This window comes from Rhinoraja longicauda, chromosome 6 (genome assembly GCF_053455715.1).
Source record: "Rhinoraja longicauda isolate Sanriku21f chromosome 6, sRhiLon1.1, whole genome shotgun sequence".
NCBI lineage: Eukaryota > Metazoa > Chordata > Chondrichthyes > Rajiformes > Arhynchobatidae > Rhinoraja > Rhinoraja longicauda.
This window is the reverse complement of record NC_135958.1, coordinates 38,955,184-39,077,079: the sequence shown is the minus strand read 5'-3', so window position 1 is coordinate 39,077,079 and position 121,896 is coordinate 38,955,184. Positions and strand designations below refer to the sequence as shown.

Sequence of the window (121,896 nt, the reverse complement as noted above, 5' to 3'; positions counted from 1 at the left end):
TTTTGATTTGTGTAATTTGATTATTTGATTCACTCTAGCTCCATTGTTCCACACTGATAAGTAACAGCATTTCTATGTTAATTTGGAGTTGAATACTTGTAGGAAAGCATCTGACCACCATATTTGTGCAAGAAGGGACTACAGATGCTGGTTTAAACCGAAGATCGACACAAAAAGCTGGAGTGACTCAGCGGGTCCCGAAACGTCACCCATTCCTTCTCTCCAGAGATGCAGCCTGTCCCGTTGAGTTACTCCAGCTTTTTGTGTCTATCTTCCACCACCATATTTTCTCTATTCAATGTCTGTTCTCCTTCCTGGAATGAAAAAATAATCAGATGGAGCAACATTTAACAAGGGTACCAGCACCAATAGTATTGCTAATTAGAGAAACTAACATAGAAGGACTAAGGCAGATAAAGAGAACATCAGGACCTAGAAGGCAAAAGGTTAGATGATAATTAATTTTCAAAATTATTTCATTTAAAATGATTTTATGTTTTTCAATGTCAGATAGGTTCAGTTATGACAGACAGTAAAGCGTGGCGTAACTTTTAGTTTACACTTTTCTAAAGAGGTTTGCGGCCAGGCTTGTTATGATTACTTTATACAAACTCTGTTTTCATTCAGAGCCTCTCAATCTGCCCCCACAACGGTCTCAGCCAGCAAGAAAACCTTTGTGGGGGCAAGTTCTGTAAGATTGCAATATCGATGATCGACTGGATCCAAACAGCAAAATAATGACCAATGAGTTGCTCTCTGTAGAGTGACCAGAGTTATGTGTAGGAAGGAACTACAGATGCTGGTCTACACCGAAGATAGACACAAATGCTGAAGTAAGGAGGGTATCGACCAAAAACATCGGCGATTGCTTCTCTCCAGAGATGCTGCCTGTCCCACTGAGTTACTCCAGCATTTTGTGTCTGTCTTCAGAATAGCCAGAGTTGAATGGATCATTGGAGAAAGCAGCAGAACACATACTCACCGCCAGGAGTGAGCTGGCATGTTCCCAGGACTCCACTGAACCTTCAGTCTCCACTGGGAGATTTAGATCCAATGTCTGGGCACCGTTTCACAGGAAATTAGTGAACCTTTGGGAGAATGAAAGGAAAATATCAGCTTGTATTCTGCACAGCCAGTGGCACAGGAAAAGATTCTGGATAATTAGTTACAGATGCTATGGGAATATCTGGTAATCTGGGAAGAATCGTGATACATAAAAATACACATAAGCATCGATTTAAAATCCCATCGTTTTTTTATCAGGTAAATTAACTTGCGTATGGAAATTAGGTATGTTTGCAGAAGGCAAATGGCAGTACAAACGCACTGAATCATGCACAGAATAAGCTGAACTTGTTCAATTAGTATTTTCCATTCCAAACCCAAGTTGGCATTTTTCTCCTTGGTTGACGGTTTAAACCGTGCACAATCATTTACAAGATTATGGATTTTGCAATACTCCACGAGTAATTTTCTGCTGTAGTTGATCGTCAATGGTGCTACTCATGGGACGTCATCTTTATAAATGTCATTGATTATTTTACAAAATGCACAATCGTACAGTCAACACCCCATTTTAAAGATATATTATAAAACAATGTTTATTTTGGTAGGATAAATTTCCATGCTTGCATTCTGAAATGCAGGATATTTGGGCAAGCTACTTACCACCCCTGCTGACAATACAGTTTCCCCTATCTAGACACGATACATTTACACTTGCATTTACATTGTAAGTGTGGATATTTAATTTTGAAAACAAGTTCATAAATTCATAGGAGCAGAATTGGGTCATTCGGGCCATCGAGCCTACTCCATCATTCAATCATGTCTGATCTATTTTTCCCTCTCAACCCCATTCCCCTGCCTTCTTCCCATAACCTTTGACACGTTTACTAATCAAAAATCTATCAATGTCTGCTTTAAAAATGCATAAAGGTTTGGCCTTCACGGACGGCTGTGGCAATGAAGTCCACAGATTCATTATCCTCTGGCTAAAGAAATTCCTCCTCCTCTCTTTTCTAAAGGTACGTTATTTTATTCTGAGCTGTGCCCTATGGTTGTGGACTCTCCCACTAGTGGAAACATTCTCTCCATATCCACTCTATCCAGGGCCATTCATCATTTGGTTTCAATAAGATCCTCATTCTTGAAAACTCCCCGAAAATATCAAAAGCTCATCATACTTAAAGGCAAACAAGTATGCAAGATTCTTCCAATAATTTGTTCCTTATGTTAATATGTGATTGGTCCATGAATATGTACAAAAATCATATGTTAATAAATATTAGTTTGCAACAGGATCTAATATATTGATCGTTGTTTAAAAATTGTGGAACACAGTTTGGTTTTCAATTTCAAGATAATTCTGCAACATGTATTTTTGACCTAAATTATAAAGTGTCAGATTTATACAGTATGGAAAGAAGCACTTTGGCTCATCGTTACCCTCTCTGAGCTGGTCCCATTTGTCTATATTTAGCCCAAATCCCTCGACACCTTTCCAATCTGACTGTTATTTTAAATGTTGTAATTGTATCAGCCTCCCCAAATTCCTCCAACAGTTTGTTCCATGTACCAACCACTCTGTATCAATACATTGTTCCTAAGTTTCCTTTTAAATCTTTCCCATCTCATCTTAAACCTATGCTGTTCCTACCCTGGGCTTTAAAATAAGGCAACACACAAAGATTTTGCTTGGTTTAGAATCTGACGTTCCTCTTTTACAACATTGGTTTTGATTTGCTGCTTTCCGCAGGGATTTGGAGCATGTACTCAGTGAGCAGCGAGGCTGCACTCCCAATAAAATTGCTGTCAAAATGGGATGTAAAAAAGCACAGCATAAGTCACATTCAAGCCTCTCTTACAGAATATGAAATACGTTTTGGACACAGGACATAAGAGCTAGATAGAGCTCTTAAGGATAGCGGAGTCAGGGGGTATGGGGAGAAGGCAGGAACGGGGTACTGATTGAGAATGATCAGCCATGATTACATTGAATGGCGGTGCTGGCTCGAAGGGCCGAATGGCCTCCTCCTGCACCTATTGTCTAGTGTCTATAGACATGGAAGAAGCCCGAGCAGAGCATTCTTTTTTTAAATCTACAGACAGAATAAAATTCATACTTGACAAATTATATATTTTTTCATAGTTATTCGTGGAGTTGTAAAGTAGAAATTACGACCTAAAATGTCATTAATGACTTGGTTACCATGATTAACAAGAAACAAATCTCTGTTTAATACCAAAGATCGCAGACATCTCCTTTATTGACTTAAAAAGTGAACTCGTTTAAATTCATGAAAAATCGGGATCGTCAAATGATTCTGCCTGTCCAGTGACACAGTGCATCCTGTGGAGACATTCCTGTGATTTCTGTATTTAATTCTGAGCGATGGCAGCGTGCGCATGGGCACCCTGCTCCGTGGAATCCAAAAAAAGAAAAGAGGTGAACCTGCTCACTGAATATTGAAAGTCCCTCATGTTCCAGAGTGACTGTCTGGGTGAGATACGGAAGAGAGGTTTGATGGATGTCCCAGCGCTTAATGATACCCACACCAAGAGCACAGAACAATCTGTAGGAAAGAAAACTGCAGATGCTGGTTAAAATCGAGGGTAGACAAACAATGCTGGAGTAGCTCAGCGGGTCAGGCAGCATCTTGGGAGAGTTTCTCCAGCATTGTGTGTCCACCACAGAACAAGTCTGCCTTTCAAGGATAGACAACTGTGGGTTTGTCACCATCAATGAGGAATTAAATCTTAAAACATATTGAACCAGTGTTCACTGAAAACACAGGTGAATCCATACAGTTTAGTACATTTGTTTTGGTTTATTATTGCTACACGTATCAAGTGCTATACAGTGAAAAGCTATGACTAGCATTTGATTCAGTCAAATCATACTTTACTTGATCACAAACAGGATACAAAAGTACAACAGATAAATTGATAATTGTTAATGTTTTGCAGACTATCCAAAAATATACAACACCTTCGCTCAGTCCGCCTCAACCAACCTGATCTCCCGGTGGCTGAGCACTTCAACTCCCTCTCCCACTCCCAGTCTGACCGTTCTGTCATGGGCCTCCTCCAGTGCCATAGTGAGGCCCACTGGAAATTGGAGGAACAGCACCTCATATTTCGCTTGGGCAGCTTGCAGCCCAGCGGTATGAACATTGACTTCTCCAACTTTAGATAGTTCCTCTCTTCCCCTCCCCCTTCCCAGTTCTCCCTCTATCTTCCTGTCTTCACCTATATCCTTCCTTTGTCCCGCCCACCTGACATCAGTCTGAAGAAGGGTCTCGACCCGAAACGTCACCCATTCCTTCTCTCCTGAGATGCTGCCTGACCTGCTGAGGGCACATTGAGAGGCAGAAACTGTTTTAGTTAGTAGTTTCAGGGAAGTGGTTACGCTGCAGGCTGAGTCAGGTGGAGATGGGTGACCTCCAGAAGGGATAGGCAGGTAATACAGGAGTACATAATGGTTAACTCCCTCAAACAAATAAACCAGTGTGGCTAATAAAAATGTTTTGAAATCCCTGGTTCAGGCCACTTTCTCATCCACATTGGGCCACTTTTATAGGGGCCAAATAATTTACAAACCCGCGTGTCTTTGGGATGTGGGAGGAAACTGGTGCGTTTACAGGGAGAATGTGCAAACCACACAGACAGCACCCGAGATCAGGGTTTAACCTGGGTCTCTGGCGCTGTGAATTGAAGAATAGTTAGTATTCATGTATTATTCTCTAATTGAATATTAGTGATTAAAAGATATTTGCTTATACAATAATGAACATTAACTGAAATTTGCAATTAATATAACTGGTGAACTAATTTCCTTCATTTCATTTAAATGAGGAGATTTATTAACTTTCCTTTTAATAACCCATTATATCTCATTAATTCCTCTCATGGTCGATGGAATGAGGAATCTATCACTGGCGTTTTGTGTTTTTAGTTGTCTCATTAAAGGCTCCATTGACCTGTTGATTACTTGCATAATTAGCCTCCTGCTGAAAATGAGTTGGGTTGATGGCTGTGCATCTCTAAGCAAGAGGTCCAGGCATGAATCCATTGACTAGGTAGAACTGCGTGCATCTCGGTCCTCAATAACCTGTCCCATCATGCAGAAAATTCAAGCTGCACTCTGCACTCATACCTTAGAATTGAACACTTAGAAAAACACGTCAGTCAGTGTCTCTGCTCAAAGGGGTTGGAAATATAACAAGCAATTTGTCTTTTGAAATCTGGTAAGCCTCATCCTGTTGATGCTTTTTTTTCTTCTTGAATTTGGTCTGTTTGACTCTGGAGATTAGGAAAAGAAAATCCACCGTTGCCTCTTTTAATAAAAACTGAAATATTTCAATAAAAACTGAAATCTAGTATATTAATATCAGCAGTTCATGATATTGTAATATATTGGTAGTGCAGATTTAAACTATATATGGGAGCCGTGATCCAATGCTGCCTAAACAGGATTATCAAGCTTTTGTTTTCATGTGAACAGGTCACATGAAAACAAAAGCTTGATAATCCTGTTTAGGCAGGATTCTGATCTCCAGGCATCCAGTCTGTGGAACCTGTGGAAGTTTGCTTCACACCATTAGCTCGGCCAAGCACATATACCAATTGTCCACGCGTGCGGTTCCTCTTGTACTGAGCTACATTACTATTGCTGTAAAATAGACTGTAAACTAGAATGTAAAAATTGTAAATGGTATGGTAACCTTGTTGGTTGGAACCTGTAAATACAGCTGTATGTTTATCATACTTTCATGAGTATATTAAGGTGTTAAGTAATCACTTGCCATGCCAATGGACAAACCAGCCAATAATAGCCTAAATACATATGCTGAAATCTGTACTTTGTGATTTATATTGTAGGTGGTTGATGCACTGGTTTTGAATTTCTAGAATTCCTTAGATTCGGAGAAGGTGCCATTTGCCTGGAAAATAGTGAATGTAACTTTTTTTTTTAAAGAGACAGAAACCAAGAAACTATAAGCCAGTAAGTTTAATATCTGTCATATGTGGACATTTAGAATTGGTTAATAAAGGCATTTTAGCAATGCGTTTAGAAAAACTCGTACCTTCAACACAGTTTTCCAGTTTCTTTTTTGGTGGTTCCTGCACAAATTTGGAAAAGTTTGCATTTTAATTCTAAATCCAGTATCTTAGATGCTGGCTGTGTATTCGGAACTATAGTTCTCCAGAATGTTAAAGCATTATATTAATTTCAATTTGATCATTTTCTTGTAGTGGGAATAAATCTTAGTTTAATTTACTGCCAGAGTCTTTTAAATCAGTTTATTTCTCATTTGAGGTTGATCGCCTAGAAGTCGTCAACAGTTTGTTCGAGTGATTTTCAACCCAGGAACCAAAAGTGATGCTGTAAGTTGTCTAATCTTTTTTCTCTTATTGATAACTATACCTGCACCAATACACCATCCTGGAAAGTTTCCAGTCAGGTTTCAGAGCCCACCACAGCACAGAGTCTGCCTTGTTGAAGGTACACAACAACCTGCTTCTCGCCATCGACACCGGCGACTGTGCAATCCTGCTCCTTCTCGACCTCAGCGCAGCGTTCGATACAGTGGACCACACCATCCTTATTGACCGTCTCCGGTACGCAGTTGGCATTGATGGCACTGCCCTGAGCTGGTTCGCTTCGTACCTCAAAGATAGGAGTTTCGCCATCAACATAGGCAGTTATTCCTCTGCTCCAGCTAGCCTCTCCTGCGGAGTTCCACAAGGCTCCATCCTAGGCCCCATTCTCTTCTCTCTATACATGCTCCCCCTTGGCCAAATCATTCAAAGGCACGGCATTTCTTTCCACTGCTATGCCGATGACACTCAGCTTTACCTCCCCCTGAAACCCAACAACCAGTCAAATTTAAACAGCCTCTTACACTGCCTTGAGGACATAAAATGTTGGATGGCACAGAACTTCCTCCAATTAAATGAGAGCAAGTCTGAGGTCATCCTATTCGGCCCCCCCGACTCCATCAAATCGATAACAGGCAGTCTTGGAAGTCTATCCTGCCTAGTCAAACCGCATGTCAAAAACCTCGGCATGATATTTGACTCTGCATTAAAATTTGATAAGCAAGTCAACGCTGTGGTAAAAGCCAGCTTCTTCCAACTTCGAACCATAGCTAAAATCAAACCTTTCCTCCAATTCGACGACACAGAAAAAATCATTCACGCTTTCATTTCCTCCCGCCTAGACTACTGCAACTCCCTATACACTGGGATCAGCCAATCTTCCCTGTCCCGCCTGCAACTGGTCCAAAACGCCGCAGCGAGACTCCTGACGGGTACCCGTAAAAGGGACCACATCACCCCGATTCTGGCCTCTCTCCACTGGCTCCCTGTACGGTACAGAATCAACTTCAAGCTCCTCCTATTCACGTATAAAGCCCTAAATGGACATTCCCCCCCACATCAAAAATCTTCTAACCCCCCTCTCTAACTCCAGGTCCCTCAGGTCGGCCTACTTGGGGCTACTCACTATCCCGCGGTCTAGGCGTAAGCTCAGGGGTGACCGCGCTTTTGCGGTTGCAGCTCCTAGACTGTGGAACAGCATCCCTCTCCCCATCAGAACTGCCCCCTCCATCGACTCCTTTAAGTCCAGGCTCAAAACCTATTTCTACTCCCTAGCGTTTGAGGCTCATTGAGGAGGCGCTGTGAACTGTTTGCGTGCCACTGTATGTTTCTTTTTTTTTCCTTAGTACCTAATCAGATGTACAGCACTTTGGTCAACGTGGGTTGTTTTTAAATGTGCTATACAAATAAAATTGACTTGACTTGACTTGACTATAAATTGTTATTGCTTGACTACACTTCTTCCCACCCTGTCTCCTGCAAAATGTCTATCCCCTACTTCCAATTCCTCCGTCTACGCCGCATCTGCGCCCAGGATGAGGTGTTTCACACTGGGGCATCAGAGATGTCCTAATTCTTTAGGAAACGGGGCTTCCCCTCTTCCATTATAAATGAGGCTCTCACTAGGGCCTCCTCCATATCCTGCAGCTCCGCTCTTGCTTCCCCTCCCCCCATTCGTAACAAGGACAGAATCCCCCTTGTCCTCACCTTCCAGCCCATCAGCCAGAGTATACAACAAATTATCCTCCAGCATTTCCGTCACCTCCAACGGAATCCCTCTACTGGCCACATCTTCCCATCTCCTCCCCTCTCTGCTTTCCGCAGAGACCGTTCCCTCCGTAACTCCCTGGTCCACTTGTCCCTTCCTACCCAAACCACCCCCTCCCCAGGCACTTTCCCCTGCAACAGCAGGAGATGCAACACCTGTTCCTTTACCTCCCCCCTCTACTCCATCCAAGGACCCAAACAGTCTTTCCAGGCGAGGCAGAGGTTCACCTGCACCTCCTCCAACCTCATTTACTGTATCCAGGTGTCAACTTCTCTACATCGGTGAGCGCAGGCTCGGCGATCGTTTCGCTCAGTCCACCTTAACCAGCCTAATCTCCCGGTGGCTGAGCACTTCAACTCCCCCTCCCAGTCTGACCTTTCTGTCGTGGGCCTCCTGTAGTGCCATAGTGAGGCCCATCGCAAATTGGAGGAATAGCACCTCATATTTTGCTTCGGCAGCTTACAGCCCAGCGGTATGAACATTGACTTCTCCAACTTTAGATAGCTCCTCTGTCCCTCTCTTCCCCTCCCCCTTCCCAGTTCTACCTCTATCTTCCTGTCTCGACCTATATCCTTTCTTTATCCCGCCCCCCCTGACATCAGTCTGAAGAAGGGTCTCAACCCGAAACGTCACCCATTCCCTCTCTCATAGATGCTGCCTGACCTGCTGAGTTACTCCAGCATTTTGTGATACCTACGATTTGTACCAGCATCTGCAGTTATTTTCCTGCAGTTTTCAAATGGTATCTTGATAGTATGAATCGGGATGCAACTGTTTATTCTTTTTGGAAGGAAATGAGAGCAGCTTTCAGGTCACGTGAATAAACCTTAATTTACAAGAACAGCTTATTAAACAATAAAGTTAGCATCAGACTTAAATCACTCAATTATACACAGGTTCAGATTGTGCAATATTTGGGTGTAGAGTAACGGCTTGTGTTCAAATAAAGTTAAAGCTGAATTCATTTTCTTTATTCATGTAAGTAAATCCCATGGAATTAATTAATATTTTGGCTCAGCCAAGCCTTTACTTCTTAATGAATCTGTTTTTCACACTTTGGGCAGGAAGGACTATACATTTATTTATTAAATGAAGAAATATCATATCATATCATATCATATATCTACAGCCGGAAACAGGCCTTTTCGGCCCTCCAAGTCCGTGCCGCCCAGTGATCCCCGTACATTAACACTATCCTACACCCACTAGGGACAATTTTTACATTTACCCAGCCAATTAACCTACATACCTGTACGTCTTTGGAGACGTAACAGGAAAGAAAATGCTGTCTTGTTATATACAGGGGACTGAAAAAGAAAACCATTGATTGCATTTAGAAATTATTTTAGTCCATGGATCAATGATAATCTCCATATCAATGAAATTGTTCCATATGATTTTGCATCTTACCCAGATATGCAGCCTGGGAAATTAACATTTTCCTTTCTTGATATCTCAGTCCAGGAAATGTTCTGGACACTTATTAATGACTTGGTTTTCCTTGCAGTTGAAGAGTGCTTCTAACTGCAAAGGTGAGAGATTCCCTATTTCTATTTGCAGAGGTTCAGTGCATTCACTACTGACATTCTCCCCCTTCTAGGCTGTGCATGTTGCAGGCACTATAACTGTGTGTGCAGTGAAATGGAGAATATGGCAGACTTTTCTCCACTGTAGCTACCAAGATGTGAAGGGATACTCTGTCAGTAAGTGGCAGCGTTTGGCTTGAAATCTATAACCATGTATGACAATGAGGATTACTTCTGTTAAAAATGATAAATGGAGCCACCTGATTGAGTTACAAGGCAATAAAAAGTTTCAGTTCTTCAGATCTTATCATATGAAGGCCACAGCATTGTCCCATACACCAGCACCAAAAGCATGAGAATGGAGTGCTATTGATACTTTGATTTTCACAGCTTTTTGACGTGAGATAGAAATATTGCAGGGACACATTGTGCAAATCTATTTGTGTTAATGTAGGTAACAGCTGAAGAATGGCACAGAGAAAGAACAACCATGAATGATGCATTAGAAATATTCAGCACTGCACAAAGTTCCACAAGGAAACACGCTCTTTTCTTGTCCCTAGGGCTTCTTGTGCGTTTCAACTGTCTGAAAGTGGTCTGACATCTTCAAAGGAGTATCTGGGTCATTTGGGTGCTTCCTGTCATGGGTCTGCTCGTTCTTGCCTCTTGTCCACGAAGGGGATTTTAAATGCGTTCCACGTGAAATAATTGGATACATCAATGGTTGGTTCAGTTCTACAAAACAAGATGGAACAATGATTGTACGATGGGCTTTAAGGACTCCATTAACCTCCAAGCACCAAAATATATCTTAGTTATTGCCACCAAAGTGTATTTCAAATATAGAGTACAGCTTGCAAGGTTTGGAGAGGGCAGTTTATTTTGCCTCACTGAGAAGGATTCTAGTACTCGAAATATGCAGCTGGCGGGAATGCTGTGAGAAGTATTGTTTCCCTCCAGTCAACTGTAAGCTGGCAGTTCAGACACAGAACCATGGTAAGTCTATTTGTCGGATAACTATGGGGCAATACAGTCTTACTAATTAAACAGAGGTTGCACTGATGTCATTCAGACAGCCAATTTTCCATTAAATATGCAGTACCTTGTCCAATATGTGACTATTTGCACTCTTCACCCCTCTCAACTTCTCTCCTTCCCTTCCTCCATCCCTCTTCCTCCACCCACCAGAAGCAGCCATCAACATCAGTCTAACAGTCGTCTAGGCTAGGGGGGTATAATCTTGCTGGCTGCCAAAGTCACCATGGGTGGAATTTGTTCCTCACTGCAGGGCTTGTGTTCAATGGGCAGGCTGCTTGGGGTCAAGTGTATTAAAATGCAGTCCACAATGCCCTCCGCTGATGGCAAAATCCCAGCTGCTGGTTCTTTCCTGGCCTGGGACTCAGCTTTGCTAGGTCAGGTAACGAAGGAAATCAGGTATTCCGTACCAATCTCTTAAGAAACAGCCTGTTCTTTCTGTCTGAAAGAAAGGAACATGCTGTTCAAAATATAATTGTTGTTAACCTCAATCTTGGCGCTTTAATTGATATTCTTTAAAAATATATATATTTCTGGATGTCTTAGTAAAGCTCAAGAGTTAAAAAAACTACAGGGCGCCATTTCTTACTGAATGACTGGTGATCCATCCTTTACTTGGTAAATGCAATGAAGTTTGAATGTGATCAGAGATTTATTAATTGTCACATGATCAGATTGTACTGATGTCAAAGACCATGTGATTGAATTGCCAAAGGTTCAGACGATGGGTCTTTGACCTGAAATGTCAACTTTTCTTTTCCCACAGATGCTGCCTTACCTATCGCATGTTTCCAGCACCTTCAGCTTTTATTAAGGTTATTAAGGTAGACACAAAATGCTGGAGTAACTCAGCGGGTCAGGCAGCATCTCAGGAGAAAATGGATAGCTGACATTTTGGGTTGAGACACTTCTTCAGATTGCTCTTAAAAAAAACAAAATTCTTCATCTAATGTATTTATGTCATTTGTAAATTAAATTAAATCCCTTTCACTTTCAGCAGAAGGTCTCCTTATGAGGGCTCACACTCAACAACAAATGATGTATTGGGAAAGCACTTTCAATGGAGCAAAGCATTGCATGGAACATCTCAAGAGCTTAGGCAAACATAATTTTACACTAAGACACATAACAAAAGTTAGGTCAGTAATCAAATACAAGCAACGCTGGATTCTCTTAGGAGAAAATGTATGAGCGATCTAGCAAATTGCCTTCAATCTCTCAAATACGCTGGTTAAAGCAGTGACATTAGACTGTACTTGTAAGCGGAGTGGGGGTGGACGGAGGTGAAACCTGGTGTTTCTGTCCACTTTAACTAATGTTCAGTCATTACATTGGAAGGAAATATTTTAAGTGTGATGAAGATAATATGATTTCCCCTCCCCTCTTGTCAAAATATGACAGGGATCAATGTGAACAACCAGCTTGTGATTACTGTAGATGCATTTTAAAATAATTAGCTCACTAAACCGTGGGAAAAACAGTGCATTGTACTTAAACCCGAGATTTTTCCATGACACAAAGTGAGTTTGTGCACATTTTTGTTTATGTGCAGAAATATAAATGACAGCATAGCAGGATGTGGCTTGGCCCACTGTGTTTATTCACCACACTGCCATTCTAATCCTTCTGGTTGCCCGGATCACATTTATTCAACATTCCCTCCACCATCGTTCTAATGGATCGACTGGGCTTATATTCACTGGAATAATGGATCGACTGGGCTTATATTCACTGGAATTTAGAAGGATGAGAGGAGATCTTATAGAAACATATAAAATTCTTAAGCGACTGGACAAGCTATGCGGGAAAAATGTTACCCATGTTGGGAGAGTCCAGAACCAGGGGTCACAGTTTAAGAATAAGGGGTAGGCCATTTAGGCCATGAGGAAAAACCTTTCCACCCAGAGAGTTGTGAATCTGTGGAATTCTCTGCCATTGAAGGCAGTGGAGGCCAATTCACTGGATGTTTTCAAGACAGAGTTAGATTTAGCTCTTAGCGCTAACGGAATCAAGAGATATGGGGAGAAAGCAGGAATGGGGTACTGATTTTGGATGATCAACCATGATCATATTGAATGGCGGTGCTGGATCGAAGGGTGACTGGCCTACTCCTGCACCTGTTTTCTATGTTTCTAACCTTTTCTCAACTCTTGACCTGATCTGCGGATCAAGCTTTATCTCTGCAGACATGTTTCCCCCTGCTTTGTGCCTTTACTGTCACCGGATTAAAATCATGGAAATCTAACTAAGAGAAGGGAGGAAACCCTTTGCCACAATGAGTGCCTCCTTAACAAGAGCAGTTAGAGTCTGGTAAACAATGAGTGCCTCCTTAACAAGAGCAGTTAAAGTCTGGTAAACAATGAGCGCTTCCTTAACAAGAGCAGTTAGTCTGGTAAACAATGAGTGCCTCCTTAACAAGAGCAGTTAGTCTGGTAAACAATGAGTGCCTCCTTAACAAGAGCAGTTAGTCTGGTAAACAATGAGTGCCTCCTTAACAAGAGCAGTTGGAGTCTGGTAAACAATGGCCAAATCCAAAAACGATTAAATGAATTTTGCTACGGTTTGCATTCTGCACAAAATTTTAAACAATTTACGATCAGAATAGTGGCTTGCCACATGCAAATGTGTCATGTACGCATTTCATTTGATTAGTTCCAGAATACTTCAGTTCTCGATACTTTGAATTATTTGTAGGCTTTGGCACAACAACATCAGTCAAAATTCTAGTTTCCTTCATTCCAAAAAGGATACTCTTTGATTTTAGTGGACAAAAATCTGATCCCAAATTTGCTTTCTATCTTCTGTAATTTTCATCCCAAAGATGCTCATCTTTGCAGCGTTTGCTTGAGGAGGTGCGTCTCACACCAATTCAGTCCCCACACAACTGCCAATTTGAGAACACAAAATCATGCTAGAAATAAAGACTGATTTGAATACATGGAATAGAAGTCGAATGAGGGACACAAAAAAACAAAAATAAGTCTGGGAAAGAAATCAGATCATTTTCCAGCATCAGATTTACAATATGTTGATTGTAGGCAACCTCGTTTAATTTTAAATTTTAATATCCTTTCATCTGAAATCTTTGTTCTTTTAGTATGCTTCTTTGTATAGGTTGTATTCTACCTTAAGTGAGTCATCAAATATACAATCTATAGGTTTCATATTGATTTTGCTTCTCATCTTTACAATGAAGCAGCAGGACCAGAGAGTTAGTGTTTGTCTCAGCCAACCCTCCCTGACACTGACCTGCGGATGAATCCTGTGGTTGACTCTCATCATCGGAATCAGCAAAAACCTCGGCGAGCTCTTGATCGGACATGTCAGTGAGTTCAGTCAGATCCATGAGGTCAAAGTGCACCTCCAGCGATGAGACGCTGCTGAGCGGCTCTGTGAATACAAATGCAGACAAGAATAAGCTTGGTATCCACAGCTTCCCAGGATACCAAGGGCAGGCAGGTTCCCAGGGAACCGGCTGTTTCTCAATCTATAAAACATGAACTACAAAATGCAAGACAAGTGAGAAAGCTCGTGCACTTTTTCCACACCATTACCCCGGACTGCATACTGCACAGAATGATAAGTTGCACCGTGGAACAGAAGGTTGTTTTATAAACAGAACCTGCTAGTCCTTGCGTGACCTTGTAATATTTCACCCAACTGTTTTAGAAAGATTGCACTTCAGTGTGGTGGGAGACGTGGAAAATAATATTTATCCTCCTGCATCAACTTTCCGCCAGGCCGCTTGTAGTAGAACAGAGATGGGTGCCCCAAGGTCTTCAGGATAAATGAAGTCTCTCAGCCCATCACGCTCAGAATTTCATGGGGAACGACCAGTGAAGCTGTGTCGCCTTTTGGCAAGAAATGATCCATCTTGAGGGAATGGTGGATTGGGCGAGAGTGCTTTATGCTAGCCTGGCCCTCACAGATGGTTATCTGTGAAGTGGTTGTGAGGGTTTTACACTCTCACCACTTCTCCTCTGTCCAGTCACCTAAATCACATTCACACCCCGTTTCAGATTTTCTATGGTGATTTTTGTCATGGAACCAAAAATATGTGGATGGATTTATGTGAGATCAATTAATGAGTGGAACCTTTACTCCTGAAAAGATGGAATTAGAACATTGGAAACAAAAGTTGGATCTGCTACTTGACCCCTCGTGCCTGCTCCACCATTCACTGTAATGGCTGATCAATTACTTCTGCACCACTTTCCTGCACCCACTACTCCCACATCTTTGATTTCCTTAATACCTTTAAAAAATAACAGAGTCTCTCTTGAATATATTCAAATACTGAGCTTCTACATCGCTCTTGGCTGAATTCCAAATCTTTATTATGAAACTAGACCAAGTGGACCCGTTGGGCCTAAACCTCTCCTACATTGGTGCAGCACTCTCTTCTCTCCCCTCACCCCCTCCTCCATCCTCCCCCTTCCCCTCAACCCCCTTATCCTCCCTCCTCCCTCCCTCCCTAGGAGATAGATTTAAACTTTAAAATGTGAATAACTTAAAAAATATAACACCGATTGCAATGAAACCTCTTCCATTAGCACCAAAGGGACGGCGGTGAGTAAGGTGGGCCTAAAATTGTCGCGCTATCATGTACCGTTTTAGCTGTAGTTCAGGAACAAACAAACGAGAGTTTTGGTATATAGATTAGAGGAGACATATCCAGCTCCTTTACTTCCAAGCCCTTAAATATTTTGCATGCTGCAAGGTAATTTATTATTATTCTAAACTCAAGCATGTGTTGTTTGTCTTCTATTTTCCTCACATTTGCCCATCTCTTGAAATTGGTTATTTAAGGTCTTTCACAAAGAGCAGCAGCAGCAAATGTTATTTTCTTGATGGTAGATCTTCATTTAAGTTGGTGTAGCACTTTGACTAGCTTGAGTAGACAAGGATAAAGATTACAACTGTCCGCAGTTGATACTGAGACGTGGATTGCTTGGCTGACCATTCCACAGTGAGAGAACTGTCACATTAGTAACAAGAGCTACTACATTACAAAGTGAAGTCTGTTGATTAAGGAAAAGCTATGATGCTTGTGCAGAGACGGTTCATAGGAATGATAGGAGCAGAATTAGGCCATTCGGCCCATCAAGTCTACTCTGCCATTCAATCATGGCTGATCTATCTCTCCCTCTTAACCCCATTCTCCTACCTTCTCCCCATAACCCAATGGGTAAGGGATAATAAGAAATTAAATAATGTTTTTGGACAATCTTCAGAAGCAAAATTTTATTTTCAGATCATCATCATCCAAACAGACCACATTCGTATAAAATTGAAAATGAATGAAGAACATTCCCCAAAGTAATTAAAATATTATATTAAAGTTTACCTAGAAAAATGTAGAATTGTGGATATGATCACCATTCATGGCTTCAAATGGCAGCAACGATGCTTGTGTAGGAAAGGACTGCAGATGCTGGTTTAAACCGAAGATAGACACAAAATGCTGGAGTAACTCAGCAGGACAGGCAGCATCTCTGGAGAGAAAGAATAGGTGACGTGTGTAGGAAGGGACTGCAGATGCTGGTAGGGTCTCGACATGAAACGTCACCCTTTCCTTCTCTCCAGAGATGCTGCCTGTCCCGCTGAGTTACTCCAGCATTTTGTGTCTAGCAATGAAGCTTGTACTGAATTATTTAAAAATAAGTATTGGAATGTATATTTGAGCTATTTGGTTATGATGCCCCGATGATAAAAATGACACAAAGTTTTATGTCCTTTTACATCTGTTGACAAAATGAAAATTTCGTTTTGGCACTTAACTATGTAGGGCAAAGATGAAACTTCAAGAGTTTACTGTGACCATTTGACCATATATCATTACGGTTCACATTTTGTTATGGATGCAGTTTGAAAACATAATGAACTTATCGGATTTTAGAGCTTAGATTTTAACAGTGTTCAATATGCTGGAGAAGACTGAGAGCTCAGTTGCTGAGTATATTCAACAATGAAATGAAAAGATTTTTGGATCTTAAGTGAATCATGGATATATGGGATTAGTGGAGAATTTGGTGCTGTTAATGGCTGAACGGACATGAAGGGCTAATTGGCTACACCTGCTTCTACTCAAACAGTTGACAAGCCACTTAAAAGTTACTCGAGCAAAAGATTTCCAGAGCTATGGGAAATGGATAGGAATATTTAAGTCTTGTTTAAGTTGATGTAGGCATGATGGACTGTGTAGCTACTTGCACTTCTACAAATCGAGAGCGGAGAACAGGATAGATGGGAAAAGGTTTGCTTCCTTTTACCAATGTTTCTCTCACTATAAGACTGGCCAATCGATCTCTGATCGTGTGTTATTTACAACTGTGAAGAAAACTACGCTCACAGTTTGGAAAACTGAGTAAAGGATGCAATGCCCCAACTCATATACAATGTAAAAGAGCCTTAGTTAATATTTTGCATTGGAACCGGAAAGAAACTGCAAGCCATTTGAACATTTGATTCCTCTTACAATGAATCAGATTCAAGATATAATGGCAATGTTTCAGGTAGTAGAACACGGTAGTTAATATATTACTGTAGTTAATACCTACGTCTTCTTTCCACCACCTGCAGTAATCCTGATGTGGAAATTGGGATTCCATCCTCATTCACAGGGGGAATGTGGGATTCTGACTGTCCACAATCCTTTGGCTTCTTTGGACTCTGTTTATATTTGTCATACTCTCCTAAATTGGGGGTGAAATATACATGAATTATTATTTTTTTTAAATCATACCACTGAATTTTAAGGAGGATACTTTGTAACTTTGTCAGCGCCCTTTAGGTGACGACTATTTGCATACCTTGGGTATGCTAACAAAGAATTTCACTGTGACCTGTCACATGTGACAACAAAGTATTCAATTAAATAGATTTATTTCTGTTTCACCAAGTGTTAATATTTATCATTTTTTATCAATGTCAACAATATTCATTGAATTCATTGATATATTTTCTATCAATGACAGACACACATTCATATGTACCCGTTTCATAGAATCTGGGTGTATTTGCCTGTGTCTGGTGCTGGCTGAGGAAAGCCTTCATACATTGCAGTTATTGGTAGCATATGGCAAAATGCATTTTCAATAGGTTAAAATGAGCATTTGTGATGAAAGCAAACCTTTAATGCTTTGGGTCATTGCTTTGCAAAACAGACAGCAGATTCTGGCACCCACACATGCAGAGTTAAACACAAAAATAAGTTAACTGCTGTCAATGACATCCTGTTTCTCAACACGATACACGCACTGCTGCAGTCTGCAATGCAAGCAACGGACACTTTTTGTGCACATTTCATGCAAGAGAAACAGCAAAATACTAAGCTTTGTTTGATCAATTGCAATTGAGTTTTTAAACAGAATATTAATTCACAATTACTATTCGTCTTTCTGCTCCTGGAAAGTTAATGTTATGGCTAGAGCTCCATCTTAAACATTAAAAAAATTCTAATTAAAAAAATGTTTATTCATGTTACATCATCACTTATTTCCGTCCTGTCCATAAGTCCAAATCTATACTTTGTTTTTTTGTACAATGAACAAAAGACGATTTATTATCCCAGTTACGTCCCAGTTTCCTGTCCATGAAGTTACTCAGTTTGAAACCCGTATTGTTCCTTGATTCGCAAGTCTTTTTAGGCTGGAAATATATCCACAGTCTTGTCGAGATTGAGATTTAGGGTGCCTGTTGTACCCTAAACTTTGTGGGAAATATAATCATGCTAAATCACAAAGTCTGGACTGAAATATATTGGCATGTGTAGTAGCACATCCAGTTACATTGTGCACATGTATGTGCCTACAATTATAGAGGACAAGTATAGTTTAAAAGATAAGAGTTTTGGAAGAGCAAAGAAAAATTCATGTTCATAAGTGATAGGAGCAGAATTAGGCCATTCGGCCCATCAAGTCTACTCTGCCGTTCAATCATGGCTGATTTATCTCTCCCTCCTAACCATTCTCCTGCCTTTTTCCCGACACCTGTACTAATCAAGAATCTGTCTATCTCTGCCTTAAAAATATCCATTGATTTGACCGTCACAGTCTTCAGTGGCAATGAATTCCACAGATTCACCACTCGATCACTACGGGTGTCAGGGGCTTTGGGGAGAAGGCAGGAGAATGGTTAAAGAGGGAAAGATAGATCAGCCATGATTGAATGGCGGAGTAGACTTGATGGGCCGAATGGCCTAATTCTGCTCCTATCACTTATGAACTTTTGTTTGCTCTTCCAAAACTCTTATCTTTTAAATTATCCTAACCTCAGATTCACCACCCTCCTACTGAAGAAATTCCTCCTCATCTCCTTCCTGAAGGAACGTCCTTTAATTCTGAGGCTGTGCCCTCTGGTCCTAGACTCTCCCAAAAATTGGCAAAGTGTAATTGCTTGCATTCATTGCAACCATGTTCTTGTGGGTATGAGTGCAGTGTTTGTGAGAAAAATACAGAGGGTTCATAAATTTCATTGGGCAAATTATTTATGTAAAGCAACTGTTGTTGAACTTGTCCCTGTCTAATATGGGACCAATTAATTTCTCAGCCAGTATTCATTAAATATTGATAATTGCTTTGGCAGGGAGAGCAAAATGACGGGTTGCCAAAATAATACAACATGGCATGAAGAAAGAGATCAAACAGAATCTTCACCTATTTCAGTGATGGTACATTCAATAATAGATTCCATAAGATTCACGGGAGTTTTCATTTATGATAATGAAAAATAAACAAAATCCACCAAACAAATGAAAAAAAGCAGCATTTATAAAAAACGAAAAAGTCTAACTTATTTTCTTTGCAATAGTAATTCTACTGGAAATTAAGATTCGTCAGATGTTATTAATGCTGAGTTCTGCTGTCATGCGCAAAAAAATCCTTCAAGAATTACTTAAAGCATAAGATTAGACAACTAACTAGTCATTCACCTCTAACAAGTCAAGCTGCATTTATAGTCATATAAACCTGGATGGTGGATGAAAGGTTTAGTTTAGTTTAGTTTAGAGATACAGCATGGAAACAGGCCCTTCGGCCCACTGAGTCCGACCGACCAGCGATCCCCGCACATTAACACTACCCGACACACACTAGGGACAATTTACACTTCTACCAAGCCAATTTACCTCCAAACCTGTACGTCTTTGGAGTGTGGGAGGAAAGCGAAGATCTCAGAGAAAACCCACGCGGTCACAGGGAGAACGTACAAACTCTGTAAAGGCAGCGCCCGTAGTCGGGATGGAACCCGGGTCTCCGGCAGCAACTCTACCGCTGTGCCACCGTGCCGCCCACGGTAAAATGAAAAACATGCTTGCAACAGCATCACCGGCACAAAGACGCAAAACATAAATTATACAAACATTACACAAAATTCTGTAAGTTAGCATAAAGAAAGAAGATTGTGCGAAAAAGCAAGACATTGGTGCAAAATGCAATTACATTTGTCAAAGTATAATAATGCAAAACTTGCAGTGAACTATTCATGTCTATGCCACAATTATTACGAAGTTATATGGAACATGTGATGGTACAGCACACAGGAACAGGACCTTTGTCCCCACAATGCCTGTGCCGAACATGATGCCAAGACCAACTCTTATCTGCCTGTGTGTAATCCATAACTCCCCTTTCCCTGCATATCCATGTGCCTATCCAAAACGGTACTATTGTATCTGCTGCCACCACCACCCCTGGCAGCGTGTTCCTGGCACCCACCACACTCTGTGTTAAAAAAACTTGTCCCCGCACATCTTCCATAAACTTTGCCCATCTCACCTCAAAGCTATCTAGTATATGATATTTACATCCTGGGAAAAAGGTTCTGATTGTCTACCCTATCTATGCCTCTCATAATTGTATATATTTCTATTAGGTCCCCCCTCAACCTCAACCAGCATTCTAGATTTTAAAAAACCCATGTCTGTCCAACTCTCCTTGCGGTTAATGCCCTCTAATCCAGGCATCATTCTGCTATATCTCCTCTGTACTCTTTCCAAAGCTTCCACATCCTTCCTGCATTGGGGAGATCAGAACTGAACATAATACTCTCAATGCTGCCCAACCCAAATGCTATAATTCTGCATCGTAACTTCATGACTCTTATATTTAATGCTTCAATCAAAGAAGATAAGCAAACCTTATGCCTTCTTTACCACTCTTTACTTTAGAGTTTAGACTTCAGCGATACAGCATGGACACAGGCCCTTTGGTCCACTGAGTCCACGCCAACCAGCGATCACCCCCCTACACTACTAGCACGACCCTACACAGTAGGGACAATTTACAGTTTTTACCAAAACCAATTAACCTGCAAACGTGCATGTTTCTGGAGTGTGGGAGCAAATCAGAGAAAACCCATATAGTCACAGCGAGAACGTACAACCTTAGTACAAACAGCACCTGTAGTCAGGATCAAAGCTGGGGCGCTGTAAGGCAACACCTCCTCCCCTGCACCACTGTGCTGCGTGTCAGTGTAATGGGAGTGCCACTCTATCTACTTGTGTTTCAGGGAGTTATGCATTTGTGCCCCAAGATCCCTCTATACATCAATGCTGTTAAGGGCCTTGCCATTATTTGTATACGTTCCCCTTACATTCAACCTCCAAAGGTGCAATACCTCGCACTTGCTCAGATTGAACTCCATCTGCCTTTCTCTGCCCATTTCTGTAGCTGATATATATCCTGTTGTATACTTTCAAAGCCTTCTTCACATTCCACGACTCCAGCAATCCTAGAGTCATCTGCAAACTTACTAAACAAAGCATCTACATTTACGTTCGGCAGTTATAAATATCATGTCAGTAAATATCACGAACTACAGTATAAGAAGATAACTGCAGATGCTGGTACAAATCGAAGGTATTTATTCACAAAATGCTGGAGTAACTCAGCAGGTCAGGCAGCATCTCGGGAGAGAAGGAATGGGTGACGTTTTGGGTCGAGACCCTTCTTCAGACTGAAGTAAATATCACGAACTACAGTGGTCCTAGCACAGATCCCTCCACTGGTCGCACGCCTCTAGCTGAGTCTGAACTCAGTCTGAAGAAGAGTCTCGACCCGAAACGTCACCCATTCCTTCTCTCCTGAGATGCTGCCTGACCCGCTCAGTTACTCCGGCTTTTTGTGATGCCTTTGATTTGTACCAGCATCTACAGTTATTTTCCTATACCTCTAGCCTGAATATCGTCCTTCCACCTCAACCCTGCAAATACCTTTTGGAGGCCGCACTTGCAATTCTGTGTGCAGTCCTGGTAACTACAATATGGAAAGGATATGGTAACGCTGGAGATTGTGCAATAGCAAACACTAAGATGTTGTCACTCTCATTGTCTTTCTGCATGATAGAAATCAGGTTTCCTTTTATTTATTGACTAATTACCGCTCTAACCTCACTCAGCCTGGACCCCTGCAGGCCGGGGCACACAGTGAGTGGCACAACATTAGGTGGTGTGTGGAATTTTCAGTTCCCACTGTGACTGCATGGGTTTCCTTTGAGCATCTGGCTTCCTCCCACATCTAATCTACAGGCAGTTTAGTAGATTAATTGCCTAAAGTACAGATAGACTGTGGGAGGTAGTTGATGAACATGTGGGGATTAAATGGAATCAGTGTAGATAGGTGTTAATGATCATCGTGGATTCGGTGGGTTCTATAGATAGAGGCAATCTATAAGCATTACCTCTGTACAGGATTTACTTAGTAACGAACCACTAATAAGCTAACAGCTGGGAATTCTATAAATTGGTAAGCTGTCCATTCCTTGCTCCATAATAAATAATCATTTTATATTTCTTGCACATAACTTACATGTTTCAACTAGAGAATTAATTTGTGATAATGTCCTATATCATAGCATAACTTCAGAGGAAAAACAGGTAATTCACTAGCCACAGAAGTGGATCTGCAATCACGCATTATAATCACTTCACTCTTAAATTTCTACTCTTACAGCAACATTTCTTACTTTAACTATGCTCACATTATTCCCTTTATCATGTATCTGTGATCAGTGAATGGCTCAATTCACTGAAATATTAACCCAAGCCTTAAGGATTTTCTCATTGGTATAATATTCTTGCTGAAACAAATCTACTTAGAAATGGCTTGCGATGTCCATTATCTTGCAGCAGGTATTCTACCACCAATTGTCTAATGATTATACAAGGGGCGCTGGCACAGACAGGGCACTCAATAAAGATCAGTCTAAACCGAAGGCTCATATAACATATAACATATAACATATAACAACTACAGCATGGAAACAGGCCTGTCCGGCCCTACCAGTCCACGCCGACCATTCTCCCTGACCTAGTCTCATCTACCTGCACTCAGACCATAACCCTCCAATCCCCTCCTATCCATATACCTATCCAATTTACTCTTAAATAATAAAATCGAGCCAGCCTCCACCACTTCCACCGGAAGCCCATTCCATACAGCCACAACCCTCTGAGTAAAGAAGTTCCCCCTCATGTTACCCCTAAACCTTTGTCCCTCAATTCTGAAGCTATGTCCCCTTGTTGGAATCTTCCCCACTCTCAAAGGGAAAAGCCTACCCACGTCAACTCTGTCCGTCCCTCTCAAAATTTTAAAAACCTCTATCAAGTCCACATTACTACACATTCTCCTTTCTAACCTCAAATCTATTTCCAGCCTCATAGTTTGGATTTAAATCCTGCATATATACCAAAGATTCAGATTTTGCATCATGTCTGCAGTGATTTTTTTTTCTCCAAACAGGCTTGGCATTCATAATTTGTGCTTCAATAAAGTTATAATACATTTAATTCAATTAAACTCATTCGATCAGGACTGCTCTAATATTCAACCACATTGTAAAATTTATTTTGATGATTTGAAAATTGTCCCTTATTAGCCTGACTTACTTTGAATATAGTGATTTTAGCTGATATAAATTAATCCTATTCGTGATACCCTTAATGTTTGAAAAAGCAAATTTATTTAAAGTATTAAATATTTATAAACTGTAGCCCATTTCCAGTAATCTTTCAATAATGCATTTAACAATGTCCTGCAAATACCCTATTAGAATGTGAAAAATGTGTTTATTACTTTCCAAATTCCAATGCGTTACCTCAGGATTATATCCCAACAATTTGCCTATTAGGCCCATAATGTTTTCAATCAAAATATATTTTAATAGCAACAATGAAGAGGTCAAGAGAGATGCTGAAAGTGTAGAGCCTCCACTGGAGCGCTGAAATCCAGACTACAATTAATCTGCATTTTGATGAATAATTTAAGGTAATAACCAGAAGCTCCTAGTGATAACTTCGGAAGACTGACAGAAGCTCGGATCACGCAGTTTATCTTTTTCTGTCAGCTTTGGTCGAGTAGTACTCAACTGGGAGAATGACCAAGGAAATTACTGACAAATATTAGTGGCAGAGGAACATTTATAAATAAGACTTTGTCTAATACTTCTTTCAAATTTATTCCAAAAATGGGATACGCCACTTAGCACACTTGACTTTATGAAACATTTCACTTACGCTGTCCTATTGTAAGATACAGCGCTTTTGGTTACAGTTATTGTTTGGTTGGTAACTAACTATTGTGTTTGAGAATGCAGCCAAAAACAAAAGCAATACGTTTCAGAACCACATCCCATCATCAGCAAAGTATTAGTTAATTTTACTGTACTATATTTCTTAATAAACCACGATTTGTATTAACTTAGCCTAAAGGCTTCACAAGCCTTTTGAAGAAGGGTCTCGACCCGAAACGTCACCCATTCCTTCTCTCCAGACCGGAGAAGCTGCCTGTCCCGCTGAGTTACTCCAGCATTTTGTGTCTATTTTAGGCTGCACTGCATGGTTTAACAAAGGTGTTTAACCTTATACTGCCTCACTCGTGATTGGGGATTCCAGCAACAATTCAAGCTACCACATGAATTCAGTCAAATCGTGGCCGTGTAACAGTTCTGTGTGCTGGTGAGGTGCCCATTTGCTACAGGACTTGCTTGGACCAGCAGGTTTGAATACTTACAATGCTGTGAAGTAAAATTCTCCCTTTACATTTTCACAGTGCTTGATTTATATGCATCTATAGAATATGATAGATGTTTACATTTTATTGAAAGCGCTGAATAAATCAAGTTCCTCATACCGTGGGTCTTGATATATACTGGAGATTTCTTGCATATCAGTGAGGGAGTTAAGCTTGTGAGAGTTAATGCATTATTTCTCTCTGTCATGATGTGGAAGAGAGGGAGGGACCTGGTTAAACCCAGTCTTCCTTCACGTTCCCTGCTGCTGTGCTTACTCTTGCTGTATAGCGATATACTATTGACAGCACCTTTTCATTCTGTAGGTCCTACTGTAGAAATAATGGGTCAAAATCAAAGATACTATCTTTGGTTAAAATGCAAGTAAGAATTTAGCAAGTGCGCGAGTCAGGCAGAAAAGAGATCTCCGAAATGGTTTGTACTGCTTATTGCTTTATTGCTGAAAAGGGAAACAATTAGCCTTGTTGCTTCTGACTTAAAAGAAATTCTGGAAAAATAAATGTGTAGGATAAATAAAGTGAAATGCACCTGCCTGGAAGCGAGTAAAAATATAAATTGGTTCAGCTGTCGGGTCCCATCTGGTTAACCAGTCTGAGCTATTCGTATTCATAGTTCACGTGAAAAGGGACAAAGTGCAAGAAGATTACTGGTGCCTCAGCTTCACGGAAAGAGAAAGAATGCGAATCAAGATAACATCTCCCCTCTCCCACTGGTTTTCTGATTCGGTTGTTCTGTCAAATACGGTTCTGCCAATCCGGCTTTTGAAGAAAACAATATATTTTTAACCCGCATTAAACATGAAAGTTAAAATGAAGATATAAGGCAAACGACATGTAACGCGCACACACACTTCTCAAACTGTGGGGAATTAGTAATAAAATGGATTAAGTTCAATACGTGGATGGTTTCGGATGAGATCCGTATAAGGCAATCTTCTCTGCTTGAAAAAATAAACCTTTAACACAATATGGATGATCTTAATATTTTGAAATTAATATCGAGCGCAATGTTAGACAAGGAATGTACAGAGAGTAAGTTTGCGATAGTTTTCAGCTGCTGAGTACATTAAAAAATATAACCTCCCTCCATCCTGGTCGCACTATCCTTTTATAAATACACACATTCCTTGTAAGTCTGGAACAAATCCTTTTCTGTACAAATCGCTTCCAGAAATAAGGCAATATGTACACATCCGAAAGTGCAGATTGTAAGAAGCCTTGAGTTACAACGGGTTAATTCTGTGAGATTCTGTTATTCTGTAAGATTTCGCTTACCCTGAGCTACCGCTCCTCCTTGCTTCTCCATCCAGACAGTTTGAATCGATTTCCGCCTTCCCGCAAACTCCACACCATCAGAGGGGGGAGACAAGAAGGGGGAGAAAGGTGAACGCGTAAAAGGAAGCGGCCAGAAATTAACACCGCCTTGCTTCCAAAGCCGGCATCTCGTTTAAAAAAAACCTGAGCATTGCACCAGCCAGCATTGCACTAGCTAAAAAAAACAATGCGATGCAAGCATATCACATTGCAAATTGGGAGATTACAGTGCAAAGTAAGCATTGCATTGCAAATGAGGACAAGAGACTGCACTGTCTGGCAGACAGCCCAGATTGGGAAACTATGTGGGGTGTACCATTCAGCACGCTATCTCGTTCAATGGCTCCATGAATCAGCACATAATCTGTGTAATCACATTCTCAAAAAACACACAGAGCGTCTCTTTAGTTATGCAGAGAGAAATATATATATATATATATATATATATATATATATATATATATGTGTGTGTGTGTGTTTATCCAGCAGACTTTCAAGAGAAAACTAAAGCTACCTCAATAATCCATGTGGACTACACCATCTTTCGTTGTATTGTCCCACGGGGATTATTCTTAAAAATCGTCTCTCCGGTGTATTTGACAGTTTTCTCTGACTGAAATATGTAAGTGGGGCGTGCGAGCCGAGGTCAGCACTTTATTCACCATTAAACCCGCGCCGCAGGTAAAACTTAGCATGTGAACGGCGGATAAAACATTAATAAAAGAGAAATATTGCACATCTATCAAGGTCGGTGCTACAACGTTGAAGGGGTGGGAGAGTGGGAGAGAGAGAGAGAGAGAGAGAGAGAGATGGCGAGAGGGTGGAGAAAATTTAGAATGCAACACTATTTTTGTGGAATGTGAGATAACTGGTTTACCTATAATGAATAGACCCGCCTAGTCTATATTTAGCCTGGTACACGAACATATTTAGATATAAACCAGTTGTTTTGCAAAAGGTACATAATAATAATAATAATAATAATACATTTTATTTATATAGCGCTTTTCATATACTCAAAGACGCTTTACAGAGATTTTGAGAACATAGGGAAATTAATAAATAGATAAATAAGTAAATAAATAAATGAACAGAGAAAGGAGACAGTAGGTGAGGTGACCTTCAGTGGTTGAAGGCAGTACTGAACAGGTGAGACTTCAGCGATGTTTTGAATGTGGTGAGTGTGGGGGTACTTTATTGTCATATATACTGTGAAGGTACAGTGAAATTCTTTGTTTTTGGATTCACAGCACGCAAAAGAGTCGCCACAAGACAAAGTTACAAAGTATCCTTAAATATTGTTGGTCCCTTCGACCCACCTCCCCCACCTACCTCCCCTCCCCACCCCACCACCACCACCACAGGTCCCACATCCAAGAAATGAACTGCCCAAAGGAGAAATAAATGAGCGATTATTATTAAAATTTGTGCTGGGGTTTCCTGCTTTTAGACTTTAATCAAAATAAGTAAGTGTGAAAATACAAGTGTGACATTGCAAGTATTTTCTTTTAAAAATGTATTTAGCATAGTACAACATGCCAACTTTAGAGGAGCAGTAGAAAATAAAATTTGCCATTGACTTTGCATAACCGGGCCGATGAAGGATGGGGTTTTAGGTGCATTCCAGAGGGGGCTAGGAGCAGACAGAGAGATTTAGGGACATAATTCCAAAACTTAGCACATGGCAGCTGAAGGCACAGCTGTTAATGGAGTGCCGGAATTAGCTATTGAGGGGAATGGATCAATCCATGGAGGGGTTTTGGTGACAAGGATATGTATTTTAAAAATTAAGCATTGTTTAATTAGAAGTTAATTTAGGTCAGAAAACACATGAGTGATAAGTGAAGAGGGTTTGGTGTGAACAGGGACTTGGGGTGTGGGGCAGAAGGTTTAAGACACCAAGCTTAGGCCAAATGGATCTAGGATGGAAAGCTCTGGAATTGTCAGGTTTCGAGGTGAGAAGGCCTGGTCCCAAGTTCCTATAATTGTTCCCATAGCAGACGGTAGCCAACTATTGCTATAAATGTAGCAACCCCAAACATGGTATTGTTCAGTGTGACAATGAAACACAAAATATCGATAAATAACGGAGCGCACACGTGACCAATTTTTTGACAGCCCCAATAAATTTACAAAAACACTGGTTTTAGTGAAAAGACTGATAAAGTCATCAGTATCTGGATAAAGTACTGACCCAGGCCAATAAAGCATGACTTGACTGAACCAAACCTAAATTTGAATGTTTTATCAGAAATAGACACCCAAATTCATCGTAAAAAGGAAAATCCCACTGGACTGAGATCCTTGGGCCATGCCCTAGAATAAACCGAGACCAGGGAGTAAACAATGGATATCACAGATGGAAAGATACAGTCTAATTGACTGTGTAAGCAAAAAATTGAGAATATTGGAAACGCTCAGCAGATCAAGCAGCATCTGAGGAGGTGATGATGCAGGTATGTTCATGACAATGTATATTCCTTCTCCCCTCACTTTCATACTTAATTCCACAAATGTTACAATGGTATTATTGCAGAGATAGTTTTCATTGTCACACTGGTGTTTGAAATATAACACTTCAGAAGTAAAGGTTAATGAAATGAATGTTTTCAATGCCAAATGTGTTCATCAAATGAGGTATTACATATGTGCAGGAAGGAACTGTAGATGCTGGTTTAAACCGAAGAGAGACACAAAAAGCTGGAGTAACTCAGCGGGACAGACAGTATCTCTGGAGAGAAGGAATGGTTGACGTGTGTAGGAAGGAATGGGTGACATATCGGGTTGAGACTCTTCTTCAGACAGTCTGAAGAAGGGTCTCGACCCGAAACGTTACCCATTCTTTTCTCCAGCGATGCTGTCTGACCCGCTGAGTTACTCCAGCATGTTTTGTCTATCTGAGGTATTAGATAGCCGTGCAAAGTTGGAATCAAACATGAAACTTGTATTAAACTTCAAAGATATTTTTTCCTACTAAATTAATTACAAACTTTTCCTTCAGTTTATTTCTTACATCTTTTTATTGATTTTATTTCATCTTTTAATGTTCAAGTTGACTGGTTTGCTTGGGTCACATGTTCGATTCTTCCCATGTAAAATAATGTTCATAAATGATAAATAGATAAGATATCATTTATCAAAAGAAAATGAAAAATATCACTTTTATTTAATGCCCTGTCATATGTCTTCTGGACTGCTTGTCCTCGGGACCAACATTTTACTGCTGAAAGCTAAAGAGCAGTTCCAGAACTCCAGCAAACCCAGTTTTGATTCAAGTAAAAGGTCTAATGACATTATTCATGGAAGAATCAGACATTTGCACTGATCTAGCCACCAATATATTCCGTAGAATTAGAAATCAAACCACCAAGTACATTTCCTTGCACAAATTGGCTGCACAATAGTCGTATACTTGGTTACCTTTCCAATGTATTTGTTAATCTTGAGAAGATTAAGACATCAGAGAAACATAAGTACTTTTGTTGCTAATTTCAAAGTCACGTCAGTACCATTTTTCGACGGTATTTATTTTTGATGATTGCTTGCAACAGCAAAACTGCCAATAATGAAGAATGGAGCATCTTTGGATACCCACAGAAAGGGGCAGGAATCTACATAGCAATCACAAAGTAAGCTCATCAATGCCCCTACTGCCTTAGAAATTGTAAGTATCACAAAATGCTGGAGTAACTCAGCAGGTCAGGAGAGAAGGAATGGGTGACGTTTCGGGTCGAGACCATTCTTCAGGCTGATGTCGGGGGGGGAAGGGGGTGGGACAATGAAAGGGTAAAGGTGAAGACAGGAAGACAGTGGGAGAATTGGGAAGGGGGAGGGGAAGAGAGGGACAGAGGAACTATCTAGAGTTAGAGAAGTTAGAAATTGTGGACATTTTAGATGTCACTGAACTACAACAGGTGTATGATAGAGAGCATACTGACTGGTTGCCCTGTGGCCTGCTTTGGTAACTCAATCACCCAGGATGAAGAAGGCCGCAGAGAGTGGTAAACATAACCAGGTCCATCATGGGCATTGACCACCCTACCATCGAAGCGATCTACAGAAGGTGATGCCTCAAAAAAACCAGTTAATATTATCAAAGACCCGCACTACCTTGACCACACTGTCATCTCACAATAACGATCAGAAAGAAGGCCAGGAACCTTTATGCCGTCACCTCCACATTCAAGAACAGTTTCTTCCCAGCAACCATCAGGCTCTTGAGCTTTGCACACTTTGCACACACTAACCACTACCTCAGCCAATGTCATCCAAAATATGTGGACTTTGTTTCGGTTGCACTACGGTTTTGCACTATTATGGTTTGATTACCCAATATTACTTATTATTAATTAATTCTGTTATTGATTATTGTATGTTTATTTTTGTGCTATTGCATCAATGGGACATTTAAGCTGCAGCAAGTAAGAATTTAATTATTCCATTGTTAGTATATATATTAATTAATCACTCTTGATTTGACTTTTGACTTAATTCTTGATTATGGTAAACCCATGTTGCATTTCCTTGTAGATAAGTATATCCTTCCTCGGAAGATATGTCTTACTAGGGGTATATATGGCTCTGGTGAACACCTAATTTGCTCAGAGCCGTACAGCACAGTAACAAGCTCTTCCGCCTACATGTCCATCTATAGTAATACATTTACCAGCACTGTGTACATAGGCTTTTACATCTTGGCTATTCAATTGCTTGTCCAAATACTTATTAAATATTGTGAGAGTACCTGCCCCCACCACTTTCTCAAGTATTGTATTCCAGATTGCAATGATTTACAGCTGGATACCAAAAGAATATGCACCATTATTTATTTTTATACTACTTAGTATTCATGATTAGAGACCCCTATTAATCTGTGTGCCAAATCTCTAATGTGATTTTGCTCAGAAGCAGCTGTACCACAATTCTTGTGGATAATTCAATTACATTAAGATTGATGAACTCACATCATACATAGTATAATTAGTATAAAAAGAAAATGCAACTGTTCCTTTGAGGTCAAGCCCTACATGATTTTTGAATCATTTATTGCAACGTGAGCCCTGAATTTGCTGTGCTAATTTCTGCTTCCACAATCCCAGTCTGCGTTTCTCTGCATTAACCTTATAGCAGAAGCATGAATCTAATAAAAATTTACTCCATAATGTGACTTGAAAGATATCCTAGTGTACTTCTAGTAATCAGTAACTCCAAATATCCTACAATTTTAACTTGTAACAAATTGAACATGACAATATGGTATGGTAGTTTGTGTGTATTTTGTCAGTGTGATGATCTGTGTGGTAATTCTGATTCTGATTCTGATCTGGATATATACTGTGCTCCAGAACCAGTGGCACAATTATGCTAGATAATAAGATTGGATATGCAAATGAAAGCAGTTTAAATGAAGTGAAAATGTTATTGGCCAGAGATGTAATCTGAAGTATAGCTATTTACTACAGATTAGGATCCTGCAGATGTGGATGTATATGGCAATGTGCATGTATGAGTTAATCGATACACCAATTTAATTTGTACATAAATACGCTATATATTAATACAAATTGTACAAAGCCTTATTCATATTGCCAAAACAATATTAATTGTGGTTTAGACACTAATGCAATAGCTTAGTCACTATTATTTGAACACAGCAATTTGCTAATGGATAAAATCGCAACATCATTTAAGAATTCTGTGGGAGTCTTACTTGGATCTGTGAAAGCACTTCTAACTCTGAATCAGAAGGTTGTGGGTTCAAACTCTCCTCCAGGACTTGGATAATATAGGCTGACACCTCGAAGCAATAATGAGTGTGCTCTGATTTTCAAACATCTGTCCACCTTCGCATATGGGACTAAAGGGACTTTCAGACACAGACACAATGGTTTGAATGGCCTCCTTCTGTTCACTGAAATTGTATAATAATGGCAATTGCATGTTACAAAGTAAAGCTGTTCATTGATTTTAAAATAGTTTGGATAATCCTGAGATTGAGAATTACATCTTATAAAGTTTTTTTTGCAAAGCTTCTTGCAAAGAACAGTAATATTAAAAAAAGAAAATGGCTGTGAAAGTTAAAACTGAGCTAATGTTTAATGAGCATTTTGATGACTGTATTCCAACTGGCATTAGTTTGATCCCAGTATTATATATTAAAAAACATAAGTTACCAATTAAAAATCTATGTATGAAAGTTGATTGTGAATCCATCAAGGCAAAATGAATGTTATTTGATGCCTAATAGATATAGTTTTTGCAGGTACAATCATGATCCTAAGGTACACCACTGACACAATTTGGAATGGGCTATCCTTGTGTTGAGCCTTGTTTTATTTTTTTTAATTAACTTATTTTCAAGCAGTTGTTGTTTTCTCAATTTGAGTGAAATATGTATTTAAAGCACATTGATGTTGTTTTTACAAATAATATAAAGGCTACAAAATCTAAAAGTATTTAAAAAGATATGTTAACTCAATGCTTGGAAAGATGAGATAGAATTGGTAAAAAAAACAACTAAATTATAGGAAGATTCATTTTCAAGTTAATTTGAAGCCTTGTCTAATTGCAAGCTTTGTGCTGGGCTAGTGGGAGATGTATTCCAGCTGCCCTGAATTGGAATTGCATGCTGACAATTAAGCTGTCTGGTGTTGCTGGCAGCTGCTGTCTCACATCAGCTCACAATAGAAAAGAAACAGTGCATGTCTGGTTTCCTCTGTTCACGGTGTGTGCATCCTTAAAGGGGTCGTGCCTCAGGATTTTCAATGGTGGGGCTTTCTAATCTTAGCCAGTTCATCTGAAGACAGTGTAAAATGGGAGGCTACGTGCCTCCGGAGAAAAAATCAGAAGCAAGTCACCTCACATGGGAAATGCATTAATGAAGCTGAAGCAGAATTAAGCAAAATGTTTAAATGGATACATTCCAGCCCAACTGCCTTACAATTTTTTTTGACTTCACTTATTCTGTTCTTTATTATTTTAAAGACTTTTCCCAGTAGAGATTAATGGCGCTGATTCACAATTACTGTCTTGCTTAAGATCTTGGGGTAGAGTGGGTGTTTGTGGAGTCTGGTGTTAGCCTGGGTCTCGACCTGCTCAGGCGCCGCTCCAGGAGACCAAGCGCGCAAACCGGACGCAGCTGGCAGCGTCGAGTAGCGGTGGAGTAACGGTGGACGACGCCTACTTGGCCAAGCTGACCCTGCATCACCACCGCCAGAACACCAGACCTTTTTCGACCAGCTGCACTTTGTACTTAATCTGGGACCGTGTTTATGTGTAGTCATTATTTACCAAACTATATGCCAAACAAGAATGTCATTGCATCTTGCTACATGTGATAATAAAGAACCATTGAACCTTTGGGTCTGTAACTGAGGTTGGCCTTCATAACAAGAGGAGTTGAGTATAGGAGCAAAGAGGTCCTTCTGCAGTTGTACAGGGCCCTAGTGAGACCGCACCTGGAGTACTGTGTGCAGTTTTGGTCTCCAAATTTAAGGAAGGATATTCTTGCTATTGAGGGCGTTCAGCATAGGTTTACTAGGTTAATTCCAGGAATGGCGGGACTGTCATATGTTGAAAGACTGCAGCGACTAGGCTTGTATACACTGGAATTTAGAAGGATGAGAGGGGATCTTATCGAAACAAATAAGATTATTAAGGGGTTGGACACGTTAGAGGCAGGAAACATGTTCCCAATGTTGGGGGAGTCCAGAACCAGGGGCCACAGTTTAAGAATAAGGGGTAGGCCATTTAGAACGGAGATGAGGAAAAACTTTTCCAGTCAGAGAGTTGTAAATCTGTGGAATTCTCTGCCTCAGAAGGCAGTGGAGGCCAGTTCTCTGAATGCATTCAAGAGAGAGCTAGATAGAGCTCTTAAGGATAGCAGAGTCAGGGGGTATGGGTAGAAGGCAGGAACGGGGTACTGATTGAGAATGATCAGCCATGATCACATTGAATGGTGGTGCTGGCTCAAAGGGCCGAATGGCCTACTCCTGCACCTATTGTCTATTGTCTATTATGTCTATTGTCAATGAGCATCTACATGTAAATTATTAGTATTGAAGATATTTAACAAGAATTTCCAGAGTTGTATAATCTTGTAGAAGAAAGATGGTAATGGAGGATGCTCCAGGACTGCTTGGAGTTGGTAGACTGGGTGAGGTTCAAAGACTCAGCAATGGACCTGAATGAATACACCACAGATGCTACCAACTTCAAAAGGAAATGTGTGGAGGAGTTTGTTCCCATGAAAACCATCCAAGTGTTCCCCAACCAGAAGCCTTGGATGAACTTGGGAGTCCACATTCTTCTGAGGACCAGATCTCGGGCACTCAAGTCTGGCGACGCGGAAACATACGGGAAGTCCAGATACGACCTTGTTAAGGTCATCAAAAAGGCTAAAAGGGACTTTTGCCCTAAACAATGAGATGAGTGTTCAACAGCTATGGCAGGCCTTGCAATCACTTCCTACAAGGCAAAACAGGGGGCAGCTCAAGTGACAGCGAAGCACCATTCCCAGACGAGCTCAATGTGTTCTACGCACGCTCTGATATGGAGAACACTGATTGTCGTTCCCTGGCCCCCATAGCCCTCGATGGGTTATACAATCTCAGTCACAGAGGCTGATGTCAAAAGATTCTTCCCGAAGGTGAACCCTTGGAAAGTGTCCGGACCTGATGGTATACCTGGCCGCATTCTTAAAACCTGTGGAGACCAACTGGCTGGAATTTTTGCATTCATCTTCAACCTCTCATTACTTAGTTCTGACTTTTCCACCTGCTTTAAAAGGGCATCAATAATAGAATCACCAAAGAAGAGTAAGGTGACACGCCTCAATGACTACCAATCGTTGAAGTGCCTCGAGAGGTTGGTTATGGCGCGTATCAACTCCTACCTCTACAAGAACCTGGACCCACTACAATTTGCCTACCATCACATCAGGGCAAGGAAGATGTGCTCTCACTGGCTCTCCACTCTGCACTGGACCACTTGGACAATAAAAACAAATACGTCAGGCTGTTGTTTATAGACTACAGGTCGGCATTCAACACTATCATCATCTCTAAACTGTTTACCAAGCTCACGGAACTGGGTCTATGCGCATCCCTCTGCAACTCGATCCTTGACTTCCTCATCAACAGACCACAATCAATACGAATTGGTCGTCACACTTCCTCCCTGTAAACCATCCACACAGGAGCACCTCAAGGCTGCGTGCTCAGCCCCCTGCTCTACACACTCATGACCGTGTAGCCGGACACAGTTCCAACTCCATCTTCAAGTTCGCCGATGACGCCATCGTTATTGGACGAATTACAGATGACAACAAGCCAGAATATAGGAGGGAGATCAATTGACTGACCAAAAGATGGTAGAACAACAACCTTGCTCCCCACATCAGTAAAACCAAGGAACTGATTGTTGACTTTGGAAGAGGAAGGTCAAGGATCCATAAACCTGTCTTCATCGACGGGATATTGGTGGAGAGTCAAAAGTTTTGAATTCCTGGGCGTGCATATCTCTGCAGATCTGTCTTGGGCCCAGCACATTTAATGCAATCATAAAGAAAGCTCATCAATGCCTCTACTTCTTAGGCGACTGAGGAGATTCAGTATGTCATGAGTACTCTTGAACTTCTGCAGGTGTGCAGTAGAGAGCATATTGACTGGTTGCATCACGGGCTGGTTTGGTAGCTTGAACGTCCAGGAACAAAGACTGCGAAATTTGGTGAACACTGCCCAGTCCATCACAAGTACTGACCTCTACACCATCGATGGGATCTACAGTAGTCGCTGCCTCAAAAAGGTAGTCAATCTCATCAGAGACCCACACCACCCTGGCCACTCTCTCATTTCAGTCCATCGTGAAGAAGGTACAGAGCCTGAAAACTGTAATATCCAGGTTCAGGAACAACTTCTTCCCAACAACCATCTGGCTATTAAACACTACAACCTCCAAATAGTCCACAGGGAAACCCTTCTGCAGTTAACATAAAGCAACATCTCTCCGATATTGGTCACAATTGTGACATTTCTGAAGTCCCCTGGCACATCCTTTTTTTTTCTAGGGAGATGATTGGGCCTATAGGGTTTAGCAGAATGAGAAGTTATCTTATTAAACGTACAATTCTTTTTTAATGGATATGGCAGCGTAGATGCCCTGATGGGTTGTTGATAAGCTGTGATCATGGTGTCAAAATAGGGGAATGGCCATTCTGGAACAAAATTAGACATTTCTTCATCCAAAGGTTGGAAAGTCCTAGAAATATTTTCCCCAGGCGTTCAGTCACTGAGTGTATTCAAGACAGAGATCAACAGATTTTTGGATATTAAGGAAATCAAGAGAAGCATGGGATAGGGAAGTGGTGTGCAAATAAAAGATCATCACGGCCACAATGTGTGGCAGAGGAGAACGGAGGGGTTGAATGGAGGAGATGAATAACTTACTCCTGCTTCCATTTACTTAATTAATACACTTATGGCATTCACTATGTTAGTTAAAGTTCAGCACTGTTTTCATCACACTGTAAACAAACAGTATGAAGCAACCAGCCGTGTTTGTGGATCAGAAGCAAGCATCATATAACAGAGCAAGCATCATAGGAAGGAACTGCAGATGCTGGTTTAAACCGAAGATAGACTTAAAAGGCTGGAGTAACTCAGCGGGACAGGCAGCATCTCTGGAGAGAAGGAATGGGTGACATTTCGGGTTGAGACAGGGCGAGGATCGGATTCCAGCGGGACATAAAAGACTGCAACATCTTCTGTCTGACCGAGACATGGCTGGTGCCGCCGAATCAGGTGATCTGCCCAACCGAGTCCTTCACTGTTTTCCGTGCGGAAAACACGGAACGGAAGAATCCGGGAAATCCAAGGATGGAGGAGTTTGACCGACAATAACTGGTGCAACCCCAGGAATATTAAGATGCTTTCTTGTTCCTGCTCGCCGGACCTGGAGCATCTGACTATCTCATGCCGTCCATTCTACCTTCCCCCGGGAGTTCAGCTCGGTGATTATCACAGCCGTCTATATTCCACCGCACTGTCGGCCCCGCACGATGTGTTGTGTCGACACCAAAACAAGAACCCTGATGCGGCTGTGCTGGTGGCTGGAGATTTTAATAGGGCAAATCTTAAAAAGGTCATGCCTAACCTCTGCCAACACGTCACGTGTGTCACCAGGGGGGATAGAACTTTGGACCACTGCTACACGCCATTCAGGAAAGGCTACAAGGTCGTTTCCCTCCCTCCTTTTGGAAAATCTGACCACGCTGCCATTTTCCTGCTGCTGGTGTATAAACAACGGATAGTACGGGAAACGGCGGTGACGAGGGACGTAAAGCTACTCAGCTTGCTCCAGTGCTCACCACAATATTCAACCTCTCCTCGGCCAAGTCCGTGGTCCCTGCATGCTTCAAAAGATCCATTATTGTACCGGTGCCAAAGAATGCCTCTCCAGCTTGTTTGAATGACTACCGACCAGTGGCCCTCACCTCGGTTGTCATGAAATGCTTCGAGAGGCTAATCAAGAACCACATCTGTGCCTTCCTCCCTCGCAATATGGACCCGCTGCAGTTCGCATACCGTCCGAACAGGTCCACGAATGATGCGGTCTCCCAGGTTCTGCACACCGCTCTCTCTCATTTTGACAGCCAGAAGGGGGGCTGAGTGAGGATGCTGTTCATTGATTTTAGTTCAGCTTTCAATACAATAGTCCCCACTAGACTTGCTGAGAAGCCGCTGAAACTGGGGCTTAGCACCCCTCTGTGTGCCTGGGTCCTGGACTTTCTCACCGCCAGGCCCCAAGTGGTCAAGATGGGGAGACAGACATCTAATCCCCTCAACCTGAGCACAGGATCCCCCCCAGGGTTGCGTCCTTAGCCCCCTACTGTACTCCCTGTACACACATGACTGTGTGGCCAGGTTCAGCTCAAACTCCATCATCAAGTTTGCTGATGACAGAGATGGCTGATCTGGCACTCTGGTGTCAGGACAGCAGCCTCCTCTTGAATGTCACAAAAACTGATTGTAGACTTTAGAAGGGCTCAACATCCAAGGACGTACACGCCACTGGAGATAAATGGGATTACTGTGGATAGGGTGAGCAGCTTTAAATACCTGGGAGTCCACATCACAGAGGATCTGACATGGACAACACACATTGCCGCACTGGTGATTAAGGCAAGGCAGCGCCTTTACCACCTCAGACAGTTGAGGAAATTCAGAGTCTCTCTAAGGATCCTTCAGTGCTTCTACTCTGGGGCTGTAGAAAGCATCTTGTCCGGCAACATCTCAATCTGGTTTGGGAACGGCTCTGCCCAGGACAGGAAAGCTCTGCGGAGAGTAGTGCATTTGGCTGAACGCACTATGGGAACTACACTCGCCCCCCTGCAGGACCTATACATCAGGAGGTGCAGATCCAGAGCCAGCAACATTATGGGGGACCCCTACCACCACAGCAACGGACTGTTCCAGCTGCTACGGTCAGGCAAACGCCTGCACTGTCACGCTGTGAAAACAGAGAGGATGAGATGGAGTTTCTTCCCACAGGCCATCAGGACTGTTAACTCTTATATCACCAAGGACTAATTTACTGTATTAATTAATTTTTTTGTGTTGTGTCTTTTAAAAAAAAATGTCTATTCTGTTTTGTAGTTTTAGCACAATCCACAGGCATTGCCACTTTCATTTCACTGCACATCTTGTATGTGTATGTGACAAAATAAAGTAGACTTGACTTGACTTGACTTCAGACATCAATAGAGTTCACAAGACAATGAAATCTGTTGTGTTATTGGGTTAATCAGTGATTTGAGAGTAAACTAAATAAATAGGTGATGGAGCAGGGTTGAAGGGTAGTCAAATAAATTGGTCAGAGGAAAGTGGAAAAATAATTCACCATTCTTTGAGCGTTGAACAATACATCAAAGGTTCAAGGGTATTTTTTTATTGTCACATGTACCAATTAAGGTACAGTGAAACTCATTTTACCATACAGCCATACTAAAAAAAGCAACATGATGACACACAACTACATAAAAGGTAACATAAACATCCACCACAGCCGTTTCCCCCACATTCCTCACTGTGATGGAAGGCAATAAAGTCAAAGTTGGACTGAATGACCTACTTTGAGCTGCAGACTATGTTGCCTCCATCACAGTGAGGGGGTGTTTGGAGTCACTGTGATGGACGTTTGTGTTGGGGTCATGTGTCTTGTGTTCTTTTTTTGTGTGTGACTGCTATGTAGTTTCGTTCGGTACCTTGGTACCGAATGACAAATAAAGCTCTGTTGAACTGTTGAACATTCTCTGAGCACAGTTCCACTCACTTTCACAGCAATGCACAAACAGACCTTAACCTCAAATGCAGCATCCTGCCACGTTGGTTTAATACAGCCAAAATACTGAAGATTGCAAAAGCATATTTGAAAATGAACACAAATAAGAAATATACACTTTGAATTGGCAGAAAATATTAACTGTTGCAAAAATCTATGGTCAACTTCCACTGGTCAGGTGGCAGTTGTACACCTTGGTTAAATAAGCACATTGAGCTGATTGCTTGTAACTTCAGCTGCCCTCTTGAACAGACCACAAAGATGGATGGTATTTTTTTGTTATGTGCCTGTTAGGATAGAACGAGCAAGAAACCACAAAAAGGTTGATTCCATTCCAACACTAACTATAAAGAAGAGAATTAGGAGCAGAGAAAATCCAAAATAGTAAATCTTACATCTGAAAAAGGTACAAGTATTATGGATGCAAGCAATTTGAAATGGAAACAGAAAATGTTGGTCATGTAGGAAAATAACTGCAGATGCTGGTATGAATCAAAGGTATCACAAAATGCCGGAGTAACTCAACGGGTCAGGCAGCACCTCAGGAGAGAAGGAATGGGTGACGTTTCGGGTCGAGACCCTTGCTCAGTCTGAAGAGTTACTCCAGCATTTTGTGATACCTTCGAAAATGCTGGTCAGATCAGCAGGTCAAGCAGTATCTCTGGAGACATTGATAAAAGGTCAACAAGGTCACAAAACAATTATCGTTCCACATTGTTCTCCTGAACATGTTCAGGGCCAATGCTCTTCTAACTCAATCTGCTGAGTCACCTGTGACCAATCACAGGTAGTTAAGGTCCACCTTTCTTTCAGGTGACCAAATAAATCATCAATCAGAGGTCAGATATATCTGCCTACCTCTACCTCTCTGTTGATTGTTATTTTTTAATCATAGGTCCTGATGCACAACACGAATGACTAATCATGGTCTAATCATGGATATCTTTATTATCTGAATCCTGTAATATTTTCTAACTGTCTCCAATCTTTTCCTTCATTCTGTAGATTACAGGTTGTACCTTGAGGAACCGAGGTGCCACAGTCTCCTTCAGGCAAATCCTGCCTTTCAGTCCTTGAATACTTCCAAGATTATCACAAAGAGCCTCTGAATTATTTTCAAGCACAGCTGATCCATGATTAATCAAATGTTCCAATATCTTGTCCCCTGCTTTGGCTGGAGCCAGCAATATTTTATCACCTTGTCTCACATTCAAGCAGGTTTTTCCACATATGTAATTCATGATCCAGATTTAAAGAATCGAAGTGCCAAATCGGGTCATCCTAACTTCCACTTTGTACCATCACAGCTGATGCAACCTCAAAATTGAATCAGAAAAAATCAACTCAGTAAACATCCTGCTCCAAAGCTCTGGAGAGAAACCCAAAATGAAATGAAAGGCCAGCAACATCTACTCCTGTAACCATGCTGGTCAATAGACAATAGACAATAGGTACAGGAGTAGGCCATTCAGCCCTTCGAGCCAGCACCGCCATTCAATGCGATCATGGCTGATCACTCTCAATCAGCACCCCGTTCCTGCCTTCTCCCCATACCCCCTCACTCCGCTATCCTTAAGAGCTCTATCCAGCTCTCTCTTGAAAGCATCCAACGAACTGGCCTCCACTGCCTTCTGAGGCAGAGAATTCCACACCTTCACCACTCTCTGACTGAAAAAGTTCTTCCTCATCTCCGTTCTAAATGGCCTACCCCTTATTCTTAAACTGTGGCCCCTTGTTCTGGGCTCCCCCAACATTGGGAACATGTTTCCTGCCTCTAATGTGTCCAATCCCCTAATTATCTTATATGTTTCAATAAGATCCTCCCTCATCCTTCTAAATTCCAGTGTATACAAGCCTAATTGCTCCAGCCTTTCAACATACGACAGTCCCGCCATTCCGGGAATTAACCTAGTGAACCTACGCTGCACGCCCTCAATAGCAAGAATATCATTCCTCAAATTTGGAGACCGAAACTGCACACAGTACTCCAGGTGCGATCTCACCAGGGCCCGGTACAACTGTAGAAGGACCTCTTTGCTCCTATACTCAACTCCTCTTGTTATGAAGGCCAACATTCCATTGGCTTTCTTCACTGCCTGCTGTACCTGCATGCTTCCTTTCAGTGACTGATGCACTAGGACACCCAGATCTCGTTGAACAACCCCTTTTCCTAACTTGACACCATTCAGATAATAATCTGCCTTTCTATTCTTACTTCCAAAGTGAATAACCTCACACTTATCTACATTAAACTGCATCAGCCATGTATCCGCCCACTCACACAACCTGTCCAAGTCACCCTGCAACCTTATTGCATCTTCCTCACAATTCACACTACCCCCCAGCTTAGTATCATCTGCAAATTTGCTAATGGTACTTTTAATCCCTTCATCTAAGTCATTGATGTTTATCGTAAATAGCTGGGGTCCCAGCACCGAACCTTGCGGTACCCCACTGGTCACTGCCTGCCATTCCGAAAGGGTCAATCTTCCTTCATCCATCCACTGTCACTAATTATCATAGGAGCACTGTTCAGTGTATGTAAACATCTAGCAACACCACTCACATTAAACATGTAATTTCCCTGTGAAAAGCCATTTCATTTTGTGTCAATTTCCAATCACTGGAGGGAGCTTATTTTCTCAGAGATGAACCACAAAGATGTCCATCATAGAGGGCCTCATCTAGGATAGAAGGGGGAAACCCATGTTCCCAAAAGAATGAGGACATCTTGGATGTCCAAGTATGGAACACCTCATCTTGGGAGCAGATGCGGCGGAGACGGAGGAATTGGGAGTAGGGGATAGAGTCTTTGCAAGAGGCAGAGTGGAAAGAAATGGGAAGAAGATAACCATGGGAGTCAGTCGGCCTTCACACGTATCTTCTCTGTATCCCGTAGTTCCGCTCTTTCTCCCCCTTCCCCCAGTCGCAACAGGAACAGAGACCCCCTGGTCCTGACTTTTCACCCCATTAACCATCGTATACAACACATCATCCTCCGACATTTTCGCCACTTCCAACAGGATCACTAGTCACATCTTCCCATCTTCACCCCTTTCTGTTTTCCGCAGAGACCGTTCCCTCCGCAACTCCTTAGTTCACTCATTCCTTCCCACCCAAACTCCCCAGTGCCTTTCCCCTGCAACCGCATTATATCGTATATATGTCATTATATCTCCCCACTAGATAGAGCTCTTAAGGATAGCGGAGTCAGGGGGTATGGGGAGAAGGCAGGAACGGGGTACTGATTGAGAATGATCAGCCATGATCACATTGAATGGCGGTGCTGGCTCAAAGGGCCGAATGGCCTCCTCCTGCACATATTGTCTATTGTCACTTGACTCTATCCAGGGACCATGACAGAATTTTCAGGTGAGGCAGAGGTTTACTTGCTTACAACCTCATCTACTGTATCTGGTTTTCCCTGTATGGGCTCTTATACTGTATATCAGCAACACCAAGCGTAGACTTGATGATAATTTTACTGAACACTTACACTCAGTCTGCCTTGGCCTACACGATCTCTTGGTTGCCAAACATTTTAACTCCCCTTTCCATATTAACCTTTCTGTCCTGGGCACCCTCCACTGTCAAAATAAGGTCACATGCAAATTGGATGACCTGCACCTCATATTTCGCTTGGGCAGCTTACAACCCAACGGTATGAACGTTGATTTCTCTCATTTCAAGTACCTCCTTCTTTCCCTCCCCTCTCCTCTCCAGGGCTGCAGTGCTGCTGAAGCTCACTGGAACGCCGCTCCGGCACCTCTGTAAAAAGAAAACTAAATAAACAGTGGGGAATTTTAACTAGCAGGGAATTTAACAGAACTCCAGAACCAGTGACAGCTCCAGCACGTACAAAATTAGCACTGCAACACTGCTCCTCTCCACCCCCTCCCCCACCCCAGTCGTTATACAAGTTCCACTGTTCACATCCTTGTATCTCCCGTGTTATCACACCTACCCCAGCCAACAATAGGCCATTGTGGGCTCCACCCTTCCTGAGGTTATTTGTTGCCAGCCCTGATTTGTTATGACAATAGACAATAGGTGCAGGAGTAGGCCATTCGACCCTTCGAGCCAGCACCGCCATTCACCGTGATCATGGCTGGTCATGACCATCAGTACCCTGTTCCTGCCTTCTCCCCATATCCCCTGCCCCGCTATCATTAAGAGCTCTATCTAACTCTCTCTTGAAAGCATCCAGAGAATTGGTCTCCACTGCCTTCTGAGGCAGAGAATTCCACAGCTTCACAACTCTCTGAGTGAAAAAGTTCTTCCTCATCTCCATTCTAAATGGCCTACCCCTTATTCTTAAACTGTGGCCCCTGGTTCGGGACTCCCCCAACATTGGGAACATGTTTCTTGCCTCTAGCATGTCCATTCCCTTAATAATCTGCTCCTATACTCAACTCCCCTTGTTATGAAGGCCAACATTCCATTGGCTTTCTTCACTGCCTGCTGTACCTGCATGCTTCCTTTCAGTGACTGATGCACTAGGACACCCAGATCTCGTTGTACTTCCTCTTTTCCTAACTTGACACCATTCACCTGTTCTTACCACCAAAGTGGATAACCTCACATTTATCCACATTAAACTGCATCTGCCATGCATCCGCCCACTCACACAACCTGTCCAAGTCACCCTGCAACCTCATAGCATCTTCCTCACAGTTCACACTGCCACCCAGCTTTGTGTCATCTGCAAATTTGCTAATGTTACTTTTATTCCCTTCATCCAAGTCATTAATGTATATTGTAAATAGCTGCGGTTCCAGCACCGAGCCTTGCGGTACCCCACTAGTCACTGCCTGACATTCTGAAAGGGACCCATTTATCCCCACTCTTTGCTTTCTGTCTGCCAACCAATTTTCTATCCATGTCAGTACCTACACCCAATACCATTACCCTTTCTTGCCTTCAGTTTATCCCCATCCCCCCACTTCTACATTCAGTTTGAAGAAGGGTTCCGACCCGAAACGTCACCTATTCTTTTTCTCCATAGATAGTCCCTGACCCGCTCAGTTACTCCAGCATTTTGTGTCTATCTTCGGTATAAACCAGCATCTGGTTCCTTCCTACTACATTCTTTGACTCCATCAGCCAAGAGGGACTGAAGTATTCCTCAACTTTGACTTGCATATTTAAAATTTGTTTCACATAAGCATGTAAGCTATGAATCCAATCATAATACATGAGTATAATCAAGCCACACACAAGTATAACAGTGCAAAGAAAAAAATAACAAAATGCAGAATATAATGTTGCAGTGTTACAATTACAGAGAAAATGCAGATTAAAAGATGCTCCTTGAATCCAGTGGAATATGTTTTCAAACTTTTGTATCTTCTGGCCAATGACTGGGGTGAAAATGGGCCTTGACTATGTTGGCTCCTTTCCCAAGGCACTGTGATGTGTGGATGGATTCGGGGGTGGGGAGGCTGGTTTGCGTAATGGACTGGGCTACATCTACAACTCTCTGCAAAGTCTTGCGGTCTTGGGCAGTGTTGTTACCAAACCAAGCTGTGATGCATCCCGATAGGATCTTTCTACAGTGTATCTGTAGAAGTTGGTCTGAGTTGTTAGAGACATGCTGAACTTCATTAGTCTTCTAAGGAAGTAGAGGCATTGGTGTGCTTTCTTGGCTGTAGCTTCAATGTAGTTGGTCCAGGAGAAATTGATAGCATGCGGCTTTTGACGCTTGAAAACCTTGGGCCATCTCCACATTGATGCTGACTGGAGCTTGTACACCACCTCACCTCCTGAAGTCAATAAGTATCTCCTTTTTCTTTGGTATCACAAAATGCTGGAATAACTCAGCAGGTCAGGCAGCATCTCAGGAGAGAAGGAATGGGTGACGTTTCAGGTCGAGACCCTTCTTCAGACTTCCTTCGTCTTTGTGACATTGAGGGAGAGGTTGTTGACTTGACTGGTATCAAAGAAAGACACATCTCTGCCCCAAAATATAATCCTACTCACTGCAATGCTGCATCCCTCTCCCCATCAGAACTGCCCCCTCCATCGACTCCTTTAAGTCCAGGCTCAAAACCTAATTCTACTCCCTAGCGTTTGAGGCTCATTGAGGAGGCGCTGTGAACTGTTTGCGTGCTACTGTATGTTTCATTTTTTTCCTTAGTACCTAATCAGATGTACAGCACTTTGGTCAACGTGGGTTGTTTTTAAATGTGCTATACAAATAAAATTGACTTGAAATTGACTTGACCTTCAATAAACTTCCATCTGGAGTGGAGCTCATCAAAACTGATGGAAAAGTGCTTATCCATGATGTCAACACTTTTAACCAAGGTTACCCAAACCTCAGTGATTGAGTTGCATTATGCAGATGACACTTACACGTTGCAAAATCATAATTATGAGAAACTTGAAAGAGCAAGGAAACTTTGGCTTTGAATGTAGAAATTAAACTTTTACCTCTCTCCGTGTGAGATAGATAACTTTTATCTGGGCTACAACATTGTAGATGCTTCCTGAGATAACCTGAAGAATCCATTGAAATTTAAAATGTTTGTTGAAGGGCCTGAGTCTTGATGAATTTGTCAATACATTACAGCATATTTAAATAGAAACCTAAAACATCATGTACCTTACAGACTACATGAATAATATAATTCAACAGTCTTTTGGAGGTATATAATTTATATTCTCATATTATATAATTTATACTTAATATGTGTTAATAAACATCATGTACCTTACAGACTACATGAATGATATCATTCAACAGTCTTTTGGAGGTATATAATTTATATTCTTAAATTATATAATTTATAATTAATATGTGTTTCTGGTTTGTACTATGCTCTAACGATTGCATCTGCTGACAGTCTGCCATGCTCAACATATAAGAAAGACCAGCCACAGTCGCAAAACCTCAAATCCCGTTACCTGCTGGGATCAGTGGGGAATGTGATTCACTACAGGTCCCGGGAAAGAAAATATCACTCATTTCACTAATACAAATGTCAGCTACTGACTAGGCAGTGGAGCTAATGTTTCCCTGTGCCATACTGTAAGACGCAAAACATTTTCGCCATGATGATTTTGAGGTCCTCCGAATAGAACCAGTCTTCCCTCCTGCCCCTTTTTTGTTGTTGGGTTAGGGAGATCCAAGATTTAGACCCAGTGACAATGAAGAAATAGTAATATATTTCCAAGTCAATACAGTGTTGTGAATCCATTGACTAGCTCATCTGTCCAATCGCCTCCACATGTCATGCTTCACAATGCGAGTGACATGAGAGGTGAACTGGTGATTTATTGCTATTATTGCACTATTCATTGTTTTTTATGTGTACGTATGTGTGTAAATATATACTGTATATGTGAGTACGTGTATATATACAAACACTAAACTTTTGTTTCTCGTTTATTTATTGTCAGAAAGATTTTAATAAGAACCTGAGGGGCAACGTTTCACATAAAGGGTGGTGGATAGGGAATGACCTGCCAGAGGAAGTAGTTGAGGCAGTGTCACAAGGGGACATGTTTAAGGATCTGACTAATAGAGCTGAAAAAGGCTCACTCATCTGTTTAGTCACAAATCAGTTTTATTGGCAAGAGAGAAAAAAACATTACTTGTGTAGGAACGAACTGCAGATGCTGGTTGATACAAATTGCTGGAGTAACTCAGCAGGACAGGCAGCAGCTCTGGAGAGAATTAATGGGTGACGTTTCTTCCCCCTCCCCTCCCCTCCTGCTCTTCCCCCTTCCCCTCACTCCCTTCCCTTTCCCTCCCTCTCTTCCCCCCCTCTTTCCCCCCTTCCTTCCCTCCCTCTCATCCCCTTCCCCTCCCTCTTCCCCTTCCCACTCTCTTCCCCTTCCCACTCTCTTCCCCTTCCCCTCCCTCTTCCCCTTCCCACTCTCTTCCCCTTCCCACTCTCTTCCCCTTCCCACTCTCTTCCCCCTTCCCTCCCTCTTCCCCCTCTTCCCCCTTCCCTCCCTCTTCCCCTTCCCACCCTCTCTCCCCCCTTCCCTCCCACTTCCCCTCTCTTCCCCTTGCCCCTTCCCTCCCTCTCTTCCCCTTCCCCTCCCTCTTCCCCTTCCCACTCTCTTCCCCCTTCCCTCCCTCTTCCCCCTCTTCCCCCTTCCCTCCCTCTTCCCCCTTCCCTCCCTCTTCCCCCTTCCCTCCCTCTTCCCCTTCCCACCCTCTCTCCCCCCTTCCCTCCCACTTCCCCCTCTCTTCCCCTTGCCCCTTCCCTCCCTCTCCTCCCCTTCCCTCCCCTTCCCTCTCTCTTCCCCTTCCTTCTCTTCCCCTTCCCTCCCTATTTCCCCTTCCCTCCTCCTTCCCCTTCCCCCTTGCCCCTTCCCTCCCTCTCTTCCTCTCCCCCCAGTGAGTTCTTTACGGCGTCATCACGTCCCCCCCCCCGTGTCAGGGGTCTATGCGTCATCACGGCCCCCCCCCGCCGTGTCAGGAGTCCACTGCGTGACACGTCATCACGCCCCCCACTGCGTCATCACGTCATCACGTCCCCCCGTGTCAGGAGTCTATGCGTCATCACTTCCCCCCCCCCCGTGTCAGGAGTCTATGCGTCATCACGTCCTCACGTCACGGCTGGGCCCGCCGCCTGTCGCCCGTCTCCATGGTGCTGCGGGTAAACACACGGCGGCGGCGAAATGGTGAGTGGCGGCCGGTGTCGGGGGGATAGTAGCCTATGTTTATCCGGGAGGGAATGCCGCAGATCGACACCCCATCCTCCCCTCATCCTCCCCCGGGGGCACTGAGTCCAGCTGGGGCTCCCCTGCCGGCCGCCCATGTCGGTCAGACAACAACCTGACGCGGCGTCTGCGGGACATCCCATCAAGAGGACATTACCAGGCCTGGCCTGGTCTATTGTGCCCTCGCCCCGTGCCGTGCCCACACATTCACCACACCTTCCAACCGACTGGATGTGGAGGAGGCCATTGCAGATGCTGGTTTACACCGAAGATAGACACAAAGTGCTGGAGTAACTCAGCGGGTCAGGCAGCATCTCTGGAGAGAAGGAATGGGTGACGTTTCGGGTCGAGACCCTTCTTCATACTGAGAGTCAGGGGAAACGGAGACACAGAGCTATGGAAACATAGAAACATAGAAAATAGGTGCAGGAGTAGGCCATTCGGCCCTTCGAGCCTGCACCGCCATTCAATATGATCATGGCTGACCATTCAGCTCAGTATCCTGTACCTGCCTTCTCTCCATACCCCCTGATCCCTTTAGCAAAAAGGGCCACATCTAACTCCCTCTTAAATATAGCCAATGAACTGACCTCAACTACCTTCTGTGGCAGAGAATTCCACAGACTCACCACTCTCTGTGTGAAGAAATGTTTTCTCATCTCGGTCCTAAAAGACTTCCCCCTTACCCTTAAGCTGTGACCCCTGGTTCTGGACTCCCCCAACATTGGGAACAATCTTCCCGCATCTAGCCTCTCCAACCCCTTAAGAATTTTATATGTTTCTATAAGATCCCCCCTCAGTCTTCTAAATTCCAGCGAGTACAAGCCCAGTCTATCTAGTCTTTCCTCATATGTAAATCCCGCCATCCCAGGGATCAATCTGGTGAACCTTCTCTGTACTCCCTCTAAGGCAAGAACGTCTTTCCTCAGGTTAGGAGACCAAAACTGCACACAGTACTCCAGGTGCGGTCTCACCAAGGCCCTGTACAACTGCAGCAGAACCTCCCTGCTCCTAAATTCAAATCCTCTTGCTATGAATGCCAACATACCATTTGCTTTCTTCACTGCCTGCTGCACCTGCATGCTTGCTTTCAATGACTGGTGCACCATGACACCCAGGTCACGTTGCATCTCCCCTTCTCCCAATCGGTCACCATTCAGGTAATACTCTGCTTTCCTGTTCTTGCCACCAAAGTGGATAACCTCACATTTATCCACATTATATTGCATCTGCCATGCATTTGCCCACTCGCCTAATCTATCCAAGTCACTCTGCAGCCTCCTAGCATCCTCCTCGCAGCTAACACTGCCACCCAGCTTCGTGTCATCCGCAAACTTAGAGATGTGCATTCAATTCCCTCGTCCAAATCATTAATATACACTGTAAATAACTGGGGTCCCAGCACTGAGCCTTGCGGTACCCTACTAGTCACTGCCTGCCATTCCGAAAAGGACCCGTTTATTCCTACTCTTTGCTTCCTGTCCGCCAACCAATTTTCTATCCACCTCAACACTGAACCCTCAATACCGTGTGCTTTAAGTTTGTACACCAATCTCCTATGTGGGACCTTGTCGAAGGCCTTCTGAAAGTCCAGATATAACACATCGACTGGTTCTCCCTTATCCACTCTACTAGTTACATCCTCGAAAAATTCTATAAGATTCGTCAGACATGATTTGCCTTTGGTAAATCCATGCTGACTTTGTCCGATGATTTCACCACTTTGCAAATGTAATGCTATCACATCTTTAATAACTGACTCTAGCATTTTCCCCACTACCGATGTTAGGCTAACTGGTCTATAATTCCCCGTTTTCTCTCTCCCTCCCTTTTTAAAAAGTGGGGTTACATTAGCTACCCTCCAGTCCTCAGGAACTACTCCAGAACCTAAAGAGTTTTGAAAAATTATCACTAATTGTAAGGGTAAGGTGTGAAAAGGAGACAGTGATCAAGGAAATGTAGAATGGTTCTGAAGGGCCTCGACCCGAAACGTCACCCATTCCTTCTCTCCAGAGATGCTGACTGTCCCGCTGAGTTACACCAGCTTTTTGTGTCTGTCCATGGTTCATTGTTAGCTGGGAAGGTGACAATGAGACATACAAACAATACAATTAATCGGAAGGACAGTGAAACTCGTCGGAGAACGAAGAAGGGGGAGGGAGGAGGTACAGGGACAGGTGTTGTATCTCCTGCGGTTAAAGGGGAAAGTACCTGGGGAGGGGGTGGTTTGGGTGGGAAGAGATAACTTAACCAGGGAGTTGCGGAGGGAACGGTCTCTGCGGAAAGCGAAAAGGGGTGGAGATGGGAAGATGTGGCTAGTGGTGGATCCATTTGGAGGTGGCGACTGGTCCTGCTTCCCTTTCCTTCAGGCATTCAAGGCAAAGGTACTGTACTAACCGCTAACCCAGTTGAAGGTTTGAGGGAGAAAGGGCGAGTGGCTGATTGGAGATGTCCTCTGCCTTTAACAAACATAGTCTTGCTCCTGCTGTTGTGAATAGATCCCTCACACAAAATGCTGGAATAACTCAGCGGGACAGGCAGCCTCTCTGGAGGGAAGGAATTGGTGGCTGGATCTCCTTGTTTCTAACCATTTTAATCCTCATCCCATTACCATACTGACCTATCTGTCCTGGGCCTCCTCCATTGTCAGGATGAGGCCACGTGCAAACAACAGATGGCACATGAGGCGCAGCACCTCACATTCCACTTGGATAGCTTACAGCTTAACAGTATGAACATTGAATTTTCCAAATTAGGGAACACCCCACCCCATTCTTACCCTTCTCTGCCTCCCCCGTCCTGGCTCTTCACACTGTCCTGACTCACCTAGAGAGACAGGGCACGTACGTGAGGATGCTATTCATAGACTATAGCTCCGCCTTCAACACGGTCATCCCCACCAAGCTCATCACCAAACTCCACCAGCTAGGCCTCAGCTCGTCATTATGTGACTGGATCCTGGACTTCCTGCTGGAACGACCGCAGGCAGTGAGAATGGGCCCGCACCTGTCCTCCACTATCACCCTGAGTACCGGCACACCACAGGGCTGTGTTCTGAGCCCCATGCTCTACTCCCTCTTCACACACGACTGTGTTCCTGCATTCGACACCAACACCATTGTCAAGTTTGCAGATGACACAACGGTGATCGGGCTTATCACCAACGGGGATGAAACAAACTATAGAGCGGAGGTGCAGAACCTGGCGGACTGGTGCTCGGATAACAACCTGTCCCTAAATACCACCAAGACCAAGGAGCTGATCATCAACTTCCGTAGGTCACATAACGGGGAATATGCCCCGATCTCTATCAACGGGGACAGTGTGGAGAGAGTGTCCAGCTTCAAGTTTCTGGGCACTCACATTTCGGAGGACCTAACATGGTCCAATAATACTGCTGCGCTGGTCAAGAAGGCACAACAAAGACTGTTCTACTTAAGAACACTGAAAAAGTCTGGTCTACCCCAACAGCTGCTGACGACCTTCTACCGCTGCACCATAGAGAGCATCCTAACGCATGGCATCCCTGTGTGGTACCTCAGCTGCACGGAGGCAGAAAGGAAAGCTCTACAGCGGGTAGTCCATAGAGCTCAGAGGGCCATCGGAACACAGCTACCAGACTTGGAGGGCATCTACAACACACGATGCCTCAGAAAAGCCACCAGCATCCACAAAGACTCTTCACACCCCTGCAACAGTCTGTGCGAACTCCTTCCATCGGGCAGACGATACAAGGCCTTCTATGCCCGCACCTCCAGACTCAGGAACAGCTTCATCCCCAGGGCCATAGCTGCTATGAACCGGTCCTGCTGAGCCGGATGGCCACAACGCATAGATCAACTTGCACTTTACCCTGTCTAAAAAACTGTTACAATGGTTTCGTTTCGTTGGGTTGCTGTTAATTACTTAAATTATTGCATCGTATGGGTGGCGCATTCCCAATCTCGTTGTACCCCTGGGTACAATGACAATAAAGATATATTGTATTGTATTGTATTGTACTTCCTGATCACGGTGCACACCCATTGTCCCACTATCCCACTCTCCACCCCACCCCATCCCCTTCCACCTGTATCCCTATAGCTTTTTTTTCCTTTGTTCCTCTTTTGTCATCCATTTGATCCCTTTTCATCTCTTACCATCGCATACCATCTGCCTGTCAGCCCCTCCCCATCTGCTCACCCGTATCCAACTATGATTTGCCAGGGTAGACACAAAATGCTGGAGTAACACAGCGGGTCAAGCAGCATCTCGGGAGAGAAGACCGGCCTTCCTCAGACTGATGGGTCTCAACCCGAAACGTCACCCATTCCTTCTCTCCCGAGATGCTGCTTGATCCAGCATTTTGTGTCTACCCACGAGTTTAACCAGCATCTGCAGTTTTTTTCCTACTATGATTTTTCAGGCTTTGTCCCACCTCCAACTCCCTTACTTTCCCCCACTACAATAAGTCTGAAGAAGGTCCCGACCCAAAATATTGCCTGTCCATGTCCTCCAGAGATGTGGCCTGACCATCCAGGTTACTCCAGCACTTTGTGTTGTACCCTAGTTGGAATTACCTGCCACGACTTGGATCACGGATGTGGTCGTTCTTGAGAAAACGCAGTATATTCTCGGTCTTAAAGTGAATGATATAAATTTGACCTGAAGGTTTCGGCATACTTAATTGCTCACATCAAAACAAATGTAATGCTTATGAAACTTTCCCTTTAAACAGGCACCAAAAAAGAAAAAAGGAAAAGCAGGCAAGAAGGCAAAAATACCAACAGTTATCGATGGCATTTCCACAGAGGATATGCCGAAGGAGCAGGTAATAAATATTCTCATGTTCTGTGAAATGAAGATTCATTTGAACCTTATCTGTTGCGCAATCAGTTTGTTGTTAAATCACATGGTGGTAGTTTGAGTCCAATCTTAGAAGGTAGGATTACATTTGTTGAAAGGCATTTTGAAAAAGGGGATGAGGAATGATGTGAAAACAAGAACTTTAGTTTATTGTCCCTTTCTTGAAAGGCAGTGAGAGCAAATTCAATGTTGACTTTCAATGGTGAATTGGATGAATAATTGAAAAGGGGTGCTTTGAAAGACCATGGATAAGAGCATGGGATGAGGGGGGATGAGGGGGGGGGGGGGGGGCACTAATTGAATAACTGTTTCAAGGGGGAGGCTTAGGAATGATAAAGCAGAGTTGCCACAATTATTTATCTTCAATAGTTCAAGTGTGTCAGTGGTTAAAATAATTATTTTTTGACTATTCACAGTTGGAAGAACATATTGTGCGGCTACGTGAAGAGCTTGACAGAGAACGTGAAGAACGGAATTACTTTCAGCTCGAGCGCGATAAAATCCATACATTTTGGGACATCACAAAGCGGCAGCTGGAGGAGAGGAAGTCAGAATTGAGGAACAAAGACCGAGAAATGGAAGATGCAGAGGAACGGCACCAGGTGGAAATTAAGGTAAGGGGAGGAATTCAACAAAATCATTAAGAAAATTAACATGCAGAGATAAGAAGACTTACCACTCCACCACGCTCCACATCCAACAAATCACAGAGGCTGATGATTCCAGACTTGTTTTGACCTTTACAGTAATTAGATCACAGCAATTCGGTTGATAGACGCAAAATGCTGGAGTAACTCAAAGGGACAGGCAGCATCTCTGGAGAGAAGGAACAGGTGACGTTTCGGGTCGAGACCCTTCTTCAGTCTGAGGAAGGGTCTCAACCCAAAACGTCACCAATTCCTTCCCTCCAGAGACGCTGCCTGTCCCGCTGAGTTATTCCAGCATTTTGTGTCCAACTTCAATTTAAAACAGCAATTGCAGTTCTTTCTTGCACAACAATTCTACATTGAACTCTATTTGTTTGTCCTTGTGTCTTGTGTATCCTTGACCAACAAAAAAGTAATACATTTCTCAAGTTTTTAACATTTTAATTCAGTAGGTTTCTTTTCTTTTGTGGGAGGAAGCAAATATATTATTCCATGACCAATTATATGAAAAAGTGTTGCCTTCTAATGGCATATCTCATTCAAAAATTCCAGGATTCTTCCAGGAGAAAAAAAAAATCCCTATTTTTGCTAATCACTAATTCTTTTTATTTAACATATCAATTGGAGAACCTATAAGGATTCCTTTCCAATGATAATATATCTTTTTGAAATTTGATGCCCAGCACTTAATATAAAGTCCAAACTGGCTGTTTACAATACCTTACTTTGAATTCTATCGCTCAGTAGTTAATATTTCATTTTCTGATTTGTTACCTTTTGTACCTGGATATTGATTTTCAGTCATTGGCCACATAAGCATGTAAGTATCTTTTTTTTTTACAGTTTGGAGTTGTTCAATGTTTGACTCCTTCATCAGCATCAGTAATGTATAAGGTGAAAAGTTAAGACACTAGTACACATTCTTGAAGAACACCACTTGCCATACATTAACTGCAGAAAGTTTATTTGTACTGTGCCTTGTATCCAACCTCCTAGCTATTTACCAATCTATTTAGAGTCAGTTATACAGTGTGGAAACAGGCCCTTTGGCCCAGCTTGCCCACACCGGCCAAAGTCCCATCTACACTCGTCCCACCTCCTGCGTTTCGCCCATATCCCTCCAAACTTGTCCTATCCATGTACCTGTCTAACTGTTTCTTAAACGTTGGGTTAGTCCCAGCCTCAACATCTCCTCTGGCAGCTTGTTCCATACACCCACCACTCTGTGTGAAAAAGTTACCCCTCAGATTCCTATTAAATCTTTTCCCCTTCACCTTGAACCTATGTCCTCTGGTCCTCGATTCCTCTTCTCTGGGCAAGAGATTCTGCGCATCTACCTGATTTATTCCTCTCATGATTTTATACACAAATTTATTTCACGATATTACCTTATTTCACAAGGCTAAAATTGTCAGAGTTGTACAGCACAGAAGCAAGCCCTTTGTCCACTACTTCTATGTTGATCTTTTACTCATACATATTAATCCAATTTGCCTGCATTGGGTCCATTTCCTTCTATGCTTTGTTTATTTAAGTGTCTCTCAAAATGTCTTCTAAATGCGTGATTGTATCTGGCTGTACCACCTTTTTTGGTGACGAGTTCCAAATATTAACCAGGCTCTGTGCAAAAAAATCTATCCTCTCAAATCTCCTTTAAAACTCCTTCCTCTCACCTTATACCTATGTCCTCTTATTTTTGATACGCCTACCATTGGAAAAGATTCTGACTATCCTAACAAAGCCTCATATCAATCTTATATACCACTACAACAGCACCGAAGGTATTTATTCACAAAATGCTGGAGTAACTCAGCAGGTCAGGCAGCATCTCAGGAGAGAAGGAATGGGTGACGTTTCGGGTCGAGACCCTTCTTCAGACTGATGTCAGGGGGGCGGGGCAAAGGAAGGATATAGTTGGAGACAGGGAGATAGAGGGAGATCTGGGAAGGGGGAGGGGAAGAGAGGGACAGAGGAACTATCTAAAGTTGGAGAAGTTGATGTTCATACCGCTGGGCTGCAAGCTGCCCAGACGAAATATGAGGTGCTGTTCCTCCAATTTCCGGTGGGCCTCACTATGGCACTGGAGGAGGCCCATGACAGAAAGGTCAGACTGGCCGAAACATCACCCATTCCTTCTCTCTTGAGATGCTGCCTGACCTGCTGAGTTACTCCAGCATTTTGTGAATAAATACCTTCGATTTGTACCAGCATCTGCAGTTATTTTCTTATACTACAACAGCACCCCTCGGTCTCCTTTGTTCATGGAAACAAACTCAGACCATCCAATCTCCCCACAACTAAACGAGGTAACATTCTAGTCAATTTCCTCTGCACTCTGAATCACAACCACAGCCATTCCTTCTCTCCAGAGATGTTGCCTGTCCCGCTGAGTTACTCCAGCTTTTTGTGTCTATCTTCAGTTTAAACCAGCATCTACAGTTCCTTCTAACACACAACTTTCCTGTTGTGTGGTGATCAGAACGGCACACAATACTCCAAGTGTGCTCGAACCTGTCTTTTGTGAAGTTTCAACACAATGTTCCAACCTTTACATTCTATGCCTGACCTATGAAAGAAAACACGCCATACATATCCTTCATTTTTCTATCCCCCTGTTGCCACTCTCAGGGTACATTTCACCATTAACATTCCTCAATGCCCTATTATTTACTGTATAAGTCCCAAAGCTATTACTTCATACTTATCAGGATTAAATTCCACCTGCTATTGCTCCGCCCAACTTGCTGTCTGATCTATATCCTGCTGTAGCCCCAGACAACCTTTCTCATTATCCACAACACAACCAACTTTCACATCATTGGCGAATTTACTATTGAAACCTCCTATTCAAATCAAAGTCATTAATATAGATCACAAGTCCCAGGAGTCCCAGTAGTGATCCCTCCGGTACTGGAATGTATACGGGATGGGTTTTTAAACCAATATGTAGAAGTACCGACTAGAGGACAGGCCATCCTAGACTGGGTATTGTGTTATGAGGAAGGATTAGTTAGCGATCTTGTTGTGCAAAGCCCCTTGGGCAACAGTGACCATAATATGATGGAATTCTGCATTAGGATAGAAAGTGACATGGTTAATTCAGAGACTAGGGTCCTGAACTTAAAGAAAGGAGACTTTGAAGGTATGAGACGAGCATTGGCTAGGTTAGACTGGCAAAGTATATTTAAAGGGTTGACGGGCGAGATGCAATGGCAAAAATTTAAAGACCGCATGGATGAACTCCAAAAATTGTTCATCCCTGTCTGGCGAAAAAGTTAAATGGGGAAGGCGGCTCAACTGTGGCTAACAAGGGAAATCAAGGATAGTGTTAAATCCAAGGAAAAGGCATATAAATTGGCCAGAAGAAGCAGCAGACCGGACTGGGAGAACAAAGGGGTTAATTAAGAGGGGGGAAAAAGAGCATGAAAGAAAGCTTGCGGGGAATATAAAAACAGACTCTAAAAGCTTCTTTAGATATGTAAAAATGAAAAGATTAGTGAAGTCAAATGTAGGTCCCTTACAATCAGAGACAGGTGAATTTATAATGGGAAACAAGGAAATGTCAGAACAGTTAAACGAGTACTTTGGTTATGTCTTCACTAAGGAAGACACAAACAATCTCCCAGAAATACTAGGGGACCGAGGATCTAGTGGGAGGGAGGAACTGAAGGGAATCCACATTAGTCAGGAAATGGTGTTAGGTAAACTGTTGGGACTGAAGGCCGATAAATCCCCAGGGGCAGATGGTCTGCATCCCAGAGTACATTGGTGATTATTTTCCAATGTTCTCTTGACTCTGGATCAGTTCCTGTGGACTGGAGGGTAGCCAATGTAACTCCACTTTTTAAGAAAGGAGGGAGAGAGAAACGGGGAATTATAGACCAGTTAGCCTTACATCGGTAGTGGATAAGACGCTTGAGTCGATTGTTAAAGATGTTACAGCAGCGCATTTGGAAAGCAGTGACAGGATCGGTCAAGTTTAGCATGGATTTATGATGGGGAAATCATACTTGACTAATCTTCTGGAATTTTTTGAGGATGTAACAAGTACAATGGATAAGGGAGAGCCAATGGATGTGGTGTATTTGGATTTTCAAAAAGCCTTTGACAAGGTCCCACACAAGAGATTACTGTGCAAAATTAGAACACATGGTATTGGGGGTAGGGTAGTGATATGGATAGAGAACTGGTTGGCAGCAAGGAAGCAAAGAGTAGGAATTAATGGGTCCTTTTCAGAATGGCAGACAGTGACTAGTGAGGTGCCGCAAGGCTCGGTGCTGGGACCCCAGTTATTTACAATATATATTAATGATTTATACGAGGGAATTAAATGTGACATCTCCAAGTTTATGGATGACACAAAGCTGGGTGGCAGTGTGAGCTGCGATGAGGATGCTTTGAGGCTGCAGGGTGACTTGGTTAGGTTGGGTGAGTGGGCAGATGCATAGCAGATGCAGTGTAATGTGGATAAATGTGAGGTTATCCACATTCGTGGCAAGAACAGGAAGGTAGATTATTATCTGAATGGTGTCAGATTAGGAAAAGGGAGGTGCAACGAGACCTGGGTGTGCTTGTACATCAGTCACTGAAATTAAGCATGCAAGTACAGCAGGCAGTGAAGAAAGCTAATGGCATGTTGGCCTTCATTGCGAGAGGATTTGAGTTTAGGAGCAAGAAGGTCCTTTTGCAGTTATACAGGGCCCTGGTGAGACTGCACCTGGAGTGTTGTGTGCAATTTTGGTCTCAATTGAAGAAGGACATTATTGCTATTGAGGGAGTGCAGCGTAGGTTGACCAGGTTAATTCCTGGGCTGGCTGGACTGACTTATGATGAAAGGATGGGTCGACTGGGCTTGTATTCACTGGAATTTAGAAGGATGAGAGGGGATCTTATAGAAATATAAAATTCTTAAAGGATTGGACAGGCTAGATGCAGGAAAAATGTTCCCGATGTAAGGGGAGTCTAGAACCAGGGGTCACAGTTTAAGAATAAAGGGTAGGCCATTTAGGACTGCGATGAGGAAAAACTACTTCACCCAGAGAGTTGTGAATTGTCTCCCACAGAAGGCAGTGAAGGCCAATTTACTGGATGTTTTCAAGAGAGAGTTAGATTTAGCTCTTGGGGCTAAAGGAATTAAGGGATATGGGGAAAAAGCAGGACATGGTACTGATTTTGGATGATCAGCCATGATCATATTGAATGGCGGTGCTGGCTCTAAGGGCCGAATGGCCTACTCCTGCACCTATTTTGCTATGTTTCCATGGTACACCACTGGTCATAGGCTTTCAATCCTTCCACCACTACCCTCTGTCTCCTCTCAGCTCTAGTGTGTTTGTCGGCAGTAAGATTATGTACTAGTTTAGCTAGTAGTGGCCCATCCATCACTTCCACATTGACTGTTCATACATGGTCAAATATTTAGACTCCCTCTTAAGGATTAGAGATTCTAGTTCCATCCCACATTCCACTTGAAGGCCTGAACTATAGGGAGAGATTGGGCAGGCGAGGACTTTATTCCTTGGAGTGCAAGAGGATGAGGGGTGATATTGTAAAGGTGTACAAGATCTCTTGGTCGGCATGGGCATATTGGGCCAAAGGGGCTGTTTCCAGCTGTATGACTCTGACTGTGTGACACATTCAATGTCAAACCTCTGGTTTAACTTTCAGTTTAACCTGTGGTTAACATGGATTTATCTGCTTGTGCACTGGCATTTGAAAATTTCTAATGCAAAGACACACTTCTTGAATCTCAAGGCTTGTTAAAAGCATTGACTGATTCATCTGCAATTTCCTCACCTATTTCCACATTCTGGAGTGGAAACTAAAGAGTGCTGAATATTTGTCTATCTTATCTCCAGTTATTTTGTCCATCATCTCTTTGTTATATTAAATTCATTAAGTTCTTCTCTTTGAGATTTTTAAGGTACAATTGTACTTGTGGTATTCTGACTCCTTTTCTGCCGTCTTAACTTTATTCATTACTGTGGCCAATTATAAATGTTCATTTTCTTAATATCCAATGTAACCATGCTTAAATGAATCTATAATGAACCCATATTGCCATTTGTAATTCTTCCTTTTAAATATTTATAAAATATTTAATGTTGCTTTTGAATTTATTTTTCAAATTCCTTTATTAATCTTTTATTAGTTTCTTTCTAGCAGTTTTTTAATGCTTCCCCTTTTTGCTGGATTCCATTTTTGCCAGGATCCGTGAACGATATAAGCCCCTTTTTATAGTTGATTTCTATGACCAGAAGTCATTTAATGTGCTAATGTGCTATCCAACTCCTTGGAAATCATAAGCAACTCTTTGGAAATCATATTCAACTCTTTGGAAATCTTAAGGGTTTACCATCTGGCTCCACCTGGGTGATGTTTCCTATGATCCTTTTCAACTCAGCTGGGCGTCAGTTCCTGTGCTCCATTCCAATTCACTGGGGCTCCAGTTCCACTCTCCTTTCTTGATTCTCTGGGACCCTAATTCCTGTGCTCTCTTCTGACTCTCCGAGGCCCCGGTTCCTCCAACTTATTGGGACCTTGGTTCCTACACTCCCTTCTGACACACTTGGTCCCCAGTTCCCATGCTCCCTTCCACCTCACTGAGGTCCCGCTTTCTTAAAACAGCCTAGAATCCTGTTGTTCATGTGTTTTTTAAACATAGTGTGGTCACTGGAAAATGTAACATTTAAAAATAATTATGTGAAAATGTGAGGTATTAATAGGAATAACATCCAATAGTCCAGAAAATCTACTCTGCATGCATCATTGAAGTCCAGAGCATATCAGATTGAGATGGGATGAGTGGATACTTTGTTTTAGAGTAATGAACTTGCTTTATATTATGTCAAATATGAAGTTTAATACCTTCTATTGTTTTTCTTTAGGTTGTTCTATTAAGTAAGGCAACACAATTTATCGATTATTACTTTCAGGTTTTGTGTTGTTAAATTGTTATCCACAATTTGCAATCTTCCTTCTACATCAAATGTCTATTTCTATCATATTGGCACTGTTTGTTTGTAATTCACTTATTGTAAATTGATTTAGTAATTTGTTATTCATCATTAAATCCAGTATGGTCTACTTCCTTAGCAAAATTCAGAAGCAAATGTTTTAAAATGTCACAAATACATTCCATAAATGCTACGACTTCAGATGTTCCATATCTCCCAGTCTTTGTGCACGTTAAAGTCTCTTGTAGATAAATTGTTTCTTTTACCCGTTTCCACATTCTCAGTCCGTATATATCTTCCCATTTCATCACTATTTTGAGACGGGCTGTTGACAGCTTTTTGAGGCAGGTCTTGCATTATTGCAGTTCTTTATCCACTTTGATTTTACTAGAATTATCCTGATTGATTTTATTATCTTCCTTAGAAGATTAAAAAGTAACATGACACTCTTTAAGCGAATATTTAATTGTAAGTAGCTTATTTCAATTTACACTTTACAGAAACATCTCAGCCAGCATAGAGTCCACCATAACATTATTTGATTTCTCATTCTTTAATGTTGCAAATATCTTGCAGGCTTGGTAAATCAGAATTTACCAAGTACTTGCTCTATAAATCCCACATCATTATGCCTTCTTGAGAACAAATAGTTCAACCACTCATTGGATAGTGAAGGTCCCTGGGGTCTTTGCTGCATTTTGTTTTGAAGAACACTTACATTATAATGTATTTATTCACAAAATGCTGGAGTAACTGCTGAAACGACCCGAAACGTCACCCGTTCCTTCTCTCCTGAGATGCTGCCTGACCTGCTGAAACGACCCGAAACGTCACCCATTCCTTCTCTCGTGAGATGCTGTCTGACCTGGTGAAAATGGGCCTCCTCCAGTGCCATAGTGAGGCCCACCAGAAATTGGAGGAACAGCACCTCATATTTCGCTTGGGCAGCTTGCAGCCCAGCGGTATAAACATTGACTTCTCCAACTTTAGATAGTTCCTCTGTCCCTCTCTTGCCGTCCCCCTTCCCAGTTCTCCCTCTATCTTCCTGTCTCCACCTATATCCTTCCTTTGTCCCGCCACCCTGACATCAGTCTGAAGAAGGGTCTCGACCCGAAACGTCACCCATTCTCTCCTGAGAGCCTGCCTGACCTGCTGAAAATTTTCCTACACTACATTATAATGTAAATAATTTTCAAATAATAGGAACTAATTTTATTAAAAGCAAATAGTTTATTTGAATTTTCTATATGTGACATTCCTATATATGTTCCATATCCAGAACTGTGATCCAGAAGTGGGCACTGTTCTTGCTGTTTTTTTAACTTATGCTCTAGGAAACATAGAAACATAGAAACATAGAAAATAGGTGCAGGAGTAGGCCATTCGGCCCTTCGAGCCTGCACCGCCATTCAATATGATCATGGCTGATCATCCAGCTCAGTAACCTGTACCTGCCTTCTCTCCATACCCCCTGATCCCTTTAGCCACAAGGGCCACATCTAACTCCCTCTTAAATATAGCCAATGAACTGGCCTCAACTACCTTCTGTGGCAGAGAATTCCACAGACTCACCACTCTCTGTGTGAAGAAATGTTTTCTCATCTCGGTCCTAAAAGACTTCCCCCTTATCCTTAAGCTGTGACCCCTGGTTCTGGACTCCCCCAACATCAGGAACAATCTTCCCGCATCTAGCCTCTCCAACCCCTTATGAATTTTATACGTTTCTATAAGATCCCCCCTCACTCTTCTAAATTCCAGCGAGTACAAGCCTAGTCTATCCAGTCTTTCTTCATATGAAAGTCCCGCCATCCCAGGGATCAATCTGGTGAACCTTCTCTGTACTCCCTCTAAGGCAAGAACGTCTTTCCTCAGATTAGGAGACCAAAACTGCACACAATACTCCAGGTGCGGTCGCACCAATGCCCTGTACAACTGTAGTAGAACCTCCCTGCTCCTAAACTCAAATCCTCTTGCTATGAAAGCCAACATACCATTCGCTTTCTTCACTGCCTGCTGCACCTGTACGCTTGCTTTCAATGACTGGTGCACCATGACACCCAGGTCACGTTGCATCTCCCCTTCTCCTAATCGGTCACCATTCAGGTAATACTCTGCTTTCCTGTTCTTGCCGCCAAAGTGGATAACCTCACATTTATCCACATTATATTGCATCTGCCATGCATTTGCCCACTCGCCCAATCTATCCAAGTCACTCTGCAGCCTCCTAGCATCCTCCTCGCAGCTAACACTGCCACCCAGCTTCATGTCATCCGCAAACTTAGAGATGTTGCATTTAATTCCCTCGTCCAAATCATTAATATACACTGTAAATAACTGGGGTCCCAGCACTGAGCCTTGCGGTACCCCACTAGTCACTGCCTGCCATTCCGAAAAGGACCCGTTTATTCCTATAAAGGAACTTGAACAATGGTGGAAAAATATCCATGAGCATTGACAAAAATAGGGAGCTTATAATTTAAAAATATTTCCAGTACATGGATTTTATTTTCTTAAAATTGCTGAATTATTTTGGTTCCCTGACAATGGTTTATTTTTTTTCCAATAGGTCTACAAGCAGAAAGTCAAACATCTTTTATATGAACACCAGAATAATCTTGCCGAGTTGAAGGCAGAAAACACAGTAACCATGAAATTGGAGCAAAAGGAGCATCGTGACCAGGAGCATTTATTAGTTGGTAATACAAAAAACCTCAAACTGGAACTGAAGGAACAGGAGCTCTCTAATGAAAACATGGCGAAAACCTTGAAACTGGTACGTATTTATAGAGTTAAAGGTTAAGTCAGCATTATGTATTTACTGCAATTTTGTCTGTAAATTTATAAGACAATGATATAGTCAAGATTATCTGTCTGATTTTCAAATGGGTATTTGGAAGCACACAACCAGTAAATAAAATGGGTAGTTGTTGAACTATTAAGCTGAATTGATCAATGTGGAGATGTTGGTGAAATGTATTTAAAAATGATATTTCAGAATGAACAATATTTTATTTGATTTTTCTACGTCACTTTGAGGATAAAATGTTTTCCAAGCTGGAGACTACAACATTTTGGCAAATATTAAGAAATTTGATTGTTCTGCAGAGAATTTGAGACCCAGGCCAAATGTGAATGTATCAAATGCAAATTTGAGTTTGGGCAATATTTGGTTCAATGACATTTTGAATGCATCATTAGAATATTAAATAAGCTATCCCTTAGGCTACCCCCAGCCATCAGAGCACCAGCATTTATGCTTGCATTTTGGCTCAAAGCAGCCTTTAAGGCACTACAAGTTTACCTTGGTAGCCATATTACTAGAGACCTATCGACAGGTGTCGTTCAGTTTAGTTTAGAGATACAGCACGAAGCGGGCCCTTCAATTTACTCAGTCTGCGCTGACCTGCGATCCTTGCACACTTACACTATCCGACATACACTCGGGACAATTTACATTTTGCAGAAGTCAATTAACCTACAAACCTGTATGTATTTGGAGTGTGGGAGGAAACTGGAGATCCCGGAAAAAAAACCACCAGGTCGCGGGGATAATGTACAAGCTACGTACAGACAAGCACCCATACTCAGGATCAAACCCGGGCCTCTGGCGCTGTAAGGCAGCAACTCTACTGCTGCGCCACTGTACCGCCATGGGCATTGAACTGGCACAAGCTTTGGTCAAGCTTTTGACGAATGGTTTCTGAATGTGGCATTATAAGTAAGTCTGAGTAAGAAGGGGAACAGTGTGCATGTTTGTACTGCTGCTGGTGGTTGAGAGCTTCATGGTGAGTGGAAGTGGTCCACTGGCTGTATGTTGTGCACCAAAGTTGTATGTAGCTTTCAATTATTGATAAAATGAGAAAACTGACTGAATTGTGAAATAAAGATAGAACTGCTAGAACTCCATCATTAAATGTTAGTTATTCACCATTGCTTGAATAACTTTGTGATTAAAATTTGTTTCATGTTCACAAACAGAAAAATGATGAAGAAATCACAAGATTGTGGAATGACTTTGAGAAACAAACAGAAGGTCGGTTTGGTTTTTCTTAACATGAAACCTAGGTTGATCACATTGAACAGTTTAGGTCTTTGTAAAATACAAAAGGCCATTGCGTTCTAATTTGTCAATATCAGAGAAGGAATTATGATTGCTCAATCTAATTGCCTAGATGAAACGATGAGGGAATAAATAAGCAGCAATCAATTTTTTAAAACATGTTAGTAAATTGGGTGCATTGGAATAAGACACTTAAGTGAATTTGTGAGATTGCGTAATAGTATTTGGTGCGTTCTCGCCACCAGATTGGATGGTTGTTAATTTCCTTAAAGTTATTGCTGTGGTGCCAGAAGCACCATCCAAGGCCGGTTGTAGACTATTTTACATGAAAATTAGAATCTTATGACAAGCAAAAGACCATTGGATTGTTATTTTAATAGTTATTTGAGACATAAAAATGCATCAGTCATCATCTGTGATGGTTCAGTTGGAGCAGTCCAAAATGAATCCCCTCTCATTCCCAATAATGAACTAGTTTTGACACTACTTTATCCATGCACGTAATCTATCCATGCCAACCTGAAACGTCATGCTCTCATCTGCATTACTCATCAACTGATCAACTTTAGGCTAAACTACTGAAATGACAACTATGGTCTTTTGCCTAATCACTTTTGCCTGGTTGCGTGAGGTTTAGGTCAATATTTAATAGCAGACTAAGTTATAAATGTTACTCCAACATAATTTAATATATGTTGATTGTAGCCGGATGTACAATTTCAAATCGGTTGGATTTTAAAGTAACAATTTGTTTTTTTGTAAATTTATTGAATTAATCTGATGCGTAAATTCCAATCTTTGTCTGTCCCTTTTTTTTTGTCCTCTTCTCTTTCTGTAAAATGTTTTAAATGGTATCAGAATATTGCACATTTCTTCCTGATTGCACTCTGTGGAAATTCCTTGTTGGAAATGGCTACACAATGAGTCTGCTGCCATCCCTATTACTGGATTCTAGTGATCCATTGGAACTGATATCTGACAGTGGCCAGCGGCAGAAAATGACACTGATCCCTAGTTTTTGTAGGCAGATTTCTTTGAGGTCAAAGGCATGAACCATTGCATTTGTCAGTGACTATGAATGTGAAAAGTTTTCTTGTTAAATAAATTCAATAATGTCAATAGACAATAGACAATAGGTGCAGGAGTAGGCCATTCAGCCCTTCGAGCCAGCACCGCCATTCAATGCGATCATGGCTGATCACTCTCAATCAGTACCCCGTTCCTGCCTTCTCCCCATACCCCCTCACTCCGCTATCCTTAAGAGCTCTATCCAGCTCTCTCTTGAAAGCATCCAACGAACTGGCCTCCACTGCCTTCTGAGGCAGAGAATTCCACACCTTCACCACTCTCTGACTGAAAAAGTTCTTCCTCATCTCCGTTCTAAATGGCCTACCCCTTATTCTTAAACTGTGGCCCCTTGTTCTGGACTCCTCCAACATTGGGAACATGTTTCGTGCCTCTAATGTGTCCAATCCCCTAATTATCTTATATGTTTCAATAAGATCCCCCCTCATCCTTCTAAATTCCAGTGTATACAAGCCTAATTGCTCCAGCCTTTCAACATACGACAGTCCCGCCATTCCGGGAATTAACCTAGTGAACCTACGCTGCACGCCCTCAATAGCAAGAATATCCTTCCTCAAATTTGGAGACCAAAACTGCACACAGTACTCCAGGTGCGGTCTCACCAGGGCCCGGTACAACTGTAGAAGGACCTCTTTGCTCCTATACTCAACTCCTCTTGTTATGAAGGCCAACATTCCATTGGCTTTCTTCACTGCCTGCTGTACCTGCATGCTTCCTTTCAGTGACTGATGCACTAGGACACCCAGATCTCGTTGAACATCCCCTCTTCCTAGCTTAACACCATTCAGATAATAATCTGCCTTTCTATTCTTACTTCCAAAGTGAATAACCTCACACTTATCTACATTAAACTGCATCTGCCATGTATCCGCCCACTCACACAACCTGTCCAAGTCACCCTGCAGCCTTATTGCATCTTCCTCACAATTCACACTACCCCCCAGCTTGGTATCATCTGCAAATTTGCTAATGGTACTTTTAATCCCTTCATCTAAGTCATTAATGTATATCGTGTCTAACCATGTCTAAGATGATTTCCACATTAAGTGCTTTTACTATAACTTGCTGAATACTACTACTCTTTAAATAGGGTACATAATATGTAAACTATGATTTGAACTTTTGTCTTTCAAGCATTTCAAAAAATATATTGCTTTTGGGACTTTTAGAATGTAAATGTTAGTGTGTCTCGATCTGCTGTCAGAAATACGGTTGGGTGAGCCTTCACACAGCTGGTAGCTAATGTATGATCACATCTCGTACTCCAAAAATGGTGTGTTTGTGATGGCTGGCCTGTGATAGTGGAGCCCAATGGACATTGAAAAATTTGAACCAGTAACTTGCCTCTCTAAAAGGAATTGAGACCAGTCTACTGTGTCCGGTTTTGGTCACCCTGCCACAGAAAAGACAGCATTAATCTGGAAAGGACGCAGTGAAGATTTATGAGGATGTTGCCAGGACTTGGTGGTCTGAGCTATAGTGAGAGATTGGCATGCTAGGACTATTCTCCAAGCACCAGAGGCTGAGGGGTGATCTTATAGAGGTGTATGAAATCATGAGGGGAATAGACAGAGTGAATGCGTAGTGTCTGTTTCCCAGTGCAGGGGAGTCAATCCCAGTGTAGGGGAATCAAGGACTGGAGGGCAGTGATTTAAGGTGAGAGGGAAAAGATTTAACGTGAAATTGAGGGGCAAACCGAGGGTCATGAGTACATTGAATGAGCTGCTAGAGACAGGTAGAATAACAATATTTTTAAAACATTTTGTCCAAAGTAAACTTTATTTAGGATAAAAAAATATACAGAACATAAAAAGTGCAAAAACCCTTTGCATATTCCTAGTGTCTATACATTCAATAGTGTTTGGACCTATCTTTAAATAATACGCCCTTGCCACACATGAGGCCGCCCGGGTGATATCCCTTCCCTTCTCTGAGGGGTCTCCACACTGCCCCTCAATGTTCATCCCGGGGGGGCCTTGGTGTTGGCTGCACCAAGCTTCAGTGAATCCCTCGGCACGTGCTCCTGCAGTCTGGAATAGGCCAGTTGGCAACATTCCATGACAGACATCTCGCTGTTCTGAGAGGCCAACAAGCTTCGGACATTCCCAAAAGCATCTTTCACTGAGTTGTTGATCTTCCAGCAGCACTTGATGTCCGTCCCCGAATGTGTCCCTGAGAACAGCCTGTAAATTGGAGCTGTTACGGAGCCGTTCAGGGTGAACCTTAAAGGACTCTTTTTCCAGGCTCTCTTTGCAAATCTACCTCCCTGTGAAAAGGTGGCCAACTATCTCCTCTCCATAGCAGCCATCCCGAGGGCAGCATGTAAGACTCCAATGATACAGGAAGGATCTGACTGGGAGGCCCCTTCTCACCACCTAACAAGCAAGATCTTGGTGCTTGTTGGTGAGTTCTGGTAATGAGCCATTTCAGTCTGCTCAGGGAATCACGTGGCAGGATCCATTGAGTCCTTGTCCCCCATTCCCTCCCTACAGGATGTTCCATTCTGACCACTGCCTGATGGACTTGTGGCCAAAGGTGTTGGTCTGGAAGAACTTTTTTTTGGTGCAGCAGTGTCCAGCTGACTGGCACATAGTGCAGCAACAGAGCCAGACCCAGCTTTCGCAACACTAGGAAGGGACAGTTAGAACCTCAGTAGGTCAAGTCAAGTCAAGTCAAGTCAATTTTATTTGTATAGCACATTTAAAAACAACCCACGTTGACCAAAGTGCTGTACATTTGATTAGGTTCCAATAGAAAAAAAAATGAAAACATACAGTAGCACGCAAACAGTTCACAGCGCCTCCTCAATGAGCCTCAAACGCTAGGGAGTAGAAATATGTTTTGAGCCTGGACTTAAAGGAGTCGATGGAGGGGGCAGTTCTGATCGGGAGAGGGATGCTGTTCCACAGTCTAGGAGCTGCAACCGCAAAAGCGCGGTCACCCCTGAGTTTAAGCCTAGACCGCGGGATAGTGAATAGCCCCAAGTCGGCCGATCTGAGGGACCTGGAGTTAGAGAGGGGGGTTAGAAGATTTTTGATGTAGGGGGGGGAGTGTCCATTTAGGGCTTTATACGTGAATAGGAGGAGCTTGAAGTTGATTCTGTACCGTACAGGGAGCCAGTGGAGAGAGGCCAGAATCGGGGTGATGTGGTCCCTTTTACGGGTACCCGTCAGGAGTCTCGCTGCGGCGTTTTGGACCAGTTGCAGGCGGGACAGGGAAGATTGGCTGATCCCAGTGTATAGGGAGTTGCAGTAGTCTAGGCGGGAGGAAATGAAAGCGTGAATGATTTTTTCTGTGTCGTCGAATTTGAGGAAAGGTTTGATTTTAGCTATGGTTCGAAGTTGGAAGAAGCTGGCTTTTACCACAGCGTTGACTTGCTTATCAAATTTTAATGCAGAGTCAAATATCATGCCGAGGTTTTTGACATGCGGTTTGACTAGGCAGGATAGGCTTCCAAGACTGCCTGTTATCAATTTGATGGAGTCGGGGGGGCCGAATAGGATGACCTCAGACTTGCTCTCATTTAATTGGAGGAAGTTCTGTGCCATCCAACATTTTATGTCCTCAAGGCAGTGTGAGAGGCTGTTTAAATTTGACTGGTTGTTGGGTTTCAGGGGGAGGTAAAGCTGAGTGTCATCGGCATAGCAGTGGAAAGAAATGCCGTGCCTTTGAATGATTTGGCCAAGGGGGAGCATGTATAGAGAGAAGAGAATGGGGCCTAGGATGGAGCCTTGTGGAACTCCGCAGGAGAGGCTAGCTGGAGCAGAGGAATAACTGCCTATGTTGATGGCGAAACTCCTATCTTTGAGGTACGAAGCGAACCAGCTCAGGGCAGTGCCATCAATGCCAACCGCGTACCGGAGACGGTCAATAAGGATGGTGTGGTCCACTGTATCGAATGCTGCGCTGAGGTCGAGAAGGAGCAGGATTGCACAGTCGCCGGTGTCGATGGCGAGAAGCAGGTCGTTGTGTACCTTCAACAAGGCAGACTCTGTGCTGTGGTGGGCTCTGAAACCTGACTGGAAACTTTCCAGGATGGTGTTTTGGTGCAGGTAGGGCACTAATTGGTTAAGGATTGCCTTTTCAAGGACTTTTGACAGGAATGGCAGTTTGGAAATGGGTCTGTAGTTGCTAGGCAAGGTGGGGTCTAGGTTAGGTTTTTTCAGTAGGGGCTGGACCACCGCGTGCTTGAAACTGGTTGGAACAGTGCCAGTGGCCAGAGAACTGTTGATAATAGAGAGGATGCTGGGACCAGCTATTGCAATGACATCCTTCAGAAGGGCAGTGGGGGCAGGATCAAGGGGGCAGGTTGCAGGTTTCATAGTGGAGACAAGCTTTGCAAGGGAGGATAGAGTGACGGGTTGGAAGCAGTCCAATTTAGATGAACAGACTAGTGAGACAGCTAGGTCACGGGTGGGAGGGGAAATGTTCATTCTAATATTCTCAACTTTGTTGGTGAAAAATTTAGCGAATTCTTCGCACTTAGCAGGGGACCCAACTAAGCTGGTACTGGGGGCGGGACATATGACAGAGGTAATTGTTCTAAATAGGACCTTGGAGTTATGAGAGTTTTTCGAAATAAGGTCGGAGAAGTATTGTGCTCTAGCAGACTTTACTGCTTCCTGGTATTTGAGAAGATTGTTTCTCAGAATTTCGAAGGAAATTTGAAGCTTGTCACATTTCCATCTCCTTTCTGATTTTCTGCACTCCCTTCTTAGGGCTTTGGTGGTGTCATTGAGCCACGGCCGACCTTTGGGCTTAGGCTTTTTCATTTTAAGGGGAGCGATAGAATCCAGGATGGAAGAGCAAGTGATATTAAATAAAGAGGCGAGATCCTCAGTGCTGAGATGGGGGGGAGAGGCCTCAATAGTGCAGATGTTGGGGGCAGCTGTGAGAGCCTCGGAGAATTTACTGGCAGTCAATGAATTTATGTCGCGGGAGTAGCGAACAGGGAGATGAGATTTTGCGGGAGATAAAGGCAGAGATGCGTCAAAATGATAGCGCTGTGGTCCGATAGACAGGCTTCAGTAGTTTCAATGTTGTTGATTGGGAATCCGGACGATAACACTAGGTCGAGAGTATGGCCTAACTTGTGAGTGGGTCCCGTGGTGTGAAGAGTCAGATTGAAGGACTCAACCAGGTGCATAAATTCACTCACAAGAGGCTTAGGTAATGGCACCTGGTGCCCACATTCATTGGCTCTACACGCAGCCTGATGCAGCCACGCATGAAGGTGGCCATCAAGATGAAGGTAACGTTGGGCATACTTTTGCCCCCATTGTCTGAACAGGCACATGGATAGGAAAGGTTTGTAGGAATATGGGCCACACCTGAGCAAATGAGATTAGTTTGGTTGGGCATCTTGGTCAGCATGGACGAGATGGACCGAAGACCCGGTTTCCAAGCTCTATGACAAGGTTTTACCAGAACTTAAAGAAAATTGCTGCTGGTATTGTAAGGAAATTGGATCTTATCATGATGGTGACACTTAGAGAGGATCTGTCCAACTCTCACTCTCCTGCACCTCAGCAACTCTGGGCCCTCAGATCTGAGGTTTGTAATTGAATTCTAAATTTTCTGAAGTGAAAAATAAATGAGGGTTTTCTTTTGGTTTGGAAAATATGACAAATTATTTCATTTGCTGTGAGAAAATCTTTTAAACTATAATTTCATATTAGACATCGAAGCAAAGTATCAGAAGAAGATGGATGTGCTGCGTGAAGAGATGGAATTGAGAAGGAAAACCGAAATTCATGAGATTGAAGAGAGAAAGAATAGTCAGATCAATGCACTGATGAAAAACCATGAAAAAGCTTTCAGTGATATCAAAAATTACTACAATGACATCACTCTTAACAACCTGGCACTCATCAACTCATTGAAGGTTAGAAAATTCTACATCATTACACTATCTGTCCTGTGGATGATTGTAAATTGGTAAAAATAAATTCATAATGGTATGACCTGTTGTTGAGCGTTATAAACGTTGAATTTCTACAAGAGAACAAACAACTGCATGGGTTTGTTTATTCTCTTATTGACTTGGATCTGAGTTCAAATCAAGTTCATTTTGAAGTAAAATCTTCTTTGTAAGTATCCCCAAGAAAAGAATTTGCATACTTTGGACACAATTTTTATTAATCAGGTTTCTAAGTCATTATTCTGTTCACAGTGGTTGAAAATGCATTGGGAAGCAATAACACCTGAGAAATGGAGAGCTTCTTCCTCAGAGTGGGGGCAAGGAATGTCAAGCACCAGTTGAAGGATTCTGATCTACGCATTTGTGCTTGAAGCATTTCCCAATGCTAAACCCTCTTTGAACATTGAAAAAAATGTAGATTTTACCAAGAAAATATTTAATCTCTGGACCATATATTGTTGATGTACCTATTTTACGTTACCTTAAAGATACGGCATGGAAACAGGTCCTTTGGTCCACCGAGACCACGCCGACCAATAATCACCTGTTCACACTAGTTCTATGTTATCCCACTTTCTCATCCACTCCCTACATACTAGAGGCAGTTTACAGAGGCCATACAAACCTGCACCCCTTTGGGATGTGGGAGGAAACCGGAGCACCCGGAGGAAACTCCACGCAGGCAGGATCAGGATCAAACACGTGTCTCTCGTGCTGTGAGCCAGCAGCTCTACCAGCTACGCCACTGTGTCTTTTTTTTGTGTAAAGTGTAATTTTTAAATTGTAACTGTACATTATGAGTGAGCTAGCTTGCGTGTTTGAGGTTTTACCACAATTCCTCAAATGATACTGCTGTTGCCAGCAAGGTCATGATTTAATGCCAGCTCCCAATTGCCATTGAGGAGGTAGCAATGAACCACAGCACTGACTGTCTGTGGTGCACATATTCTCACAATGCCATAAGGCAAACATTTTCAGAATTTTCACCCAAAAGCAATAAAGGAATAGTGATATGTTGGACCAGGATGAAATGGGTAAGATATTATCATTTTCTGAATTATATGTAAGATCCTCATAGTCCTATACTTTATAATATATATTAATGTTCACTTGAATAGAAAATAGTAAGTTATGTTGAAGATAGACACAAAAAGCTGGAATAACTCAGCAGGACCATTCTTTCTCTCCAGAGATGCTGCCTGTCCCACTGAGTTACTCCAGCTTTTTGAGTCTATCTTCGGTTTGAACCAGCATCTGCAGTTTCTTCCTACACAGTATGTTGTGTCTCTTGTGTGTGATTTATTGCAAATAAAATGGCTGCTTGCTGTTGATTTTGAGAAAAGAGTACCTATTGGTGAGTCATGATCGTCAGATTTTGCTGTAATTCCTCAGGAACAAGTGGAAGAAATGAAAGCAAAAGAAGAACGAATGGAGAATGAAATGGCAGATCTTCGTTTTCAGAACAAGCGTCTGACAGAGCCTTTGGAGAAAGCACGGGCAGAGGTTGCAAGACTTACTAAACTTTTGGCCAACTATGAACAGGATAAATCTTTTCTTACAGTAAGTATCTTGATAACTAGGCAGTTTGTACACCGGATGGTCACTTTTTTGTGCTTACTGATTTAGTAGTGCAATTTTGTTTATGATACCAATACTTTTTAAACCAATATTAATTTTCTTTGGTCTATATGCTGATTTCCGTTATAATGTAATGTAATTTAATATTTCTCATGCTGCTGTACTAAATCCATAGCCCATTATCACAGTGGAGCGGAGTCTGAAGAAGGGGAGGGGTCTCGACCCGAAACGTCACCCATTCCTTCTCTCCAGAGATGCTGCCTGTCGTTACTCCAGCATTTTGTGTCTACCGCCCATTATCACAGTATCTATAAACATAAATATCACATCAAAAACAAATATAGAATTATCTTCAGTGTCTTTCCTAATTTTCAATTTATAATTTTACCAGTCGATAACGGAACATGCTATTAATTGTAACATTCTTGGAAGGATTCCAAGTGTATATGTGTATAAGATCACAGTGCCAGCGTTTATTTTCTGCGGATTGTTGTGGGTTTTATCCGCAAGACTGATATTTATTGACTATTGTGGCCACACTAATAATATGGTGGTGGGCAATGAGAGAGTGAAGTCTGAGTGGAAAATATATTCCCTCAAAGCTGTTGTGTAAAGAGTTTCAAGATTCTGACATCACAACTCTGACTTTGGATAATTACTTGTCTTCTCCTGGTGTTTTCCCACCTTTTGGATGGAGACTAAGAGGTGAGCCACTTAGAAAAAATTCTATCTCCTCTGAGGTGCATGGTGCAAACATGGTGTTTATTTGATTTGTCCTGAGCTTCTAGTGACCCTCATGACCTTAGTGGTACAGAACCTGGTGATGACAATATAGTTAGACTGGCACTAGAGATATACAGCATGGAAAAAGGCCCAACTTGCCCCTGCCAACTAAGATGCCAGTTCCATTTGCCTGTGTTTGGCCTATATACCTCTAAAACCTTTCTTATCCACTTACCTGTCCAAGTGTCTTAAATGCTGTTATAGTATTGCCTCAACAACTCCCTCTATTCACTAATCTTCTTATTGTACCCTGGGTCCCTATTTGAAAATGGATGTGCTGAAAATGATTTGTGAATTGGGCGTTATAAAAGTTCCAGGTTATGGGCACTTTGCAGTTGTGGCACTTGGGTATTTGACTGGAGCAGGTGTTTACTTTATAGAAATAGTTCATTATTTTTACTTAAAATACCAATCTATTTTATTAGTGCCATGTTTCAAAAACATTTGAGCATTAATTGCTTCAAGTAGAAACAAATGATTGGATGGCTGAGCAGTTTCCTCCATTTCTCAGTTATGGTTGGATTATATCAGACATATCCTGAAGTCATACAGCGCCATCTTGTGGTTGAAAAATTGTGCAGACCTGTCAATGAAACACTTGCCCTGTTACTAAAATATCTGAGCCCTGGTTGGTCTCTCAAAGGAAAAATGTCAATCAATTGGATTAACAGGTCAATCAATTGGATTTTCTTTTTTTCCAGCGAGCTAGAGCGAAGCTTAAAATGATGGACAAAGAGATGAAGCAGTTCAGGTGGGAACATGAAGTACTGGAGCAGCGTTTTTGCAAGGTTGGTTACTGTAAAATTAGTTATTGAAATGTGGCTAATAACTGAAGCACAGCAAGAGCCTTGCATACCAGAAGAGAAACCTTAAAAATACCTTTGTTGTCATATTTGATTAAAGATCAACATGGTGCTAAAATAAACTAATCTCATCTGCCTGCACATGGTCCATATCCCTCCATTGCCTGCATATCCATTTGTCTCTCTAAAGGTCTCTTAAGCATCTGCCTCCATCATCAACCCTAGCAGTATGTTCCAGGCCCCCACGACCTTCTGGGTAAAAATAAATGAACACTTACCCTGCGCATCTCCTTTAACTTTGCCCCTCTCACCATAAAGCTATGCTCTCCTAGTCTTTGAGATTTCCACCATGGGGGAAAAAAAATTCTGACTGTGTATCCCATCAATGCCTCATACTTTTTATATACATCTATTAGATCTGCCCTCAACCTCTGGCATTTCAGAGAAAACAATCCAAGTCTGTCCAACTTCTATCTTATAGCTAATACCATTTAATCCAGACATCATTCTGGTCAACCTCTTACGCATCCTCTCCTAAGCCTCCACATCCTTTGACGAGAAATGCATGCAATATTCCAAATGTGTCCTAACCAAAATTAAGACATTCTGACTCTTGTACTCAGTGCGCTGTACAATGAAGACAAGCATAACCATATGCCTTCTTTGCCACTCTACCTACTTGTCTTGAAACATTAATGGAGCTATGGACTTATAGACAATAGACAATAGGTGCAGGAGGAGGGCCATTCGGCCCTTCGAGCCAGCACTGCCATTCAATGTGATCATGGCTGATCATTCTCAATTAGTACCCCGTTCCTGCCTTCTCCCCATACCCCCTGTCTCCGCTATCTTTAAGAGCTCTATCTAGCTCTCTCTTGAATGCATTCAGAGAATTCCACAGATTCACAACTCTGTGACTGAAAAAGTTTTTCCTCATCTCAGTTCTAAATGGCCTACCCCTTATTCTTAAACTGTGGCCCCTTGTTCTGGACTCCCCCGACATTGGGAACATGTTTCCTGCCTCTAACGTGTCCAACCCCTTAATAATCTTATACGTTTCGATAAGATCTCCTCTCATCCTTCTAAATTCCAGTGTATGCAAGCCTAGCCGCTCCAGTCTTTCAACATATGACAGTCTCGCTCCAGTCTTTCAACATATGACTTGAACCCAAAATCTCTTTATACGTCCTTGCTGTTGGGGTCTTGCCATTAATTGTATAATTTCCCATTACATTAAACCTTCCAAAGTGTAACACCCCACACTTCCTTGGATTAAACTCCATATGCAATTTCTCCACTCATTTTTGGAGATCGTCCACCTTCCACAGTATACTTTGACAACCATTATAATTTGATACCAATCAGATATCCTGTTGTGGGAAATTGCAGTGGCAATGGCTGTCGTGCAAATACCAGTACCACAGCACATGAACAAGAATTTAAGTTCCGCGAACCTCCTCCAGGTCCTGGTCCAAGTAGCTCATGGTTATTCTGAAGGAAAAAAGGCCCACAGACCCAGACTCCAGTCACCCACAGGCCGCCACCAGCGACACTGCCGACCCTCGTCACTCCACCGCCCATCAGTGGGCCGCAGCCGTCGCCTTAGACTCAGCTGAGTCTCAGACTCAGCGCCGGGCCCACAGTCCTCACGAGGCAGAGTCCCACAGCAAGTGGTTTGACTCCACTGGGTCCTACTGCTCCCCCCCCCCCTCCTACAGAGAACCTCAATAGGGGTTCTACTGGGTCTTCCCCTTCCCCCTTTAGCCAGGTGGCCCTAGCTACTCCCGTCCCATGCAATGGTCCACATGCCCCCCTCCTCGCTGAAAACCGACCATCCCGTCACCAGACATCGCCTCGGCCACCTTCTGCTCGCCTGCCTTCATCCGACTCCAACCCCCGCACTTGCCGGGTGTTCACCATCCCCCCTGACCTCCCCCTTTCCGATACTGAACGGTCTGTCCTCAGCAGAGGCCTCACCTTTGTTCCCCTCCGCCCCCACATCAACGAGTTCTGGGTCCGCCACGATTTGGAGCTCTTCTTCCGTCGCCTCCGTTTCCGGGCCTTTTTCCATGGGAAGGAGTCCTCACCACCCAGTGATGACCCCTTCTCCCGTCCCCAGTGGAACCCCTCCTCTTGGACCCCCGGCTGGCCCTCTACCTTCATTAGACCTTTTCATTTCTAACTGCTGGTGGGGCATCAACCGCCTCAAATTCTCCACTCCCCTTACTTACTCTATTTATTCATTTATTCCTCTTAACCCCAGCAGAACAAATTAGAGTTTAGTAAATCAACCCGAGTCTGAAGGGTTCCAATTATATATATTGGGATTGGAGTCTGGCAGTAAAAGAATTATAAAAGTCCTCAGCCTGGAGTCCTTTCATGAATGTATTTTATAAAATAAATGCGGTTAATGCATATCAGCCAGAATTTATGCTTTATATTCAGTACTTTATTTAGCACCTGGCTATCCAACCTGAGCTTGATAAGTTAATCTATTTGAGTTTGGTTTGGGATTCAACAACATTATAAATCCTTGGCTTAGGTTGAGTTCAGTCCTGAAGTTAGTTTTGAGTTTTGTTTTAATGCTATACCCAAGCAGATTCCCATTGTCAGTCTGATTGAAGTGAAAGGTGAATTTAAAGATTATTGTTATTGGTAATAACAATATATGCACCAGCCGTGTGCCAAATTAAACTAATCTCCTCTGCCTGCATGTGATCCAAACTCCTGCATATTAATGTGCCAATCTAAAAGCCTCTTAAAAGCCAGAGTGGTATTCGTTTATTATTGTCATGTGTACTCGGATATAGCGGAAAAATAGTTTTACTTGCTGTCTAGTCAAATCATACCATACGAGAGTACAATGGAACCATACAGGTGCTGAATACAACACCTACAGTACCAGATAATTTGATTTTTATAGAGAACAAATCAATTCAAACAAGGGAAAAATACATTTTTTACATTAAAAACATGGTCATTTTCTAATTCTCTCCGTTATCCATTCACTTATTCATTATGCTGGCTTATTGTCAACATTATTGGCATGTTAATGCATATCTCCCAGAATTTATACCCTTATTCTGTTTTAATATGTTTTGTTGAGGTTCAAAATGAGCGGGATCAGCTGTACAACAAATTTGAGAAAGCAATTCAGGAAGTTCAGCAAAAGACGGGTTTGAAGAATGCAATCCTCGAGCAGAAACTTTGTGTCCTTTCCGACTGCTTGGAAAAGAAAGAAGCACAACTGAATGAAGTCCTCGTTGCCTCCAATCTGGACCCAACTGCGCTCACTATGATCACTCGCAAGCTAGAGGTACTACTAATCTCTCTCATTTACTTCGGTATTCGGGAAAATGAACAATGCTAGTTTAGTTTAGTTTGCAGATACATCATGGAAAGAGGTCCTTCTGAGTCCACGCCAACCAGCGATCCCCGCACATTAACACTACCCAACACACATTAGGGACAATTTACATTTATACCAAGCCAATTAACCTACAAACCTATACGAGTTTGGAGTGTGGGAGGAAATCAAAGATCTCGGAGAAAACCCACGCAGTCACGGGGAGAACATAAACTCCGTACAGACAGTACCCATAGTCGGGATCGAACCCGGGTCTCTGGCGCTGTAAGGCAGCAACTCTACCGCTGCGCCACCGTGCCGCACATGAATAAATGGAGGATAAAAGCGGCATAGTGGCGCAGCGGCGCAGTGGTAGAGCTACTGCCTTACAGCGCCAGAGACTTGGTGTTCGATCCTGACTATGGATGCTGTCTATACGGAGTTTGTACGTTCTCTCTGTGATCGCGTGGACTTTCCCCGAGATCTTCGGTTTCCTCCCACACTCCAAAGACGCACAGGTTTGTAGGTTAATTAGCTTGGTGTAAATGTAAAATTGTCCCTATTGTGTGTAGGGTAGTGTTAATGTGCGGGGATCGTGGTCGGTGCGGACTCGGTGGGCCAAAGGGGCTGTTTCCGCACTGTATCTCTAAACTAAAAAACTAAACTAAGTAAGGAAAAGTCTTTGTGAGATGTCAACATATTAATATCATATTAAAGCAAAAAATTGCAAATGCTATAAATCTGAAATGGAAATAGAAAATGCTGATAACACCCATCAGGTCACGCAGCATCTGTGGAAAGAAAAACTGAGTATATGTTTCAACTTAGTGACCTTGTTTCTGTACTTGGTAAGATTGAGAATAAAAAGGTGTTAAGATATAAAGAAAGGCAGGAAGTAAAAATGGATGGATGGCAGGATAGATACTTGACAAAGGGATAATAGTCTTTTGTGCTCTTTTGTGTATTAAGAAATGTAGAAACAACAGAAGCAATGTCGTTTCAACTTGAAAGAAAGACATGTATGCATTTATTAAATAAGTTATATCTTAGTGCATTATGTATCTTTTTTCTTATTAAGACAAAATCTTATCCTCCCACAACCAGAAATAGAAATGTCCATCAGGTGGACATTAAGTGTGCACAGTTTGCTTAGAACCGTTCAATCGACATCCTGCAAGTAAATAAAGATTGCCGAGAAATTAAATACTGTTTGTGCCAATGGCGTACATTCAGGTTAGGTATTTGAAGAAGTAGGTGAATTGGAAAATGCATCTTAAGGAACAGTCGGCTAAGATAGAAATTATAAGGCAGACAACACCCTGGGCAGTGTTACTTGGACTGTGTATGGGGATATGTGAAGCAAGAAAACCTAAAACACTCGTCATGATTAGCTAACTTACCTTAAGTTTAGCTCTTATTGTCCCTTATGAACAAGTGGATTTCATGGATAATGGATATTTATGTAGATGCTGGTTATTTTGTGACTGAAACATCTTTGTTGATATTTATCGTCGCTTTTTCAGCTTTTGAAACTTATGTCAGGCTACTTCACCTGTTTGGTTCTTTCTCAGGATGTTCTGGATTCCAAGAACAATGTAATCAAGGATTTGCAGTATGAACTGGCTCGGGTTTGTAAGGTAAGGTATAAATTAAAGGTAACACCATGTTCAACAATTGCATTTATCTCAGCATGTCAATGATCATTTATCTAAAACTAGAAATTTTACTCACTGCCAATTCCATACTATAATATGAAAAGAAGGAATTTCTCCTGATATAATACCTAACTTTGCTGTCTCAAACAGCACTATCAATACAACATAAAGATTATTAATCTCACACCATCAGTTGACTTCCACTGAAATTAAAGTAGCTGTAGAATTGCTTATGTAGCAATTGTTACATTTTAAAATAGTTGTTATTATTTTGTCAAATATAACATGCTTTGAGGTGCCTGCACATGCATACAACTCTGTCAATTTGTCATTTTTTCATATTGTTGAGCATATTTAAACATGCATGATTTCAGTGGGAAAGCCAAAAGCATTTATTTTCTAAGTAATACTGTATAAAAGATTGACATTCTGCTTGTTGTACAGGCTCACAATGACTTGCTGCGAACATATGAAGCAAAACTTACTGCATTCGGAATTCCAGTCGATGAGCTTGGATTCAAACCACTGGAAACTGCCTTGGGTGGGCAAACTATTGGGCAAGGTCCAGCTGGACTGGTTGCTTCAGGGACATAACCTAACTATAGGTTATACTTTTCTGTGATTACCAGTAAGTATAATTGGTAATATTGTTCATTTTGATGCAGCAGACATTAATTTGAAAATCTACTGGTCACATTCTCGGCTACTGTTGAAAATATGTTACTAAGGAAGTGCTGCTGAAGTGAAGTGCCATCTTTTGATTACGATAACCCCCATTGTACATTCTGGCAGTTCAGGCGTATGTTAGAGATACCATGGTTTTATTTGAAGAAGAGCTTGAAGATCTCTTGGTTCTGTGCTCAAAATTTCTTTCTCAACCAGCACTTCCCAAAGGAAATTAATGATTATTCATCTCCCACTGTTTGTCAGATTCTGTTTTTTCTAAAATAGCCACCCAGTTGTTCAGTTTCTTGAAGTGAAAATGAACCAAATGTGAAAATACTTTGTTTTTGCAACTTGTTTTGTCTTTTTAAAACTGAATAAATCTTTCATATATACATTTAGAGAAAAAACATTACTTCTTCATAGTGTGGTATTAGATCCTTGTAACCCCGAATGAGATTTTTTTTTAAATTGAAGAATAAAACACAAAACCCTTGAAATATTTTGCTACCATCTAGGTTTTGCTGCTGACTGAATACTAAATGTAATTTTTGGTGTGCAGTGACTTTTTTTATTCCTACAACTTCATTCATCGTGCCTACCATTTATTCTGTTGTTGTAGAACCCTATAAAGAAGCCAATGGAAGGACAAAATAATGCCATTGCACCACACCTTATGAGCTTCTTGTTAGAATAATTCAGAACTACTTCCGTGGCCTCACTTGCAATGTACCTTCTGCTTTAATCAAATATTTCATTAATCTGCTACTAAAAGATTTAATCATCTCAACCAATCTCAGCCGTCTTTTATTTATCAAATTGAAAAACAGAACTCTTTGCTCTATTGACCAGAGAACGTAATCTTTTATGATACTTGGGCAGCACAGTGGCGCAGCGGTAGAGTTGCTGCCTTACAGCGAATACGGCGCCCGGAGACCCATGTTCCATCTTGACTACGGGTGCTGTCTGTACGGAGTTTGTACGTTCTCCCCGTGACCTGCGTGGGTTTCTCCGAAATCTTCCGTTTCCTCCCACACTTCAAAGACGTACAGATATGTAGGTTAATTGGCTTGGTAAATGTAACGATTGTTCTAGTGTATGTAGGATAGTGTTAATATGCGGGGATCGCTGGTCGGTGTGGACCCGGTGGGCCGAAGGGCCTGTTTCCGCGCTGTATCTCTAAACTTGCAATGAAAGTAATTGAATTTTCCATGCCTATGCATAAACTGGCTCCAGTGGACTAACACCCAAACCTCAGATCTTTCTTGTAACTATAGTCACCCTGCCTTGATATCTTTGTGAATCTATGTAATGAATATAATGCAAGAATATAATGCCCTTTTCAGAGTGGGGCATTCAAAATTGCAAATTATGCACTGTTATCAGTTCACAGTCACAAATCACACGTAGTACATCAAACACTGCAGCACAAGAACAGTCCCTTCATCCCACAATGTCCACCACACATGATGCCAAGACCAACTCTTATCTGCCTGCACATAATTCGATGGTGGGGAAGTCAGTATCATTGATGGCAGTGTCCACCACATTTTGTAATCTTCTTTATTCCTGGGTGATTGAGTTGCCAAACTATGCCATGATGCAATCAATCAATATAATCTCTACAATGAAGCTCCATAAGATCAAGAGAGTACTTGTCAACATACTGAATCTCCTCAATCCTCTAAGGAAGTAGAGGTGTTGATAAGCTTGTTCTTTCCATCCAGGGAAAAATATTCCGACTGACTACCCCATCTATGCCTCTCATGATTTTATATAATTCTATGAGGTCTCCCTGCATCTTCTGGCATTCCAGAGAAAAAAAAATCCAAGTCGGCCCAACCTCTTCCTTTAGCTAATGCCCCCTAAACTAAGCATCATCCTAGTAAACCTTCTTTGCACCCTTTCCAGAGCCTCCACATCTTCCTGTACTGGGGAAACTAGAACTGCACACAGTACGCTAAATGCGACCTAACCAAAACCCTATAAAGTTGCATCAGGACTTCCTGATTCGATTCTTATGGTCAGGAGTGTAAAAGCCAAGACGTTCAGAAGCAAACATATATGCTTTTTTTACCACTCTATCTACTAGTGTTGCCACTTTCAGGAGGTTATGGACATGGACGCCAATATCCCTCTGTACATCAATGCTGTTAAGGGTCATGCCATGAATTATATATTCACTCCTTACATTTCACCTACTAAAGTGCAACACCTCACACTTGATCGGATTAAATTCCATCTGCCATTTCTCTAACAAATTTTGGCAGCTGCTCTATATCCCACTTGGTGTCATCTGCAAACTTACTCGTCACAGATGAATATTGTCCTTCCACCACAACCCTCTGACTTTAGTAAGACAGTTTCAAATCCATACAACCAAGTCACTTAAACCTGTGCATCATAATCTTCTGGATCAACGTACCATGGGGGACATTATCAAATGTCTTACTAAAGTCCATGTAGACAACATCCACTGCCCTACCCTCATCAATCATCTTTGTTACCTCCTCAAAAAACCTATATCAAGTTATAATACACTATATGCCGTGGTAGAAAGCTATGTTGGCTGTCCCTAATTAATCAATTTTTTTCCAAATGGGAAGAAATTTTAGTCTGAAGAATTGTCTCCCTGCCACTGAAATGAGGCACACGGCTTATCATTGGATTCTCTCTACTTACCTTCTTAAAAAAAGAAACAACATTAGCTACTCTCCAGTCCTCTGGGACCTTGCATGTGGCTAGAGAAGACGCTATGATCTTTGTCAAGGGTCCCCCATCTCCACTCCTACCTCTCTGTTTCATGTTTAAAAAAAAAATTAAGTCACTCCTATACGGAAGGGAATCCATGTTAAGTTCATACAAGTTGTCTCAGAAATGTAACCTCAAACTCTGACATCCGGTGAATTTTTATACATTCCCAAGGTTTGAACATCATTTTCATGTTTTGGTGCCCAAACTATAACACACTACTTTGGACAAGTTTTTATAAATTGGAAGAAAATGTAGCAAATGTTCCGCATCCTCCCTTTGGTGTAAACAAAAGCCAAGATTTAATTAGTCTATTTGAATCCTGTGTAGGAAAGAACAGCAGATGCTGGTTTAAACCGAAGATAGACACCCTACTCTTCAGTGAGAAAAATCACACAATATTAACGACATACCGAATCTTATTTTATTATAATGTGATACGATGTACAATCCACCTTTGCATTGGTGAGGACACTTAGGATCCTCGGTAGGTAGTATACGAGAAGGGATTCAAGAGAAGAGCAATGTGGTATTTCTGACTTGCGTCTGAAATGTTGAAGACAACCTAAGAAACATGATGAGAGGATTAGTTGTAGAATCCAGTCAAACAAGCTTATTTTGGAGACATTTTCACTGTGCAGAAATTTAAAGAAAAAAATAAATGGAGATTTGAGTAAAGGTAAGTAATTTGCCAACAAACATTTTACATCACCGCACAATTTTGATATCACCTCTTATCAACTTATTTAAAGTGAAATGTTTAAAATCTACCGTAAGCTGAATCCCGATGCAAAAATAAAGACGTTTTGCAAATCTATACACTAAAACTCTCGTTTGTTTGTTTGTTTGTTTGTTCCTGAACTACAGCCAAAACGGTACATGGTAGTGTGACAATTTTAGGCCCAACTTACTCGCCGTCGTCTCTTTGGTGCTAATGGAAGAAGTTTCATTGAAATTGGTGTTATATTTTTTGTTATTCACATTTTAAAGTTTAAATCTATCTCCTAGAAAGGGAGGGAGGGGGGAGGGAGGGAAAGGGAGGATGGAGGGGGGAGAAAGGGAGGGGAGGGAGAGGAGGGAGGGAGGCATAAGGAGGGTTGAGGGGGATGGAGTGGGGGGGAGGGGAAGGGGAGAGGGGAAGAGGAGAGGGGAAGGGATGGGGTAGGGTAGAGGGGAAGGGAGGGGAGGGGAAGGGGGAGGGAGGGGGGAGAGGAAGGGGTGGAAGGAGGAGGTGGAGGGAGGGGGAGTGGAGTGGAGTGGAGGGGGAGGGAGTGGGGGAGAGGGAAGGGGGTGTGGGGGGGCAGAGGGGAGGGGGAGTGGGAGGGGAAGAGGGAAGGGGGAGAGAGTGGAGGGGGGAGGGGAGGGGGGAGTGGGGGAGGATAGGGTGCTGCACCAATGCAGAAGAGGTTTGGGCCCCAACAGGTCCACTTGGTCTAGTAGGAAATAAAAACAAAAAGTGCTGAAAATACTCAGTGAGTCAGACATCAGGTGGACAACATCAACTGAAATGTTAACTTGCTTTCTGTCTTCTCTGGATGTGGTCTGACCTGAATATTTACAGCACTATGTTTGTTTTAATCAAAAAATGTTTATGAAATAAAGTTCTTCAAAACATAAAATTGAGACATTTTGCCTCTGGTGGATAAATGCATTGAAAAATGAAAACATGGTTTCATTACAATTTCTGATTGTGGTCAGTTACATGTTAAATGAAAATCCTGGCAGTGGCTGGCTCATTCATTTTTGAAGAGACGCAAGTCATTGTCTTCCCATGTAAATCTTGCATAATAAATTTGCACTTTTCATTCTGAATTATGTGATTTCAAGAGATGAGTAGAGCAAAATTAAATTTATTAACACAGCAAAATTCACTGTTATTACCTCAATGTATGGGTAGAAACTTGCTGTCTCCAATGATTGCCAATATTTGTCTGTTGCAAATTTCATCTTGTATATCCCAGGAATAAAAGTCTGTGACGTAAGCAAACCCGGGCATCTGCCATCTGAATTAGTAACCCTAGACACACAAATGAAAGAAATTACATTTTAAAATAAATGTTGTAACCATTTTCCCATTTATTATTAATTTCCTTTAATTTGTTTCAATTACATTCTAAAACAAACACGCAGTAGTTGCATAATTCATCCTACCTTAATCCTTTAAACTATATTGGGAAAAATATATGCAGTGTAATGTTCCTTTTTCCGTTTCTCAGCTTTAACATGAGAATATTGTTAAAGAGAGAAGAATTAAACTGGAACAGAAGTGACTTAAATGTTTTTCTTTCAATGTGTCGCTCACATCGGATGTACTATTTTTTTCACAAACCCATTCTGCTTTATGCAAAATGCCTAGTGCAGCGTAGGTTCACGAGGTTAATTCCCGGAATGGCGGGACTGTCGTATGTTGAAAGATTGGAGCGACTAGGCTTGTATACACTGGAATTTAGAAGGATGAGAGGGAATCTTATTGAAACATATAAGATAATTAAAGGGCCTGTCCCACTTAGGCGATTTTTTAGGCGACTGCCGGCGACTGTCAAAGTTGTAGCAGATCGCCAACATTTTCTTTTACCGACGACAATGACCACGACAATGCCGAGTCAGGTCGAGATTACACCGTCTTCGGAAACATCGCGAAATTCCCACACTGTCAATGTTTCTCCGGTGTCCTAATTTTCGCTGAAATCACTGACAAGTCTGTAAGTACTTGAGAGTTTTGAAATATAACATCTTGTATGGGTTTACTTAAAAACCAAGCTTCACGGTAACAAGGCATAAACTGGATTGACTTCCAGTTTACTAATGGCAGTATTAAGAAATGTAATTTTAAAAGTGGTTAAATGGATTTTTGTGTGGAGTGTGGGCATTTTTTGAAAATGTACGGGAGATGCATATCTGGTTTCTGGGTTGCATATCTGGGTTGGGAGCCTACTTTAAATATGATCGCTGATGGTCATAAACATCGCGAAAATTCCCACACTTACCTGACCGTCAAACTGTCGCCTCCAATCTACCTGTCAAATGTGCTGACGGTAAATAAATTGGTTAAACACAAGTATTTTATGGTATCTTGAAATGACTTTACTTATTTTTATATTATGTGCTTCTAAATGCATCTAAGAGAACCTAGCAAACCTGGGGACAGCATGCGACAGCGTCCGCAATAAGCAACAATACCTGGCGACAAGCCAGCTGTCGCCGAGAAATTTCACTCCGGATGATTTCTCAGCGACGCGCCGAGATCCACTACGATTCTTGGAAGACTCCTCACGATCATGCCCGCGACACCCGGCGAACTGTCAGCGACAGCCTAGTCGCCTTAAAATCGCCTAAGTGGGACAGGCCCTTAAGGGATTGGACACGCTAGAGGCAGGAAACATGTTCCCAATGTTGGGGGAGTCCAGAACCAGGGGCCACAGTTTAAGAATAAGGGATAATAAGAATAAGGCCATTTAGAACGGAGATGAGGAAAAACTTTTTCAGAGAGTTATAAATCTGTGGAATTCTCTGCCTCAGAAGGCAGTGGAGGCCAATTCTCTGAATGCATTCAAGAGAGAGTTAGATAGAGCTCTTAAGGATAGCGGAGTCGGGGGGGGGGGGGGGTATGGGGAGAAGGCAGGAACGGGGTACTGATTGAGAATGATCAGCCATGATCACATTAAATGGCGGTGCTGGCTCGAAGGGCTGAATGGCCTCCTCCTGCACCTATTGTCTATTGTCTAAAATGCCAACTCTGCCCAAGACTCTGTCTTTCCCCACAAGCACCAGCAGTCACAATTGTAAATGATACCGTGCATCACACACTGGCGAGTAAAATAACAAGCGCCATGTTTGATGTGAAGGAGGGCTTCACTGGATGAATCTTTCTCTTTGATGTCACTCACCCGTTTGCCATCTCTTTCCACTCCTCGTTGTCCAGCCTGTGGACGCTGACAGGGAGTCGGGCGGCAGGGATACCGCGGGCAGTGTTGAGGGCGTGTGTGGTGAGCGGGCTCAGGGACATGCTGGCCGCCCAGGAGCTGCTACACTGTGTGAAAGAGTTGACCAAAAGTTAACCAAACGTAAAAGTAATTTACTTTTATTCTAAAACCACCTGGAGACCAAGGTGAAGATTCCGCACATTCCTCGGTCGTTTCCCGCTCAGACCTTCTACGGCTGGTGTGGCGAGTCCCGAGTGTGTTTAACCAGGTCAGAAACATCTTCCTGCTTTAATGTAGATTCCCATCAACCGAAATCTCAACAGTTCCCGCATTAAATAAGGACACTGGCTGGCTGGCTGGCTGGCTGGTGGGTGGGTGGGACACCTCGATCTTCCCAAGTCCATGCAGAGTGAAATAAAAATAGTGTAACACCGCTGCCTGATATTTCCCCCTCTCGCAGCTCACTCACTATCACCTTCTGTCACACAGAGGAACGAAACAATTCTCTTGGGAAGGTGTGGACAAGCGACATTTTGGGCCCGGACCCCTTTGGACTGACCTGAAACGTCAATCCATCCCCTCCACAAACACTGAGTTCCTCCCAGACCTTGTGTTTAGCTGACGATTCCAGCACCTGTAGTCTCTCGTGTCTCGCTTTGGACTATGGCTCCCGGGTGGCCGGCATTAATTGCTTGTCTCAAGTCAACCAGAAGGTGGTGCAAGAAAATAACTGCAGATGCTGGTACAAATCGAAGGTATTTATTCACCAAAATGCTGCAGTAACTCAGCAGGTCAGGCAGCATCTACTTGTCATAAGACTCTCTCTAGATGTTATAGTAGTCTATTTATTACTGAAAAATGAGAGGGTGGTTGTATTAGGTGATTGCACGTAAGGTCGTAAGGTGAAAGTGCGTGAGGCACAGAGTCGCTTAAGCCATCTGGAGGACATGACAGCTTCTGGCATACACTACCAATACATGCAACATGGGCACTCTTACCTTTAAAATGCCGCCAAAAGGCCAATTTTTGTGCTGTAAGAAATGAGGAAGAAGCTTGAGGATCTGGTGGAGGAAGAGGAACCAGGAGAAGGGCTGCCAAGCCCACGGGCGCAAGCAGTGGAGGCCAATTCTCTGAATGCATTCAAGAGAGATCTAGATAGAGCTCTTAAGGATAGCGGAGTCAGGGGGTATGGGGAGAAGGCAGGAACAGGGTACTGATTGAGAATGATCAGCCATGATCACATTGAATAGTGGTGCTGGCTCAAGGGCTGAATGTCCTCCTCCTGCACCTATTGTCTATTGTCTATTGAAGCAGCCGGGAAGACGTCTGGCCAGCCGGCAGGAGAAGAAGAGGAGGAGGTGGTGGAAAGGATGGGGTTGAGTGAGCTGGGAGAGGAGCAGTGGGATGAACCCGAGCCGAGGGGCCTGGAGGATCTGCAGGGGCAGAAGCAGCGAGCACTGGAGGGCGTTGGGCCCAGGGAGCCGTGCTCGACGGCCATGGAGGAGGAGGCGGTGGGAGACGAGAATCGGAGTGTCGAGCCCGAAGGGGAGGAGGAAGAGGACCGATTGGCGGCGGAGGCCGTGCAGCATCGAGAGCTGGGCCGGGCGCTGGGAGCCGAGCGAGGCAATAGGCGGAGGACCAGGCCACGGCTCTGCTCGGCGGCCCCAGTCTCGAGGTGTTGAGTGCCGGCCAAGTGGAAACGGACCCTGGCTGACGGAGATGGCGAGCGGGGAGAAGGGCTGGAGGGCCAGCAGGAGCGGCGAGGGGCCGAAGAACTGCAGGAAGCGAGGCGCGGAGCAGGGGCGCCGAGCCTGGAGGAGTGAGGAATGGGGAGAGGTGTCGGGACGCTCGGAGCACCGGGAGGGAGCCGGAGAAGCCGGGTGAAGCCGAGTTGCAGCAAAGTGCGGCCACAACATTGAGCTGCAGTGCATGGCGTGCCCTTCAGTAGACAACAGTACGGCTTAGGGGCCATGACCTCGCCTGCCGTGCAATCATTCTATAGCTTGGAATTCTATCCTGGCATCTATAACCAAACATCACACCTCAAAATGAAGGGTTGCTGTTCAGGACAGGTGTCTTCATCTAGGCAAGTCTTTGGACTTTGAAGTAAATTTCACTTCCTCACCCAAGAGGACCGTGAAGGCTCAGTCAGTTACTATGTTCAAAGCAGGGATCCATATTGGGAATTGTGGAATATTGGATTAGTGCTGGAAAGTGTTGCTGAAGTAAATGATCTGCCATAATCTTATTGAACAATGAAACAGACACAAGTGGTCAAATAACCCGTTCCTGAACCTTTTACTTACATTCTTGGATTCTCTATAAGTTGATGATTTTGGATACATGCCCGATAACATTGGGCCAAATTTGAAGAAGGTACTAAAATCAGAACCACAGTAAATATTCTGAACATCATCTGTCAATATGTTGGTGGAATGAGAAAAAGGTTGTGATAATAGCATAGTGACATCAATTAATAAAAAATATTGTTTGAATTTACAAACTTCAGTGAAGTAAAAGAGCAGAAGGTTTGTCTTCATCATAATCATACTTTATTAGCCAAGTATGTTTTGCAACATACGAGGAATTTCATTTATGGAATAAGAAAACATGCTGGAAGTATTTAGCAGGTCAGACAACAGTGTTAAAAAAGCAATTAAGGTGGAGGAAGAAATGGTAAATAAAATGTGTAGAAAGGAAGTGCAGATGCTGGTTTAAACTGAAGATAGATACAAAAAGCTGGAGTATATCAGCGGGTCATGCAGCATCTCGGGAGAAAAGGAATAGGTGACGTTTCGGGTTAAGGAGGATGTCACGACTGAGAGTCAGGGGAAAGGGAAACAATAGATATATATATACGGCACATAGAACAAATGAATAAAAGATATGCAAAAAGCAACGATGATCAAGGAAAGGTGGAGCCCGCAATGGTCCATTGTTCACTGTGGGGTAGGTGATAACAAGTTATGCAGACAGTGAATCTCAACAGAACAACAGTGAAACTAGTTCGATGATTAGGGTTGGGGAGGGACAGAGAGAGAGAGTGGATTCATACCACTGGGCTGTAAGCTGCCCAAGCGAAATTTGAGGTGCTGTTCCTCCAATTTGCATTTGGCGTCACTCTGACAATGGAGGGGGCCCAGGACAGAAAGGTCAGTGTGGGAATGGGTGTTAAAGTGTTTGGTAAAGGTGAAAGGTGATGACTAAGGGGACTCTGTCCACTGGGGGGAGGGGAAGCAAGAGTGGAGCTGCGGGCTACTGAGGAGACATGTGTGAGGGCCTCATCTATGATGGAAGAAGGGGAACCCCTGTTCCCTGAGAATGAGGACATCTTGGAATGCAAGAGATGGTTTACATTGACAATTGACACAAAATGATGGAGTAACTCAGCGGGTCAGACAGCATCTCTGGAGTAAAGAAATACCTGGTTTCAGGCCGGGACCTTTCTTCAGACTGAGAGTCAGGGGAGAGGGAAACTAGAGGTGTGAAAAGATTCAGAATAGATCAGAGCCAGCACCGATGAACAAAGAGCCCACAATAGTTTATTGTTGGCAGCAAAGGAGGTGATAATGAGGAGATACAAACAGTAAAAGTAGCAGGACACGAGGGTGGGGGAGGGACGGAGAGGGAGGGAAAGCAGGGGTTACTTGAAATTAGAAAAATCAATATATACACCGCAGGGCTGTAAGCTGCCCAAGCGAAATATGAGGTGCTGTTCATCAAATTTACATTTGGCATCACTGACATTGGAGGAGACCCAGGACAGCGAGGTCAGTGTGGGAATGGGAAGGGGAGTTAAAATGTTTGGCAACTAGATCACGTAGGCCAAGGTAGACTGAGTGTAGGCGTTGAGCGAAACGATCGCTGACTCTGCACTTGGTCTCGCCGAGGTCGTGGCCCTTGATTGGAACTGGGAAAAACAGGAAACAAGTTGTTTAATTGCAGAGAGGGTGGGAGGGAGAGATAGGACAAAGGGAATATGGGAGAATGAGACCAGTGTTGGCATGATAGTAAACTGTTGATGAAGCCATCTGAATGATTGTAAAAATGAAGTTAATTAGAGAACGCGCACGGGATAGAGAGAGAAAACAAAGGAACCGGTGAAATCTGTGAAATATTGGTCAAAGCAGTAGGAGATGCCCCTGCAGATTATATCTATGATCAACAATTTCTCTCTCTCATCCATGGGTTCTGGTTCATAACATAACATAACATAAAAAATAGGTGCAGGAGGAGGCTATTCAGCCCTTCGAGCCAGCACCGCCATTCATTGTGATCATGGCTGATCACTCTCAATCAGTACCCCGTTCCTGCCTTCTCCCCATACCCCCTCACTCCGCTATCCTTAAGAGCTCTATCCAGCTCTCTCTTGAAAGCATCCAACGAACTGGCCTCCACTGCCTTCTGAGGCAGAGAATTCCACACCTTCACCACCCTCTGACTGAAAAAGTTCTTCCTCATCTCCGTTCTAACTGGCCTACCCCTTATTCTCAAACTGTGGCCCCTTGTTCTGGACTCCCCCAACATTGGGAACATGTTATCTGCCTCTAATGTGTCCAATCCCCTAATTATCTTATATGTTTCAATAAGATCCCCCCTCATCCTTCTAAATTCCAGTGTATACAAGCCCAATCGCTCCAGCCTTTCAACATACGACAGTCCCGCCATTCCGGGAATTAACCTAGTGAACCTACGCTGCACGCCCTCCATAGCAAGAACATCCTTCCTCAAATTTGGAGACCAAAACTGCACACAGTACTCCAGGTGCGGTCTCACCAGGGCCCGGTACAACTGTAGAAGGACCTCTTTGCTCCTATACTCAACTCCTCTTGTTACGAAGGCCAACATTCCATTGGCTTTCTTCACTGCCTGCTGAACCTGCATGCTTCCTTTCATTGACTGATGCACTAGGACACCCAGATCTCGTTGAACTCCCCCTCCTCCTAACTTGACACCATTCAGATAATAATCTGCCTTTCTATTCTTACTTCCAAAGTGAATAACCTCACACTTATCTACATTAAACTGCATCTGCCATGTATCCGCCCACTCACACAACCTGTCCAAGTCACCCTGCAGCCTTATTGCATCTTCCTCACAATTCACACTACCCCCCAACTTAGTATCATCTGCAAATTTGCTAATGGTACTTTTAATCCCTTCGTCTAAGTCATTAATGTATATCGTAAATAGCTGGGGTCCCAGCACCGAACCTTGCGGTACCCCACTGGTCACTGCCTGCCATTCCAAAAGGGACCCATTTATCCCCACTCTTTGCTTTCTGTCTGTCAACCAATTTTCTATCCATGTCAGTACCCTACCCCCAATACCATGTGCCCTAATTTTGCCCACTAATCTCCTATGTGGGACCTTGTCGAAGGCTTTCTGAAAGTCGAGGTACACCACATCCACTGACTCTCCCTTGTCAATTTTCCTAGTTACATCCTCAAAAAATTCCAGTAGATTTGTCAAGCATGATTTCCCCTGAGCTGAGGATGTTTGCACCTTGTGCCAACTCTCTCACATTCATCCCCCATCATGTTGCCAACTTCCTCACTCCCAAATACGGGACAAGGTGACGTCACCACCCCGCGCCCCACGTGACCTCACCCAGCCAGCGGCCACATGCTCCCGCTCCACGAATGGCAGCCGCCCGGGCCGGGAGGCGGGTTGCTACGCAACTTCCGTCAGGCGGCGCCCAGACCTGCATTGTCCGGGACTACAGCGGCCCCCAGGCTACAGTGACCGCGCCCACAGTGTCCGGGCCTACAGTGTCCGGGCCTACAGTGTCCGGGCCCACAGTGTCCGGGCCCACAGTGTCCGGGCCCACAGTGTCCGGGCCTACATCGCCGTCCGGGCCTAATACAGGACAAGGGCAATCCTAACCCCCCACATCTGTCAATGTGGCTCAACTAACTTCCTTTGGGCCTGCAGGTTTATTGAAACACCAGGCATTGCTGCCCATGGCTGCCCTGAAAGTAGAACCGACCAGGAGTGGTAACTAGACTGCACGTGGCAGATCCTGGGACTCCACCACTGGACCATCCTGATGGTCTTTGACAGCGTAAGAAAATTCAAACCATATGTAGGAAGGAACTGCAGATGCCGGTTTAAACTGAAGTTAAACACAAAAAACTGGAGTAACTCAGCGGGTCAGACAGCATCTCTGGAGAAAAGGAATAGGTGATGTTTCGGGTCGAGACTCTTCTTCAGACTGGCCTGACAGCTGAGTTACTCCAGCTTTTTGTGTTTATCTTCGAAATTCAAACCATTGCAAGTGATGAAATCTTCCACAAGATTCAGTTGCAAATCGACCATTACAGACCACACTTGCACTTCTGTGAGCCTAACCACCTTACCTTTCTTGGGACCAGGTGATCTTGAATGTGTTGAAGTCGTGGTGCAGTCATTTAAATACACGTCCCTCTGAGACATGTACAGTGACTGGTTATCAGTGGTTGTAATCCTAAACTATCGGAACAACTCTGAATTTTAATCTTATGTCCCTTTTGAAGGCCAAAGTGTTTGCTTTTTTCACAATGACAGCTACTGTCAATACCCATGACCTTGTCCCTTCTGAATCTATCGGTGAGCTATGATCGCATTTGCAGAAAAAGTTAAACCTAGTTAATATTTTATTTGCGTGGTGGAATGAGAACAAAAAATGGACAGATGTGTTGTTATACAGCGTGCTTTTATCAACAATAAGAAATATTGTTTTATTGTGGAAGGTTTTGGTGAAGTGAAGAGGTGAAAAGGGTTTATCGAATAAGAGAATATGCTGGAAATGTTTAGCAGGCCAAGCAGCACCAGTGTAAAGAGAAACAGAGTTAACGTTTGAGATTGAGGACCCTGATTGGAACTGGGGAAGAGGAAATAAGGCAACATGGAACTGATCCAACATGGGATTGAAGGTCATCTCGATCCTTTGACATATATTGCCTTTCATCATTCTTTCTCCCATGATATCTCTCTTAGTTTAAATTCCCGTGTGTCCCTAATGTTTAACTTTTAGTTAATGTTACCTGGACCCAATACTCAACTCACAACCTGCTTCTGTTTTCATCAAATCCAGACATTAAAATGCTGGAGTAACTCAGCGGGACAGGCAGCATCTCTGGAGAGAAGGAATGGGTGACGTTTTGGGTCGAGATCCTTCTTTAGACTGAGCTCAGTCTGAACAAGGGTCTCGACCTGACAAGTCACCCATTCCTTCTGAGATGCTGCCTGTCCTGCTGAGTTGCTCCAGCATTTAGTGCCTAACTCCTCTTTTCATCAGGTGAGGTGGATCTTTGACTTTCAGAAATTCATCTCCACATTACCAAAAGTTGAGACTGTTTCCACGCATAACAGCAATTTTGATGGAAAAGAGTTTTGACTCTGATCAATGATGCTGCGAAACTGATGCTGAACTTAGATTTAAATGGAAAGTGACTTCCGTAGCATTAATACTGCATGAAATGGGAATACAGGGACTTTCAGAATTTAGTGTTTTCTGTTCACTTTACCATACCTTCAGGAAGCATTTCATTTGGTTCTGTTAATAAACGGAGCTTGTGGCAGAACGACTGCTTTCTCAGTGCAGTTTAAGCCACTTAACATCCAGGAATTTACTGTAGAAACTGGTTGTATAAAATAAGCAATGTTGCATTAGTGGGACTTTTCCATTAGCAGCTTCCCCTTTACCTTTCCTGTACTTTCCCCAGCACGGTGACTCACAGTTAGGAGACTGTAAATGACTATAACAACTCACAATTGATTCACATCTTTAACATAGGAAGATATATTGGAAACTACTGAACTACTATATACCTCAATAGTCACCCTCGGACTATCCTTGTTCGGACTTTGCTGGCTTTACCTTGCACTAAAGTTATTCCCTTAACATGTGTCTATACACTGTAAATGGGTCGATTGTAATCATGTATTGTCTTTCTGCTGACTGCATAGCACGCAACAAAAGCTTTTCACTGTACCTCAGTACAAGTGACAATAAACTAAACTGAACCTGCTTAGTACAAGGGGAAAACATGGAGCGGTGCCCAAAGACACCATTGCCCGGGTGAGTCCTGAGGGGGCATAAGGAAAGGAGCAAATTGAAGGGGCAAAGTAGTTCTGGGAGTGAATTTCACGAGAGTGGATTGCAGACAGCCTGAAGTTGGGGTGCACCATTATATAAATCACATCACTCTACTTCTCTATTACGCATATTAGAATGCTTTCCACTGCCTGCCTGATTTAATGAAAGCAAATTAGCATGCAATGCAAACAGATCATTTAGTTGTAAAAGGACTTTCAGTAAGGAATCAATTTCACATGGAATAAGGAAAATATTTTAACTTGGGATTCCTTTGGACTTTTGGATTCATTACAAACTTTTTTCCTGCATGCCAAATACCTATATGTAACTTTCCTGTGGAAATAAAGATATATTTCCCATCATTTAACATAAGCTCAGCTGTGATGTCACAGAATGCTTAATGTAAAGTGTAGGAAGGAACTGCAGATGCTGGTTTAAACCGAAGAGAGACACAAAATGCTGGAATAACTCAGCGGGTCAGGCAGCATCTCTGGAGAAAAGGAATGGGTGCCATTTCGGGTCCAAACTGAGAGTCAGGGGGAGAGGGAGACATAGAGATTTTCGGGCAAAACAACACTAGCTAATCATTCTGTAGCATTTTACATTCATGCACCTACCTCAGGTAGAAAGTGCTAGTCATTTGTTTACACAATACATGCAGCTTTTAAGAACAATATTAACTTAAACATAGGAGAGCTGGATACCTTTTCTCATCTGGACTTACTTTGGAGAGATCAAATATTGGAAAACAATATGGTTACCTTCTCTCCATTAATCTGTTTTATGAGTCATGAGATATGTAGTTTAAATTGTGGTTTCTTTGAATAAATAAGCCATTGGGCAAGAAAGGTATTTGTAAATGTAGCTGCCAACACAGTGCTTCCATCACAGCTACAGGTTGTCTTGTCACGTGTCATGGTTATTTCAATCGGTGACATTTCGGGTCGAGACCTGAAGAAGGGTCTCGAACCAAAACGTCACCTATTCCTTTTCCCCAGAGATGCTGTCTGACCCACTGAGTTACTCCAGCTTTTCGTGTCTATGGTTTAAACCAGAACCTGCAGTTCCTTCCTACACATGGTTATTTCAATGTTCTGCCATGTAACTCTATATTTTCCAATAAGGAGCATGTTTCACATGCTGCAGCTTGTTCCAACAGGCTGATGTCTGGTTGGAAACTCCAGACTCTTGCACCACTGCTGCAATCTCTGCTGTTACACAATGGAAACAGGTTCTAGAGGGTGTTGATAGGAAGTTTAATTTTGTTTAGAGATACAGCGCGTAAACAGGCTCTTACGGTCCACTGGGTCCGCGCCGACCAGCGATCCTCGCACATTAACACTATCCTATACCCACTAGGGACAATTTTCACATTTACCAAGCCAATTAACCTACAAACCTGCACGTCTTTGGAGCGTGGGAGGAAACCGAAGATCTCAGAGAAAACCCACGCAGATCACGGGGAGAACGTACAAACTCCGTCCAGACAGCACCCGTAGTCGGGATCGAACCCGGGTCTCCGGCGCTGCATTCGCTGTAAGGCAGCAACTCTACCGCTGCGCCACCGTGCCGCCCCGGGATGCAAACATGCAGGCTTGCTGACTCTTACACACCAGGTTGTGAGAAACCGCACAAGTAGCTATTCCACGCTGTAGTGCCTCATTCAGAAACGTTTTACGTAACCAGACCTGGATTCGGATGTTATAGACAATAGACAATAGACAATAGGTGCAGGAGGAGGCCATTCGGCCCTTCGGCCCTTCGAGCCAGCACCACCATTCAATGTGATCATGGCTGACCATTCTCAATCAGTACCCCGTTCCTGCCTTCTCCCCATACCCCCTGACTCCGCTATCCTTAAGAGCTCTATCTAGCTCTCTCTTGAATGCATTCAGAGAATTGGCCTCCACTGCCTTCTGAGGCAGAGAATTGCACAGATTCACAACACTCTGACTGAAAAAGTTTTTCCTCATCTCAGTTCTAAATGGCCTACCCCTTATTCTTAAACTGTGGCCCCTTGTTCTGGACTCCCCCAACATTGGGAACATGTTTCCTGCCTCTAACGTGTCCAACCCCTTAATAATCTTAAAGATCCCCTCTCATCCTTCTAAATTCCAGTGTATACAAGCCTAGTCGCTCCAGTCTTTCAACATATGACAGTCCCGCCATTCCGGGAATTAACCTAGTGAACCTACGCTGCAGCAGATTGTTTTACGTACAAGGTTCCAGCATCTTCACTTTCTCTTCTGTATATGTTTTTTTACCAAGACGGAGCACATATTTTAATGTAGACGTCGGTGGAGATGTAGAAGATGGCGGCGCGCACGGACGCAGCGGCTCACAGCTCTCCCTTTAGGTGCTTTTTATGTGTGTTATCTATGTTATGTCTGTTAGTCAATTTTAGTCATGCAAATCAGGCAAATCCTACTTACAACCGCAAGGATCTTCTGATCATAGCATTCCAGTGCAATCGGGACCTTACGAGCGAATTGCTACACCCACGAAATATACCGGAAGAGATAGCCAGGACACCGGGCTCTCCGTGGATAGTTGTCGGCGCGAACAGGCGTCGCAGGCGGAGGAGAAACAGGAAGCAAAAGCGAGGACGCCGGTCCGGTATACTTGCCAAGCTAAAGAGTCAGCCACACAAACCACCGCTACCCAGCATGTTTCTCACCAACGCCAGATCCATCATCAACAAAATGGACGAACTAAAACTACAGATATCAGCAAACAAACTCGTGGAGGACTGTTGCATTCTCTTAGTAACAGAGACATGGCTTCATCCACTTATCCCAGACGGAGCCATTGAGCTAGCCGGGCGTACAGCGTTTCGCTGGGACAGAAACATCGACTCCGGTAAGAGCAAGGGGTGGGGGGGTTATGCATTTACGTGCACAACAACTGGTGCACTAACATCCAAATCATGGATAGGCATTGTTCTCCTAATCTGGAGTTCCTAACAGTTAAATGCAGGCCTTTTTACCTTCCTCGTGAATTTACAGGGGTTATAGTAACAGCAGTCTACATCCCACCGAATGCTAACGCTAGCACAGCTTTAGGCTACCTGCTCGGTGCAATAAACTCACAACAGAGCACATATCCAGAAGCAGCCCACATCATAGCCGGGGACTTCAATCATGCAAACCTAAAGTCAGTTCTCCCGAAACTTGAACAACACATAAGATGTGCTACCAGGGGGAAAAACACACTAGACAAGGTTTATTCAAATATTAAGAAGGGTTTCAGGTCAGCACCACTACCACACCTGGGGCAGTCAGATCACCTGTCCATATTCTTAACTCCAGCATACACCCCACTCAGGAGGAAAGCTCCAGTCACCATAAAGACTGTTAAGACATGGCCTGAAGGAGCTTCCTCGCAGCTGCAGGATTGCTTCGAAAGGACCAACTGGGATATTTTTGAGGATCAGGACTTGGAGGAGTATACATCAGCTGTACTCTGCTACATCCAAAACTGTGTTGACAATGTCACCGTCGACAAACGTATCCGGTTGTATCCCAATCAGAAGCCCTGGATGACAAAGGATGTCAGGTCTCTCCTCAAGGACCGTAACACCGCCTTCAGGTCTAGTGATAGAGCTCTATACAGTGCTGCTAGAACCAACCTGAAGAGAGGCATCAAGGATGCCAAAGCGTCCTACAAGAGGAAGATTGAGGACCACTTTACCAACAATGACCCACGGCGGGTATGGCAAGGCATCCAGCACATCACCAACTACAAGACCAGCAACCGCACGACTGCCGACGGCGACGCCTCGCTGGCAGAGGAACTTAACTGTTTCTTTGCTCGTTTCGAGGTGAAAGCTGCAGTGGCAGACATAACACCCTCTCCAGCACCTGACAGCAACACCTTCACTGTGCAGGAGTATGATGTTAAGCGCGTGCTCAGAGCAGTGAATCCCAGGAAAGCTGCAGGCCCCGATGGTGTGACGGGCAGAGTGCTGAGGGAATGTGCAGACCAATTATCTGAGGTCTTCACAAAAATCTTCAACCTGTCCCTTTTAAAATCCACCATCCCTCCCTGCCTGAAGTCCGCCACAATCATCCCACTGCCGAAAAAGTCTGTCATCAGCGGCCTTAACGACTACCATCCGGTAGCACTCACACCGGTCATCACAAAGTGCTTCGAGAGACTGGTCCTGCAGCACATCAAAGCCAGCCTCCCACCCACCTTCGACCCATACCAGTTTGCCTACAGAGCAAATAGGTCTACAGGGGATGCCATCGACACTGCTCTTCACACTGCACTGACCCACCTTGAACACCAGGGGAGCTATGTGAGGATGCTATTCCTCGACTTCAGCTCTGCCTTTAACACGGTCATCCCGAGCAGACTGGTCACCAAACTTTCTGACCTTGGATTTTCCCAAACCATCTGCCAATGGATCAAGGACTTCCTGATCAACCGCCCCCAGACCGTCAAAATAGGCCCTCACCTCTCCTCCACCATTACACTGAGCACCGGCTCACCACAGGCCTGTGTGTTGAGCCCCATCCTGCGCCCCCACCCATCCCACCAACACCATCATCAAGTTCGCGGATGACACGACTGTGGTTGGACTCATCTCAGGAGGAGATGAGACAGCCTACAGGGATGAAATCCAAAGGCTGGCAGCATGGTGTTCAGTGAACAATCTTGTCCTGAACTCCTCCAAAACAAAGGAACTTATAATTGACTTCAGGAAAACCAGTGTAGAATACGACCCACTCTACATCAATGGGGTCTGTGTGGAAAGGGTACCCGCTTTCAGGTTCCTGGGTACGCACATCGCAGAGGATCTTACCTGGTCTACCAACACCATCACCACAGTGAAGAAGGCACAGCAGAGACTCCACTTCCTGAGGATCCTCAGGAAAACCAACCTGCAGGAGAAGCTCATGATGTCCATCTATCGCTGCTCCATCGAGAGTGTGCTGGCATACTGTATAACCACATGGTATGCCAGCTGCTCAGAAAAGGACAGGAAGGCCCTTCAGAGGGTCATCACTACGGCCCAGAAGATCATCGGCTGCTCACTGCCCTCCCTGGAGCACCTGTTCAGCCTACGCTGCCTCAGTAGAGCAGGCAAAATAATAAAAGATCCATCCCACCCCGGCCACCGTCTGTTTGTTCATCTGCCCTCTGGTCGACGTTTCAGGTCGATCAAATCCCGAACAAACAGGCTTAAGAACAGTTTTTACCCCAGGGCCATACGAGAACTGAACACTACCTTCTGCACTAGGCAACACTGTTAAAAAATCTTTTGTACTTAATATAATTGTATTTATTTGTATTTGCATTTATTGCATATATGTTTTTACGCACCGTCAGGATTGGCTATTTTTTAATTTCGTTGTACTCGTTGCAATGACAATAAATGAATATTATTATTATTATTATTATTATAACGTAGGTCAAAGACACACCCATCAGTAGAATATTCTTGACAGAAATCTTAAATGTTACCATGAGATATTGTGGTTCCTGTAGCAAATCTCCACTGCTTCACTGCACTACCTAGTCCATCCACCAAGTGATACTGTGTATTAACAGACAACATTGCTCGGGTTAACGTACACTGTTCCCGTAGCAAAAGCATGAACCAAAACAGGAACAAATTTACCGTAACATATTTTCATTTGATTAAGTAAGTTGGGAACATGTGGAATCACTGCATTTATGAATCGAACTATAGAATCCGAAAGCTGAGATGTTATTCCTAGATTTTTATCTTCGAATCATAATAATAATAATAATAATAATAATATTCATTTATTGTCATTGCAACGAGTACAACAAAATTAAAAAATAGCCAATCCTGACGGTGCGTACAAACATATATGCAATAAATGCAAAAACAAATAAATACATAAATACAATTAAATACAATTATATTAAGTACAAGATTTTTTTAACGGTGTTGCCTAGTGCAAAGGTAGTGTTCAGTTCTTGTATGGCCCTGGGGTAAAAACTGTTCTTAAGTCTGTTTGTTCGGGATTTGATCGACCTGAAACGTCGACCAGAGGGCAGATGAACAAACAGACGGTGGCCGGGGTGGGATGGATCTTTTATTATTTTGCCTGCTCTACTGAGGCAGCGTAGGCTGAACAGGTGCTCCAGGGAGGGCAGTGAGCAGCCGATGATCTTCTGGGCCGTCGTGATGACCCTCTGAAGGGCCTTCCTGTCCTTTTCTGAGCAGCTGGCATACCATGTGGTTATACAGTATGCCAGCACACTCTCGATGGAGCAGCGATAGAAGGACAACATGAGCTTCTCCTGCAGGTTGGTTTTCCTGAGGATCCTCAGGAAGTGGAGTCTCTGCTGTGCCTTCTTTACTGTGGTGATGGTGTTGGTAGACCAGGTAAGATCCTCTGCGATGTGCGTACCCAGGAACCTGAAAGCTGGTACCCTTTCCACACAGACCCCATTGATGTAGAGTGGGTCGTAATCTACACTGGTTTTTCTAAAGTCAATTATAAGTTCCTTTGTTTTGGAGGAGTTCAGGACCAGATTGTTCACTGAACACCATGCTGCCAGCCTTTGGATTTCATCCCTATAGGCTGTCTCATCTCCTTCTGAGATGAGTCCAACCACAGTCGTGTCATCCGCGAACTTGATGATTGTGTTGGTGGGATGGGTGGGGGCGCAGTCGTGAGTGTAGAGGGAGTAAAGGATGGGGCTCAACACACAGCCCTGTGGTGAGCCAGTGCTCAGTGTAATGGTGGAGGAGAGGTGAGGGCCTATTTTGACGGTCTGGGGGCGGTTGGTCAGGAAGTCCTTGATCCATTGGCAGATGGTTTGGGAAAATCCAAGGTCGGAAAATGTATTTAATTTACCCTGTCATATTTTGCTTTTGAAAAAGATTTCTGTAGCTTATCACATCTTAAGGCAGTGATAGATAGATTCTTGATCAGTACGGGTGTCAGGGGTTATGGGGAGACGGCAGGAGAATGGGGTTAGGAGGGAGAGATAGATCAGCCTTGTTTGAATGACGGAGTAGACTTGATGGGCCGAATGGCCTTATTTCTGCTCCTATCATTTATGAATTTATGAATCGTCTGGTCTACAGTCATGATCATGGCCTTGCGGGTCGCAGAATCTCAAGTGCATGCCAGTAAATGTGACGTGGGCTTTTGCCTTTACTAACCATTCAGATTCGAGACTCCTACCATCCCAATCCCTCTTCCAATCCTTTTATCTATATACTAAAACTCTCATTTGTTTGTTTGGTTGCTCCTGAACTGCAGCCAAAATGGTACACGATAGCGCGACAATTTTCGGCCCACCTTACTCACCGTTTTCCCTTTGGTGCTAATGGAAGAAGTTTCATTGAGATCGGTGTTATATTTTTTAAGTTATTCACATTTTAAAGTTTAAATCTATCTCCTAGGGAGGGAGGGGGAGGGAGGGGGAAGAGGAGGGGAGATAGGGGGGAGGGAAGTGGGGGAGGAGATTGGGGTAGGCGAGGGTGCTGCACCAATGCAGGAGAGGTTTGGGCCTAACTTGGTCTAGTATACATTAAATCTATATCCCTGGGTTTTGTCATTTCTGCTCCTAGAAATTGAACTTTCCTATTTACTCTTTCCAGACCCATCATAATTTTACACACCACAATTAAGTGCCATCCAAGCTCATCGCCAAGCTAGTGGGACTTAGTGTCAGCACTCATATCTACAACTGGATCCTCGACTTCCTGTCGAACAGACCCCTATCAGTGAGGATAGGAGACAAATCATCCTCAGCGATAATCCTCAACACTGGTGCTCCGCAAGGATGCGTCCTCAGCCCCCATCTTTACTCCTTGTACACCCACGACTGTGCAGCCATCGACAAATCTATTTCAATTTTCAAATTCCCAAACTGCACCACCACTGTGGGCTGGATATCAAATAATGATGGGAAGGAGTACAGGAAGGAGATCGAGAACCTCGTGTCCTGGCGTTGAGACAACAAGAGAAAGGAGGTAGTGGTTGACTTCAGGAAGTGAAGCGGTCCACATACCCCAGTCTGCATTGACGGTGCCAATGTAGAGATGGTTGAAAACTTCACATTCCTACGAGTGAATATCACCAACAACCTCTGATGGACCACTCATATTGAAGCAACGACCAAGAAAGCACACTTCCTTAAAAGGCTTAGGAAGTTCGGCATGTCCCCTACAACTCTCACCAACTTCTACACATGCACCGCAGAAAGCGTTTTATCAGGATGTATCACAGCTTGGTTTGGGAACAACACATTTCACGACCACAAGAAATTGTAGGATATTGTGGACGCTGCATCACACAAACCAACCTCCCTCCCATTGACTCCATCTATGCCTCACGCTGCCTCGGCAAGGCCAGCAGCATAACCAAGGATGAGTTGCACCCCGGCCACTCCGTCTTCTCCCCTCTCCCATTGGGCAAAACCTCCAGATTCAGGGACAGTTTCTTCCCAGCTGTTATCAGGCAACTGAACCATCCTACCACAACTTGAGAGTAGTCCTGAACTACTATCGACCTCATTGGTGACCCTCAGACTATCTTTGATCGGTCTTTACTGGGTTTATCTTGCAGTAAGCGTTATTTCCTTGTCATGTATCTGTGCACTCTGAATGGCTCGATTGTAATCATGTATTGTCTTTCCATTAATTGGTTAACACACAACAAAAGCTTTTTAACGGTACACGTGACAAAAAACTAATCTAAACTAAGTATCCTCTTGACCTCGGCTTTTTATGCCGCGAGCACAGCGTGGACTTTAACATCGCGGAGCTGCGATCCTTTTCCCGAGGATCAACGGTGGAGAGCTCCAACCGCGGGGCTTGTGGACTTTAACATCGTGGAGCTCGCCATCTCTTGTAAGAAGAGGCCGACTCGGGAGCTCCCTGCTGCAGAGGCTGATTCAACCGTCCTGACACGGGCAGTTTCGATCATCCCGACGCGAGGGCTCGGATAATCGGCAGCGGCGACTGCGGACGGTTCAACAGCCCCGACCGCGGGTGAACAAAGAGGAAGATGATTGAACTTTATTACCTTCCATCACAGTGAGGAATGTGGAATCCGCTGTGGTGGATGTTTATGTTAAATTTTATTTTATGTGGCTGTGTGTCTTGTTGCTTTTCACTTAGTATGGCTGTATGGTAACTCAAATTTCACTGTACCTTAATTGGTACATGTGACAATAAATTGATCTTGAAATCTTGAAATCTTGAAATCTTGGAATCTTGGAATCTTGGAATCTTGAAATCTCCTCTGTTTTAAGCAAAATGGCTGTAGTTGATCCAATTTTTCCTCGTAGCTGCAGTTTTCCAGTGCTGGCAGCCTCCTTGTAAATCACTCTTTAGTAAAACAGCAGGAGTCTTGGCTTTAAATCTGGACACCATCCTTTAGACAATCTCCAGAGAAGATTCATTGGAATGATAGCAGGGATGAGAAACTTTGGATAAATGGTGACTCGAGAGGCTGGTAGACACACAATTTCAGCTCTTGGGGTCAGTAATCAGACAATGCAGATTTAAGATAATTGGCAAAAGAACTGGAAGGGTGATGTTGAGACGGTTTTGTTTTAGCCCTGAAGGCACTTTCAAACAGACAGTCTTTTGTGCCGAAGATAGACACAAAATGCTGGAGTAACTCAGTGGGACAGGCAGCATCTCTGGAGAGAAGGAATGGGTGACGGTTCGGGTCGAGACCCTTCTTCAGTTTCTTCTCTCGTGCCGTAAGGTTCTTTGAATTCCTGAATAAATTTAAGTCAAAAAAGGAGCCTGCACACATAATAAAAATAAGGCCCTGCAAATGTGACAGCAAAAGTACTGGATAGATGCAAAGATCTGCCGGAATCTCTAATGTTCTTGTCTTTTCTGGCCCAGACCCCTAACAGGACGGCTAACGTTGAACTGCTCTCTGCAAAGGCTTCATTAGCATTTCAGTTCAGGGTGTGGTTAGAGTCAACTCCACTGACAAAACTAGGCAAAGCACTTCTGCATCTTTCTTCAACACCCCCCAAGCCCCCCCTCCAACCCCTCCCTGCAATCAGTGTGAAGAAAGGTCTCGACCGGAAACATCACCTACCCATGATCTCCAGAGATGCTCTGACCTGTTGAGTTACCTCAGTACTTGCTGTCCTTTCCTGGAAAAGTTATAGGTGGATACAGTTGAGGAGGGGGGAGGGGAGGGGGAGGGGGGGGTTAATCAGCAGATGGTTGGAGAAAGGCCCAAGACAAAAGGTATGAGATCAGGATAGAACAGGTGAGAATTATGGAGTCAGAGGAAGGGACATAGGTGGAAGGGATGTGGGGGGGGTGGGGGGGGTGGGGGGGGGATGGGTGCGAGTACAGATGGAACACAGGGGAAACAAAAGGGGGGCGGGGGGAAGTTGGTTCATAGGTTAGTTACCAAAAATTGTAGAATTCAATGTTCATGTCGATCAGTTGTAAGCTACCCAAGGTACTGGTCCTCCGGTTTGCGTGTGGTCTCAGTCTGCCAATGGAGAAGGCCCTGGACAGAAAGGCCAACATGGAAATGGGAAGAGGAGTTAGCAACCAGGAGATCCAATAAGCCTTGGTGGACCGGGCGTAAATATTTGACGAAACAGGCACCAAGTCTAACCTTGGTCTCACTGACCTACAGGAGGCCACATCAGGAGCACCAAATGCAGTGGATGAGGTTGGAGGAGGTGCACATGAACCTCTGCCTCACCTGGAAGGACTGCTGTGGTCCCTGGACGGAGGAGGGCTGGAGGGCTAAAGTTGCGGAGGGAATAGTCTCTGCAGAAGGTGCACAGGGGTGAGGATGGGAAGATGTTACTATGGTGGGATCATGTTGAAGGTAATGAAAGTTGTCGGAGAATTGGGTGTTGGATGCGGAGGCTAGTGGGGTGAAGAGTGAGGACCAGCGGAACTTTATCCATGGTCCCTCTGGGGGGAGGGAGAGCAAGAGCAGAACTATGGGGCACGGAGGAGCACTGGGTGAGGGATCCATCTAAGACAACAGGGGGCAAAGCCACATTTGCTAAAGAAAGAGGATATCTCGGATGTCCGACAAGGGAAAGCCTCATCTTGGGAGCAGTTGCAAGAGAAACGGAGAAATTGGGAGTAGGAGATGGTGTCTTTGCCAGAGGCAGGGTGGGAGGAAGTGTACTCCAGATCACTGGACTACGCTTGGCGGGTTTATAGTGAATGTCAGTCGATAGTCTGTCCCTGTGATAGAAATAGAGAGATCAAGGAAGGGGAGTGGGGTGTCAGAGAGACTACACTAAGCGGGTAAGGAAAAATTTGTGCAAACATTGATTAATAGACAATAGACAATAGGTGCAGGAGTAGGCCATTCGGCCCTTTGAGCCAGCACCACCATCAATGTGATCATGGCTGATCATTCTCAATCAGTACCCCGTTCCTGCCTTCTCCCCATACCCCCTGACTCTGCTATCCTTAAGAGCTCTATCTAGCTCTCTCTTGAATGCATTCAGAGAATTGGCCTCCACTGCCTTCTGAGGCAGAGAATTCCACAGATTTACAACTCTCTTACTGAAAAGGTTTTTCCTCATCTCCGTTCTAAATGGCCTACCCCTTATTTTTAAACTGTGGCCCCTTGTTCTGGACTCCCCCAACATTGGGAACATGTTTCCTTCCTGATTCTACTGCACCCTATCGTTTAAGCAAAATAACTCGCCTCTACCCCCAACTACAACCAAATTAATTTACTCAGTTTTTCAAAATGGTTTCCCCCATATCTACTCTACTTTCAGCAGCACCATCTACTTGAGTGCTTGCTCAAATATCCATCTGCAGTTCACACACACACACACACCACCACTCACACACCACGTTGTATGTACTAGCTTTTGGTAGCCCTGCCAATTACACTGTATCCCCATCAGATGATTAGTTCATGTTCAGCTGTGCCTCAGCGGACAGCAATCTCACCTCTTTGGAGCTCCAATCCCACGCTGGTGTGAGAATCTCGGCCAATGTAGGGAGAACTATTGAACCATTGATGGTGGGGTGCCGAAGGAATGCTACGCTGTCAGAGATCTTGTCTTTCAGTTGACGTGTTGAACTGAAGTCCTGCCTCCTCTTTCAAATGGATGTGAAAGAGCCTGTGGCATAGATTGAAGATAAGTAGGGGAGTGTTTCCTATTGCCTGAGTCAACGTGCATCTCTCAATCAACCCAGCTCAGACTGAAGTCTGAAGAAGGGTCTCCACCCAAAACATCACCTATTCCATTTCTCCAGAGATGCTGTCTGACCCGCTGAGTTACTCTAGCTTTTTGTTTCTATCTTCAGCTCCAACAACTCCTATTTCACATCTGCAAGTCAAAGATCAAAGCAAATTCCCTTCAAACAGGGCACACTCTATTAAACGTTGCTGGAGGGGACCAAGGCGGCAGCTGTAATAAGTCAGCTTTTATACTGAAGAGACATTGAGCTTTTAAGCTCCTACCAGAACTGCTGCTTCTCAGATTAGCCTTTGTTTCTCAGACCATTTTCCTGAGGCCCCGGAAACATGTGCAGTTCACGTTAAATTTAGATCCAAGTTAAAAGCAAAATCTCCAGAGATGATGCCTCGCCTGCTCAGTTACTCCAGCACATTGAGACTTTTTTTTGTAAACCAGTATGTGAAAATAAAAAGAGTTCTATTTCCTAATGAATTTATGGAGGCAAAGAAATGCTTGTCTGAGTCTGGTTCCTCAAGTTCCCACTTCAGCTTTCTCAGCAGTACTCGACCCGCTGCTCCCCTCTGTGCCTTCCCAGATCTCCCTCTATCTTCCTGTCTCCACCTATATCCTTCCTTTGTCCCGCCCCCCTGACATCAGTCTGAAGAAGGGTCTCGACCCGAAACGTCACCCATTCCTTCTCTCCTGAGATGCTGCCTGACCTGCTGAGTTACTCCAGCATTTTGTGAATGAAAGTACCCAAACAAGTGTCTGTTGGAACCTTATCTATTCCTGCTCCAAAAATGATATTTTCACTGCTAGTTGTCCCAGTCCACAATCCTTGACCTTAAAGTTTCCTCCTTGTACCGATTGTCACATTTGGGGGAATTGTTCCATTAAAACGTTATTTTATCAAAGCATCCTGATTGTTTAAAAAAAAAGTAAAATGGTGTATCCTAGCATTTGATGTTAAAAATTGTACCAGGGTACTACTTTCTGATAGTTCAGTTTAGTCTAGTTTATTGTCACGTGTACAGTGAAAAGCTTTTGTTGCGCGCTATCCAGTCAGCGGAAAGACAATACATGATTACAATCAAGCCATTTACAGTGTATACAGATACATGCTAAGGGAATAACGTTTAGTGCAAGCTAAAGCCAGCAAAGTCGAATCAGGGATAGTCCAAGGGTCACCAAAAAGGTAGATAGTAGTTCAGCACTGCTCTCTGGTTGTGGTAGCATGATTCAGTTGCCTGATAACAGCTGGGAAGAAACTGTCCCTGAATTTGGAGGTGTGCACTTTCACACTTCTCTACCTTTTGAGTCCTGACCCAAACAATCTGTTGTCTTCCGGACTTTGTTGAATCTGCCATTCTTTATAATTGTGCCTTGTCAATTGGCAGGCTACTCAACAGTTTAGGAAGGAACTACAAATGCTGGTTTCAAGCGAAGATAGACCCAAAAAGCTGAAGTAACTCAGCATCTCTTGAGAAAACGATATACTTGGAATGTTGTTAAAACGTGCCACAAATTTTCTGGACACCTTTCATATAAAACATTTGGAAAACCGGTGAAGTGCCACTGCTTTGCACTCTTGTCTGTTTTAACCTCAGTGCTGCTTTGATTCCAGAATTTAGTGACAGTGCTGGCTGTCTGTTTCTTCACCTAGTCTTGAGGTAGCAATGCTTTTTAAATCAGATATCACAAGTAAATGACATATTAATCATTTGGATTCAGTACACCGACATTCTTGCTCTCAATCTTACTCTGCCCTTCTAAATATCATGGTTCAGTTAGGAGTAGAGCTGCATGAAATTCTAAAAACCATTGTGCACCCAAAGTGTAATTATGTTAATTAGAAGTGTTATTAATAACTAGAGATATTATAAATGGCATCTTACTTTTCCTTTTCCCTTTTCTGACAGGGATATGGATTCCTCGTAGCTAAAAGTTAATAGCCTTTTTTTAAATCAGAATATAGATTACTCCAGCATTTTGTGTTAGAGGTGATGAGTATTGGCAATGTAATTGCAACTGGGTTCAATGTTTCCCGTTACTGGCCTCGACATGTGCATGTCCTCAAATAGAATTGTACCAGTGGGAAACTTAGCTAAAATTGCCCCCTCCATCCTGGGTCCTACCCTGGTTGAAATTGGATGACTCAACACTAATCTAGAAAAAAATCACCCATTCACCTAAAGGGCACATCATGCATTAACATCAAAGGTAGACACAAAATGCTGGAGTAACTCAGCGGGTCAGGCAGCATCTCAGGAGAGAAGGAATGGGTGACGTTTCGAGTCGATACCCTTCTGAATCTGAAAAGTCACCCATTCCTTCTCTCCTGAGATGCTGCCTGACCCGCTGAGTTACTCCAGCATTTTGTGTCTACCGTCGATTTGAACCAGCCTCTGCAGTTATTTTCCTATGCATTACCACTACATCATTGAGAGAATATTCAGTCCGTTCCTAAAGTGCTTGTTCCCAGAATGGAATGCATTGGGTTTTGTTTTGGATTGATTGCCCATTGTTAACAATAACTTAGAAGTCCTTGAAATGTAGAAGTCCTGATTGTAATCATTCCTGGTGCTATAATTTGCATTCCAAGGATCTCCACCCTTTTTAAATTATAGGATCCCATAGTCTGGTGTAGAATTACTTTTTGTTTTAACTCCCCTATATGTAAACTGCAAAGTGAATCAATTCCACTCACTATAAATGTTATCCACATCAGTAATTGCTAATTTTGGTACAGCTTCTAAAGGGAGGAGACCAGGCACCTGAAATGTGAGGATAATTGGAAGAAATGCAGAGGATCAAACAAAGTGAAATCCCACGTCCCAGCCACACCTGTTTTAAGTAACAAGGATGGCGGTTTTCACAATGGGAGATGGCCTGAGGCACACAGTATCCAACAGATCAACTTCAATAAGTTGTATTAAGGAAGAATTTTAATTGTCACTTAGCTTTTAATAACATCATCTGAGGAACTACTGCTGCAGAAGGAAGACATGCTTCTATTTTTTTGTATCTAAAGTTCTTTGTTTAAAACAACATGACCACAACAGTAAAGATAAACTAAAGATAGACACAAAATGCTGGAGTAACTCAGCAGCTGGGTGACGTTTCGGGTCAAGACCCTTCTTCAGGCTTCTCTTCCATGTTAACACTTGCTCGTTAGAGGAATGGAAAGCAATAGTTCACTTCAACCACCCTTTTGGCCCTTCTCAATGTTTCCTCTCTCTTTTCCAGACACTTCCAGAATGTGTAATCAGTTGGTACTGGCATTCTCACGTGCACTAAGTGGAAAGCTTTGCATGCTATCTCAAAGCAAAAACAATATCAAAGCGCAGAATATCGTGTTACAGGTGCAGAGAAAGTGCAGACTTAAGTGCGGGGGGTGCGGGGGGGGGGAGGGGGGGGTGCGGGGGGGGGGAGGGGGGGTGCGGGGGGTGGTGCGGGGGGGGGGAGGGGGGGGGGTGCGGGGGGGGGGAGGCTAGTTGGTGTGGTGGACTGTGCTATATCCACATCTCAGCAATTTCTCGTTGTCTTGGGCAGAGGCGCCATCTGTACGGAGTTTGTACGTTCTCCCCGTGACCTGCGTGGGTTTTCTCCGAGATCTTCGGTTTCCTCCCACACTCCAAAGACGTACAGGTATGTAGGTTAATTGGCTGGGAAAATGTAAAAAATATCCCTAGTGTGTGTAGGATAGTGTTAATGTGCGGGGATCGCTGGGCGGCGTGGACCCGGTGGGCCGAAGGGCCTGTTTCCGCGCTGTATCTCTAAATCTAAAAAAAAAATCTAAAAAACTGCACTTCAGTACCATTGTGGCTAACTTGAGGTTTGCACATCACTCTGCCAATGAGCAATCACATGGGCGGTTACGGTGGCGCAGCGGTAGAGTTGCTGCCTTGCAGCGCCGGAGACACGGGTTCGATCTCAACTACGGGTGCTGTCTGTACAGAGTTTGTACGTTCTCCCCGTGGCCGCCTGGGTTTTCTCCGAGATCTTCGGTTTCCTTCGTCACTCCAAAGACGTACAGGCTTGTAGGTTAATTGGCTTGGTGTATGTGTAACGTATCCCTAGTGTGTGTAGGATCGTGTTAATGGTCGGTGTGGATTTGATGGGCTGAAGGGCCTGTTTCCGCACTATATCTCTAAACTAAACTAAACTAAACATCTTTTATTTCTGAAGAAGGGTCTCGACCCGAAACATCACCCATTCCTTCTCTCCTGAGATGCTGCCTGACCTGCTGAGTTACTCCAGCATTTTGTGAATAAATATATTTTATTTCAATATTAACAAACCTCCGGTTCCAGGAAGTCGTAAATAGTAAGCACTCCTATTAATTGTGATATGTAAAAATATCTGGATCAGCTTTATCCCAAAGCACAAAAATACAACAAAAGTGCTGGCATCCAGTTCTTCCGTCTCCCAAAGTTTATAAATGAGAAATGATGAAGGTTAATGGGCAGTACAGAGATTATTCACACACAAAGGATAGCTGTTCCAAGGACAAAACTGCTGTTATCCAACAGCACATGAAAGAACTGCTGGAATCATTCTGCCTTAATGCCATGTTGAACAGGAGATCATGGTAGCAACATGAAAAGATGTGCCATATCTCTGAGGACCCCATATCTGAGGGAGGATGTGCTGGCTCTGGAGAGGGTCCAGAGGAGGTTTACAAGAATGATCCCAGGAATGAGTGGGTTAACATATGATGAGCGTTTGACAGCACTGGGCCTGTACTCGCTGGAGTTTAGATGGATGAAGGGGAGACCTCGTTGAAACTTACCAAATAGTGAAAGGCTTGGTTAGAGTGGATGTGGAGAGGATGTTTCCACTGGTGGGAGAGTCTAGGACCAGAGGTCATAGCCTCAGAATTAAAGGGCATACCTTTAGGAAGGAGATGAGGAGGAATTTCTTGAGTTAGAGGGTGGTGAATCTATGGAATTCTTTGACAAAGAAGGCTGTGGAGGCCAAGTCAGTGGATATTTTTAAGGCAGAGATACATTTGTCAGGGTGTCAGGGGTTATGGGGAGAAGGCAGGAGAATGGGGTTAGGAGGGGGAGACAGATCAGCCATGACTGAATGGTGGAGTAGACTTGATGGGCCGAATGGCCCAATTCTGCTCTTATCACTTATGGCTTTATTACATGATCTTGGAAAAAATAGCCCTCCGCGATGCATTAGGATTTTGATTTTAAACATTTTTAGAGGTGACCATTCTGTTCAGGCAAGAGAGATTGCAGGGTTAATCATTTTGACTAATAGCTTAAATTGGATAAAGATTGAGAGTGAGAAGTTCAGAGATTGTTGAGTTGGGGGATCTTGTCCCAGGCTGAGTTATTCTGTACAAGTTAATTAAGATGACACAAAAAGATAGACACAAAAAGCCGGAGTAACTCAGCGTGTCAGGCAGCATCTCTGGCGAAAAGGAATAGATGACGTTTCGGGTCGAGGCCCTTCTTCAGACTGGAGAATGGTATCGACCCTAAGGTCACCCATTCCTTCTCTCCAGAGATGCTGCCTGTCCCGCTGAGTTACTCCAGCTTTTTGTGTATGTCTTTGATTTAAACGAGCATCTGCAGTTCCTTCCGACACTGCGAAGATGACACACTTGGGGGAAGGTTTACAATGTTTCTTGTAAAGTGCCATCGAGCTACGGTAATTATATTGATTTACACAAGTGAATCCAATTATAACCTCATTATTAAATAATGCAGCTCCCAGCAAGCACTTTATCCAAGTGTTTATTTAGCCTTTTTGAGAGACTGAAGAAATTCTGTGTGGATGTCCTGAATATTCAGTTCTGTGTAAAGCAGGTACTCAAGATAATGGTCTTCTATTGCTTTTTAATGGGTAAGATCTACTCAGGCCTTTAATGGATAAGAACTTGGGCATCCTTAATAGATACCTTATTCTCTATCCAATTGTACATAAGACTGAAGATAAATGTATGATTTTAGTGGACATGTTATCTTCTCTGGTCTAACAAATTATTTTACTTAAGCTTCAGTAAGGAGACATTTATTTGGGTACAAAATTCAGACGTAGAAACCTTTAATAGTAAGCAAAATAATGGAAAATGACATTTTGATCTGCACAGTTATTAGCCAGCAGTTTTCTCTGGAATCAATGGCTTACCATCAGTGTGAGCGAAGCCCTTGCTTTCATTTTTATTGAAGTGCACCTTAGGTGGGACAAAATGTAAATGTAACATAAGTCCAAAGTACTTTTTTTTGTTTTACTTGACAGCTAAAATAATGTACAATTTAATTCAATGTGAGAAGTTGATGCTCTCTGTTTGATTCTTTAGAGTTCTATACACAGGTGGGCCGTGGGAGCGTTTGTTGCCGAATCTACTCATCATGAGATCAATAAATTGTTGGATATTAAGGAAGTTGTGAGATATGGGGTCATTGCAGCAAAGTGGTGCTGAGCCACAAGATCAGCCACCATCCTAATGAGTGGCCAATTCTTGCTTCCAATTGTCATGTTCCAATATATCCTCAGCCAGGCTTTATGCCAGGGTGATGTCATTAGGCTGTACTTGGAGTGGGAACATGTAGCCGTGGTTATTTCTCCAAATATCTTTCTCCGAATATCTTCTGCTGGAAATCACAGGGTCGTGACTTCTATACGAGTAACAGACTCTTCCATCACGGTGTCCATAGACTAGTCCCTTTCCAATCATGCGTGAGGATGTCCAACAGTGAAGCCTTGGACATACTTGATCCAAGATGGCACGCAGTATGGCAACTCTCTATGTGCCAGTCTCTGCCTGCCCCTCTCCCTTTTCCGTCTCGTGCTTAATTTTAGAAATTTATTTTTCGGGTTGCATGTCAATGCACTGTCAAGAGGATCTGCAATCATCCAGTACAACCATTCCCCTGTTTTAAGTCTTTATTTACCCTTTATGTATGGACGATAAAGGAAGGCAACTAGCATTTATTTCAAGAGGGCTGGAATATAAAAACAGGGATGTAATGCTGGGGCCATGTAAGGCGCTGGTCAGGCCGCATTTGGAGTGTTGTGAGCGATTTTGCGCACCATATCTGAGGAAGGATGTGCTGGCCCTGGAGAGGTTTACGGGAATGATCCCAGGAATGATTGGGTTAACATTTGATGAGCGTTTAACAGCACTGGGCCTGTACTCGCTGAGTTTAGAAGGATGTGGGGGGGACCTCATTGAAACTTACCGAATAGTGAAAGGCTTGGATAGAGTGGATGTGGAGAGGATGTTTCCACTAGTGGGAGAGTCTAGGACTAGAGGTCATCGCCTCAGAATTAAAGGATATTCCTTTAGGAAGGAGATGAGGAGGAATTTCTATAGTCAGAGGGTGGTGAACCTATGGAATTCTTTGCCACAGAAGGCTGTGGAGGCCGAGTCAATGGATATTTTTAAGGTAGAGATAGATGGATTCTTGATTAGTACGGGTGTCAGTTATGGGGAGAAGGCGGGAGAATGGGGTTAGGAGGGAGAGATAGAACAGCCATGATTGAATGGCGGAGTAGACTTGATGAGCCAAATGGCCTAATTCTTCTCCTATCACATGACCTTATGGCTTGATTTTAATTATATATAGTATTTTCTTTCACTGGATAACACACAAAAACAAGTTTTTCACTATATCCTCGGTACATGTGACAGTAACAAAATAAACTAAACTAAACAGGAGGTGATCAGCAGATGCTGGTCCATTTACAGCAGTAGTCAACAAGCTTGGCAGAGAATGCAGTTGGTAATGAAGGAAGTCTACAATCTATGGCTGGGGAAGCATTATCTTGTCGAATGTACAATTGGTTAATGTGAATAAACTAGTATCTCCTTTTTCTGTCTTGTGCTTTATTTTAGTAATTTATTTTTCGGGTTGTCACCCGAATGCCACCATTTGGTGCCCATCGTAAATTGCTTTCCAAAAGGTGCTAGCAAGGCAAACTCTTAAATAGTTGTGATGCGTCAGTGATGTTTTGAACAATAATACCATTGGGTAGGGAATTTTAAACCAGCATCTGCAGTTCCTTCCTACGAATTTCTATCTAATCTGTTTTTTCTCTAGTCCCGAAGGACTGATTCGTATGTGATTACATCTGCATAAATCCTGGGCACCATTTGGTACTTTACCCTGAAAACCATTCATGTTGTTTGCAGATAGACACAAAATACTGGAGTAACTCAGCGGTTCAGGCAGCATCTTCAGGAGAGAAGGAATTGGTGACGTTTCGCGTCGAGACCCTTGTTCAGACTGTTGTTCCTACACATGTTGTTTGCAGGGGTACATTTGATTTGTTCCTGTGCTGATTCAACATCCACATGAAAATTTTGCAAAGCCATCAGAAGTGAAAATCCTGGTTGGCATCTTGGCCTTTTTTGCACAGTGAAATGCTTGTGAAATCCTTAATGAATGTGGATTGTTTCAAAGGGCATATTAGCTTACAATCCGCATTTAAAGTCACGAGTCAATGTTTCATTTAGGTTGGAGATACAGCGCGGAAACAGGCCCTTCGGCCCACCGAGACCGCACCGACCAGCGATTCCCGCACATTAACACTATCCTACACACACTAGGGACAATTTGCATTTATACCAAACCAATTAACCTACCAACCTGTACATCATTGAAGTGTGGGAGGAAACCGAAGATCTCAGAGAAAACCCACACAGGTCACGGGGAGAATGTACAAACTCTACAGGCAAGCACCCGTAGTCAGGATTGAACCCTGGTCTCTGGCACCGTAAGGCAGCAACTCTACTGCTGCTCCACCGTGCTGCCCAGGATCGAACCAGCATCTCTGGCGCTATAAGGCAGTAGCTTTACCCGTTCTCCACCGTGCCACCCAACTCTTGTACTCAAGAAAACACCGTAGTCATTTTGCAAAGAGTAATATCCCAATTAACAACTGTGTGCTGACAACTAAATCATTATTGTTGAGGAATGGACTTTTAACAAGACGCAAATCAATTTTTGAGCATCAAACTACTCAGATGTGGCTCAGGTCTAAAGCTGAAGAATCATGTATCTGTCCTTCATTGTAGGAATTATGAGTTAATGTTTACTTGATGGAATATGGCCTTGTTCGTATATAGTTGCTACCTCTATCAAATGTAGAAGTCATTAATGATAGCCCCATCACGTAATCCAACTACCAACATTAATCACATTGAAAACAGCAGCTGAGCTCCGTCTGCCAACTGACCTTGGTGTTGGACATGTTCTGGTTGGTGGCCAAATCTTTCATCTGGAATTGACCATGGACTTAACGGTAGTTTTTTTAAGTCAATTTAGATTTCCATCACATTCATTTTTTGCATTGTTTCCATAAATGTTCAGTTATGTCACATCTTTGAAGTTTTGTTGCAGAATAATTTATAATTTATTTAACCTACAATTTGATTCACTCTGAATGTCACATATACAGCTGGACTTAACTCGTTGCTCAGAGGAAAAATGTGGACCTTGAATCTGGATTTAGCAGCACCAGTTGCTTGAATGTCGAGGGGACTGTGCGTGAATCTTGCCCTCCAGAGTATCAGGAAGCACTCTGGAAGCATGCACTTCAAGCAAACCGTGACATACAATGGGCACACACAGCAGGTCAGATAGACAATAGACAATAAACAATAGGTGCAGGAGTAGGCCATTCGGCCCTTCGAGATAGAAGTTGTGGACAGAGAAATCGAGGAGATGTTTCAGGCCAAAGGTCTTTTTGTAAGAACTGGGAGAGAAAACAAGTTAGTTTGAAGTTGTGAAGGGAGGGATATTCCCTTTCAAAATATGCAATTGTGTTTTGACACCAACACTGTCAGACCACTCCTCTAATGCCATGTATCACCAAACTGTTTAACGATGACAAATCTATTGACAGTGGAGTAAACATTGGCTGTGGTAACTCCTGGGCTTTTCTTGAAATAGTAATTACTATTTACTTTTATTTAAAAGGATTCTCACTTACATCCTGTAGCAGGATTATGTGATTTAAAAGGATTCACAATTACTTTGAGATTTGTTGATCGACAGTCGGTTACGACGATATTATTTGGACAATGCTGCACTTTGTGGCATGTCTAGATGGGCTGCAGCATAGTGCAGCGAATGTCCCTGTAAATGCTTGGATGTTGGCAGCTTTTAGAAGCCCGAATCACAAAAGAGACGAGGTATATACCCATGATGCACAACCTGGCCCTGGGAAAAGGAGGAGAATCAGTCGACACGCGTCTTAGCGGCAAAATTGGTTTAAAGAAGGGGAGCAGTTCTTCACTACCCAACAAGTTTCTACAGCGCATCTGTAGACGTTGAGAGTTGTAGGGGACATGCCAAACCTTCTAAGCCTTCTAGGGAAGTAGAGGTGAAGTAGAAGTCTAAGTAAATAGTTGAGAGATCATTATTAGTGCATTTGTTGTATTTACAAGGTAAAAGCTAAATAATGGCATGCATTGCACATTAGTGGATTGAATAATCATTCCCTGACAGGCATAAGATATATTAGAAACGTAGAAAATAGGCGCAGGAGTAGGCCATTCGGCCCGTCGAGCCAGCACCGCCATTCAATATGATCATGGTTGATCATCCAAAATCAGTACCCTGTTCTGGCCTTTTCCCCATATCCCTTGATTCCCTTAGACTTAAGATCTAAATCTAACTCTCTTTTGAAATTAATTCAATTTTTCTGTTAAATTGTTATAAAACAATTTAAGTGCGCATTTACAATTAACGTTTCATCTTTCCAAATAGACTCATGTTTTCGTAGATAGTGATTCATATCACAGCAGAACCACAAAAGGAAGGTTTATCAATCGGGGAAAGTGGCACCTACTACAAACTACTCTTGTTGATGAACTCTGGAAAAGTTCAGAAAAAGACCTTCCCGCCTTCTGCAGAAACTCTTCCCTCCGCACCTCCCTGGTTAACTCATCCCTTCCCACCCAAACCACCCCCTCCCCAGGCATGCTCCCCTGCGACCACAGGAAATGCAACACCTGTCCCTATACCTCCTCCCTCGACTCTGTCCAGGGACCCCGACAGTCCTTTCAGGTTAGGCAGAGGTTCACTTGCACCTCCTCCAACCTCATCTACTGTATCTGTTGTTCAAGATGTGGACTCTTATACATCGGCAAGACCAAACGCAGACTGGGCGAACGTTTCGCTGAACACTTTCCCTCAGTTTTCCTGGACCTACCTGATCTCCCGGTTGCTAATCACTTCAATCCTCCTTCCCATTCCCACGCCGACCTTTCTGTACCAGGTCTCCTCCATTGTCAGAGTGAACTTAAACGCAAATTGGAGGAACAGCACCTCATATTTCGCTTGGGCAGCTTACAGCCCAGTGGTATGAATATTGATTTCTCTAACTTCAAGTAACCCTGACATTCCCTCTCTCTCTCTATCCCTCACCCACCCAAGTGGCGGAAGCTTCTCGTTTTCACCCAACAAACAGCTAACAATGACCTGTTTCCTTTATCATCGTTACTTTTTTGCATATCTTTCATTCTTTATTCTTTATCTCTCCACATCATCGTCTATATCTCTCGTTTCCCCTGACTAGTTTGAAGAAGGGTCTTGACCCAAAACATCACCCATTCCTTCTCTCCAGAGATGCTGCCTGTCCCACTGAGTTACTCCAGCTTTTTATGTCTATCGCTGGAAGAGTTACTACTGTGGAGAAATGTTAAGTTCACAGTTTCAAACGACATCAGACATATTGGGATAATTCTTTCAAGAGAGAGCTAGATAGAGCTCTTAAAGATAGCGGAGTCAGGGGGTATGGGGAGAAGGCAGGAACGGGGTACTGATTGAAAATGATCAGCCATGATCACATTGAATGGTGTTGGACCATCCTGCTAAACCCTGAGCACAACCTTGCCTCAGAAGGCCAACCACCACAAACTGGCTAGTTCTGCGGTCGAGGTAGAAACGGAGGGCTTTAAGACCTTCTTGGTGGGGGATGGAGGTGTAGAGTGACTGGACATCCAGAGTAAAGATGAGGGAGTGGGGGCCTGGAAAACGGAAGTCATTGAATAGACGAAGGGCGTGTGAGGTGACTTGGACATAGGTGGGGAGGGATTTGACCAGGGGGGATAGGATGGAGTCGAGGTAGGTGGAAATTAATTCGATGGGACAGGAGTGAGCAGAAACAATGGGTCTGCCAGGACAGTTCTGTTTGTGGATTTTGGGGAGAAGAAAAAACCGAACCGAGTGGGGCTGAGGAACGATAAGTTGGAGGCTTTGGAGGGCAGACAGCTGGAAGTAATGAAATCAGAAATGGTGTGTGATATTAATGCCTAGTCTGTGGGATCATGGTCCAAGGATAAGTAGGAGGAGGTGTCTTCGAGTTGTCGCCTGGCCTCAGCCCGTGCCAGACTCTCATCTTGTTTCGCAGTCCCATGTGCGGCACCTTATCAAAGGCCTTCTGAAAATCCAAACAAACAACATATGGGCAGCAGTGCAGCAGACAACACATGGTGGTGCAGCGGTAGAGTTGCTGCCTTACAGCGCCAGAGACTCGGGTTCAATCCTGACTGCGGGTACCGTCTGCATGGAGTTTGTACGTTCTCTCCGTGACCTGCGTGGGTTTTCTCCGGGTGCTCTGGTTTCCTCCCACACACCAAAGACGTACAGGTTTGAAGGTTAATTGGCTTTGGTAAAATTGTAAATGGTCCCTAGTGTGTAGAATAGTGCTAGTGTGCGGGGATTGCTGGTCGGCGCGGACTCGGTGGGCCGAAGGACATGTTTCTCTGCTGCATCTCTAAACTAAACTAAACTAAACTAAACTAAACTAAACTAAACATCCACTGGTGCTCTGCCTAGTTTGTCAAAGGTACATTGCCAATCAAAGGTACATTTGGTAACAGTATGGGTCTACATTAAAATGTTATATAAATATTTACATTAACATTTATTTAAGCTTTATCTACATTGAAAATAAATTCACTGATGTATTTTCTTGTTTTTTTTTTCTTACTGCTGTTAAACTTCAAACTAATCAGTTTGAAGAAGAGTCCTGACCCAAAATATCATGCGTCTATCCCCTCCACAGATGCGGCCTGACCCGCTGAGTTCTTCCAGCAAATTGTTTTTTGCTCTAAGCTCTTACGAGCTCTTGCGGAGTTCCTGACTCCAGACATCAGTCAATTGGAATTGGTCATGACATTTCATCCACCCGGACTCTCGGCACAAACAGAAACTGCAATGCTTCATGGCAAATGTCAAGTTGGTGTTGACTGTGGATATGGCTGGATAAACCAACAATTATTGTTCATTTATTGCCAGCATAAAGACCACTGAAGACTGGAATATTTTGTCTCTTTTAGTGCTTCCAATAAACACATTTTGGTTGCTTAGTGTATAAAATATGGTGTCACGTAACAGAATTTTGTATGTTTAGTTTAGTTTACAGATACAGAGAAACGGCCCACAGAGTCCGCACCAACCAGTGATCCCCGCACTCTAACACTATCCTGCACACGCTCGGGATAATTCACAATTATACCAAGCCGATTAACCTACAAACCAGCACGTCTTTGGAGTGTGGGAGGAAATTGAAGATTTCAGAGAAAACCCACGCAGGTCATGGGGAGAACGTACAAACTCTGTCTAGGCATGCACCGAACCCGGGTCTCTGGCGCTGTAAGGTAGTAGCTCTACCGCTGCTCCAATGTGTACATGCTTTGTTCTGTATCTTCTGTTGATATTCAGAGTTGATTGTTTAATGATTATAATGAAGAGTAAAGCAAATATTTGAAACCTTATCTACAGTTTCTCGAAATTCTGATCTAACCGGTGGGGAGAGGAATAAAAATAAATTTGGTCATCAGTACGTATTAATATTAAAATGTTATATAAATATTTACATTAACATTTCCTTAAGCAATGGGGAAATGAGCACTTTATGCTGAATCATGGATTTGAGTGTGCATCTACCCTCAGATGTTCTGAATCAATGGATCTCTCTATCCACAGGTATGTTACTTGGCATTATTCCACAGAGCTACGATACGAAACAATACCACACAATAGAACTTTATTCATCCCAGGAGGGAAATTGATCTGCCAGCAGTCATACAAACACAAAATACATGAAACATGAAATATTAAAATGACGAGTGGAAAGGCTTGGGGGGGGGGGGGGGGGTCGGGCAAACATTGGAGGGGGGGAGAGGATAGCCACAGGGAAGAAGGATCTCCAGTGGCGTTCTGTCCTCCATCTTGGTGGAACCAGTCTGTTGCTGTAGGTGCTCCTCAGGTTGACCAGTGTGTCACGGAGGGGGTGAGCTGTATGGTCCAAGATGCTCTGCAGTTTGAGGAGCATCCTCCCCTCCAAGACCACCTCCCATGAATCCAACTCCACCCCCAGGACAGAGCCAGCCTTCCTGGTGAGTTTGTTTCTGCTGATGAGTTTGTTGAATCTAATGAGTTGGTGCTCATTATAGAGCCTTTGTCTGAACACTCACAGGCAAGTACCTGTGCTCAACACTGTACTTTGACAAAGCCACCAGCACATGCATCCGACATGTGCAGATTAACCTGGCGTGAGAGGAGGAGGATCGGTGGAAGATGGCAGTGCTCAGAGGAACCCAACGGGAGAGTGCA

The 121,896-nt window shown here is 43.2% G+C and overlaps 3 protein-coding genes across 12 annotated transcripts; 1 reads left to right on the top strand and 2 right to left on the bottom strand.

Annotated features, from left to right (window-relative positions):
* Nucleotides 1-8,918: 8,918 nt before the first annotated feature.
* dbndd1 (dysbindin domain containing 1) lies at nt 8,919-53,751 on the bottom strand. 7 transcript variants are annotated; one of them, XM_078400837.1, is made up of 6 exons: nt 53,590-53,738; nt 43,086-43,160; nt 26,016-26,082; nt 17,274-17,408; nt 13,963-14,103; nt 8,919-10,413 (listed from the first exon to the last, which is right to left on the bottom strand). In XM_078400837.1, the coding sequence occupies exons 3-6, from the start codon at nt 26,044-26,046 to the stop codon at nt 10,238-10,240; spliced, it is 483 nt and encodes a 160-aa protein (XP_078256963.1). In that variant the 5' UTR covers nt 26,047-26,082; nt 43,086-43,160; nt 53,590-53,738; the 3' UTR covers nt 8,919-10,237. The 7 variants fall into 7 exon arrangements, with proteins under 7 accessions (XP_078256963.1, XP_078256965.1, XP_078256959.1 ...); XM_078400839.1 differs by having other exon boundaries at nt 26,016-26,071; XM_078400833.1 differs by lacking the exon at nt 26,016-26,082 and having other exon boundaries at nt 43,086-43,174; nt 53,590-53,751.
* On the top strand, nt 47,917-81,230 carry drc4 (dynein regulatory complex subunit 4). 2 transcript variants are annotated; one of them, XM_078400832.1, is made up of 12 exons: nt 47,917-48,029; nt 52,786-52,878; nt 53,330-53,527; nt 63,083-63,289; nt 64,495-64,549; nt 71,341-71,546; nt 72,975-73,142; nt 74,645-74,731; nt 77,853-78,062; nt 79,664-79,729; nt 80,192-80,375; nt 81,033-81,227. In XM_078400832.1, exons 1-11 carry the CDS (start codon nt 48,027-48,029, stop codon nt 80,339-80,341), a joined length of 1,443 nt encoding a protein of 480 aa, XP_078256958.1. In that variant the 5' UTR covers nt 47,917-48,026; the 3' UTR covers nt 80,342-80,375; nt 81,033-81,227. The 2 variants fall into 2 exon arrangements, with proteins under 2 accessions (XP_078256958.1, XP_078256957.1); XM_078400831.1 differs by having other exon boundaries at nt 80,192-81,230.
* A 2,332-nt stretch (nt 81,231-83,562) lies between these two features.
* On the bottom strand, nt 83,563-93,561 carry uraha (urate (5-hydroxyiso-) hydrolase a). Of its 3 annotated transcripts, none has more exons than XM_078401787.1 (4): nt 93,444-93,561; nt 87,049-87,191; nt 85,043-85,178; nt 83,563-83,726 (listed from the first exon to the last, which is right to left on the bottom strand). In XM_078401787.1, the coding sequence occupies exons 1-4, from the start codon at nt 93,492-93,494 to the stop codon at nt 83,637-83,639; spliced, it is 420 nt and encodes a 139-aa protein (XP_078257913.1). In that variant the 5' UTR covers nt 93,495-93,561; the 3' UTR covers nt 83,563-83,636. The 3 variants fall into 3 exon arrangements, with proteins under 3 accessions (XP_078257913.1, XP_078257914.1, XP_078257915.1); XM_078401788.1 differs by having other exon boundaries at nt 87,049-87,186; nt 93,444-93,556; XM_078401789.1 differs by lacking the exon at nt 93,444-93,561 and adding an exon at nt 87,644-87,664 and having other exon boundaries at nt 87,049-87,186.
* Between the last annotated feature and the right edge of the window lie 28,335 nt (nt 93,562-121,896).

Excerpts from the sequence above, each read along its gene's own strand:
- drc4 (XM_078400831.1), top strand. Across the intron at positions 64,550-71,340 it reads CTTTGAGAAACAAACAGAAG|ACATCGAAGCAAAGTATCAG; the intron begins GTCGGTTTGGTT and ends ATTTCATATTAG. Across the intron at positions 78,063-79,663 it reads TGATCACTCGCAAGCTAGAG|GATGTTCTGGATTCCAAGAA; the intron begins GTACTACTAATC and ends GTTCTTTCTCAG.
- dbndd1 (XM_078400833.1), bottom strand. The coding sequence starts at position 53,609 with ATGTGGAGCGTGGTGGAGTG. Across the intron at positions 17,409-43,085 it reads GAGGGGAGGGAAAGAAGGAG|GAGAGTATGACAAATATAAA; the intron begins GTACTTGAAATG and ends CCCCCAATTTAG. Across the intron at positions 14,104-17,273 it reads GCAGGTGGTGGAAAGAAGAC|AGCCGCTCAGCAGCGTCTCA; the intron begins GTAGGTATTAAC and ends TTGTATTCACAG.
- uraha (XM_078401787.1), bottom strand. The coding sequence starts at position 93,494 with ATGACTGCACCACGACTTCAACACATTCAAGATCACCTGGTCCCAAGA. Across the intron at positions 85,179-87,048 it reads TGGAAAGAGATGGCAAACGG|GGTTACTAATTCAGATGGCA; the intron begins GTGAGTGACATC and ends TTGTGTGTCTAG. Across the intron at positions 83,727-85,042 it reads GTTTCTACCCATACATTGAG|GTTGTCTTCAACATTTCAGA; the intron begins GTAATAACAGTG and ends CATGTTTCTTAG.